Here is a 144,179-nt window from a genome sequence, read left to right on the forward strand (position 1 = left end):
GTGGTCAAGACCTGCAGATTCCCCCATGATCCTGTTAGACCCAAGTAGGCCTCATAGGAAACATCTTGCAACATTGGTAGAGCAGCGTGTTCACATTGGGCTCTCTTTCCCACTGGAGTGACCATAGGCCCAGGGAAATCCTCTTGGTGCAGCACTGTGCTGGCTTGTGGGAGGTGTGATGCAGTCTGATATTGCCATTCCTCTTACCTTTCTAATGTGGTCCTTCTCAGTATCTGTGATCCAGGGGCATACTTCAGCCTCACCCCTGTGTTCTGGGATTTTCACAGTGGTCTTGTCTATGGATAGTTGCTGGTTGTTCTTCTTGTCCAAGTGAAGAAAAGAACAACCTATGTCACTTCTTGATGACATCACTCTGACTGATTTTGAATTTTCAGCTACTCTTGCATTCCTGGGACAAATCCTGTCATAGTTTATAATAATTTTAATATGCTGATGGACTGTGTTTGTTGCATCTATAATCATGAGGGATATTGGTCTGTATTTTCTTTGATTTTTTTTCTAACTTAGGTATAAGAGTAGTGCTTGCTTCATAGAATGAATTAAGAAGTGTTTTAATTTTCTTCCTTTTTCTGGAAAAATTTAAGAAGAATTCGTGTTAATTCTTCTTCACTTGTTTGGAAGAATTCATCAGTGAAGTCATCTGTTTCTGAGATTTTCTTTTTGAGAGTTTATTATTGATGCAGTCTCTTCACTTGTCATAGGTCTCTTTGGATTTTCCCTTTTCTTGAGTCACCTTTGGTAGTTTGTGTATTTCCATGGACTTTCACATTTCATCTAGCTTATCTAATATTTTGGCATGCAGTTGTTCATAGTATTGTGTTACCATCCTTTTTATTTCTGCAAGTTCAGTAGCAGTGTCTCCATTTTTATTTCTGATTTTAGTAATTTGAGTCTTCTCTCTTTATTTCATAGTGAGTCTATAAAGGCGCATGATTTCTGTTGATCTTTTCAGAGAATCAGCTTTAGGTTATTGTTGATTTTCTCTATTGTTTTTCTTTTCTGTATTGTGTTTACTTGATTGTAGTTATATTATTTCCTGCCATTTGTTAGCTTTGGGTTTACTTACACTGCTGTTTCTTGTTCCTTAAGGTGTAAATTAAGTTATTGATTTGAGATCGTTCTTCATTTTTTTTTTTTTTTTTTTTTTTTTTTTTGTGAGGAGATCAGCCCTGAGCTAACATCCGCCAATTCTCCTCTTTTTTTGCTGAGGAAGACGGCCCTGGGCTAACATCTGTGCCTATCTTCCTCCACTTTATATATGGGACGCCGCCACAGCATGGCTTACCAAGCAGTGCGTCGGTGCGCGCCCGGGATCCGAACCAGCGAACCCCGGGCCGCCGCAGCGGAGCGCGCGCACTTAACCGCTTGCGCCACCGGGCCGGCCCCCTCGTTCTTCATTTTTAATTTAGGTACTTACAGCTGTAAATTTCCCTATGAGCACTGCATAAGAGTGTCTTCTTCATTTTCCATAATATGTGAGTTTTCAAAATTTCCTTCTGTTATTGATTTCAAGTTTCATTCCATTGTGGTCAGTGAAAATGTTTCATATGATTTCAATCTTTTTAAATGTATTGTGATTTTTTTCCCTAATGCATGGTTTTTCCTGGATAAATGTTTCCTGTGCATTGTGTAGTTCTTGGCTAGAATGTAATATATATATGATATATATATAATATAATATGTAAGTATATATATATATATCATATCATATATATAACATATATATATAATCTGTTATATCTTATCAGTTTATAGTGTTATTATTTCCTTATTGGTCTTCTCTCTAGCCATTCTATTATTCTAGTTGGGTATTGATATTTCCAGCTGTTATTGTGGAACTGTCAATTTCCCCCTTCACTTCTGTCAATTTTTGCTTCATATATTCTGGGGCTCTGTTTTATGCATATATTTATAATAGTTACACCTTGATAAGTTGACTCTTATTGAGATATAATGTCCTTCTTTGTCTCTTCCAAGAATTTTTCATTTACAGTCTACTTTGTCTGATGTTAGCATAGCCAGCCAGCTCTCTTTTGGTTACTGTTTGCATCAAATAGCTTTTTTCATTCTTTCACTTTAACCTATTTGTGTCTTTGGATGTAAGCAGGTTTTGTGTAGACAGTATATAGTTGAATTATGTTTTCTTATGCACTCTGACAATCACTTCCTTTTGTTGGAGAGTTTAATCCAATTACATTCAAGTGATTACTGCTAAGAAAGAACTTACTCCTGCCATTTTGCTATTTGTTTTCTATATTTCTAATATTTTTTATTTTTTACTTCTTCCATTACCGCTTTCTTTCGTGTTAATTGATTTTTTTAGTGTTCTCTTTGATTCTTTTCCATTTTCATATTAATTTTCTTAGTGATTATCCTGACATTACAATTAACAACTAAGTTTATAATAATTTAGTTTGAGTAATGCCAAAGTATCTTCAATAGTGTAAAAACTGCTCTCCTGTGTAGCTACTTCCCTCCACTTTATGTCATTATTGTCACAAATATTTACACATTTTTTATCATTAATATATATTTATAATTATGGTTTCACACATTGTATTTAAAGTCACACAGGAGAAATAGGAGTTACAAACTAAAAATAAAATTTAAAAATCCTGCTTTTATATTCAGCTATGCGGTTAAGTTTCTTCTGTTCTCTTTAACTCTCCTATTCTTGTGGAACTCCCATTTTGCATATGTTGGCACACTTGATGATATCCAACATGTCTCTCAGGCTCTTTTCAGTTTTTCTTCATTCCTCCTTTATGTTCTTCAGATAGGATTATTTCAATTAATTCATCTTTAAATTCAATGATTCTTTTCTCTACTCAAATCATTGTTGAATTCTTCTAGTGCATTTCTCATTTTACTTATTGTGCTTTTCAGTTTCAGAAATGATAGCTGGTTCCTTTAAAAAATTTCTGCCTCTTTATTGATACTGCATTTAACGAAAATTCATTCTCCTAGTTTCCTTTCATTACACGTCCTATATTCTTATATTCCTATTTAAGATAGTTTATTTAAAATATTTGTTGTTGGAACGGCCGGCTCGGTGGCGCAAGTGGTTAAGTGTGCATGCTCCACTGTGGCGGCCCTGGGTTTGCCTGTTCGCATCCCAGGGGTGCACTGACGCACCGCTTGTCAAGTCATGCTGTGGCGGCCTCCCATATAAAGTGGAGGAAGATGGGCATAGATGTTAGCCCAGGGCCAGTCTTCCTCAGCAAAAAGAGGGGGATTGGCAGATGTTAGCTCAGGGCTGATCTTCCTCACAAAAAATAAATAAATAAATAAAAACAGTTTAAAAATATTATTAAAAAAATAAAACATTTGTTGTGTAATAATATCTATGCTTACTCAGAGAAATTTCCTAATTCCTTTTTTTTCCCTATGAGTGGTATGTAGTTTGTTGTTTCTTTGTATGTCTCTTAATTTTTGTTGAAAACTGGACATTTGAGTATTATAGGTTTATAACTATGAAAATCAGATTCTCCCCTCTTTCCAAGGTTATTTTCTTGTTGCTTGCTGTGGGTTGTAGTTGTTTGTTTGGTTATTTTCTAAAATATCTTTCAAGACTTCATTCTTTGTCAGCTGTGGTCTCTGATGTCCCTGCAATTTTACTTGTGGTCAGGTAGTAGTTTGGCAAAGATTTCCTTAAACACCACATTTAGGTCATCTTTTTCTTAATTCAGCACTCACTTTTAAAACTTTAACTATTTTCCAGAGTTCTACCAAAGTGGATTCTGAGAACTTTTACTGATTTTTCAGTGTTTTTATAGAGGAATGGACCCTTGAAATACACTAATCTATGTTTTTCCTGTGTCTCTCTTATAAGAACACTGATTATTACATTTAGGGCCCACCAAATAACCCAGGTAAATCTCCCATATTAATAACCTTAACGAATTACAATTGCAAAACCATTGGTAATATTTACAGATTCTAGGGTTTAGGACCTGATATGTTTGGGGACCATTATTCAGCCCCCTACAGAGTTGTGTCTCGCTAATCCAACAACACATCTATCACACAGGTGTCTGGTGAATGGACAGCCCCCTCTACATGGTCGCTCAAGGCTGATGAAGGGTTAACCATCTATAGCTGTATCTGCTTGAACATGAGGCTTCTTCAATCACTGTAGCAGGAGAAAGTTAACAAGAGACTAACATGTATGCTTCGACTCACCTAAAAATGACATATATCAGTTCGTTCTACAGTCCATTGTCTAAAATTAATACATGTCTCAGCTTACCTTTAATGGGCAGAAACCTGTGGAGAAGCAGAGAAAATGTTTGAACATCACAATTTTCGTGACTCATGGTGAACCAATGTTTATAAATAATGAGATATTAATATTTACCCTTACAGAACAAGTGATATGTGTTAGAAATTGTTCTCTGCTTTGTATGTATGTAATCTGATAATATTATTGACAATCCTATGAGGATGACCAGATATTATTATCTCCTTCCTTACAGTTGAGAAGCTGAGGTTTTATGAGGATAAATTACTTACTCATTTTGAGGCCAAGCCACTTTAGTACACAAAACAAACCTGTAACCCCCACACATGTCTGCATTGAGAAAGGTGTAATAATTCTGTTTGAGAATATGGGCTCTGAGGAGACTGTGTAGAGGAAAGAATGAATCTATCTCCTTTGTTGGGAAAGAAAAAAAAAACCACTTCCAGGCCCTAACCGTTGTGGTAAGGCAAGTGGAATGAAGAAAAAGATTTTCCTAAAGACACATATTGGGACATCTTTGAGAAAGAGCAGAAATGAAAAGAAAATAAAAATAAATTAAATTAAAAAAAATAAAGTACCAAGTGCTGAAAAAATGTGAAGATATTAGAATGTGTTTACTGTTAGGAATACAAAATGGTAGAGCCACTTCCAGAAACAGTTGGGAAATTTCTATTCAATTAAGTATATTTACCAAATGACCAAACAATCCAACTGCTAGACATTTAATCAAATGAAATAAAAACGTATTTCACACAAAAAGTTTAGCCAGTGTTTAGATCACCTTTATTTATAATCACTAAACAATGGAAACAACACTAAAGGTCCTCAGCTGAGGAAAGAGACAATCAATATATAAAGTTCATATTACAGAATACTACTCTGCAGTTTGAAAATTCTACTATAGATACAGGTAACAACATGGATGGACCTCAGTTGAATTATGCTAAGTGAAAGACACCAGAATCAAAGACTACATATTCTAGGCTTCTAGATAAGGACATTCTTGAAAAGGCAAAATTTATGGAAAAAACAGGTTAGTGGTTATGAAGGCCAGTGGGTCAGAGAGAAGGTTGACTACAAACTTGGGAAATTTATTATGGGTGACTGTGGTAGTGGTTACAGGACTATACATACAAATTAGTGATCAAATTATTAGAACTATATAATAAAAAGTGTGTGTATTACTGTTTCTTACTTATATATTGATTAAAAATAAAAATAATATGAAATAACTATACAAAAACATACGTGCATATTCAAAATATCCAACTTGGTCCCCACAGGCAGTTTAATTACTTCTTCCCTAGGAAAGTCAGATGAGAAGCTGTAGATGTTTTCATAGGGGTCCTCTCCTGAGAGCTCTATGTCTCTATAATTCACTCTGGGTTCCCATGCATTAGCTTCTGAAATCCACCATGACTCCAAGTGACTTTATTTTAGAGGTATGAGATTTTGGTCCTAGTCTTTTTTATAATCATGTATTCATCTGAAGGTTGATAGTAGTTTGCACATGCAGGTCTTCTCTCGACCTTAAGATTTCCTATGAGCCTGCAGCCATGGCCAAGGAAACATTCCAAGGTAGAAATTACATTGAATTACTTTAAAATGATAATCCCTCAGCTCATCAAGTTATTTTATAGGCATTTCCTTCTTTTCTATTTACAGATACACTTCTGTGGATTATGTGGGAGAGATAATTTTATTATGTTCATTTTACAAATAACGAGGTAAGTTAAGTTACCCCTCCAGGCACAGAAAGAATGCAGGGCAGATGTAGGACTTGAACCCATGTTAATTTTCTTTCCTCCATCATTCTCTGCCTTAGAGACCTGAGAACATTTTACCACTATTTAAGAGAGCTTCTCTAACAGTATTTATACAATAGTCCATGGTTGAATTTCTTATTTCAAATACACTATTCAAGATTGACTATTGCTTGTTTTCAAGTAACAAGTTAAGCTTCCATGCTCAATATACACTTTTAGTGAAAACTGTAATCCATGCAAAAGCAGTGGAGTAGCAACACCTAGTGTGATTTATTGAGCACGGAAGTAGATGTTTTGAATACTTTCCTTACAAAACTGAACTGAAGTTGGGGAGTAAACGTCAAAACTTCCATCGGTAGAAAGTTAGATGATACTTATGAAACATCATTATCCTGCTCCTACAAAAAGATTAATAAAAAATAGTATAATTAGGTGGTAATTTTATCTTGTTCACTATATGTTAGCCTCTTATTGGAGGTAAAGAAAAAAACAAACAGGAGAGTGAAATCATCTTTCTTTAAATTGCAAAAGGAGCCAAAGTGAAATAGCAAGATCCAAACTGCATTTTAACTTTTCCTCCAGAATTTCATCCTTATTATTTCTACCATATCTACACATGTCGACATTGATGTGGTTAAGAATACAGGCTTCTGATTAGGTTTAAATGGGTTTAAATCCTCATACTTGTGTGTAATTGTAGAGTATTACATAACTTCACAAATCCTTAATTCTTTAATGGTAAAATAAGAATAAGTATACTACCTACCTTACATACACGCATTTTTATATATAAAATATTTAGCATTGGTTGTATCACACAGTATATGCTAAAAGTGGTTATGTGTGTTGAAGTGGGCTAACACAAAACCTTCATGGGCTAATATCGTAAAGTGAAGTTACCAGAGGTTTAGGAGGAAGAGGGCAGGAAATAATAGTCAGCATTGGATGGTTGCCCTTACAAAGGATTCAGATTCAAATAAAAAGAATTAAAATACTATTTCTATGTAGGAACAGATTTATATAAAATATTTAACAACACGGAGTTTATCACAAAACCAGATCTGAAGGTTAAAGGCAAGCCGTATACTATGACCTTTCACCCTCCATCTCTGTGATTCAAATATGGGATGACAGTAATGAAGAAAAAGAATGAGTTTAACAGAAGGAGACTGTTTCAATGCAATTTAAAGGATAAATTTCAAGGAAGAAATTAGGAAAAAAACAGCTACATGGAAGTGCTAAAGTAGCCAACTGTATGAGTGGAGCAAGGACAGAGTAAAACTTCCTGGAGAGCACAGAAAATCCCGTGGGCCTATGGTGTGAGTAAAGGCAACTTGGAGAAGGAGGCTACAAGATTTCAAAACTCACTCACTCCTCAAGCCCTGCATGTTGCCACCCACCTTTTCCAAATCAAATAGAAACCATCATTCCATCCTAAAAATAATGTTACAGCTAACATTAATCAGTTTATGCTAAACACCCAACATTTTATTCATTGGTTTTTTAATGCATTATCTCATTTAATTCTTATAGTAATACTTTGAGTTAGACCTCAGTACTATCTTCATTTTGTAAATGGAGAAAATAAGGATCAGGGAAGTTAGGTTAGGATTAATGACTCCTACATAGTGAATGGTAGGGCTGATATGCACGTCATCCCAGAACAGAAGCTCTGTATGCGATGCTGTGTTTTCTCTTCAGAATTGCCTCTGCTGTTTATACGTGCTCCTACCGCTCCAGTTATACCATCACAAACACTATGCATTTAAGTCTCAGTTGCTTCACTGTGAAACCCTAAACACTGTGTTTGGACCAATGGAGACAACGAGTAATTGTAAGTTGAGTTAAATTTTGTTCAATTTAAATCAACTAATACCATTTTATTTAGGAACCACTCTACTAGTATCCAAAGCTTGGCTTGTTATTAATACTTATGTAAATGTGAATAAATTACTCAATATTTTGTGCCTCACACAACTTTAAATGAAAGTAACAGCTGATGAACCTCATAATTTGGTTAAGAGGAATCAATGGATATACATGTAAAGTGTTGAGATCAGTCCTGGCATATGAGCAACATGGTAGAGTAAGCTTTTACTAGGATAGGAAAACTGGATATAGCATCTCAGACATGTCATCTTGGACAAGTCATTCAATTTTCCAAATCTCAGTTTATGAACATAAAAAATTTTAAAACTCAAGAGATTATCCATAAAGAACCTTTCAATTCAACAGTTTTTAACTCTACAGAAAATTAATGTACTAAATTTTCTGGTTAAGCTCATGCTTTAGATATAGAGAACCTTGAAATATACACCATTGCTGTAATGAAATATGCACATGGTATATAAATGTTTCGATTTAGCTGTAATCTCTATTCCACTTAACACTTTTGTCTTTTATTTCACTTTGCTACAGGACATCTCATGATTCTCAAATAATGTCGATGGACAACAGGACAGAAGTGACACAGTTCATCCTTCTAGGACTAACCAATGCCCCAGAACTGCAGGTCCTCCTCTTTATAATGTTCACTCTCATTTATCTCACCAATATGGTTGGAAATCTGGGTATGATCCTGTTGATTCTCATGAACTCTCATCTACACACTTCCATGTATTATTTTCTCTGTAACCTGTCTCTGGTAGACTTGTGTTACTCCTCAGCTGTCACTCCCACAGTCATGGCTGGGTTTATTACAGCAGACCAGGTCATCTCCTACAATGCATGTGTTGCTCAGATGTTCGCTTTTGCAGCCTTTGCCACTATGGAAACATTTTTCTTGGCAGCAATGGCATATGATCGCTACGCAGCAGTGTGCAAACCCCTACATTACACTACCACCATGACGACAAGTGTGTGTGCATGTCTGATCATAGGCTGCTACGTCTGTGGTTTCTTGAATGCCTCCATCCATGTGGGGAACACATTCCATCTCTCTTTCTGTATGTCCAATGTGGTCCATCACTTTTTCTGTGATATTCCAGCAGTCATGGTTCTGTTTTGCTCTGATAGGCATGTGAGTGAGCTGGTTCTTCTTTATGTAGCTAGCTTCAATGTCATTTTTGCTGTCCTAGTTATCTTGATATCCTACCTATTCATATTTATCACCATCCTAAAGATGCACTCATCTGCAGGATACCAGAAGGCTTTATCCACCTGTGCCTCCCACCTCACTGCAGTCTCCATCTTCTATGCGACAGTCATCATCATGTACTTACAGCCCAGCTCCCGTCATTCCATGGACACAGACAAAACAGCATCTGTGTTCTATACTATGATCATCCCCATGCTCAACCCTGTGGTCTATAGCCTGAGGAACAAGGAGGTCAAGAGGGCATTCAAGAAGGTTCTTTTGGAGGCAAAATTGTCTCTAGGTTTAGAATTTTAATGTTGTAGGATTTACACTAACCTAGTTTAGTATCGCTCAGATCTTCTCCATGAACTGAATCATATATTACGGCCCACACTGAACTTGAGTTCCTAAAGAGATAGCCTTCCCTCTTCAAAACTTTTTTTTATCTAGAAAAAAAGAAATACTATGTCCAGAAATATAATACCTGAATGATAATGGCTAAGGAGAATAGTATGATATCTTGTGTGCTGCTTGTCAAAAACCTTATTAAGAATATTTGACTCATTCACTCATTCTACATGCATTTCCTCTGCCACATGCCACTATAAATATGTATGTAAAACGGGGTCAAAAACAAGCCCATGTGCAGAAAGAAGTGCATGCCTGTGCGTCATGTGGGTGCTTATATACGGGAGCAGGAAATTTGTCATATGTGAAGAAAGGTGACTCGTTTTCAATTTTAATAATTTAAGTAATTAAATGGAGTACTAGAACATCAATGTTTAATATTATTTATTTACTTCATTGAATAAAAGTTCTCATGGTGCTTATTTGAAAATAAAGTGATAAACTTTTAAATGAAAGTATTTGCTTTTTCGTTGACACATTTTATCTAGAGACACGTAAACACAACACCTTAAACAAATTAATTTTAATCTCCTAACCAAGTCATTTTATACCATCAACATGTTCACGTTACAATTTTCAAGACAATAAAAGACCCAGAGTACAAGAAAAATGGACAAAAAAAAAAAAAAACATTTTCCAATTGGAAAATTACTGCATACATGCAAATTATAATTAACTGAAATTACTCTAAATGTCCATATAAGAAGTATAAACATGACAGTATCTGTCAGGAATAAAGACAGTGTGCATTCAATACGCTAGTATAATGAATAATTTTTATGCTTTTAATTTTGATCCTCAGGGAGTTCAATACTATACAAAATCTACCCACAGGAATGTGCATCCATATCTAATTTTTTGTCTATAAAATAAGACACTTCAGCATCTCAATATTTTTAAGATTGTGCTTGAATGTGCTAAGATTCTTATGGTAGTACTTGTGGGTCAGTATAATTTAACACAAATGCTAAATTTTTGCCTTTATGTTAATGTTTCTCTTCTTGGAACTGTTTCTAATTATTATTCTAGGTGATTCTTTAATTTTACAATTATTTTAAGTTCCAGGAGATTTTCAAAAATGGCACAGAATATTTCTATATAATCTTGTGGCAGGTTAAAAATAGCCTGCCAAAGATCGATGGCCTAATCCCTGGAACCTGTGAAGACTAATTTATATGGCAAAAAGGGACTATTCAGATGTGATTAAATTAAGAATATTAAGATTGGGGGGTTATCCTGGATTATCTGTATGTACCCCAAAGAAAATCTCATATATTCTTATAGCAAGGAGTTAGGGAAAACAAGATTCTGGGAAGATGCTGGAAGAGGAAACACCAGGAATCTGTCTCCTGACCTGGACAATTACACTGGCAAAATCTGTCTGAAGTAACTATTTGGGGACTCTGGAGTCTACTGAAGTCTTTGCAACTTCCAGGGGAAGACTTGTATGATAAATTGTGGTAAATTTTGGTCAATTTCAGCTCTTAGAACAGTAGCGGCTACCTGTTTCCCAAACTCAGCCATGTGGTAAGCAGCTGTGCACGTGTTCCTGGAGCAGCTTGCCCACAGCTTGCAAGAGCCAGGGTGGGCAAAAAGGACTCTGTCCTCCTAATATGGGGAATTCGTGCTCTTATTAGTGATTGCTGCTTCTGATCACAGAGGTGCAAACAAAGAGGTAGGCATCCATTGTTGTTGCACCTCCCCTATTGCTTTAAGCCTTTCCCCTTTTAGCTGAAATGAATTCAGGGGATTTAAAGGGGTACTGCTTTTTTTATTTCTCCCCTTCATTTTTCTCTTTTTTCCCTTGTGGGAGCCAGACTTTAAAGTGTAGAACATTAAAAAACAACTGTATATATGGGGACAATTAGAAAGTGACTACACATGCCCTGGGAAAAGCTCAGAAAATACCTGAGAAGACCTGAAGTTTACATGTCAGGCTGATCTTCAGCACAGATATAGCCTACCGTAATCAAAAAGCAAAAATGATAACAGAAAAGAGCAAACCCTGGGGAAAGGGGAGAATCTGATGTCCAGAATTACCAAACTATTAAATTCAAATGTCCAGCTTTAAATAAAAAATCATAAGGGATACAAAAAAACAGGAAAGTATGTCCAATCTAAAGGAAAAAAATAAATCAACAGAAACTGTCCCTGAAAAAGACATGATGGCAGATTACTAGACAAATATTTTGAAACACTTGTGTTCAAAATGCTCAAAGAACTAAAGGAAGATGTAGAGAAAGTCAAGAAAACACTCTGTGAACAAAACAGAAATATCAATAAAGAGAAGAAAACCTAAAAATAAAACAAAAAGATATTCAGGAGCTACAGAGTCCAATAACTGAAATAGAAAAATTGCTAGAGGGATTCAAAGGAAGATTTGAGCAGGTAGAAGAAAGAATCAGCCACTTCAAGATAGGACAATGCAGATTATTGATTCCGAGGAACACAAAGAAAAGATTGAAGAAAAATGAATGGTGCCTATGGACCTGAGGAACACTATCAAGCAGACCAACACACACATTGTGGGAGTCCCAGAAGGAGAAGAGAGCAAGATGCAGAAAGAACATTTGAAAAATAATGGCTAAAAACTACCCAAATTTGATGAAAGATATGAATATAAACATCTAAGAAGCTCAAAGAACTCCAAGTAAGATGAATTCAAAGAGATGCTGAGACACATTATAATCAAACTTTTAAAAGCTAAAGACAGAGAAACTTGAAAGCAGCAAGACAGAAGCAGATCATCACATATAGGAATCTTCAAAAAGATGATCAGCAGATTTCTCATCAGAAGTTTTGGAAGGCTGTGGGCAGGTATATTCAAATTGCTAAAAGAAAAAAAAAACACTGTTAATCAAAAGTCTGCATCTGGGATAATTGTCCTTCAAAAGTAAGGGAAAATTAAAACACATTCAGATAAACAAAAGCTGATGGTGTTTGCTAACATTAGACCTGCCCTGCAAGAAATGCTCAGGGGAGTCCTCAAAGGTGAAATGAAATGTTATTGGACAGTAAACTAAAACCACCTGCAGAAGTAAAGATCATAATAAAGGTAAATAGGTGGGCAATTATTAAAGCTAATTTTATTGTAACAATGCTTTGTAACTAATTTTTGTTTTCTCTAGGATTTAAGGGACAGATATTTAAAGACAAAGAAAACACTTATTAGTCCGGAAGGTATTATTATTGTAACTTTGGTTTGTCAATCCAAATCTTGTTTTCTTTTTGGCAGGCATGCTCCAGCACAAACATACGAACCCCCCTTTGAAGCCCTATGCAAGGCTGGGGAGAATTAACAGTAAAAATTATTAAGAAAATTTGTCCAATCTTTAGGTAATCACTAAGATAAGTGAGTAGAAACTTAGTGATGACATACAACAAACAATACAGAATTAACATAAGTAATCCAGGAAAATCACTAAATAAACAAACAGCATCCCCACCAACAAGAAATACTAAGTGGGAGCAGAGGTCTTACTTCCAGAAGTTGCTACATTTTATTACTTAAAATCCCTATATTTTAATATCAAAAATATATATATTACACATAGAAAGAGGAAAGTATGACCAATAAATAGAGTTTTTAAAAAATAATCAATAGAAACTATCCTTGTGAAACCCAGATGCTGGACTTAGTAGAAAAAAGATTTAAAACAGCTATAAATATGGTCAGAGAACTAAAGGAAAACAAATCTAAATAATTAAGCAAGTATGAGAACAAAGTCTCACCAAATAGAAAATATCTATAATGATACATAAATTATTTTATAAAAACCAAATAGAAAGTCTTGAAAAGAATTATAATGAAATACAAAATTTACTAAGGTGGATCAATAGAAGATTTAAGATTGCAGAGGAAAAAAATCAGTGAACTTGAAGATAGGTCATTTGAGAATATCCAGCCTGAGGAACAGAAATAAAAAAGAATGAAGAAAAGTAAACTGAGTCTCAGAGACAAGTGGGATACTATCAGGAGTAGCAACATATGCATGATGGGAGTCCCAAAAGGAGAGAGAGAAAGGGCCAGAAAGAATATTTGAAGATATAATGGGCAAAAACTTCTTAAATCTGGGGAAAGGAATGGAATAAAAATAGACTCAAAATTTTTAACATAGAGAGACTCAAAATATTACAAGTATATACATTAACAAATTCATAGCATTTATATTCAAATAAGTTATTAATACTATTGTAATTCTTGATTTAATTTAAAAATTAAATGTCATATTTTTATTTATATTATGCCATTATTGGGGCTGGCCCTATTGCCTTCTGGTTACATTCGGCATGCTCTGCTTCAGTGGTCAGGTTTTCATTCCTGCGTGCAATCTACGACACTTGTCAGAGGCCAGGCTGTGGAGGCAACCCACATCCAAAATGAGGAAGACTTTCACAGTTGTTAGCTCAGGGCGAATCTTCCTCAGCAAAAAAATAAAATGAAATAAAATATTTTTTTATCATCCTTTTCTTTTTCCTATATTGTGATACGTTTTCTCTATTAAAATTGCCATATACACATATTATTTTTAGATATAACTCACTAATATGGAAATTTGTCTAGGAAAATAAATGTCTATGTAAAGGCATGTATTTTCATTAATTACAAGAACAAAGAATTTAAAATAAATCTACATTCAAGGAACTTGGAAGTATTTTTATAAAGATTAACTTAAAAATATATAAAATCTATTGCTTTTTCATATGTAAAAAGATAAATGAAATATAATTTTTAAGAACCAAACACATATATGTTATATAAATGTATATATATTTACATTAAGTCAAATATTTATATTAAGAATGTGTTTTCATAAACCAAAATAATTGTTTTAAACTCTACTATAACAGACCTCGCTTATGTATGTTTTAGCTAATTTCTCCCTCTGTAGATGTGTGAGTTTCTCATGAAAGATGTATGTGTGCATATGCTTATAAGTAAATGTGAGTTTACGTGTTTTTGTGGGAGAGTAGGTAAATATATTTATTAACAAGAATTTGTAAAATAAGAAGTCCATATTCATGAGTGATTCTTCTTAACCTATTATTCCTAGGTGTCACATTTTTTAAGAATTTTGCTTTGCAGACTTAACCAATAGCTGAAGAACATACTGTAAAATATTAGAAATTTTTATTTTGGGCTAGTCTGGTAAATATTTTTCCTAGATACATCTGATGTGGATGAAACTGCCTTATTGTAGAATCTATGTAATTAAAATATGAATCCTATAGAAGACCTTGTCTTCCCCACAGCCTTTTTAAAGGCACTCTTGACCTATTTTTTCCTCAGGCTGTAGACCAGTGGATTTGGCATGGGGATGACCATAGTATGAAACACAGACACCATTTTGTCTATGTCCATGGAATGGCTGGAGCTGGCTTGTTAGTACATGAAGATGACTGTCCCATAGAAGATGGAGATGGCAGTGAGGCAGGAAGCACAGGTGGAAAAGGCCTTATGGCACCCTTCAGATGAGCGCATCCTCAGGATGGTGATAAACATAAACAGGTAAGAGATCGAGATGACCAAGACAGAAACGAGGGCATGGAAACCTGCCACAAAACAAACAACCATCTCGAGGCCAGCCCAGTGGTGTAGTGGTTAAGTTCACGCACTTCGCTTCAGTGGCCCGAGTTCACCAGTTGGGATCCTGGGCGCGGACCTACGAACACACCACTCATCAAGACACACTGAGGCAGCATCCCACATAGAGCAACTAGAAGGATGTACAACTATGACATACAACTATCTACTGAGGCTTTGGGGAGAAAAAGGGAAAAAAGGAAGAAGATTGGCAACAGATGTTAGATCACGGCCAATCTTCCTCAAAAAAAAAAAATAATAACCATCACACTGATGTAGTTGTCTGAGCAGGAGAGAGTCAGGAGAGGAGGAGCATCACAGAAAAAGTGATCAACCACATTGGACCTACAGAAGAAGAGCCTGAAAATGTTCTCCGTGTGGAAGGAGGCATTCAGGAAACCACAGAAGTAGGAGCCTATGATCAGACATGCATACACACTTGTCATCATGGTGGAGCTGTAATGCAGGGGTTTACACACTGCTGTGTAGCAGTCATAAGCCATTGAGGCCAAGAGGAAACTTTCCACAGTATAAAGGCTAAAAAGAAGAAGAACTGGGTGACACAAGCATTGTAGGAAATGACTTTGTCTCCTGTGAGGAATCCTGACATCGCCTTGGGAGTGACAGCTGAGGAATAAATAAAGTCAACCAGAGACAAGCTACTGAGGAAAAAATACATGGAAGCATGGAGATGAGCATCCAACAGAATCAACTTGATCACCCCCACGTTCCCAACCAGAGTGATGAGGTAGATGAGAGAGAAGATTATGAAGAGTGGGAATTGTAGTTCCAGGGCATCAGTTAACCTCACAAGAAGGAACTCAGTCACTTCTGTACTGTCCTCCATGGGGATCAATTGGGAATTATGTGGCTGCCCTGTAGCAAAAAGAAAATAGAATCAGAATGAGAAATGGAGGGAAGGCTCTGCTGAAATCCATCAGTATGATCATTGTGTGCCTTATTTCAGTATTGCAATAACTTGTTTCCAGCAGTCTCTAGATCTAAAGCATGACCATGAAACTAAATGCAATTTTAAATTATTGATAGATCATAGAATATTCCAGATACAAGGAACTGGAGATAATGCACCCCAATCTCCTAACTTCGTAGAAGACTGAATTAAGGTAAACAGAAAAAAATAAAGGATGCATGTAAGACCATCAGATTAGTTGCTAACTGGAACAGCTCAGACTCCCAATTCAAAATTTACAAAACAAACATAAATTTTTATTTATATTAAAATGGCTTAGTAAAATTAATGTGAAACTGAATTAATTATACTTCAATTGACTTTTTTTTGTCTTTTCCATTATGTCAAGAACAGTGTTATATGACAGTGAAAAATATTTAATTAAAACCTGTCCTTTGCCTAAAACAGTCTCAGTATAGTACAGTAAACAGAATGTATAATTTACCACATAGGGGAAAAACAGTAGAAATTAATGTCCAAGGAATAAAAGTGTGTAGAAATTCATGTCCAAGGAATAAAAGCATCAAGAAAATAACAGTTCTTAACTTCTGTTACATTAACGTAGCTTTTAACTTTTGCCTTCAGATGTCCCTGATCTGGAGCCACGTTAAAACACCAGGTTAAAAGGATGCAAATCCCGGGGCCGGCCTGGTGGCGCAAGCGGTTAAGTGCGCGCGCTCCGCTGCGGCGGCCCGGGGTTCGCTGGTTCGGATCCCGGGCGCGCACCGAAGTACTGCTTGGTAAGCCATGCTGTGGCGGCGTCCCATATAAAGTGGAGGAAGATGGGCACCGATGTTAGCCCAGGGCCGTCTTCCTCAGCAAAAAAAGAGGAGGATTGGCGGATGTTAGCTCAGGGCTGATCTCCTCACAAAAAAAAAAAAAAAAAAAAAAAAGGATGCAAATCCCACCTCTACCACATACAGAATAGATGAACTTGGGATAGTGTGCAATATCACTCAGCCATCAGTTGTCAAACTGGGCTAATAATGCAAACTGGAATAATGTGTATTGTTTGATATTATGATTTGGACAGAGGGCTTGATCAATCTGTTATTGGACAGGTGGATAATATAAGATGGAGCTTTCAGAGAAGAGTGAAATCAAAGAGTTAATAACATCACTCTTACCATTTGCTTTCCTCTCAAACTCCTCTACTCTCCTATCCTTCATATACTCCCCTCCAATTTTTCACAGTAAGATTTCTCTCTGTTTACATAAATGGCCATTCTAGCAGTTCCAGAAAGAATCTACTCATATTCTGAGTCAGCTTCAGTATTAACTAATGTGTCCAAGGCCTTAGTTTCCCCATCTATAAAATGGAGATAATAGTATTGTCTAGCCCTTAAGAAGCATACAATAAATGTATCCATTCTTGAAAAATTCAAAGTGCATTTGAGTTTTTCTATTGTTCCATTATCATTCCTTTCTCAGAACCTGAAAAACCTTGGATGCATCCCTCACAGATAAGAACGATACTAATTTTGATATATTATTACTGATGTTAGGAACTGTATAAGAGAAGTTTTTGAAGCCTACATAAAATCTTATGGAATTTCCGCTTATTTTTATAAATCTGGAATCTTTCCAAAATGGAGTTTGAAAATTTTATACACTTTAAAATTTTAGCCAAATCATTTAGAGATTAAAAATCCTTAAGAGATTAATTCCTACTTCAGGAATTAGATACTTGATCCAGTGATGCATTTCTTACAAAAATTTTTATTGAAGAGCTACTATAAGCTTGACACGGCCATATATACTGCAAATACAAATAAAAACAGCAATTTCCATTTTGGAAAAGGAAACAGATATAAAATAAAATGGATAAGGAAAATATTTAGCTTGAGTGGAAATTTTTAAAAAGCTGAGTGGGGAATAGGCAAGCTTAGAAATACATAGGTGTAATTTTAAATATGGTGGTCTGGGAGATCCTTATAAATAAATGAGACTTTTGAGCAAATATCTGAAGACATCAGGGGAATAAGTCTTGAGCATATTTGGGGAAAGAGCCTTCCAGGCAGAGGGAACAGAAAATGCATGGTGCTGGGGTTTGAACACACCAAGATTGTTCTAAGGACAGCAAGAAAACTAGTAAGGCTACAGATGGAAGGAAGTTTAGATCAGAGAGGTATTGCAAGAAGAAGCTGTAATGACCACCTACAATATTTGACTTTATTAGGTTTTTATTCTGAGTGAGATTGGAAACCGTTACAAGATTTGGACAAAAAGGTGACATAACCTGACTTCTTTTTTAAAAGGAGTAGTCTAGCAAATCTGTGGTAATTGAGTTTAAAAGGATAAGGATGAAAAGTGCTAGAAAAATTAGGAGGTCATTATAATATTCTAGGTAACAGAGAATGATTGCTTGGACCAAGATGGTAGTGAGAGAGGCAATGAGAAATTATTTACTTTTGGATATATTTCAAAAGTAGAACTGACAGGATTTCCTGATGTTTTGAAAAAAGGGCATGAGAGAAAAAGAGGGGACAATGCTGACGTTAGTTTTTGTGTAGTAATACAAGGAATAGTGTAAAAGAAGCAGATGTTTGGAAAAGGAGGAAAAGAGATCATTTCATTGAGTTTGAGATCTCTTTTGGCCGTCCAAGTAGAAGGGCTGCATAAATAATTGGAAATGCAAACTAGAGTTTAGGGTAGAGGACTGACTGTCCCAGATTCTATAAATTGGATCTATGTTGGCAATTTCTAATGGTTCAACATAGGTATATCATAGTAAATCCACAAGACTAAGTAGCACCACCTTAGGAAGATTTTAGACAAAAATCAGAGTACGCTAATGTACCTAGGTCAAAAACAGTGAAGAAATTCAATGGTAAGGAGGATATAGAAGAGAAAAAATAGCTACCACTTGAGAGGGCTACAAGGGAAGCACTGTCCCAGGACACAGACAGATTTCAGTTAGACCAAGTAGGTAAGGGGACTTGCAGAGGAGTGGTTAACTGTATATTGAATTATGTGGGTGACTGACTATAAATTCCACAGTGAAATGATTTCAGGAGTTTGGAGTGGAAGTTGGGATCAGAAAAGGGGATATATAGAGATGTACGGACATCATTTTGTAGGAGTTGAAGGCTGCTATGACAATCCTCAGCTTCATGATGAGTGACATAGGGATAAATATAATAATGAGATTAGTCCTCTGGGTTTCTAGGTGAGGGTAGGGGTTGGAAAGGTGATTAGACAGGTGAGCGTCATGACAGAAGCATGAGATTCGGGGCAGAGCTCACTTCTGCTCTAAGGGCCACTTATCAGAGCCGGGTGACTAGGATACCATCTTGATTCCATAAAAACACTGCTCACTTGAATCAATAGCACAGATACAGATTTCTCAAATTTGGGGAAAAAAACAAAGTGTTAGGAATCATTTCAAAACTTTTTACCATCTTTCTTTTCCATGTGTGAAAGCTTAGGTTTTAATCTAACATCTTTCTGGGGAAAAATAAAGTTAAAACTTGTTTTAGTCTATTGAAATGAAACTAAGAACTATGGTGGTTATTTGAGGTGTGTATTTATCTCTTATTATTCCCCTCTGCACAGATGGAAACGTCCTATAGAATGGATCACCATAGAGTTGGTGCTCAGTACAAGCTAAAAAATGCAGTCTTCCTAACAAAACGCTCTCTGCCCCCAATACAAAACTCATGTATTCTTCAAAGAATAATACAAGTTCCAAAGCTTCCCTGAAGTCTCCCTCGGCTCCTTCCTCTTCAGATACAATTATGTCATTATAATCAATAGAATTTATTAGTTGGTTACTCTAAAAGTTTTTAATTTTATTATAATTTATCATTTTGTACAAGTAGAATTCATGATTAATAATGACGTAAGCTGTAATAGATATGATTTTTTGAGCATTTGTTATATTTCCATCACGAAGCCAGAGACGATGCTTCTTTACCTCAGTTAATCCTCACGCACATGTGAGATGTTATCCTCAATTCATAGGTATGGAAATTGAAGATTTCTGACATTTAAGGGCTTGCTTAGGGCAGCAGAAAGTAGCAGAGTTGGGATTTGAAGCCAAGTTACTTCGAATCTAAGTCTTAGTTGTTTATCATGAAGACATCCTTTTAAGCTCTTTATATTTAAACTAAACTAGATAAAATAAAGTAACTCCTTTAGTTGACTTGTTGATTGACAGACTGAGTAATTAAATTTACCATGGGAAGTCAATGTGTATAATTAAAAAGCACAAACTTACCAGGTTGTGTGCTAATTTCCAGGCATACGGTGATGAAGACGACACGTTCCCTGACCTCAGGATACTCAGTGTGCTGAGACACATACATAAACTGATGAATATTATGTGCTATTTTTATCCTCCACCCCCAAGAGAGCATTATTTCTCATTTACTCAGGATGGTGTGATGGTAGCTGATCTCATTTGCACTCTAGTCCATTAATCAGTCCACGTAATAGTTAATAAATTGAGTGTCCACCATCAGATAAGTCTTTAGTGGCAGAATTAGAACTTGACATTAGACCTATTCATTTTCATAATTGGTTATGTCTTGCATAATTTTACACATCTCCATTTCAGTGCATTTTATAACTGATTTCTAAGCCTGATTTTTCCATCATTAGTATTCTCCATTTTTCCTCCCTCTCTTTTTAAATATTATATTAGCTCCCTGATTACAATAAAATTTTATATTGATACCCAATTTGATCCTCTCAACGACTCTGGGATTAGTCAAAATAACTGCTTTATTAAATTCCCTGAAAGAAAAAAATGATATGGAAATAATTTAAATAATTAGTTTAAAGTTGAACAAGCTTATGCTTAGCAGAGTCTCAAGTTCTTCTTGTGTGTTTCCTCTATGTCACATGATAAATATCCATGTTCTAATATAACCTCTGGTTGTAAGAAATAAATACAAGAATTATTCAAAACATTCAAGCCCAAGCTCTGAATGAATTGAAGGAGAAATCACTTCCTTGATTCATTTTCCTGATTTACACAGACGTACAAATTTATACAGACGAGAGATTTGATCTAGGAGATTTGTAGACTTAACTTATTCCCTGAACAATGCAATACGTAAGTCCAGGAACTTCATATGTGAGTGAATCTCAAATCAGAAATTCAGTGATGTTGAATAATTAGTGATGTTGAACATCTTTTCATGTGCCTGTTGGCTCAATGATTCTTTCTATACTGGAAAATCTTGGACAGGAGGAAGATAGAATCTAGATCCCATTTCTGAAGTGAAAGGAGGTCTCATTTCCACCTCCCAGGGCTCTCAAAGATAGAAGTGTGGATGTAGGATATCAGTGGATGTAAGATATCCATGCTGGATGTAGTATATTAATGGATGTAGAATATCTGTGCTACGAAACACGTAGATGCTCCTGTCTAGGACTTGAACTTCAGGGAATGATGAAAAGGTTTAGGATCAGTTAGAGATGATATGTGATTGGATGCTGTAGAAGGTGGTGTGGTAGTTAGTGTAGGTAGTGTGGTAGGTGGTTTTGTACAACAGCTGAGCAGTGGTGAATGTACAGGGGCAATCAGTGCCAGCCAGAGCAACATGAAATGCACAAAGGGGTGATGCTCCATATGGTGGCAGCCTGCACAGAACATTCTTGTGGTAGGCTCTTAGCTGTGCCTTGCCTCTCTTCATTCCTGTCCTGGCTGGATTTTCTAGTCTTCTACTTTATGAGCTGCCACATACTTTTCTAACAAATTTCTTTTGTGCTTAGGTTAAGAACCCGAACTTGTACAGCAGCCTTGACATCTTTATTCCTTAGGCTGTAGACCAGGAGGTTCAGCATGGGGATCACAATGGTGTACAACACAGACAGGATCTTGTTATAGGCTGAAGCACTTTCAGGGTTGGGTTGGACATATACGAGGAACACAGGCACATAAAAGAGGGAGAGAGCAGTGAGGTGGGAGAAGGCCTTATGCTGGGCCTCCAGGGACCTCATTCTATAGATTGTGACCAGAATGTAGGCATAAGAAACCAAGATGACTGAGACTGTGGGGACAGTGACCAAGGTGGAAAAGAAGAGTAGGATGACATTGGCCACAGTGGTATCTGAGCAGGCCAGTTGGAGCACTCGGGGGATGTCACAGAAGTAGTGATCAATGACATTTGGACCACAGTAAGGCAAGATGAAGGCATTCCCTGTCTGGACAGTTGAAAAGAACACCCCTACAGCATAGGTGACCACCACTAGCTGGACACACAAGCACTTGGACATGATGGTGTGGTAGAGGAGAGGGTGGCAGATGGCCACAAATCGGTCATAGGCCATGACGGCCAGGAGCAGACACTCCCCTGCACCATGGAGGACCGTGAGGGCCATCTGGGCCACACAGCCTGCAAAGGAGATGGACTGGTCAGTGGTGAGGAAGCTGATCAGCAACCTGGGGGTAAGCACAGAGGAATTGCAGATGTCAAGGAAGGAGAGCACACTCAGGAAGAAGTACATGGGAGTGTGGAGGGCGGAGCTGGCGTGGATCAGGTCTATCATGCCCAGGTTGCCCACCAGAGTCATGGAGTAGATCAGCAGGAAGATGACAAAGAGCAGTTGCTTTTGGTCTGCCTGGTCTGTGAGGCCCAGCAGGATAAATGTCGTCACCGTGGTATGATTCTGCCCCAGTGCCATGTCACTGGTTGTTTTCCACCTGACAATGAACAAGAGGAAGAGAAACAAGAATGTTAACATTCTCATCAAAGAGGTAGCCTGTCACATCTTTTACAACTGAAAAGCTGCATCTATCTCTGAGTGGCAGACTGCTCTCCAAATCCCACATCACGTCACACTCATGCTAAAATGTTAAAGGTTCCCTTTCCCCCTTAGGATAATGTCTAAATTCTTTAGCCTGCCAGATCTCCTCTATGAAACACCTCCATGCTACCCTGCTCTCAGCTTACCCTCAGTAATTCTGAACAACTTACTTCCACAAACATACCATGTTATTGCATATGTCTTTGCCTTTCCATATCCTATATTTTCTTCTTGGAACATCTTTTGGTCTCTCCAAACCCAGCTTAGAGGTCTGTCCACTCCTTCGCTCCCCAGAATTTCATAGATATTCCTTTAGTTCAATTAATGGCACTATATTTTAACAATAAAAATTGCCCATACATCTTTCCTTTTGGATTTTCTTACTCCTAGTAAGAGAAGAGTTACTAAATATCTCAAATAATTTGTGCCCTGATATCTATCACAGTTTGTCATGAGTGCTGTCGAGTTGATTTTGACTCCTAGTGCCCCTGTGTACAGAAGATCAGAACCCTGCCCGATCTTTTGGCGCCATCCTCTCACCTTCCAGTGCTCTGTCAGGCAATGCTCTGCTGCTATTCATAGGGTTTTCATGGCCAATATTTTTGGCAATGTGTGGCCAGGTCCTTCTTCCTAGTCTGTCTTAGTCTGGGTGCACTGCTAAAACCTGTTCACATGGATGACCCTGTTGGTATTTGAAATACTGGTGGCATAGTTTTTAGCATCAAGCAACATTCAGCTGTCACAGTATGACAACTGAGAGACAGATGGTGTGGTTCCCTGACCTGGGCAATGAGACCAGGCTGCAGTGGTGAGAGCACTGAATCGCCACCACTAGACCACAAGAGCTGGCGTTCCATCACTGTGCCAGGTGTCAATAAATGAATATAAATCAATTATCAATTAGATAAGAAAGTCTTCCTCACTTAGGTAATGGCAGCTCAATCCTTTCAGTTGTTTTGGCCAAAATCTTTTAGCCATTTTTGACCCTATTTTATTCCACTCCTCATCAAGTCACTCAGCAAATCATATTGGCTCTCCTTTCAAAATACACACCGACTTCCTACCCTTTCTTCGCAAGACACCATCTTATCTTGCTTGCATTACTGCAATGGCTCTTAACTCATGTCCCACTACTCTCATATGAGGAGCAGCCAAGGCGATTCTGTTAACACACAAGAGGAAGTCAGAACCCTCACCATGGCCCTCAAAGCCCCACCCTGCGAGGTTGGCCACTCCAGTGTAATTCTCTTTCCTTCTCTGTCCTTTTTCTCCTCCTCATCTTACCCTTGCCTACTCTGCTTTAGCTATGTGTGCCTCCTTGATCCTCTTAGGACATGCCACACGTGATTCAGGACCTCTGTGCTAATTATTCCCTCTGCTCAGAACACTCTTGCTCCATCCAGTTAGCCACATGACTCCTTCCCTTTTCTCCTTTAAGTTTAGGCTCTAAGGTCACCTGCTTGTGAAGTCCTCCCTAAGCGTCCTATTTAAAACTAAACCCTCTCCTACCCCAGCACTCACTACCCACTTCTCTGTTTAATTTTTTTTCCTCCTAGTACTTATTCTTCCCTATCATCTTCATAACACATACACACATGACTTATTTATTTTGTTTATGATCTCTATCTTGATATTAGGATGCAAGAACCATGAGTCTAGGTATTTTTGTCAATTTTGTTTGTTGCTGTATCTTCAGCACCTGGCACATAGTAAGCCCTCAATAAACACTTGTTGAATGGGTGAAGGAAAGCTATAAAGAAGATACAGATTCTTCAAGGCAAATCAAGCTGCAAAGAGTATAGTGACTACCTAGATGAGTGAGTGCTGAATTCTGCTTATCCAAATCAGTTGGTAAAAATTGGAGAATGGTTATGGTAAGAATTGGGTAAGAGTAAGATTGAAAGCTGGTGGTCTACCAGTGCAGATTTAGTGCTCTTACTGCTACAGCCCAGGATCATTTCCTGTTCAGGGAACCACAACACCCATCTGTTGGCTGCCATACTGTGGCAGCTGCATGTTTCTTGGATGCTGAAAGCTATGCCACCAGTATTTCAAATACCAGCAGGGTCACCCGTGGTGGACAGGTTTCATTGGAGCTTCCAGATCATACAGGATAGGAACGAGGACCTAGCCACACACTTCCAAAAAAATTGGCTATGAAAACCCTATGAATAGCAGTGGAGCATTGTCTGATATAGAATTGGAAAGTAGAGGATGGCACAAAAAGACCAGGCAGGGTTCCGCTATGCTGTGCACAGGGTTGCTTGTAGTCAGAATCAACTCAGCAGCACTAACTACAAAGACTGAAAGATGATGCACTAGGTTGTGAAACTCAATTCCAGCTCAAAGCTGGGACCTGTAGGGCCTTGTTGTCGTAAGAGATGACATGTCATCTGTCATAATAGCAGAACCTGACCATAGAAGAGGGTTCAGCTGGTTACATGTAAGGTGAGCTGAATCCTCTGGGGCGGAGCACCCATGTTCCCCTCTTCCAATCTTGCAGTTTTGACCCAAACCTCTGAACCCACAACGCTCATCTTGAATCTCTGACAACCATAAATTTGTAACCCTAGTTGCTGTGGAGGCCTTAGGATTGTTCTCTTCAGATGAGTGTACCCTTTATACCCTATAATGATAATTTTGTGTAAGAATTGTTCATAAGATGATGTTTTTGTAACAATTATATTATTTAGTATGAATTCGAATACATATTTGAATATACACATATTAAATGTGTTTACTATTAAAGGTGTTAGAAACATTTAAGAGTATCTGCTTAATTTGATTTGAAATTTGGAGGATGATTAGGAAAATTGAATTAACTAAATTTATGTTTGATTTGACTTTGCTAGAATGCTGAAGAACATTGGATTTATTAAATTATACATTTTTGTTCAGTAATTTTCAGGAATTGCTTAAATGCTTAAGAAGGTCTTTCAAGGACTTGGGAAATCAGGTACATTAAATTTGTGAGGGTAGCTTGAAAAGTTTAAGAGCATTTAATTAACCATTTATAAACACTGTTTGAATGATTAGGAGAACTTGATTCTATAGATTATTTTGTGACTTTAGTTTGAATTGTTTGAGAGAATTTGATTGCAAACAGTGATTAAATTATTTGGGGGAATTTAATCCAATAGATTTTTGAGCTAAGAGAGCATTAACCAAAAATCAAGTGTGATTGTTTTACATTTTAACACAAACATTACTAGATATATAATTAAACTTATTATACTTGGAAATTGCATTTAATGGCCTAAGAAAAACTAAGTTGTACATTTACAACTTAAAATACTATAATCAATTAGCAAATGGCTTTAGATAACCCTTTCTGTGCACAAAAGATCTGGACATTGAAAAACATTGTTCGTATCAGGGCACATATTGGGAGCTTGTTGTGGATTTGAATGTATAAACGGGAGAAATATGAAGGAGTCACAGGATTGGGAACCTTAATTCTCTAAGAAGTAGGGTGGAGAACACAGTGTTGTGTAGGAAACTCTCCTGAGACCTGCCAGATCTGCATATGTTTCTGGTTCTTTCAGGCTTTGTGATGTGACACTGGGCAAGTCATTGCAGAAAGCTGAGACTTATGTATGAATCTGCAAAATGTGGAGGACAGCTCTTGTCTGGGATTTTGGGATTCAGAGGAGGACTGAGATGGTGAAAACAGAGGTGCTTTGAAAAGAATGAAGTGGTGGGTGGTTGTGGAACGAGGAAGAAATATCACGATGGAGTAAACAAATATTACGATGGAGGAATCAAATATTTGTTGAATCTTTGCGTTGTGCTATTCTCTGGGTGAGGCACTCCCCCCATCCTGACCTCATTTGAGAAGTGAGTAACCTGCTTGAGGTCACAAATGGATGAATTGATACTTGAACCTGAGTGACCATATAGAGAGCAATTGGCTTAATCCCCTCTTCACTGGGTATGGATCATAGCCTCAGAGAAGAAAATAAATAACACAAGCTAGAAATTACTTAGTGAGAACCAAGAGATAAAATAGGGTAACCAGAGGAGACAGTAAAACGTAATAATTCAGCCAGCTAAAGTCAGATGTCTAAACCAGAAATAACTCAGGAGAATGGAACACATCTTAAGGATAGCAAGAAGACCTTACAAGATTCTTTAAGGGAAGTAGTTGTTCTCTCACCTGAAGTGTCCGGCCACAGATTCCAGTTCAGCCATCCAACTGTGGAAGGATCTTAGACTCTCACCACCCACCCATCTTCTGAGGGTGACCCAGGTGTGCAGAATTTCCTCCACCTACAGAGAACTCAGACTGGCAGTTCTTACCCTCAATGGCAGGTCTCTTGGATCCCACAAAGGAAATCAGGACCCCCAGAGCCTCCATTCTCTGAGCACATTCCTTTTGGGGTTTCCCCAACAGTTACACAGGGCAATGCTATTCTGATGCATGCTCCAAGAACTAACTGCTGGGGACACACCAAGAGAGTACTTGAATATGTTTGTGGAATGAAACAATTTCATTGAATTTTGGGGTGGATGGAGGTGTGGAAAGAAGAATAAGGAGATTATCATTCAATTTTAGTTTTGTTTTTTTGAAAGTGAAATATGTTTCTATGGTACAGAATTCAGAGAGGACTACAGCAAAAATAAGTCCTCTCCATCTTCCCCTTTCTTATATCCCAGCCACTCAGCTCTCTTCCTCAGAAGTTACAGATTTCTTGTGTGTCTTTCCAAAGTTAGTCATTGTTTATATAAGTAACATGTGTACATATATATTCTGCTCTCTCTTTTAAAAGATACAAATGGTAGGAAACTATACACATTGTTCTGCACCTTCTTTTTCTTTAACAACATTTCTTGGAGCTCTCTCTAAGTCAGTAATTAAGTGCTGCCCAATCTCCGGGCAACAACCCACCAAAAGGCTGCACAATGTTACATTTTATAAATGTCCCATTGAAGCAGTCTCCTAATGAGAGACATTTAAGTTGTTGCCCCTCTTTTAAAATTACCAATGAAATGGCACCTATCTTAATGCAACTTTGGGTTAAAGCATTTTGGAATCTAGAGCCGTGGAGATCCTCAATAAATATGTTAAAATGCAGCCCCTGACTTGGCTTTTTTTTTTTTTTTTTGTGAGGAAGATCAGCCCTGAGCTAACATCCATGCTAATCCTCCTCTTTTTGCTGAGGAAGACTCGCTCTGAGCTAACATCTATTTGACTTGGCTTTCTTGATGGACTTTTCAACACATTCTTTTTTTGGGAGAAGATAATTGGTGGTTCACAGAGGAACCCTGCTTAGCTTTCTCCTGTTTCATTTTCTTTTCTCCTACAGGCCAGATGGGACAGATGCTCACAAGCTGTGGTCACTAATCTTTAGCACCTGTTTACCAAAGTGGGACTTGCATACCTGCAGCATCTACATCACTGGATGCTCCTTAGAAAAGTAGAATCTAGTTCCACCCCTGACCTCCTACTGAATCGGATTTGCATTTTAACAAGATCCACAGCTGATTCCTCTTGTTACAGTTTTAAACAGGCTGGCTAGAAGCCTGAGTAGATTTAGCTCAAGCGTCAGTTGGATGCCTGTGGAGAGGGACAGAGACGAGGAGGCTCCTGGTCCCTATTTGTGAAACTCCTTAAGAGGAAGCTCTGTGTCGGGGCTGATCCTGAAAGTGACCGCACATTTGGTGTGAATCTGAAAGTGACTTGGGAGGGCTGATGAGGAGAGTGTCATGAAGGCAGCAGATTTGCTGAAGGGAAAGCCCCTGAGAACTAGACACTCTCCTTCTAGCCTGGAGGCAAGGGTGTCAGAGAGAACCCTGGCCATGGGGTGAAAACTCACTGTCTTCTTTATAGGATTTTCTAGTTCATATGTGGGCCCAATGAACAGCAATTAGTAGTTGATATAAGTAGCTTTAAAAAAAATAAATTTTTATATATGTGAATAGAAGAGAAGTATTGGACTTAATAACCAGGCCTGGGGGCAGCCTCAGTGCTGGGATTTCAGGGGACAACTTATTGGTCCAGAGGCCCAGAAGCCAGGGGGACATGCAGACTTTGAATTTGGAGCATCGAGAACCCGGCTCCATGGAGTAATGGCGACCATCCAAGTGGTGTAGAACAGCTAGTGGCAGAGAGATTCTACACCACTCTTCCTGCACCCACCCTCAACGATTGCAAATGTACCACCAAATAGGTGACATTTCATTGCCTTTTAGAAGGGTTTCTTGCATCCACTGCTGGCTCCTGGGGCTGCTGGCTTGTTTCGGGGAAGTATTATTTCCTAGAAGTTAAGAGCATGGGCCTTGCTATTGGCCAGATCTGGGTTTGAAGCCCAGTGCCAGTCCTTACTATTTTGTGACCTTCGGCAAATTTCTTAACCTCACTCCGTTTTGTCTTCTGCAAAGTGGGACTAATAGTACCTACCCTTAGGGTTTCTGTGAGGATTAGATGAGAGGATGCATTTGAAGTACTTGTCAGAGTTTTTGGCAGAGAGTAAATGTTCAATGCTTGTTATTATTTCTAAATGGGGGCTTGAGGGTACTGGGAAAGAAGAAAAGCAATGGAGAAGAGATGAGGATCATCTGTGAGCACACTGACCTGTGGAGTATCAGGGACCATCTCCCTCTGAGTCCAGCTCCTGGAGACCACTGGGAGTGACCTCCCCCTGCCATGTTGGCTGCCTTGGACCAGCTCCAAGGGTGGGTGCTCTCAGACAGTCTTGGCAGATCTTTGCTCTCTACTCCCTGGGAAGTCTCCTGGCTGAGCTCTCATCTTTCCATCTGGACCTGTGAGAATTGCTTCAGTTTAGATGTTCCCAGGGGCTGAACAGGAAGCCAGTGATTGGTGGTCCAGGATACACGGAGTGATGCCTGAACATGGAGCTCCTGTTGGTGCTTGAGTTCTGGGAACCTCTGGGGTCGGTGGACCAGGGCTGACACTCTTCACTTACCGAGTGTCTCCCCTGATGGCTTCTAACTTAAATTTAATGAAGGTGAGACTCCAGAGAGGGAGAATTGCACAGAAACCCATCACAGCGTGCTTGCACAATATCATCTTCCTAGGGGCTTGAGGCAATTACATTTTCCCCTCATTAACAGCAGAGAATTTGTTTGCAATCTTTTTCCTCTTTCTCATGAGACAAATATGAGACTCAATAACGCTCACTAATTCCTTTTCTGATTGCTCAGCAAATCACGGCTAATAATAATAATAATAATAGCACCTAACATTTGTATAGTTTAGCAATAGCATGCATGTATGTTACATCATTTTATCTTCATACAAACCCTCACAGGTCTGCTTAGCCAACATTGTTGTCTACATCTTAAGAGGGGGAAATTGAGTCACAGGGAAGTGACATGACCAGTCCAAGATCACAGCTGGTAAGTGGCAAAGTCAGGACCAAAGCTAGGCTCTCCTGACTTTTGATCTTTGATCCTCCCACAGCTCCCAGCCTCTAGGGGTAGTCATCTTGGTGTTACTTGATATTACCTGTCTAGTCTAGAGAAATAGTCCAAATTGTTGTTCAGGAGAGGCATAAGCAGATTCAGTATCATACTCTGTGCCACAGCCTCACCGTCCTTGATCAGATTCCTGCCCTGCACCTTAGTAGTAGATTCTGATAACAGAATTACTATTATTTTCCCTCAAGACTTGTGTCCCCTGCAGGACTGGGATCCTGTTTGTCATAGCACCAGGAGTCTGTTTCTGAATCCCAAATGGGTGGCTGCAGCCTGGCTCCCAATTGTCACTTCTTTCCCTGAATTCTCTCTGCCTGCATCCCTCTTCCTTTTTTCATCACCTCTGGCCCAGTACCACATTTCACAGCTTCAGGGGATTTCATTCACACTGCATTCTTTGTGAATGTCACCTCCTGGAGCACTCTGACGTTACTGACTGCTTGTCTCAACTTAGACCTGTTGTTATAGCAGGCTTTGGAGGCTTTCCTGTGTGGCCACTCTTTTGTTCTCACAGCTGCTGCTCCTGAATCTGTCTCCTGACACCTGAGATATCCCACCTCATTCTTCCTGTGAATTTCTATGGCTTCTGTTCCTGTTTCTTTCTAACTGGCCACAGGTATCTGAGTCATGCCTGAGTGGCCATGAGAGGTGACAGCTTTTCTCTTTCTCTATCTTGAGCGTCAGGTTGAACCTCCTTCTGATAGAGGGACCTGCAATGCATGTTTGTATTATTTAAGAATTGTTCTACCTTAGAAAACAAGAGAAACTAAGTATAGAGTCAAGGAGCTTGTGAGAGGAAACAGAGAATATATGTGATGAACATTTATAGGAAGCATGAAAGGACCAAGAATGGTCACTGTAGGCCATCCAGGACCAGTTCAACGGACCCCATCTCTTATCAACAGAGAGATTAAGAATTGCCTTTCAGAAAATCTTCAAAGTCACGTATCCAGAGCATGCTCAAAAGAAGAAATTGTGACCAGAAATGACCGTGGAACAAAGATCCTCCTTTCCATGGAACCCAAGGACCGGGGCCTGACTGGAAGTAGAAAGTCTGACTCTTATCAGAAGCTATGGGTCCCTCATTCAGAAAGATCCCGTATTAAAATTCCTTCCCCAACTCATCAAAATTTTTAGAACCCTGTTATAAAACTTTAGCACCTCATCATAAAAGCTTAGAACCTTATCACAAATGGTTAAAACATTATCATAAATGTTTGAAGCCCACCAATCAAAACGTGTCCCACCACCAATTCTGCATGCTAGCCTGTTCTGTTTAACCTCTTAAATTTCACCCCAAATCTTGAATCAGAGGGACAGATCTGAGGGCACACACCCCCCTGTCCTCCCTGCAGATCAATCTTTCAGAATAGAGTTGATCTCTTTTCTCAAAGACTGACACTCTAATTAATTGGGTTGTTTATGTGCATCAGGCAAGAGAATCCCAATTTTGTATGCTAACAAATTGGCAACCATGAAGTGACATGGCCCTGTGAACACCAACCCGAGGCTCTAGAATGCCTGGTGGGGTGTGGGATCTTTTAGTTGACCCTAAACAGCCACCTAGACAATTTTGTCTAGAGGATTGACTGATTGGATTCCCCATTCCCATGTGGTGCTCCAGGCTCCAAGGCATTTTTTTCCCTTATGGAGAAGAAACAGCTCCAGGATCAGATTTTTTTGGTGAGAGATCTCATTAAAATGTGCCTGTGCCTAAACTTGTCTAATATTCTGTCAGGATTGTGGGTTAGAGACCCGACTGTTGAGATTTTTGCTGGGTTAAAGTCCCAAGGCTTGGATTGTGCATTTAAGGGAGACAATGTAAAAGGGTTTCAGTCACTGGAGCACTCAAAGGATTGAATTAGAGCCCTGAGCTCTAGGGTAGGGCCCCAGAGTACCCTGGGTTAAAATCCCAGAGTATTGGATTTTGGATTTCCATTCATATTTGTCTATGTCCGATTGTTTTATTTGTTAAGTTTTAAGAGTTCTTTGTATATTTGGGATAACAATCCTTTATCAGATTTGTTGTTTTCAAGTATTTCTCCCAGTTTGTTGCTTGTTTTCCCATTCTCTTCACATTGTTTTTCACAAAGCATAAGTTTTTAATATTAATGACGTCCAGCTATTAATTATTTCTTTCATGAACTATGCCTTTAGTGTTGTATCTACAAAGTCATCTAACCTTTTTCCTAAGTTATCTTCTAGGAGTTTTATAGTTTTACATTTTACATTTAGATCTCTGATCCATTTTGAGTTAATTTTTATGAATGGTGTGAGGTTTGTGTCTAGATACATTTTTTTGCATGTGGATATCCAGTTGTTCCAGCACCATTTGTTGGAAAGAGAATCTTTTCTCTATTTTATTTCCTTTGCTCCTTTGTCAAAGATTAGTTGAGCATATTTATGTAGGTCTATTTCTGGGCTCTCCATTCTGTTCCATTGATCTATTTGTCTGTTCTTTCACCAGTATCACACTGTCTTGATTGTGTAGCTGTATAGTAAGTCTTGAAGTCAGGTAGTGTCAGTCTTCCAACATTGTTCTCCTTCAATACTGTATTGGTTATTCTAGGTCTTTTGCTTCTCTACATAAAATGTAGAAGCAGTTTGTTGATATCCACAAAATGACCTCCTGGGATTTTGATTGGGATGCATTGAATCTATAGGTTAGATTAACTTAGTCTATAGATCTAGTTAGGAAGTACTGACATCTTGATGATACTGAGTATTCCTATCATGAACATGGAATATCTCTCCATTTATTTAATAATAAGAAAAATAAAAGTGCTAACTTTATCTCCATGTGGACATTCAAAGACACAGGCTGATGTAGGTTTACCATCTATAGCTGCAGCTGTAGTAACATTATACCTACTAAATCACTGTGGCAGGAGAGGAGACAACTGGAGGGTAATATGTATTCTTCAACCAACATATCAATTTCTTCCACAGTCCATTGTCCAGAACTATTGCATTTTTTTCTGCCTAACTGCAATGGGGCAGGCACTTGTGGGGAAGTGGATAGATTGTATGAGCACCACTATATTTGTGACCTATGAATATCAATTCTTAAAAATAATAAACATTAATATTTAACCTTATGGAACAACAGATATGTGCTACAAATTTCATTAAGCTTTGTATTTATGCCATTTGATAGTCTTCTTGATGAAACTATCAGGATGACATTATTATTATTTTTTTAATTTTTTGTTTACTGCAGTAACATTCGTTTATAATGTTGTATAAATTCCAGGTATACATCATTATACTTCTATTTCTGCATAGATTACATCATGTTCACCACCCAAATACTAATTACATCCAATCACCACACACATGTGCCGAATTACCCCTTTCCCCTCCTCCCTCCCCCCTTCCCCTCTGGTAACCACCAATCCAATCTCTGTCTCTATGTGTTTGTTTGCTGTTGTTGTTATTATTTACTACTTAATGAGAGAAATCATACGGTATTTGATCTTCTCCCTCTGACTTATTTCACTTTGCATAATGCCCTCAATGTCCATCCATGTTGTCACAAATGGCTGGATTTCATCGTTTCTTATGGCTGAGTAGTATTCCATTGTGTATATATACCACATCTTCTTTATCCATTCGTCCTTGACGGGCACTTAGGTTGCTTCCAAGTCTTGGCTATTGTGAATAACGCTGCAATGAACACAGGGGTGCATGTATCTTTATGCATTGGTGTTTTCAAATTCCTTGGATAAAATACCCAGCAGTGGAATAACTGGATCATATGGTAGTTCTATCATTAATTTTTTGAGGAATCTCAATTCTGTTTTTCAGAGTGGCTGTACCTCTTTGCACTCCCACCAGCAATGTATGAGAGTTCCCTTCTCTCCACATCCTCTCCAACAAATGTTGTTTCCTGTCTTGTTAATTACAGCCATTCTGACGGATGTGTGGTATCTCATTGTAGTTTTGATTTGCATTTCCCTGATAGTTAATGATGTTGAACATATTTTCATGTGTTTGTTGGCCATCTGTATATCTTCTTTGGGGGAATGCCAGTTCAGGTCTTTTGCCCTTTTTTAAATTGGGTTGTTAGTGTTTTTGTTGTTAAGATGCATGAGTTCTTTATATATTTTGGAGATTAACCCCTCATCCGATGTATGGTTTGCAAATATCTTCTCCCAATTGTTAGGTTGTCTTTTCCTTTTGTAGATGGTTTCTTTTGCTGTGCAGAAGATTTTTAGTTTGACGTAGTCCCATTTGTTTATTTGTTCTATTGTTTCTCTTGCCCGGTCAGACATGGTGCTTGAAAATATGTTGCTAAGACCAATGTCGAAGAGCATACTGCCTATGTTTTATTCTAGAAGTTACATAGTTTCAGGTCTTACATTCAAGTCTTTAATTCATTTGGAGTTAATTTTTGTGTATGGTGTAAGGTAAGGGTCTGCTTTCATTTTTTTGCATGTGGCTATCCAGTTTTCCCAACAGCATTTGTTGAAGAGATTTTCATTTCTCCATTGTATGTTCTTGGCTCCTTTGTTGAAGATTAGCTGTCCATAGATGTGTGGGTTTATTTCTGGGCTTTCGATTCTATTCCATTGATTTGTGTCAGTTTTTGTGCCAGTACCATGCTGTTTTGGTTACTATAGCTTTGTAGTATATTTTGAAATCAAGGGGTGTGATACCTCGAGCTTTGTTCTTTCTTCTCAGGATTCCTTTAGCTATGTGGGGTTTTTTGTTGTTCCATATAAGTTTTAGGATTCTTTGTTCTATTTCTGTGAAAAATGTTGTTGGAACTTTGACAGAGATTGCATTGAATCTATAGATTGCTTTAGGAAGTATGGACATCTTAACTATGTTAATTTTTTCAGTCCAAGAGCACAGAATATCTTTCCATTTCTTTGCGTTTTCTTCAATTTCTTTCAGCAATGTTCTATAGTTTTTGGTGTACAATTCTTTCACCTCTTTGGTTAAGTTTATTCCTAGGTATTTTATTCCTTTTGTTGCAATTGTAAATGGGATTGTAGTCTTAATTTCTCTTTCTGCTACTTTGTTCTTAGTGTATAGAAATGCAACTGATTTTTGTATGTTCATTTTATATCCTGCAACTTTACCGTATTTGTTTATTACTTCTAAAAGTTTTTTGATGGATTCTTTAGGGTTTTCTATATATAAAATCATGTCATCTGCATATAGTGAGAGTTTCACCTCTTCCTTTCCAATTTCAATCCCATTTATTTCTTTTTCTTGCCGGATTGCTCTGGCTAGGACTTCCAGTACTGTGTTTAATAGGAGTGGTGAGAGTGGGCATCCTTGTCTGGTTCCTGTTCTTAGAGGGATAGCTTTCAGTTTTTCACCATTGAGGATGATATTAGCTGTGAGTTTGTTATATATGGCCTTTATTATGTTGAAGTACTTTCCTTCTGTACCCATTTTATTCAGAATTTTTATCGTAAATGGATGCTGTATCTTGTCAAAGGCTTTCTCTGCATCTATTGAGATGATCATATGATTTTTATTCTTCATTTTATTAATGTGGTGTATTACGTTGATTGATTTGTGAATGTTGAATTTTCCCTTCACACCTGGAATAAATCCCACTTGATAATGGTGTATAATCTTTTTCATGTATTGTTGTATGCGATTTGTTAGTATTTTTGCATTGATGTTCATCAGTTATATTGGCCTGTAATTTTCTTTTTTTTGTGTGTTGTCCTTGTCTGGTTTTGGTATCAGGGTAATATCGGCTTCATAGAATGAGTTAGAGAGCTTCCCCACCTCCTCAATTTTTTGGAAAAGTTTGAGAAGAATAGGTATTATGTCTTCTTTGAAAGTTTGGTAGAATTCACCAGGGAAGCCGTTGGGTCCTGGACTTTTATTTTTGGGGAGGTTTTTGATTACAGTTTCGATCTTCTTGCTGGTGATTGGTCTATTCATATTCTCTACTTCTTCTTGATCCAGTTTTGGAAGGTTGTATGATTCCAAGAATTTATCCATTTCTTCCAGATTGTCGAATTTGTTGGCATATATCTTTTCGTAGTATTCTCTTGTAATCTTTTGTATTTCTGAGGCGTCTGTTGTAACTTCTCCTCTTTCATTTCTGATTTTACTTGTTTGTGCCTTCTCTCTTTTTTTCTTGGTGAGTCTAGCTAAAGCTTTGTCAATTTTGTTGCTCTTTTCAAAGAACCAGCTCTTGGTTTTATTAATTTTTTCTATTGTTTTTTCAGTCTCTATTTTATTTTTTTCTGCTGTGATTTTTATTATTTCCCTTCTTCTAGTGATTTTGGGCTTTGTTTCTTCTTCTTTTTCCTATTCCTTTAGGTGCATTGTTAGATTGTTTATTTGAGATTTTTCTTGTTTGTTGAGATAGGCCTGCATTGCTATAAACTTCTCCCTTAGAACCGCTTTTGCTGTATCCCATAAATTCTGGCATGTCGTATTTTCATTTTCATTTGTCTCCAGGTATTTTTTGATTTCTCCTTTGATTTCTTCATTGACCCAGTCGTTGTTCAGTAGCATTTTGTTTAATCTCCACATATTTGTGGCTTTTCTGATTTTCTTCCTATAGTTGATTTCTAGTTTCATACCGCTGTGGTAAGAAAAGATGCTTGGTATTATTTCAATCTTCTTATATTTATGGAGGCTTGTTTTATGGCCTAATGTGTGACCATTCCTGGAGAATGTCCATGTGCATTTGAAATAATGTGTATTTTTCGGTTTTTGGATGGAATGCTCTGTATATATCTACCAGGTCCATCTGTTCTAGTACTTCATTTAAGGCCAATGTTTCCTTATTGTTCTTCTGTTTGGATGATCTATCCATTGGTGTATGTGGAGTGTTAAAATCCCCTATTATTATTGTGTTACTGTCTATTTCTCTTTTTATGTCTGTTAATAATTGCTTTAGATATTTAGGTGCACCTACATTGGCTGCATAGATATTTACAAGTGTTATATCTTCTTGTTGGATTGTTCCCTTGATCATTATGTAATGCCCTTCTTTGTCTCTTTTTACAGTTTTTGTTTTAAAGTCTATTCTGTCTGATATGAGTATTGCTACCCCAGCTTTCTTTTCATTGCCATTTGCGTGGAGTATCTTTTTCCATCCCTTCACTTTCAGTTTGTGAGTGTCTTTAGGTCTGAAGTGTGTCTCTTGTATGCAGCATATATATGAGTATCTTGTCTTTCTCTTGCGACTTTTAGGATTCTCTCTTTATCTTTAATTCTGGACATTTTGATTATGATGTGTCTTGGTGTGGGCCTCTTTGGGTTTCTCTTGTTTGGGGCTCTCTGTGCTTCCTGTACCTGGATGTCTGTTTCCTTCCTTAGGTTAGGGAAGTTTTCATCTATTATTTCTTGAAATAGATTCTCTTCCCCTTTGTCTCACTCGTCTCCTTCTGGGACACCTATAACACGGATGTTAGTGTGCTTGATGTTGTCCCAGAGTTCCCTGAGACTGTCCTCACTCTTTTAAATTCTTTTCTCTTTTACCTGTTCAGCTTGGGTAATTTCTTCTAGTCTTTCGTCCAGCTCACAGATTCATTCTTCTGTATCCTCTACTGTGATTTGGGTCCCTCTAGTGAATTTTTCATTTCCAGTATTGTATTCTTCATTTCTGATTGGTTCTTTTTTATATCTTCCATTTCTTTGTTGAAATTCTCACTGAGCTCATCTATTCTTTTCCCCAGATCAGTGAGCATCCTTAACACTCTTTGTTTGAACTCTCTGTCGGGTAGGTTGCTCATTTCTGTTTCACTTAGTTCCTTTTCTGGGATATTGTCCTCTTCCCTTACTTGGAATGTATTCCTTTGCTTCCTCATTTTGCCTCTTTCCCTGTGCTTGTATCTACGTAGTAGGTAGGTCAGCTACATCTCCTGCTCTTGGATAGGTGACCTTATATAAGTGATTCCTTAGGAGTCCTGCAGTGTGCTTCCCTCAGTTCTCAATGTTCCAGGGGTGACCCCTATGTGGTCTCCGTGTGTCCTTCTGTTGTGGCCTGTTTGCTCTCCCTGTAGGCACCCAGGGCGGCCGAGTTATGCTCCTGGCCAGCTGTTATAATATGTGTGTGCGTGCTCCGATCTCCTGAAGTGGACCCAGTCTCTCCACAGCGGGAGCCCCGCACACTCCAACACCAGCCCACACTCTCCACCCACTCCTTGTGCATGCCCTGCCCCACTGAACTGGGTTCAGTTGCTAGGCTACGGAGAATCCAGTCACCAATCTTTGCAGGCCCACAAGTTGCCTGAGAGCTTGTTGTTGGGTGGGGCCAGTCCCTAGGGTGGTCCGCCTGCCCTGGCTGAGCTGGATTAAATAGGTGCTCTAGTGGGTGGGGCATACATGGGCTAGCAGGCCCCAGGGAGAACTCCAATTGCATCTGTGTCAGCACGCCCACACCTTGCCACAACAATGGCCACCGCCAATGTCCTAGTCCCTAGAGAGGTCTCACCTCTCACTGCAGTGCACTCAGAGCCTATCACGTGAGTCTTTCCACCAAAGCACTGTGCACCTTTCTTTCTGGTGATTTTAGGTTGCTTTCTGAAATGGGTGAGTTTGCACATGGGCCCTTTAAGAGCCAGTTTTAATTTCTTTGTGAACCAGGTTTTCTGGGGCTACTCCCCAATGTTTTAGTAGCAGGCAAAGTCAGATATTATGCCACTCATCTCGATTTTGTTGGGGCCCACAAAATGCGCACAGCGGGGTCGCTCCCCCGCTCAGGGCTCCACTCCTCCAGGGAGGCTGCATACCTTTTGGCTGCTCCCGGGCGGCCGTGAAGCTGGCGGCTTGTGACGGCGGCGTTTTTTCTCTCCAGAAGGGAGTTTCTGCCTCTTCCGCCTCAATTAGGATTGTCCTTTGTTGCAGGAGTTCCTCTTATCCAGTTTTCAGTTCTGTCTCAGGGGTAATTTTCCAGGAGTTGTTGTAAATTGGCTGTGTCTGCGGGAGGAGGTGAGTTCCGAGTCTGCTTACCCACCATCTTGACTATTCAAAAATAGGATGACATTATAATATTATTCTCTTCTTCCTTACAGAAGGAAGCTGAAATTTGATGAGGCTAAATCACTCACCCAAATTTTAGGCAAAGCAACCTAAATGCACAGAACACATTTGTAACCACAACACTTACCTATTCTAATAAAAGTGTGATAAGTTTTCTCGGGAGTGTGGACTCAGAGGTGAATGTGCAATGGAAAGATGGGCCCATCTCATTTTTTGGAAAAAAACATTCCAAGGACAGATCTGTGGTGATAAGGTAGGTGGGTGTTTAAATAAAAAGATTGGCTTAAGAAACTTCTTGAGATATCTTCTAGAAAGAGCAAAAATAATAATGAAATAATATAAAGTAAATTGTTTAAAACTTTAATATACCAAGTTCTATAAAGATATGAAACAATTTGAACTCATTGCTGCTGGGAATTTAAAATGGTATAGCCACTTCAGAAAACAGTTTGACAGTTTCTTATTCAAATAAATGTATACTTACCATATCACCACATGATCCAACCTGTAGATATCTACCCAAATGAAATGAAAACCTATGGTCACACAAAAAGCTTTAAGCAAAAGTTTACATCAACTTTGTTTGTAATCACCAAACACTAGAACAAACACAAATGTTCCTCAACTACGGAATAAGACATACAATCTGTAATGTCCATGTAATGGAATGATACTCTGCAATGAAAAAGATTCCACAATTATACAAGTAACAATATGGATCGATCTCAAATGCATCATGCTAAATGAAAGACGCCAGACTCAAGGACTGCTTATTCTATAATTATAATTAAGGCTATTCTTGTAAAGGCAAATGCTTTTCACAAAAACAGTTTAGTTTTTGCTAGGGACATGGGTGGGAGAAGAAGTTTACCAAAAAGAAACTTGAGGGAATTTGTGAAGATGATTGTGGTAGAGTTACATGACCATAATTTGACATAATTCTTAGAACTATACATTAAAGTACAAATATAATGTATGTTTATATACGTTAACTAGAAAATGAGAAAATAAATAAAACAAGTAATACAAAAACATGTGCACAATGACCATAACCAGCTTGGTCTCCATTGGCAGTTTAATTGCTTCTTTCCTAGAAAAGTGTGATGAGAAGCAGTAAATGTTCTCATGGGGGATGTTTCCATAGAGTCCACATCTCTATTATTTTCTCATAGTACCCATGCATTAGCATCTGAAATACAAATGTGACTCAAGGTGACATCATTTCAGAGGGACTAGACTGCACATAAACTTCATTTGGTTATCATTTATTCCTCTAAATGTTAATAGTTGTTAATACACGCAGGCTTTCTGCCAACCAGAGGATTTGCTATGAGCCTTCTGCCATGGCCAAAGAAAACACCCTAAGATTAAAATTACATCAAGAGACTTTAAATTGATAACCTCTTTGTGAGATGTTCTATGAAATTTCCCTTCTTTGTATTGTATTCAAGGAGGTAAGTGATTCCTCTGAGGGTGCAGAAAGAATGCATGGTAGGTTCAGGAACTGAACCATGTTACTACTCTTTCTGCCATTTTTCCCTGCCTTAGAGAACTTGGAATCTTATGAACACCTCTTGAGAGAGAGCTCCCCTAATAGTATCTATGCATTATTCAACAGCTGATATTCTGATTTCAGATTCACTATTCAAAATTGATTGTTCCTTCTCTCCTAGCATACAGGTAAGCATCTTTTTTCCATAACATTTTTAGTGAGGAGTTTAATTTATGCAAAAGCAATGGGGCAGCTAGACTTACTTCAAGTTATTTGAGAACAGAAATAGATATTTTCAGTGTTTTTCTAAAATACTGATGTGAGAATGGGGTATAAATGTCAAAACTTCCATCTTTAGGGAGTTTACTGACACTTATGAAACATCATCTTGTTTCCTAAAGATATGAGCGAAAAAATAATAACATAGATGATTCTCTGATTTATTAAGTGGTAATTTCATCTTCACTGTATATTGGCCTCTCAGTGGAGGTAAAAAAACAAACAAATTTAAAAAGCAGAGGAGTGAAATGATCTTTAAAGTACAAAAATATCTAACATGAATTAACAAGATCCAAACTACATTTTAAACTTTTCCCTATAATCTCATGCTTACTGTTATTAGCACATGTACACATGTTGACAGCGAATGGCTAAAAGCATAGACTTTCAGTTACATGGAAAGTGGGTTTAACTCTTGAATCTTAACTCTTTCTCATACTAGCTGTGTAATTTTAGAGCACCATATAACTTCTCAAATCTTCAATTTCCTTAGTGGTAAAGTAGAAATAATAATACTACCTACCTTACACACATACACATATTTATATATAAAGCCCTTACTGGTTATAAAATGTAGTATATGTTAAAAGTGGTCATGTGTGTTAAGGTCGGCAAACATAATGTCTTCATGGGATAGGCTTGTAAAGTGTAGTTGAAAGTTTTAGGAAGAAGATGTTAGTAGTTAACAGAAGACGGGTGCCCCCCCAAAGGCTTCCAATTCAAATAAAAAGATTTAAAATAATGTCCCTACACAAGAACAGATTCACATAAAATATTTTACAACACAATTCTTGCCACCAAAACAGATTTACAGGCTAAAGACAGCCCACAGACAAGGAACTTTCATCCCTTGATCACTGTCATTCTGCTGTGAGATGACAGAAGTAAGAGAAAGAATGGGTTTAAGAAAAAGGGACTCTTTTGAGCTAAAATATGGATTTCAAGGGAGAAATTAAGCAAAAGAATGATCACATGGAATTTCTGGAACAGCCAATTGTATGGGCGAAGCAATGACAGACTGAGAAACACTGACGAGCACAGAAAACCTAAGTTCCTCTAGTGTGTGAAAAAAGGCAAGTTGAAGAGGAAACCTTCAAGACTTCAAAACTCACTCACACCTGAAGCCCTGCAGGTCACCACCCATTTTTCCCAAATCAATGTAAAGACAATCATTCCATCCTAATAAAAATATATAGTTAGCGCTCATCAGACTATGCTAAACGCCCATCAATTTATTGTTTTTTTCATACATTATCTTATTTAATTCTCACAATAATACTATAAAGTAGGTTTCATTACTTAATTTTGAAAATGAGGTTCAGGTGAGTTAGGTAAAGATTAATGACCCTTCAGTAGTAAATGGTAAGGCTGATATGCACCTCATGCCAGAGCCCAAGCTCTATACCAAATCCTCTGCCTTCTCTTCAGAATTGCCTCTGCTGGTTGTACGTGCCCCTACTGCTCCAGTTATCCTTTCCTGGACAAGCCATTGGGTCGTTATTTAATTTTCTATATCTCAGTTTATAGATTTATAAACTTTAAAAATTGAAGAAATGATCCATGCAGATCCTTAAGATTCAACAGTATGTAAATCTATACATAATTAATGCACTTAGTTTTGTTGTCAAGCCCATTTTTGCCTGGAGAGTCTTGAAATACAAGGTATTGCTGTAATTAAATAATAATTATTGTATGTACATTTTTCAATTTAGGTTTCTTTGTTTATCACTCCATTTCTATCTTCTCGCAACCACAGAGCATTTTGTGATTCTCAATATTGATGAAGAACAGTACAGAAATGACACAGTTCATCCTCCTAGGACTAACCAATGCCCTAGAATGGCAGGTCCCCCTCTTTATAATGTTCACCGTCATCTATCTCATCACTCTGACTGGGAACTTGGAGATTATCGTGTTGACTTTGTTGGACTTTCATCTCCACACTTCCGTGTACTTTCTCCTCAGTGACCTGTCTCTTGTAGACTTGTGTTACTCTTCAGCTGTCATTCCCACGGTTGTGACTGGGTGTATTACAGTAGACAGGATCATCTCCTACAATGCATGTGCTGCTCAGGTGTTCTTTGTTGTAGCATTCGCCCCTGTAGAAAGTTACCTCTTGGCCTCAATGGCTTATGACCACTATGCAGCAGTGTGCAAACCCCTACATTACACCACCACCATGACAACAGCTGTGTGTGCATGCCTGGCCATTGACTCCTATGTCTTCGGTTTCCTGAACGCCTCCATCCATGTTGGGAACACATTCTGTCTCTCTTTCTGTGTATCCAATGTGGTCCAACACTTTTTCTGTGATGTTCCAGCAGTCATGGCTCTGTCTTGCTCTGATAGGCATGTGAGTGAGCTGGTTCTTGTTTATGTGGTGAGCTTCAACATCATTATTGCTCTCCTGGTTATCTTGATATCCTATATATTCATATTTATCACCATCCTAAAGATGCACTCAGCTTCAGGATATAAGAAAGCTATATCCACCTGTGCCTCCCATCTCACTGCAGTCTCCATCTTTTGTGGAACTATTATCTCCATGTACTTACAGCCCAGCTCTAGTCATTCGATGGACACAGACAAAATGGCATCTGTGTTCTATACTATATCCCCATGCTCAACCCTGTGGTCTATAGCCTGAGGAACAAAGAGGTGAAGATTGTGTTCCTGAAGGTTGTTTTAGAGGCAAATTATCTTTAGGATTGTGATTTTAACACTGTACAATGTGCAGTAACTTAGTTTCATTAAGGGCACAGTGAAACTAAGTTCCTAAAGTGATATTTTATCTATTCAAAATCTCTTGTCCTGAAAAAAGGAAATATTGTGTCCAGAAATATAATACCTAAACAAAAATGGCTACGATGTCTTGGGGCCTGCTTGTCACAACTCTTATTAAGGATATTAGTTTATTCACTTATTCCACATGCTTTTTTTCCTACCCCATCAATACAAATACACGTAAAATAGGATCACAATGAAATCATGAACGAAGTGCACGTAAGGATACGTACACATTGGAGTGGGAAATTTGCCAGAATTAAATGGAATGTTGTTAATCTTTTTTTGTTAGGAAGATCAGCCCTGAGATAACATCTCTTGCCAATCCTCCTCTCTTTGCTGAGGAAGACTGGCCCTGGGCTAACTTCTGTGCCCAGCTTCCTCTACTTTCAAGAGATGCTGCCACAGCATGGCTTGACAAGCAGTGCATGGGTTCATGCCTGGGATCCCAACCCTGGGCCGCCACAGCAGAACACACGCACTTAACCACTATGCCACCAGGCTGGCTACCACTAATTTTTAATAATAATAGTAATTTAAATATTTAAGTAATCTATTGGAATATAAATTTATGTCTAATATTTTTTATTTCTTTGGTTTACAGCTGTTCTAAGAGTCTTAATTTCAGAGGAAAAGTGATATACCTTTAAATAAAATTATGTGCTTTTGGGGGGCACATTTTTTTGAAAGTACGTAAATACAGCATCTTAAATGAATTCACGTTTCTGTCTTGACTGAGTCATTTTATAGAACAACTATGTCATATTACTATTTTCAAAATTAGCCATATACTCTGGCTATATTATCTAGCCAGAGTGTAAGAAAAATGGAGGAAGAATAAAAGTATTTTTTAATTTCTTCAGCTATTACTACCAACTTTCACACTATTAAAACATTCACTGAAAACCAATAATGTTGTACATTTTGCTTCTGGAAATGCTTTGAAATTGTTAATGCTGGCATTTCATGTTTACTTTTGTGATTTAAATTATCTTTTGTTACTCCCCCCTTCTTTTACCCTACTTCATTCACACTGATTTTTTTTCCCATTTCTTCACAATCTGACAAACTCCAAACATGTTCCTGACGCAGGGCATTTGCACTTGCTCTTCCCTGCGTGGAATGTTCCTGACTCCATTATGGTCTTTGGTTACATGTCACTCTGTGATAGATTTCTCTCCTGACCGTCTTTATTAAATAGCCACTCTTTACTCACCACGTACACCGTCCTTTCAGTCTGTTATTCTTCACACTCCTTATGAACCATCACCTATTGTATATTTATTTGTTCATTTGTTTATTTTCTATCTTCCCCAATTAGAATTTAAACTCATGAAAGCAATGGCTTTATCTGTTTTGCTTGCAACAAGATCCTCAGTAGATGCATGAGTGTCTATTTCATAACAGATTCTCAATAAATATTTGTTAAATGAATGAGTAAAATAATTAAGCTTTGAGTCCAACTGTATCAATATGTCGAATCTTCAAACCATTGATGATTATAGCATACCATCCGTAATATAAACCTTCTAGATAGACGTATCATTCATTTCAAGACGCACAGCTAATTTTCTCCCTTCCTGAGATATTTTTACCTATGTTCTCACTCAGGGCTTGCACTGCAGTGTTTGGACACAATGATTTCCTGGATTCCATAATCAAGAGAATCATCTGAAACTGTCTCACACTTTTTACTTAGAAGTGACGTCTCATTAAGTGACAAGCAACACATCAAATAAATACTATTTAGTAAATCATAAAGAGACATTAAATATGAGATTATTTAAAGGTTTAGTAACTGATTATGTTTGAAAATTACTTCATACATAGGAAATATGATTAACAAAAATGATTCTAAATGTCTATAAAGAATACAAATATGACAATATCTGTCAATAATAAAGATAATGTACATTCGATATGCTAGTATACTGCACAATCTTTATGCTTTTAATTTTGATCCTCAGGGAGCTCTATACTACGCAAAAACTACCCATATAAATGTGTACCCTTGTCTAATATGTTATCTCTATACAATAATAGGCTTCAATACTTTAATATTTGTAAGATTTTGCTGGAATATGCTAATATTCTCATGTTGGTGCTTATGAGGCAGTGTAAAATAACACAAATATTCACGTCTACCTTTATGGTGATGTTTCTCCTCTTGGAACCATTTCTAATTATTATTTTAAATAATTATTTAATTTTAGAATTTTTTTAAAGTTATAAAAATTTTTCAAAAAGAGTGTAGAATGTTCAATGTAAGCTTGTGAATAATGGAACCAGTCTGAATAACGGCCTGCAAAAGATCATCCTAGTTCTTGGAATGTTCCAATGTTAATTTATATGATCTAAAAGGACTATAGAAGTATGATTAAGTTAAGGATTTTATCTGGGATTATCTGCGTGGACCATAAAGTCACTCCCATGTATACTCATAAGAGAGAGCCAGAGAGATTTGACCACAGATGAAAGAGGAGTGGGCAATGTGACCTCGGAAGCAGAGATTGAAGTGATGTGATCACCAATCGTGGAGCATCAGCAGCCACCAGAAGATGGAAGAGGCAAGAAATGGATTTTCCTTTAAAGTCTGTGGAGGGAGCATGGCTCTTCCAACACATTGATTTTTGTCCAGGGAAACTGATTTTGGATTTTTGGATTCAAGACTGTGAAAGAATAAATAGGTGTTGTTTAAGCTTCCAAGTTTGTGGTAATTTGTTATAGCAGCTATAGGAAACTAACAAAACTCTTGCCTAAATTTCCCTGGAGTGTAATCGTATATTACCATGGTACATTTGTAAAACTAACAAACGTAGGTTCGCACAATATTATTTGCTCAACTTCAGATTTTATTTAGATTTCATTAGTGTTTCCACAATATCCTTTTCCTCTTCTTGCATTTAGTTGTCACGTCTCCTTAATATTTTTGGTCTGTGACAAGCTGTCTGTCTTTCCTTGTTCTTGATGACCTTGAGGGTTTTGAGGAGTACTAGTCAGGTATTTCATAGGATGTCCTTCAACTGTGATTTTCTGATGTTCTCTCGTGATTAGAATGAGGTTATAGCTTTTAGAGAGTAATACCACTAAGGTGAAGTTTTCTTCTTCTCACATCATATCAATGGTACGTGCTGTCAACATGAATTATCACTGATGATGTTAACCTTGATCACAAGTCCTAGATAAACCTTGCCAGGTTTCTCCCTTTTATAGAGTTACTTTTCCCACCTTTTTCTATACTTTATTCATAGAAATAAGTCACTAAGTTCAGCTCACACTTTAGATGGTGGAGAACTAAGCTCCATCTCCTGGAGGGGGCAATATTTAAATAACTTATTTGGAGTTTTCCTGTTAGCGAGATTTGTCTCTTTTCCCTCTATTATTTATTTACACAATCATTTATTTATATTAGTATGATCTCATTAATTTACTTTATATTATAGGTAATAACAAATACTGGGTTATTTATTTTTGCTCAAATTTTTCTACTGTGGCCATTTAAAGCTCTTTCAGTTTGCTCCTCTGTCCCTTTGACATAGCCTCATCCTTTTGTTTTTTGAGTACTTCCTGACTTTCTGGTACTACACAATGCTCTAGGCTCATCTTGTATTTTCCCTACTGCCATCACAGAATCAACTGTTTTTACTAAGAGCCCTCTCTTCTTACATTAGAGAATGTTGTTTAAAAGCCAAGATTTGGATGCTGAGTGTGCTTGCTGATACTTGAGTTTTACTTCTAGGGCCTCTTATCGACAGAGGTAGGAGGTTTGTATTTAGGTAGTCCGAATACATTCATAATTATACTTATTTTTCTACCTATCCATCACATCTACATTAAGTTAAACATGAGTGCATGCTGATGTCTCTGACTTTAATGTGTTTCAACCCAACTTTAGCCCTTTCTTATTTCTAACTTTCAAGTCTGACAGTGAGAAACTTGGCTCTCAACAACCCCCAATTGTTAATTTATTCGTGTGACTCCAGTATACATGTAAAGTAGTTTCATAATTGTTAGTCTATAACCCCATGAGAAACAACTTTAGCAACTATAGTGTATTTTTTATGGTTTCTTTTATTTTTAGTCCCGCAATTTTCGACAAACACACTGTTTTCCGACATTACTTAGGTCAGCTCTTTTTGTTCCCTATCTCCTTTCAATAAGGTTAAGTCACGCATTTTTAGTACAATTATATTTTTTTCTTTTTTATTGTGAGGAAGATCAGCCCTGAGCTAACATCTATTGCCAATCCTCCTCCTTTTTTCCCTTTTACTCCCCAAAGCCCCAGTAGATAGCTGTATGTCGTAGTTGCACATCCTACTAGTTGCTGTATGTGGGACGCCACCTCAGTATGGCCAGACAAGTGGTGCATCAGTGCGCACCCAGGATCTGACCCTGGGCTGCCAGTAGCGGAGCGCAGGCCGGCCCCAGTACAATTACTAATTTTTTAACAGTCTGTGTTCACTCCTGAGATTCTCTTGTGCTTCTCCTGGCTGATTATTTTTAATTTGAATATATTAAATTTCACTCTTTGCTATACATAGTTCTATGGGTTTTAACAAATGCAGAGTTATGTGTTCACCAGTCCAGTACCATGGAGAATACTTGAATCAACCTAAAATTTCCCTTTCCATCCCTTCTATAGACAACCACTCCTTATTTCCTCAACCCTTGGAAATCATTATGGTTTTTCCATCCCTATGTTATATGAATGGAATCACATAATATGGAGTCTTTAGGTCTTGCTTCTTTCATTTTAAAATCCACTTTAGATTCTTTCATATTGAAGCATGAATCAATAATATTCCATTTTATCACTGAATCATCTTTATGTAACACAGTTTCTTTAATCATTCACTTTCAGAAGTGCATCTGGTTGCTTTGAGTTTGGCAATTCTTAATCTAGAATATTTTTCACTAAGATCAGGAACAAGGCAATGGTGTTTCCTTTCATCACTCCTTTTCAACATTGTACTGGAAGACCTAGGTAATGCACTAAGACAAGAAAGTGAAGTAAAAGGGAGAAAGATTAGGAAGGAAGAAATAAAACTGTCTTTGTTGACAGATGACATGATTGTCTATGAACAAAAATCTGAAAGAATAGACCAAAAAACCCTTCTAGGATTAATAAGTGATTATAGCAAGGTTGTAGGAATGCAATGTTAATATAAAATCTCTTTTGCTTTCCTATATACTGGCAATGAACAAGTGGAATTTGAAATGAAAAACACAAAGCCTTCTGTATTAGCACTACCAAAATGAAATACTTAGCTTTAAATCTAATAAGATATGTACAAGATCTAATGAGGAAACTACAAAACTCTGATGCCAATGAACAAAACCATAAAAGAACTAAATAAATGGAGAGATATTCCATGCTCATGGATAGGAAGACTCAATATTGTCACGATGTCTGTTCTTCCCAAATTTATCTATACATTCATTGCAGTCTCAAACAAAATGCCAAGTTATTCTGTGAATATTGACAAATTGATTCTAAAGTTTATATAGAGAAGCAAAAGACCCAGAATAGCCAACACAATATTGAAGGAGAAGAATAAAGTTGGAGGACTGACACTACTCAACTTCAAGTCTTACAATAAAGTTACAATAATCAAGATAGCGTGATATTGGCAAAGATTTGAGCAGATAATAAGAACTGAAAAAAGAGTCCAGAAATACATATACATAAATGTACTCAACTTATCTTTGACAAAGGAGTAAAGGCAATACAATGGAGCTAAGATAATCTTTTCAATAAATGATGCTGGAATAACTGGACACTCGCAAGTAAAAAAATAAATCTAGACACAGTCCTGACACAAATCCTACACAAAAGTTAACTCAAAATGCATCATAGACCTAAATGTAAAATACAGAATTATAAAACTCCCATGAGATAAAATAGAAGAAAACCTAGATGATCTTAGGTATGGTGGTAACTTTTTAGATACAACACAAAAGGCATAATCCATGAAATCAATAACTGATAAGCTAGACTTCATTCAAATTAAAACCTTCTGCTTTATGAAAGACACTGTCAAGAGAATAAGAATACAAGCCACAGACTTGGAGAAAACATTTGCAAAAAACACATCTGGTAAAAGACTGTTTTCCAAATATACAAAGAACTCTTAAAACTCAACAATAAGAAAATAAACAATCTGATTAAAAAAGAGAGACAAAGACCTTAACAGATACCTCACCAGAAAAGATATACAGAAGGCACAAAAGCATATGGAAAGATGCTCTACATCATATATCATCAGGGAAGTGTAAGTTAAAACAGGTATAAGAGATATACCACTACACATCTATTAGAATGGCCAAAATCTGGAACTCTGATAATATCAAATGCTGCTGAGGATGTGGAGCAACAGGAACTTTCAATCATTGCTCGTGGGAATGCAAATTGGTACTGCTACTGTGGAAGTCAGTTGGGTGGTTTCATACAAAACTAAACGTACTTTTACCATACGATCCTGCGATTGCTCCTTGGTATTTACTGAAAGATGTTGAAAACTTATTTCCACTCAAAAATCTTCATATGGATGTTTATAGCTGCTTTATTTATAATTGCTAAATCTTAGAAGCAACCAAGATGTCCTTCAATAGGTGAATAGATTAATAAACTGGTACATCCAGATAATGGAATATTGTTCAACACTAAAAAGAAATGAGCTATCAAGCCATGAAAAGACATGGAGGAAACTTAAATGCATATTACTACATGAAAGAAGCCAATCTTAAAATGTTACATAGTGTATAATCCCAACTGTATGTCATTCTGGAAAATGTAAAACTATGTAGATAGTAAAAAGCTCAGTGGTTACCAGAGATTGAGGAAGGAAAGGGATGAATAGGTGGAGAACGGAGGATTTTTAGGGCAATGAAAATACTATGTATGATACTATAACGATGGATACAATTCATTATACATTTGTCCAAACCCATAGAAGGTACAACACCAAGGGAGAAACCTAAGGCAAGCTATGGACATTGGCTCATTGCGATGTGTCAATGTAGGTTCATTGACTGTAAATGTACCACTCTGGTAGGGAATGTTGATAATGGCATAGGCTATACACACATAGGGGCAGGGGCTATATAGGAAATCTCTATAACTTCCACTAAATTTTGCTAAGAACTTAAAATTTATTTTTAAAAATGGATCTATACAATATTTACAAAGTGAAAAATAATGATAAATATAATAAGATAATATATATTATATAAAGTATTTTATTGCTCAATAGAAGTTAGAACTTAAAAATATTCAAAATATAGCTTAGAAAGCTAAAGAGAAAAAACACAAAAGACTATTTAAGAAACAGGCTGAATAGAGTGAGAAACTCCAAAATACTGTTGTAGGAACTCTGTAAGGAAAGGATACAGAGAACATGATGAAATAAATTTTCAAGCAGAAAAATTTTCAAAATTTGCAACTTGAAGAACCACGCTAATTTCTGAGAAACATATTTAAATTTTTTGTATTGTATCATATTGTTGTTCAAGTGGAAAAACAAGGACAAGAGCAATCTTTTACCATGTCAGAGAAAGAAACAAAGTGATAATAATCAGACTTGCATCAGACTTCTCATCAGAAAAAGGAATAAAATCAGCAGGCAGTGGACACATGTCTTCAAAAGGCTGAGGCAAAATAAATATCATTCCATATTTCTATACCCAGATAAACTACAATCTCACTACCAATTTGAGTGAGATGATGAATCAAGACATTATCAGATATACAAAAATCAAGTTAGTTTACCCTTCACAGATGCAAAAGTAAAGTGAAAGTGTTTGAACAAGAGATAAGAGATGCAATATATCAGATTGAGGAATTTGGAAGAAGGAATAGAGCATATTTTTTTCTTTTGCTTTTCTTTTTCTCTTTTAGTCTTGCTTACCTGCAGCAAGGCTGTCTTCTGTCCTTCTGTCCTTCTCTCTTTGTGTGGTAAGGATAATGGGATGGGATCTGCTCTGCCTATGTGAAGGAGACATCTATAATCTTCGGACACAAATTAGATGAGGTTCCCCAGAAGTAGACCTCCAGAGTCAGTGACTTGAGTTCAAGTAGTTCATGAGAGTTAACAGCAGAAAGCACTGATAGGATAGTGGGAAATGGAGACAAGGCAAGGAAGGAAGACAAAACACAATTTCATTAGTAAGTAGGTTATATCTGTGGACAACTGAGGCTCAATTGTCCTGGGAACAATGGATAAAACATGATTCAGAGTTGTACCACCTGAAAGATGAAGAATCTGGGATATTTTTCATTCTACTTTTTCTAACATTTAATGATGGTTGCCACCAGATAAATTAGATGATCTGCACACGGCTAAGCACATTTTTGCAGTAAAACAACCCTTCAGTCTAAAAGTTGCAGACTCTTTTTTTTTTTTTTTTATAATAAGCATTGATCTGCACAGGGACAATGGGCGCTAAGGGGATGTGGATAGAGTACCATCAGCATTAGCCACAGGAGATTAATTTGGAGGAGAAAAATTAAATTGATTCATGTTGAAAAGTTAAACCCTTACTAATTTTTTTTATATATCTACCCTCATTTGCTATTCACAGGTACAATTCTGTAAAGTATGTGGAAAAGATAATTTTATTGTCTCTTTATCACAAATAAGGAAACTGAGATCAGCAGAAGGTAAATAATTTTCTCAGCATAGAGAAAAATACACGATAGTTGCAATATTTAAAGCCTGACTTTCTAGCTCCGTGTTAATGATCTTTTCTCCATCTCTTCATACTTCTAGGGATCTTAGAATCTTTGACCAGTACATGAGACAGAATTTCTCCTATATTATTTACACAGTCTTCTAGGGATGAATTTCTGAATTCAGATTCACAATTCAAGATTGCCTTTCTCTTCTTTTCAAGAGCAAGGTAGGTTTCTATATTCAATATATACTTTTAGTGAAAAATGTACTTGATGCATAAGCAGTGGGAAAGCTACATCTTCTATGAGTGTTTGAGCTCATATCCGGTTGTTTGAACACCTTTTCTGAAACATTGGCATAAGTATAGGATTCAAATGCAAAACACTTTAGTCAGCAGAAAGTAGACTTCATATTTATGAAATTCCATGCTGCTTTCCTTAAGAGGACAGCAAAAACCTGTGATAGATGATACTCTGATTGAGTAGGGGGTAAATTCTTCCTGTTTACTATGTGTTAACTTGTCATTGAAGGGACGGCTAACAAAACGGAGTGAAATGACGCTCTATACTCCATAAGGATCATCATGATGCTACCAAGATGCTTACACTATTTTCACTATCACTGCCCCACAATCTAACCCTTTCTTTACTTGCTTATCTAGAAAATTTGACAATGCAGTGACTAAAGACACAGGCACTCGGGTAAGTTAGATGTAGGTTTGTATCTTAAATATCTCGTACTAGGTGTAGAATTTAAAGAAGCACATGACCTCTCAAATCCTCCATTTTATTAATTGTAAATTAGATTATATGCATATGTGTGTGTGAGCACGTGTACATAAACAATATATACCCCTACTTCCTCTGCTATTTCTATCTGTCTATCTATCTATCTGTCTACATAACTACCTAGCCATCATCATCAGTATCATCTATTGTCTATACATCTATCTCTCCATCTATGACAAAAACTACGTATAAGCAGTAGGTTTAAGGAGATAATAACCTCAAAAGTTCTATTAATCATCACAGAACACAGCAATTGATATATGTGTGTGTATATATATATATGTGTGTGTATGTGTGTCTGTCAGTTGCCGTATTGTGGCAGCTGCATGTTGCTGTGATGCTGAAAGCTAGGCCACCGGGATTTCAAATTCCACCAGGGTCACCCATGGTGGACAACTTCCAGCAGAGCTTCCAGTCTAAGACAGACTAGGAAGAAGGACCCAGCCACACACTTCCAAAAAAAATGGCCATGAAAACCCTATGTATAGCAGCAGAACATGCACTAATATAGCACCAGAAGATGAGAGGATGGTGCAAAAGGACCAGGCAGGGTTCCGCTCTGCTGTACACAGGGCCACTAGGAGTTGGAATCCACTCAATGGCACTAACAACAAATATATATATATATATATATATATATATTTATATATATATAAATATATATATATAATTTATATTATTATCTGGTTAAATGTTGACACACACAGATAATTTAAGGTGTAGACGTAAAATAATGTGTTTAGGGGCCAGAAGGTAGAGAATAGTGGTTACCAAAGAATGGATATCTTTTACAAGGCTTCAGCTCAAAACACAAAGATTTGTGCTTTCTCATGAATAGATCTGCAGATTAGTATCAACCCCCAAACCATGAATTTTCACCCCTCAATACCTCAATATCTGTGATGCAGCTACGTGTTGATAGGACTAACAGTAAAAATGAGTTCTTAGACTCATTCTATCTTAATAGAAGGGGAGAACTTCGACACAAGCTAAAATGTGGATCTCAAGAAAAACATGGTGAAAAAGAGGACTTGAAGATCCCTGGGTTCTCATGCAAAATGACAGACACAGCCATGAGAACAGAGTGAGAAATATGAGTAAAAACATTATATCTCAGTGGACAGTATGTAGGAAAAGGCAATTCAAAGATTAAGGCTAGCAGACTCAAAACCCACCCACCCACATCTGTCGCCTGATTTTCCTAAACCAACATAGAGACCAACATCTAACGCTAATAGTAATATTATAGCTAGTTTTCATCTGGATTGTGCTTAACACATTGTGTTTTTATGCATCATTTCTTTTAACTCTTACAATAATCCCTTGGGGTAGGTCCCAACACCACCTTCATTTTCCTGTTGGATAAAATGAGACTCAGGGAAGTTAAGGAGGACCAATTTCTCCCAGGTCGTAAATGGTAGGGCTGATAAGGGAATGCATACACGTCTTCTCAGAGCAAAACCTTTTACACCCTATGCTATACCTTCTCTGCAGAATTGGCTTTGTTGGTTGTACATGCCTCTAATGCCACACTTAGCCGACTACAGCCACTATGCATTTATTTGTGAATTACTCATCCATGCTACCCCATGCATTACCCCATGCATTAATTTCAGTACAACAGAGACAATGGAATGAAAACTGAATAAAATTAAAATCAATTCAAATTCATTAACAGCATTTAGTTTGGGAACCACTCTGACTAGGTCTAAAGCTTAGCTTTGTCTATTAATACCTGTGTAACCTTGAATAAATTACTCAATTTCTCTGTGCCAAGTTACCAGATATATAAATGGGAAAAATAACTAATCAATCTAATAAGGTTGATAAGAGGATTAAATGAACATATGCATATGAAGCACCTGACACGTGAGCATTATAGAAGTGTAAGCTGTTAGAAGACTCAAAACATCTGATTTAGGAACTGGATTAATTCCAGGCATGTGAACTTGGACAACACCTTATCCCTTCTTGCAACTCAGTTTACTCATATACAAAATCAAGAAGTTGGCAAAGAGATCCATAAAGACCCTTCCTCTTCAAAGGTCTATTACTGTACAGATAAGTATCACTAAATTCTGTCATGTTGTCCATGCTTTAGAAATGGACAATATTGAATAATAAATTATTGTTATCATAAAATAATTCTTATACATTTCTGTGCAACTGGTTTTTGTTCTTCAATGTGTTTCTTTACTTCTTTTTGCTACAGATGATCTCCGGATTTTCAAATCACATCCATGGAGAATAACACAGAGGTGAAAGAATTTGTGCTGCTAGGACTAACCAATGCCCCAGAACTGCAGATTCCACTCTTTATAATATTCACCCTCATCTACCTTATCACACTGATTGGGAACCTGGGGATGATCATGTTGATTCTGCTGGACTCTCATCTCCACATTCCTATGTACTTTTTCCTTAGTAACCTGTCTCTGGTGGACTTTTGTTACTCCTCAACAGTTACTCCAAAGGTGATGGCTGGGCTTCTTACAGGAAACAAGGTCATCTCCTACAATGCATGTGCTATTCAGATGTTCTTTTTTGTAGTCTTTGCCACTGTGGAAAATTACCTCTTGGCATCAATGTCTTATGACCGCCATGCAGCAGTGTGTAAACCCCTACATTACACCACCACCATGACGACAAGTATGTGTGCATGTCTGATCATAGGCTGTTATGTCTGTGGTTTCCTAAGTGCCTCCATCCACATTGGGAACACATTCCATCTCTCTTTCTGTCTGTCCAATGTGGTCCATCACTTTTTCTGTGATATTCCAGCAGTCATGGCTCTGTCTTGCTCTGATAGACATGTGAATGAGCTGGTTCTTGTTTATGTATCCAGCTTCAATGTCTTTTTTGCTCTCTTGGTTATCTTGATATCTTATGTATTTATATTTATCACCATCCTAAAGATGCACTCATATGCAGGATACCAGAAGGCTTTATCCACCTGTGCCTCCCACCTCACTATAGTCTCCATCTTCTATGGGACAGTCATCTATATGTATGTACAGCCAAGCTCCAGTCATTTCATGGACACAGACAAAATGGCATCTGTGTTCTATACTATGATCATCCCCATGCTCAACCCTGTGGTCTATAGCCTGAGGAATAAAGAGGTCAAGAATGCATTCAAGAAGGTTGTTGAGAAGGCAAAATATTCTCTAGGCTTAGTCTTTTAATGATGTAGAATCCACAAAGTTATTTAATCCCTCTTAGATTGACTCCATGTCATAACTCAATGTTCATGGCCACATAAGATAGTAGAACATAAAATTTTATCTAATATCATTTACTTCTTTAGTTTTAGAACATGTCTAAACATGTAAAATGCAGAAAAATATCATAACTATCTTTAATAAAATTTATTTAAGCAAATATATGTGGTTTGGGGGCATGTTTTATCCAGATATAAATCATTGCAGCCTCTTAATAAATTAATGTTTCAGTCGTTACTGAGTGGTGGTAAGAGAAAGCATGTCCACTTTACAATTTCTAAGAGACAAATGCCATATTATAAAAAACAATGAATGGGCCATCCCCAATGGCCTAGCAGTTGAGTTTGGCGTGCTCCACTTTGGCTGCTTGGGTTCAGTTCCTAGGCATGGACCTACACTTCTCTGTTAGTGGCCATGCTGTGATGGCAGCCCACATACTGAAAAATAGAGGAAGATTGGCATGGATGTTAGTGCAGGGAGAATCTTCCTCAGCAAAAACAAACAAACAAACAAACAAAAAAACAATGAAATCTGGCCATTTGTGACAACATGGATGGACCTTGAGGGTATTATGCTAAGTGAAATAAATCAGAGGGAGAAAGGAAAATACTGTGTGATCCCTCTCGCAAGTGGAAGATAAAAACCACAACAGAAAATTAATGACAGAGATTGGATTGGTGGTTACCAGAGGAGAAGCAGGGGGAGGCAAGAGGGCAAAAAGGGTGATTAGACACATGTGTATGGTGGTGGACGTAATTAGTCTTTGGGTGGTGAACATGATGTAATCTACACAAAAATAAAAATATAATGATATACACCTGAAGTTTACATAATGTTAAAAACCAATGTTACCACAATAAAATAAATAAATAAATAAAAATAAAATAAATAAATGTCATATTAGACTAAAGTGGGGAGAATATTAAGACATTTTTTACCTTAACCTTATGACTACCAACTCTTCATATTATGTGAAAAATAATGCATTGATATTAATAGTGCTATTTTGTTTTCTTAGCAGAAATGCTTTGAAATGTTAGTCTCACCATTGATACTTCCGTTGAGCTATATCATGTCTAATCACTTTCCTACCCATTCACCTCACTTCTTTTACACTGATTTCTTGTTATTCCTGGACAACTGCATGCCTGCCCCTGTCTCAGGAGCTTTGCATTTGCTGTGTCCTCTGCCTTAAATACTCCCATAATCTTTCCAGATTGCTGGTTAAATGTTACCTGCTCAGGGAAGTCATATAGGCCTACCTTGATTCAGTACTCGCTTGTAAACCCTTGACTATTTTCTAGAGTTCTAACAGAGTTGATTCTGAGAAATTTTGCTTGATTTTTCAGTGTTTTTATGGAGGAATGGGCTCCTGAAATGCACTAATCTGCCATTTTCCTGCCTCTCTCTTATAAGAACACTGATTATTACATTTAGGGCCCACCAAATAATCCAAGTAAATCTCCTATTTTAATACCCTTAACTTAATTACAATTGTAAAGCCACTGGTAATATTTGCCAACACAAGAGATTAGGACCTGATGTGTTTAGAGACCATTATTCAGCCCCCTACAGTGTTATTTCTCACTTATGCACTACCTATCCATCACACAGGTGTCTGGCTAAGTGGAAAGCTCCCTCTATGGGGTCACTCAAGGCTGCTGAAGGCTTCACCATCTACAGCTGCACCTGTTCGAACATGAAGCTTCCTCAGTCTTTGTGGCAGGAGAAAGATAACAAGAGAGTGATGTGTATGCTTCATCCCAACCTGAAATGACATATATCAATTCTTTCTACAGTCCATTGTCTACAGCTAATACATGTCTCAGCCTACCTATAATGGGTAGACACCTGTGGGGAAGCAGATGGAATGTTTGAACATCACTATTTTTGTGACTTATGCTTTATCGACATTTATAAACAATAGAGTATTGATATTTAACCTTAGAGAACACTCAACATGTGTTAGAAATAGTTCTCTGCTTTTTACATATGTAATCTGATAATCTTGACAATCCTATGAGGATGGCATGATATTATTATATCCCTCCTTCTAGATGAGAACCTGAAGTTTGATAAGGGTAAATTACTTACCCATTTTGAGGCCAAGCCATTTTAATATACAGAACAAACTTGTAACCGCTACATATGCCTGTAATGAGAAAAATATAATAAATCTGCTTGGGACTGTGGATTCAACGGAAACTGTGTAAAGGAAAGAATGAATCCATATCCTTTGTTGGAAAAAAGAAACCTACTTCTAGGCCATAACTGTGGTAGTAAGGCAAGTAGAATAAAAAAAAAAGAATTTTCTAAAGAGACTTATTAGACATATTTGAGAAGGAGCAGAAATGAAAATAAATAAAAATTTAATTTAATTTTAAAAATTCAAAATACCAAGTGCTGCAAAAATTTGAAGAAATTAGAGTATGTTTGCTGTTGGGAATTCAAACGGGTAGAGCCACTTCCATAAGCAGCTTGGCAGTTTCTATTCAATTAAGTATATTCACCAAATGACCAAGCAATCCAACTCTTAGAAACTTACTCAAATGACATAAAAACCTGTGTTCACATAGATATATTAGCCAATGTTTAGATCAACTTTATTTATAGTCACTAAACATTGGAAACAACACTCAAGATCCTCAACTGAGGAAAGAAAAAAATAATGTACAGAGTTCATATTACAGAACACTACTCTGCAATTAAAAAATTCCACAATAGATCCATGTAACAATATGGGTGGACCTCAGTTGAATTATGCTAAGTGAAAGATGCCAGAATCAAAGACTACATATCCTGGGATTCTAGATAAGGACATTCTTACAAAGGCAAAATTATATGGAAAAAATAGTTTAGTGGTTATGAGGGCCAGCGGTTGAGAGACAGAATTGACGACAAAGAAGCTTGGGGAAATTTATTACAGGTGGCTGTGGTAGTGGTTACATGACTATACATAAAAATTAGTGATCAAATTATCAGAACTATATACTAAAAATGTGCATATTACTGTTTGTTACTTATATATTAATTAAAAATAAAATGAAATAATAATACAAAAATATATGTGCACATTCAGAATATCCAAACTGTCCCCATAGGCAGTTTAATTACTTCTTCCCTAGGAAAGTGGGAAGAGAAGCTGTAGATGTTCTCATGGGGGACATCTCGTGAAAGCTCTATGTCTCTATAATTTACTCTGGATTTCCATTCATTAACCTCTGGAATCCAACATGACTCCAGGTCACTCTATTTCACAAGGACCAGACTTTAGTCCTAGCCTGTTTGATCATCATGTATTCATCTGAATGTCGATACTTGTTTGCACATGCAGGCCTTCTCTAGATCTTAAGATTTCCTACAAGCCTGCAGCCATGGCCAGGGAAACATTCCAAGGTAAGAATTATATTAAGTGACTTTAAAATGATAACCCCTCACCTTGTCAAGCTGTTTTACAGGAATTTCCTTATTTACTATTTGCAAATAGAATTCTGTGGATTATGCGGAAGAGGTAATTTTATTATGTTTATTTTACACATGAGGAGGTAAGTGACCTCTCCAAGGGCACAGAAAGAATGCATGGTATATTCAGGACTTGAACCCATATTAATGTTCTTTCCTCCATGGTTCTCTGCCTTAGAGACTTTGGAACCTTTGATCACCATTTGAGAGAGCTTCTCTAACAGTATTTATGAATTATTTATTTCAAACCCACTATTCAGGATTGACTGTCACTTGTTTTTAAGCAACAAAGTAAGCTTCTATATTCAATATATGCTTTTACTGAAAACTGTAATTCATGCAAAAGCAGTGGGGTACCTACACCTACTATGATTTACTGAGCACAGAAACAGATATTTTGAATATTTTCCTTAAAAACTGATGCCGGGGAGTAAATGTCAAAAGTTCCATCAGTAGAAAGTTAGATGATACTTATGAAACATGATCATGCTGCTCCTCTAAAAAAGACTAATAAAAAAAAAATAGTATAGGTGATGCTATTATTAAGTGGTAATTTTATCTTGTTTGCTATATATTCGCCTCTTATTGGAGGTAAAGTAAAAAAAAAAAAAATCCAAGGAGAGTGAAATGACCCTTCTTTAAACTATAAAAGGGACCAAAGTAAAATAACAAGATCCAAATTTTATTTTAACATTTTCCCCAGAATTTCATCTTTATTATTTCTAGCATATCTACACATGTTGACAGTGACAGGCTTCTGATTAGGGAAAAAGTGGGATTAAATTCTCATACTAGCCGTGTAATTGTAGAGTATTACATAACTTCACAAATCCTCAATTCTTTAATGGTAGAATAAGAATACTACCTACCTTACGCACACACATGCACACGCATACACTTTTATATATAAATCTCTTAGCATTGGTTGTACCACATAGTATATGCTAAAAGTGTTTAAGAATGTTAAGATGGGCAAATACAAAGTCTTCATGGGCTACGCTTGTAAAATTAAGTTGCCAAAAGTTTAGGAGGATGATGGCAGAAAATAATAGCATTGGATGTCTGCCCTTTCAAAGGACTCAGATTCAAATAAAAAAATTAAAACACTGTTCCTACATAAGAACAGATTCATATAAAATATTTAACATAACAGAGTTTGCCACAAAAACAAATCTGTAGGTCAAAGGCAAGCTGCAAACTATGTACTTTCACTCTCCATGTCTGTGATTCAGATATGGGATGGCAGTAATGGAAAAGAGAGCGAGTTTAAGATAAAGAAACTCTTTCACTGCAAATTAAAAGATAAATTTCAAGGAAGAAATTAAGAAAAAAAATGGCTACATGGAAGGGCCAAAGCAGCCAATTATATGAGTGGAGCAAGGACAGAGTGAAAGTTACTGGAAAGTGCATAAAATCTCACGACCCTATGGCGTGAGAAACAGCAAATGGAAGAAAGAGGATACAAAGCTTCAAAACTCACTCACACCTGAAGACCTGCATGTTGCCGCCCACCCTTTCCAAACCAACATAGAGACCATCATTTCATCCTAAAAATAATATTATAGCTAACATTAATCAGGTTATGCTAAACCACCAACATTTCACTCATTTTAATGCATTATCTCATTTAATTCTTACAATAATATTTTGAGTTAGATCTCATTACTGTCTTCATTTTGTAAATGGAGAAAATTAGGTTCAGGGGAGTTAGGTTAGAGTTAATGATTCCTGGGTAGTAAACGGTAGGGTTACTATGCACATCATCCCAGAGCCCAAGCTCTATATCTGATGCCCTTTCCCTCAGAATTGCTTCTGTTGGTTGTACCTGCTTCTAGTGCTCCAGTTATCCCACCATAGGGACTATGCAAGCAAGTCTCACTTATGTCACTATGAATCTCCAAACACTGAGTTTGGACCGATGGAGACAATAAGTAATTGTAAACTGAGTTAAATTGGATTTGATTTAAATTCAAATAATACCATTTTACTTCAGAAACACTCTACCTGGATTCCAAGCTTGGCTTGCCGTTAATACTTGTGTTAACATGAATAAATTACTCAACATCTTGTGCCTCACAATTTAAATGTAAGTAACAACTTAATCAACCTTATAATATTGCTGAGAGGAATCAATGAATATACATGTAAATTGTCTAGAGCAGTCCTGGCATAGGAGCAACACAATTGTGTAAGCTATTACCATGATAGTAACAGCTGAATTGGCAGAGACATAGCAACCCAGACATGTGATCTTGGACAAGTCATTCAATTTTCCATATCTCAGATTAAAAATATAAAAAATTTAAAAGTTGGGGATATGATCCATAAGGATTCTTCCTATTCAACGTTTTTTAACTCTATAGATAGTTAATATACTAAATTTTGTGATTAAGCTCATTCTTTAGATATGGATGACCTTGAAATACATATTATTGCTGCAATGAAATAATGCACAAGGAACATAAATATTTCAATTTCATTGTAATCTCTATTCAGCTTAACACTTATCCTTTGTAACCTTGCTACAGGACATCGCACGATTCCCAAATAATGTCAATGGACAACAGGACAGAAGCAACACAGTTCATCCTCATAAGACTAATCAATATCTCAGAACTGCAGATCCCCTTCTGTATAATGTTCACTCTCATTTATCTCACCAATATGGTTGGAAATCTGGGTATAATCCTGTTGATTCTCATGGACTCTTATCTACACACTCCCATATATTATTTTCTCTGTAATCTGTCTCTGGTAGACTTGTGTTATTCTTTAGCTGTCACTCCCACAGTCATGGCTGGGTTTATTACAGTAGACAGGAGTCATCTCCTACAATGCATACAATGCACATGCTTCTCAGATGTTCTTTTTTGCAGCCTTTGCCACTATGGAAAATTTTTTCTTGGCATCAATGGCCTATGATTGCTATGCAGCAGGGTGTAAACACCTGCACTACACCACCACCATGAGGACAAGTGTGTGTGCACGTCTGATCACAGGCTGTTATGTCTGTGGTTTCCTAAGTGCCTCCATCCACATTGGGAACACATTCCGTCTCTCTTTCTGTCTGTCCAATGTAGTCCATCACTTTTTCTGTGATGTTACAGCAGTCATGGCTCTGTCTTGCTCTGATACGCATGTGAGTGAGCTTGTTCTTGTTTATGTAGCCAGCTTCAATGTCTTTTTTGCTCTCCTGATTATCTTGATATCTTATGCATTCATATTTATCACCATCCTAAAGATGCACTCATATGAAGAATACCAGAAGGCTTTATCCAGCTGTGCCTCCCACGTCACTGCAGTCTCCATCTTCTATGCGGCAGTAGTCATCATGTACTTACAGCCCAGCTCCAGCCATTCCATGGACACAGACAAAACAGCATCCGTGTTCTATATTATGATCTTCCCCATGCAAAACCCTGTGGTCTACAGCCTGAGGAACAAGGAGGTCAAGAGGGCATTCATGAAGGGTCTTTTGGAGGTAAAATTGTCTCTAGGTTTAGGATTTTAATGTTGTAGGATTCACACTAACCTAGTTTAATATCGCTCAGATCTTCTCCATGAACTGAGTCATATATTAAGGTCCACACTGAACTTGAATTCCTAAAGAGATACCCTTCCCTCTTCAAAAATTTGTTGTATAGAAAAAAGGAAATACTATGTCCAGAAATATAATACCTGAATGAGAATGTCTAAAGAGAATAGTAAGATATCTTGTGTGCTGCTGTCAAAAACCTTATTAAGAGTATTTGACTCATTCACTCATTCTACATGCATTTCCTCTGCCACATGCCACTATAAATATGTATGTAAAATAGGATTAAAAACAAGCCCATGTGCAGAAAGAAGTGCATGCCTGTGCATCATGTGGGTGCTTATATACGGGAGCAGGAAATTTGCCATATGTGAAGAAACGCGACTAGTTTTGGATTTTAATAATTTAAGTAATTAAATGGAGTATTAGAACATCAATTTATGTTTAATACTATTTTTTATTTTGTTGAATAAATGATCTCAGGGTCCTTATTTGAAAATAAAGTGATAAACTTTTAAATGAAAGTATTTGCTTTTTCGTTGACACATTTTAGCTAGAGATACATGAATATAGCACCTTAAAACTGTCCTTCAAAAGTAATGGAAAACCGGGGCCGGCATGGTGGGTGCAAACGGTTAAGTGTGCGTGCTCCACTGCCTCGGGGCTGGGTTCACAGGTTTGGATCCCGGGTGTGCACCAACACGCCGCTTGTCAAGCCACGCTGTGGCGGTGTCCCATATACAGTAGAGGAAGATAGGCATGGATTTTAGCTCAAGATCAATCTTCCTCAGCTAAAAAAAAAACGAGGATTGGCATCGGATGTTAGCTCAGGGCTAATCTTCCTCACAAAAAAAAAAGAAAAGTAAGAGAAAATTAGGACACTCAGATAAACAAAAGCTGAGGGTGTTTGCTAACACTAGACCTGCCTTGCAAGAAATTCCCAAGAGAGTCCTCAAATGTGAAATGAAAAGACATTGGACAGTAAATTAAAACCACATGGAGAAATATAGATCTTAATAATGGTAAATAAGTGGGCAATCATTAAAGCTGGTTTTATTGTAACAATTGTTTGTAACTATTTTTTGTTTTCTCTAGGATTTAAGGGACATACATTTAAAGAAAAAAGAAAATAATTATTAGTCTCGAAGGTATTGTTATTGTAACTTTGGTTGTAAATCCAAATCTTGTTTTCTTGTTGGAAGGCAAGCTCCAACACAAGCATACAGAACACCGATGCAAGGCTGGGGACAATTAACAGTATAAAATATTTAAGAAAATCAGTCCAATCACTAGGTGATCACTAAGCAAAGTAAGTAGAAACGTTAGTGATCACATACAACAAAGAATACAGAATCAACATAAGTAATCCAGGAAAATCATTAAACAAACAGCATCCGGACAAACAAGAAATACTAGGTGGGAGCGGAGACCTCACTTTAAGAAATTGCTGCTCCATTTTATTACTTAAAATGCTTATATTTCAATAGCAAAAAATATATACCACACAAAGAAAGAGGAAAGTAGGACCAATAGACAGATTTTTAAGAAATAATCAATAGAAACTATCCTTGTTGAAACCCAGATGTTGGACTTCATAGAAAAATGATTTAAAACAGATATAAATGTGGTCAGGGAAATAAAGGAAACAAAATCTAAATAATTAAGGCAAGAATGAAAAAAAATTCTCACAAATAGAAAATATCAATAAAGATACAGAAATTATTTTTTAAAAACCAAATAGAAATTCTTGAGTTAAAAGAATTACAAATGAAATATAAAATCTACTAAAGTGGATCAGTAGCAGATTTAAGCTGGCAGAAGAAAACAATCAGTGAACTTGACAATAGGTCATTTGAGAATATGCAGCCTGAGGAACAGAAATAATAAAGAATGAATAAAAGTAAACTGAGTCTCAGAGACAAGTGGGATATTACCAGGAGTACTAACATACACATAATGAGAGTCCCAAAAGGAGAGAGAGAAAGGTGCAGAAAGAATATTTGAATATATAATGGCCAAAAACTTCTCAAATCTGAGGAAAGGAATGGAATAAAAATAGATTCAAAATTTTTAACAGTGAGACTCAAAATATTACATGATATGTGCATTAACAAATTCATACCATATGTGTATTCAAATTTGTTATTAACACTTTTGTAACTCTTGGTGATTTAAATTTAAAAATTAAATGTCATATTTTTATTTGTATTATGCCTTTATCAGGTATGGCCCCATTGCCTACTGGTTAAGTTTGGTGTGCTCCACTTCAGTGGTCCAGGTTCGGTTCCCAGGCTAGGACCTACACCACTTGTCAGCTGCCATGCTGTTGAGGCAACTCTCATACAAAACTGAGGAAGATTGGCACAGATGTTAGCTCAGGGCGAATCTTCCTCAGCAAAAAGTAAAATAAAATAGAATAAGCCTTTATCATCCCTTTCCTTTTCCTATATTGTGATATGTTTTCTCTATTAAAATTGTCATATGTCACATATTGTTGTTAGATATAACTCACTAATATGGAAATTTGGCTAGAAAAATAAATGCTTATGTAAAGGCACTTATTTTCATTAATAATAAGAACAAATAAAGAAAAAATAGATCTACATTCAAGAAACTTGGAAGTATTTTTATAAAGATTAATTTAAAAATATATAAAACCTATTACTTTTTCATATGTAAAAAGATAAAATGAAATATAATTCTTAACAACCAAACACATATATTATATAAATGTATTTACATTTACATTGTCAATTATTTATATTAAGAATGTGTTCCAGGACACAAAAATAATTGTTTTAAATTCTACTATAACAATAGATCTATCTTATGTATGTTTTAACTAATTTCTTCTTCTGTAGGCATGTGAGTTTCAAGAGTTTCTCATGAGTGATGTATGTGTGCATATACTTATACGTACCTGTGAGTTTACATGTTCATGTGGGAGAGTAGATAAACATATTTATTAACAGAAATTTTTAAAATAAGAAGTCCATGTTCATGAGTGATTCTTCTTAATCTATTATTCCTAGGTGTCATATTTTTTAAGAATTTTACTTTGTAGACTTAATCAAGCTGAAGAAAATACTATAAAATGTTATTTTCTTAGAAATTTATGAGCTAGACTGGTAAATATTTTTCCTAGATAGATCTGAGGTGGATGAAGCTGCCTTATTGTAGAATCAATGTAATTAAAATATGAATCCTATAGAAGACCTTGCCTTTCCCACAGCCTTTTTAAAGCCACTCTTGAGCTCTTTGTTCCTCAGGCTGTAGACCAGCAGATTCAGCATGGGAATGACCATTGTACGGAACACAGACACAATTTTATCTGTGTTCATGGAATGGCTGGCGCTGGGCTGTAAGTACATGAAGATGCCTGTCCCATAGAAAATGGACACAGTAGTGAGGCAGAAAGCACAGGTGGAAAAGACCTTCAGGCGTCCTTAGAATGAACGCATCCTCAGGATGGTGATAAATATAAACAGGTAAGAGATCGAGATGTCTGAGCAGGAGAGAGTCAGGAGAGGGAGAACATCACAGAAAAAGTGATCAACCACATTGGACCTACAGAAGGAGAGCCTGAAAATGTTCCCTGTGTGGATGGGGACATTCAGGAAATCACAGAAGTAGGAGCCTATGGTCAGACCTGCACACACCTCTGTGGTCAACTGGTGGTGTAATGCAGGGGTTTACACCCTGCTAAAAGTGGTCATAAGCCATTGAGGCCAAGAGAAAACTTTCTACAGTGATAAGGGCTACAAAGAAGAACTGGGTGACAGAAGGATTGTAGGCGATGATTTTTTTTCTTCTGTGAGGAATCTTGCCATCACCTTGGGAGTGACAGCTGAGGAATAACCAAGGTCCACCAGAGAGGTTACTGAGGAAAAAGTACTTGGGAGTGTGGAGACAAGAGTCCAACAGAATCAACTTGATCATCCCCCAGTTCACAACCAGAGTAATGAGGTAGATGAGAGAGAAGATTATGAAGAGTGGGATCTGCAGTTCCGGGTCATTGATTAACCCACAAGAATGAACTGAGTCACTTCTGTACTGTTCTCCACGGGGATCAATTAAGAATTATGTGGCTTCCCTGTAGCAATGAGAAAATAGAATCAGAATGATAAATTCTGATTTATTAAATTCTGATTTAGTCAGAGGGATGACTCTGCTGAAATCCATCAGCGTGATCACTCTAGCCTATTTCAGTATTGCAATAACTGGTTTCCAGCAGTCTCTAGATCTAAAGCATGGCCATGAAACTAAATGCAGTTTTAAATTATTGATAGATCATAGAATACACCAGATAAAAGGAACTGGAGATAACGCACCCCCCTCGCCTAACTTCATAGAAGACTGAATTAAGGTAAAGAAAACAAAAGAAAGGATGTATGCAAGATCATCTGATTACTTGCTGACTGGAACAGCTCAGACTCCCAATTCAAACTTTACAAAACAATAACAAATTATTCTTTATCTTAAGCTAAAATGGCTCAGTAAAATTAATGTGAAATTGAGTTAATTTTACTTCAATTGACTTTTTTTGTTTTTTCCATTGGTTCAAGTACAGTTATATGATAGTAAAAGACAGTTAAATAAAAAATGTCCTTAGCCTAAAATGGTCTCAGTATAGTACAGTACAAATAATGTATAATTTACCACATAGGGAAAACAGTAGAAATTCATGTACCAGGAATAAAAACATCTAGAAAATAACAGTTCTTAACTTTTGTTACACTAACATAGTTTTTAACTTTTGCCTTCAGATGTCCCTGATCTGGAGCCATGTTAAAACCATGTTACAAGGATGCAAATCCCACCTCCACCAGGTACAGAACAGATGAACTTGGGATAATGTGCAATATCACTCAGCCATCAGTTATCAAACTGGGCTAATAATGCAAACTGGAATAATGTGTGTTGTTTGATATTATGATCTGGACAGAGGGCTTCATCTATCTCATATTGGACAGGTGGATAACATAAAATAGAGCTTCCAGATAAGAGTGAAATTGAAGAGTTAGTAACATCATTCATGCCCTTTGCTTTACCCATAAACTCTTCTACTTCTCTATCCTTCATATACTCCCCTCCAATTTTTCACAGCAAGATTTCTCTCTATTTACATAAGTGGCCATTCCAGCTGTTCCAAAAATAGTCTACTTATTTTCTGAGTCACCTTGAGTATTAACTAATATGTTGAGACCTTAGTTTCCCCGTCTATAAAATGGAGATAATAATATTGTCTAGCACTTAATAAACATACAATAAATGTATCCATTCTTCAAAAATTCAAAGTGTATTCGAGTTATTCTGTTGTCCCATTATCACTCTTTTCTCAGAATCTGAAAAAATTTTGATGCAGCCATCACAGATAAGAACAATACTAATCTTGATATATCACTACCGATGTTAGGAACTGTATAAGGGCAGGTTTGGAAGCCTACATAAAATCTTATGGAATGTCCACGTATTTTTCTAAATCCAGACTCTTTCCAAAACGGTGTTTTAAAATTTTATCCACTCTAAAATTTTAGCTAAATCATCTAGAGATTAAAAATCCTTAAGAGATTAATTCTTACTGCAGCAATTATTATTATTATTTTTTGTGTGTGTGAGATCAGCCCTATGCTAACATCTGCCAATCCTCCTCTTTTTTTTGCTGAGGAAGACTGGCCCTGGGCTAACATCTGTGCCCATCTTCCTTCACTTTATATGGGACGCCGCCACAGCATGGCTTGCCAAGCAGTGCATCGGTGCACGCCCGGGATCTGAACAAGTGAACACCGGGCCAATGCAGCAGAGCTCGCGTACTTAACCACTTGAGCCACCGGGCCGTCCCCTACTGCAACAATTAAATATTTGATCCAGTGATGCATTTTTTACAATAATTTTTGTTGAGTAGCTACTATAAGCATGACACTGACATATATACTACAAATAAAAAGAAAAACAGCAATTTCCATTTTGGAAAGGGAGGCAGATATAAAATAAAATGAATAAGGAAAATATTTAGTATGAGTGGAAATTTATAAAAAGCTGAGTGGGGGATAGGCAAGCTGAGAAAAAAGTAGGTATAATTTTAAATATGGTAGTATGGGAGATCCTTAACTGAAAAATGAGACTTGCGAGCAAATATCTGAAGGAAGCAGGGAGTGTCTTGAGTACATTTGGGGAAAGAGCATTCCAGGTAGAGGGAACAGAAAATGCATGGTGCTGGGGTTTGAACACACCAAGATTGTTCCAGGGAAATCAAGAAAACCAATAAGGCTGCACATGGAAAGAAAGTTTAGATCAGAGAGGTATTGCAGGAAGAAGCTGTAATGACCTCATACATTACACTAAATGGTTAGATTTTTATTCTGAACGAGATTGGAAACCATTACATGATTTGGACAAAAAGGTGACATAACCTGATTTCTTTTTTAAAAGGAGCACTTTAGCAAATCATTGGTAATTGACTTTAAAAGGATAAGGATGAATGGTGCTAGAAAAACTAGGAGACCATTATAATATTCTAGGTAAAAAATTATGATTGCTTGGACCAAGATGGTAGTAAGAGAGACAATGAGAAATTATTTACTTTTGCATACATTTCAAAAGTAGAGCTGACTGGATTTCATGATGTTTTGAAAAAAGAGCATGAGAGAAAAAGAGGAGACAGTGCTGATTCTAGTTTTTGTATAGTCATACATGGAATAGTGTAAAATAGTCATACACAGAATAGTGTAAAAGAAGCAGATGTTTGGGAAAAGGGAGAAAAGAGATCATTTCATTGAGTTTGAGATCCCTTTTGGCCATCCAAGTAGAAGGGTTACATAGATAATTGGAGATATAATCTAGAGTTTAGGGCAGAGGACTGACTGCCTCAGATTCTATAAATTGGAACTATGTTGTCAATTTCTAATGGTTCAAAATATGTGTATCATATTAAATCCACAAGACTAAGTAACATCACCTAAGGAAGAGTTTAGACAAAAATCAGAGTACTCTAATGTTACTAGATGAAAAACAATGAGGAGATTCAATGGTAAGGAGGATATGGGAGAAAGAAAATTGCTACCACTTGAGATGGATACAAGGGAAGCACTGTCCCAGGACACAGACAGATTTCAGTTAGACCAAGTAGGTAAAGAAGACTTTCAGAGGAGTGGTTAAATATATATTGACTTATGTTGATGACTGACTATAAATTCCACAGTAGAATGATTGCAAGAGTTTGGCAGGAGCGGAAATCGGAGTCAGAAAAGGGGATATAAAGAGATGTATGGACATTATTTTCTAGGAGTGGAAGGCTGCTATGACAATCCTCAGCTTCATGATGAGTGACATAGGGATAAATATAATAATGAGATTAGTTCTCTGGGTCTCCAGGTGAGGGCAGGTGTTAGAAAGGTGATTGGACAGGTGAGGGTCACGACAGAAGCGTGAAGATTCTGGCCAGACTTCACTTCTGCTATTAGTGGACTGAGGGCCACTTATCCAGAGCAAGGTGACTAGGATACCTTTTTGATTCTGTAAAAAAACTGCATACTTTAATCAATAGCATGGATACAGATTTCTCTAATTTGGGGGAAAAAAAACAAAGTGCTAGGAATCATTTCAAAACGTTTTACCAACTTTCTTTTCCTAGTGTGAAATATTAGGTTTTAATCTAACATCTTTCTGGAGGAAAAAGAAAGTTAAAACTTGTTTTAATCTGTTAAAAAGAAGTTGAGAACTATGGTGGTTCTTTGAGGCATGTATTGATATCTACTTATTCTCTGCTCCACACACGGAAACTTCCTATGGAATGAACCACCATAGTGTTGGTGCTCAGTGCAAACTAAAAAATGCAATCTTCCCAACAAAATTCTCTCTGCCCCCAATACAAATCTCATGTATTCTTCAAAGAATAATACAAGTTCCAAAGCTTCCCTGAAGTCTGGCCCAGCTCCTTCCTCTTCAGATACAATTATGTGATTATAATCAATAGAGTTTATCAGTTTGTTACTCTAAAAGTTTTGAATTGTATTATAATTCGTCATTTTGTATGAATGGAATTCATGATTAATAATGAGGTAAGCTGTAACAGATATGATTTTTTGAGCATTTGCTATGTTTCCATCATCAAGCTAGAGACTGTGCTTCTTGACCTCAGTTAATCCTCACACACATGTGAGATATTATCCCCAATTCTTAGGTATGGAAATTGAAGATTTATGACATTTAGTGACTTGCTTAGGGCTGTAGAAAGCGGCAGAGTTGAGATTTGAAGCCAAGATACTTTGAATCTAAGTCTTAGTTCTTTGTCATGAGGACAGTCTTTTAAGCTTTTCATATTTAACCTAAACTGCATACGACAAAGTAACACGTTTAGTTGACTGATTGATTGACAGATTGAACGATTAAATTTATCATGGGAAGCAATGTGGATAATTAAAAAGCACAAACTTACCAGATTGTGTGCTAATTTCCAGGCCTACAGTGATGAAGAAGACACGTCCCCTGACATCAGGATACTTAGTGCACTAAGACAGATATATAAACGGATAAAGATTATGTGCTACTCTTATTCTCCATTCCCAAGAGATCTCATTGGTTTCTCATTTGCTCAGGACTGTGTAATGGTAGTTGATCTCATTTATACTCTAGTCCATTAGTCAGTCCATGTAATAGTTAATAAATTGAGAGTTCACCATCAGATAAGTCTTTAGTGGCAGAATTAGAACTTGAGATTAGACCTATTCATTTTCATAATTGGTTATGTCTTGCATAATTTTACACATCTCCATTTCAGTGCATTTTATAAGTGATTTCTATGCCTGATTTTTTCTTCATTATTATTCTCCATTTATCCTCCCTCTCTCTTTAACTACTTTATTAGCTCCCACATTACAATACAATCTTATATTGATACCCAATTTGATCCTCTCAATGACTCTGGGATTAGTCAAAATAACTAATTTATTACATTCCTTGAAAGAAAAAAATGACATTGAAATAATTTAAATAATTTGTTCTAAGTCAAACAAACTTATACTTAGCAGAGAATCAAGTTCTTCTTGTGCTTTTCCTCTATGTCACATGATAAATATCCATGTTCTAATAGGATCTCTACAGTGTTTAGACATACAACCTCTGGTTGTAAGAAACAAATACAATAATTATTAACAACATTCAAGCCCTAGCTCTGAATAAATTGAAGGAGAAATCACTTCCTTGACGCATTTTCCTGATTTACCCAGATGTGCAAATTTATACAGACGAGAGATTTGATCTACGAGATTTGTAGGCTTACTTTACTCCCTGAACAATGCAATATGTAAGTCCAGGAACTTCATATGTGAGTGAATCTCAAATCAGAAATTCAGTGATATTGAATAATTAGTGATGTTGACATCTTTTCATATGCCTATTGGCTCAATGATTCTTTCTATATCTGGGAACTCTCGGACAGCAGGAAGATAGCATCTAGCTCCCATTTCTGAAGTGAAAGGCGGTCCCATTTGCACCTCCCAGGGCTCTCAAAGATAGAAGTGTGGATGTAGGATATCAGTGGATGTAAGATATCTATGCTGGATGTAGTATATTAATGGATGCAGAATATTTGTGCTACGAAACAGGTCGATGCTCCTGTCTAGGACTTGAACTTCAGGGAATGATGAAAAGGTTTAGGATCAGTTAGAGATGATATATGATTGGACGCTATAGAGGGTGGTGTGGTGGCTAGTGTAAGTGGCTTTGTCCAACAGCTGAGCAGTGGTAAATGCTCAGAGGCAGCAGTGCCAGCCCTAGCAACATAAAATGCACAAAGGCGATACTCCCTATGGTGGCAGCTTGCACAGACCATTCTTGTGGCAGGCTCTTAGCCGTGCCTTGCCTCTCTTTGGTCCTGTCTTGGCTGGGTTCTCTAGTCTTCTATTTTATCAGCTACCAGATACCTTTCTAACAAATTTCTTTTCTGCTTAGGTTAAGAACCCTAACTTGCACAGCAGCCTTGACATCTTTATTCCTTAGGCTGTAGATCAAGGGGTTCAGCATAGGGATCACAATGGTGTACAACACAGACAGGATTTTGTTATAGGCTGAAGCACTTTCAGGGTTGAGTTGCACATATACAAGGAAGAGAGGCACATAGAAGAGGGAGAGGGCAGTGAGGTGGGAGGCACAGGTGGAGAAGGCCTTGCGCTGGGCCTCCAGGGACCTCATCTTATAGATTGTGACCAGAATGTAGGCATAAGAAACCAAGATGACTGAGACTGTGGGGACAGTGACCAAGGCAGAAAAGAAGAAAAGGATAACATTGGCCACAGTGGTATCTGAGCAGGCCAGTTGAAGCACTGGGGGGATGTCACAGAAGTAGTGATCAATGACGTTGGGACCACAGTAGGGCAAGATGAAGGCATTCCCTGTCTGCAGAGCTGAAAAGAACACCCCCATAGCATAAGTGACCACCACTAGCTGGACACACAAGCGCTTGGACATGATGGTGTGGTAGAGGAGAGGGTGGCAGATGGCCACAAATCGGTCATAGGCCATGATGGTCAGGAGCAGACACTCCCCTGCACCATGGAGGACCGTGAGGGCCATCTGGGCCACACAGCCTGCAAAGGAGATGGACTGGTCAGTGGTGAGGAAGCTGATCAGCAACCTGGGGGTAAACACAGAGGAATTGCAGATGTCAAGGAAGGAGAGCACACTCAGGAGGAAGTACATGGGGGTGTGGAGGGCAGAGCTGGCGTGGATCAGGTCTATCATGCCCAGGTTGCCCACAAGAGTCATGGAGTAGATCAGCAGGAAGATGGCAAAGAGGAGTTGTTTTTGGTCTGCCTGGTCTGTGAGGCCCAGCAGGATGAATCTTGTCACTGTCGTATGATTCTGCCCCAATGCCATGTCACTGGTGTGTTTTCTACATAATAATGAATAAGAGGAGGGGAAACAAGAATGTTAACATTCTCATCAAAGAAGTAGCCTTTCACATCTTTTACAACTAAAAAGTTGCATCTATCTCTGAGTGGCAGACTGCTCTCCAAATCCCACATCAATTCCATCATGTCACTCTCATGCTAAAATGTTAAAGGTTCCCTTTCCCCCTTAGGATAATGTCTAAATTCTTTAGCATGCCAGATCTCCTCTATGAAACGCCTCCATGGTACCCTGCAGGTAGTTTACCTTCAGCAATTCTGAACAACTTACTTCCACAAACACACCATGTTATTGCAAATGTCTTTGCCTTTCCATGTCCTATATTTTCTTCCTGGAATATTCTTTGGTCTCTCCAAACCCAGCTTAGAGGTCTGTCCACTTCCTCTCTCCCCTGAATTTCACAGATATTCCTTTTCTTGAATTAATGGCACTATATTTTAACAATAAAAAATGCCCATGCATCTTTCCTATTGTATTTTCTTACTCCTAGTAGGAGAAGAGTAACTAAATATCACAAATAATTTGTGCACTTGTCTATCGCAGTTTGTCTTTAGTGCTGTCGAGTTGATTCTGACTCCTAGTGCCCCTGTGTACAGAAGACCAGAACCCTGCCCAATCTTTTGGTGCCATCCTCTCACCTTCCAGTGCTTTGTCAGAGAATGATCTGCTGCTATTCATAGAGTTTTCATTGCCAATATTTTTGGCAATGTGTGACCAGGTCCTTCTTCCTAGTCTGTCTTTATCTGGAAGCTCTGCTAAAACCTGTTCACATGGGTGACCTTGCTGGTATTCGAAATACTGGTGGCATAGCTTTTAGCATCAAGAAACATGCATCTGCCACAGTATGACAACAGATAGACAGGTGGTGTGGTTCCCTGACCAGGGAAATGAAACCGGGCTGCAGTGGTGAGAGCACTGAATCGCAACCACTAGACCACCAGGGCTGGTGTTCCATCACTATGCCAGGTGTCAATGAATGAATATAAATTAATTATCAATTAGATAAGAAAGTCTTCCTCACTCAGGTAATGGCAGCTCAATCCTTTCAGTTGTTTTGGCCAAAACCTTTTAGCTAGCTTTGACCCTTTTTTTTGACCCACCCCTCATCAAATCCCTCAGCAAATCATATTGGCTCTCCTTTCAAAATATGTACCGACTTCCTACCCTTTCTTTGCAAGACACCATCATATCTTGCTTGGTTTATTGCAATTGCTAACTAATCTCCCAACTCTCTCATATAAGGAGCAGCCAGGGCGATTCTGTTAACAGACAAGAGGAAGTCAGAACCCTCACCATGGCACTCAAAGCCCTGTTCTGCGAGGTTGGCCACTCCTCTGTAATTCCTTTTCCTTCTCTGTCCTTTTTTTTGCTCCTCTTCTTACTCTTGCCCACTCTGCTTTAGCTAAATGTGCCTCCTTTATCCTCTTAGCACATGCCATATGTGATTCAGGACCTGTGTGCTAACTGTCCCCTCCGCTCAGAACACTCTTGCTCCATCCAGTAAGAGACATGGCTCCTTTTCTCTTCTCCTTTAAGTTTAAATTCAAACGTCACCAGCTTGTGAAGCCCTCCCTAAGTGTGCTATTTAAAACTAAACCCTCTCCTACCCCAGCATTCACTACCTGCTTCTCTGTTTAATTTTTTCCTCATAGTACTTATTTTCCTCTAACATGGTATATACACATGACTTATTAATTTTGTTTATGATCTCTGTCTTGATATTAGGATGTAAGAACCATGAATCTAGGCATTTTTGTCACTTTTGTTCATTGCTGTTCCTCCAGTGCCTGGCACATAGTAAGCTGTCAACAAACAGTTGTTGAATGAGTGAATGAAAGTTATAAAGAAGGTACAAATGCTTCAAGACAAATCAGGCTGCAAAGAGGATAGGACTACCCAGATGAGTAAGTGTAGCAGTCTGCTTATCGAAATCAGGTGATAAAAATGGAGAATGATTATCATAAGAATTGAATAAGAGTGGGATTTAAAGCTGGTGGTCTAATGAAGATTCGGTGCTCTCACTGCTGCAGCCCAGGTTCATTTCCTGTTCGGGGAACCACAACAACCATCTGTTGGTTGTCATACTCTGGCAACTGCATGTTGCTCTGATGCTGAATGCTATGCCACCAGTATTTCAAATACCAGCAGAGTCACCCATGGTAGACAGGTTTCAGCAGAGCTTCCAGACTAAGATAGACTAAGAAAGAGGATCTAGCCACCCACTTCTGAAAACAATTGGCTATGAAAGCCCTATGAATAGCAATGGAGCATTGACTGATACAGAGCTGAAAAGTAGAGGAGGGCACAAAAATTCCAGGCAGGGTTCCACTCTACTGTGCACACGGCTGCTGGGAATCAGAATCAACTCAATGGCACTAACAACAAGGATTGAAAGAAGATGCACTGGGTTGTAAAACTCAATCCCAGCTGAAAGCTGAGGCCTGTATGTCCTTGACATCATAGCAGCAGAACCTGACTGTAGGAGAAGGTACAGTTGGTTAACACGCAAGGTGGGCTGAATCCTCCGGGGAGGAGCACCCACGTTCCCCTCCTCCAATCTTGAAGTTTTGACTCAAACCCCTGAATCCACAAGGCTAATCTTGAATCTCGGACAACCTTAAATTTGTAACTCCAGTTGCTGTGGCGGCCTTAGGATGATTCTTTTCAGATGAGTGTATTCTTTCTACTCTGTATTGATATTTACAAGATGATAAGTTTTTGTAAGAATTACGTTATTTAATATGAATTTGTATACATATTTGAATATATACACATTAAATATGTATACTACTGTAGATGTTTGAAACATCTAAGAGTATCTGCTTAACTTGATTTTAAATATGTGGAATGATTAGCTAAATTGAATTAACGAAACTCATGTTTGACTTGACTTTGATAGAATACCTAAGATTGGATTTATTAAATGTGTACACTTCTATTTAGTAATTTTCAGGAATTGTTTAAATGTTTATGAAGGTCTTTGAAGGGCATGAGAAATCATGTACATTAAGTTTGTGATTGTAGCTTGAAATGTTTAGGAGCATTTACTTATTCAAATTTATAAATATTGTTTAAATGTTTAGGAGAATTTGATTCCATAGATTTTATTTTTGTTTGACTTTACTTTGAATTGTTTAAGAGAATTTCATCGTAAACAGCACTTAAATTATTTGGGAGAATTTAATCCATTAGATTTTGGGGTTAAGAGAACATTTATCAAAGGTTAAGTGTGATTGTTTTAAATTTTAACACAAACATTTCTAGATATATAATTAAACGTATTATATTTGGAAATTGCATTTGATGGCCTAAGCAAAATTGAGTTCTAAATTTACAACATAAAATATTATAATCAATTAGCAAATAGCTTTAGATAATGCTTTCCATTAACAAAAGATCTGGACATTAAAAATAGTTGCTTGTAACAGGGCACATTGTGGGGGCTTGTTGTGGATTTGAATGTATAGAGGGGAGAAATATGAAAGAGGCACAGGATTGAGAACCTCAGTTCTCTGAGGAATGAGGTGGGAGACACAGTGTGGTGCAGAGAACTCTCCTGAGAGCTGCCAGGTCTGGATATGGTTCCAGTTCTTCCAGGCTTTGTGATGTGACACTGGGCAAGTCATTGCAGAAAGCTGAGTCCTATGTACTCATCTGTGAAGTGTGGAGGACAACTCTTGTCTAGGCTTTTGGGATTCGGGAGAGGACTGAGATGGTAAAAACAGAGGTGCTTTGAAAATAATGAAGTGCTTATAAAAAACATGGGTGGTTGTAGAGTGAGGAAGAAATATTATAATGGATGAAACAAATACTTGTTGAATCTTCACTTTGTTCTTTTCTCTGGGTGAGGAACTCCCCCCATCCTGACCTCATTTGAGAAGTGAGTAACCTGCTTGAGGTCACAAATGGATGAACTGACACTTGAACCTGGATGACCATATAGAGAGCAATTGGCATAATCCCTTCTTCACTCGGTATGGATCATAGGCTCAGAAAAGAAAATAAATAACACAAGCTAGAGAAATTACTTAGTGAGAACCAAGAGATAAAGTAGGGTAAGAAGGGAAGACAGTAAAACCCAATAATTCAGCTAGCCAAAGTCAGATGTCTAAAGCAGAAATAACTCAGAAGAATGGAACACATCCTAAGGACAGCATGAGGTCCTTACAAGATTTTTTAAGGGAAGTAGTTGTTCTCCCACCTGAAGTGTTCGGCCACAGATTCTAGTTCAGCCATCCAATTGTAGAAGGATCCTAGACTCTCACCATCCACTCATCCTCTAAGGGTGACCCAGGTGTGCAGAATTTCTTCCACCTGCAGAGAACTGAAACTGGCAGTTCTTATTCTTGCATACAGGTCTCTTGGATCCCACAAAGGAAATCAGGACCCGTAGAGTCTCCATTCCTTTTGGGTTTCCCCAGGAGTGACACAAGGCAATGTTATTCTGATCCCTGTTCCAAGAACTATCTCTGCTGGGGACTCCCCAGGAGGGTACTTGAATATGTTTGTTGAATCAATCAATTTCATCAAATTATTGGGTGGATGGAGGTATAGAAAGAACAAGGGGACTATCTTTCAATTTTAGTTTTTGTTTTTTTGAATGGGAAATATGTTTCTATGGTACAAAATTCAAAAAGGACTACAGAAAAAATAAGTCGTCTCCATCTTCCACCTTCTGATATCTCAGCCACTCAGATCTCTTCCTCAGAAGTTACCAGATCCTTGTGTGTCTTTCCATGGTTAGTCATTGCTTATATAAGTAACATGTGTACATATATATTCTCTTCTCTCTTATAAAAGATACAAATGGTAGCAAACTATACACATTGTTCTGCCCCTTGTTTTTCTTTTTTTATTTAACAACATTTCTTGGAGCTCATTCTATGTCAGTAATTAAATACTGCCCATTCCCCCCCACACACCCAAAAGGTGTGCAATGTTAAACTTTATAAATGTCTAATTCAGGCAGTTTCCTAATGAGAGACATTTAAGTTGTTGCCACTCTTTTACAATTACCAACAAAACAGTGCCTATCGTAAAGCTATTTTGCAGTAAAGCAATTTGAAATCCAGAACTGCAGAGATCCTCAATAAAAATATTAGCATGCAGCCTCTGACTTGGCTTTCATTCTGGACTTTTCAACATTTTCTAAGAGAAGAAAATTGGTGGTTCACAGAGGAACCATGCCTAGCTTTGCCTTGTTTTTTTTTTTTTTTTTTTTTTTTTTCTTTTTCCCACCAGTCTGGATGGGACAGATGCTCACAAGCTGTGGTCACTAATATTTAGCACCTGGTTACCAAAGTTGGACTTGCATACCTGCAGCATGGACATTACTGGATGCTCCTTACAAATGTGGAATCTAGTTCCACCCTAGGCCTTTGTCTGAATCGGATTTGCAGTTTAACAATATCCACAGCTGATTCCTCTTCCTGGCATTTGAGACATGCTGAGTAGCAGCCTCGGTAGATTCAGCTCAAGGGCTAGTTGGATGCCTGTGAAGAGGGACAGAGATGAGCAGGCTCCTGGTCCCTATTTGTAAAAATCCCTAACAGGGAGCTCTGTGTCAGGGCTGATCCTGAAAGTGACCACACATTTGGTGTGAATCAGAAAGTGACTTGGGAGGGCTAATGAGGAGTGTGTCACCAAGGCAGTGGATTTGCTGAAGGGGAAAGCCCCTGAGAACTAGACACTCTCCTTCTAGCCTGGATGCAAGGATGTCAGAGAGAACCCTGTTCATGGGAGGAAAACTCGCTGTGTTCTTTACAGGATTTTCTAGTTCACATGTGGGCCCAAAGATCAGCAATTACCAGTTGATCTAATGAGCTTAAAAAATACATTTTTATATAAGTGAATGGAAGAGAAGTATTTAACTTAATAAGCAAGGCTGGGGGCAGCCTCAGTGATGGGATCTCAGGGGACAACTTATTGGTCAAGAGGACCATAAGCCAGGGGGACATGCAGACTTTGAATGTCTGGCATTGAGAACCCGGCTCCATGAAGTAATGGTGAATATCTAAGTGACCTAGAACAGCTGGGGGCAGAGATTCTACACCACTCTTCTTGTACCCACTGCCAAACATTGCAAATGCACCACCAAATAGGTGAACATTTCATTGCCTTTTAGGAGGGTTTCTTGCATCCACTGCTTGCTCCTGGGGCTGGTGGCTTGTTTCTGGGAAGCATTATTTCCTAGCAGTTAAGAGCATGGGCCTTGCTATTGGCCAGATCTGGGTTTGAAGCCCAGTGCCAGTCCTTACTATTTTTTGACCTTGGGCAAATTTTTTAACCTCACTCCATTTTGTCTTCTGCAATGTGGGACTAATAGTATGTACCCTTTGAGTTGCTGTGAGGATTAAATGGGATGATGCGTTTCAAGTACTTGTCAGAGTTTTTGGCAGAGTGGAAGAAATAGTCGATGTTTGTTATTAATCTAAATGGGGGCTGGAGGGTACGGGGAAAGAAGGAAGGCAATGAAGGAGAGGTGAGGATCATCTATGAGCACACTAACCTGTGGAGAAGCAGGGACCATCTCCCTCTGAGACCAGCTCCTGGAGACCCCTGGGGGTGACGTTCCTCCCTGTGATGTTGGCTGTTTGGACCAGCTCCAGGCGTGGCTGCTCTCAGACAGTCTTGGCAGATCTTTGGATCTCTCTTCCCTGGGAAGACTTCTGGCTGAGCTCTTATCTTTCCATCTAGACCTGTGAGAATTGCCTCAGTTTAGATGGTCCCAGGGGCTGAGCAGGAAGCCAGTGATTGGTGGTCCAGGATAGACAGGGAGTGATGGCTGGAGATGGAGCTCCTGTTGGTGCGTGAGGTCTGGGAACCTCTGGGGCCGTTGATCCAGGGCTGACCCTCTTTACTTACCAATACCCACCCCTGAGAGCTTCTAACTTAAGTTTATTTATTTTTATTTTATTTTTTTGTGAGGAAGATCAGCCCTGAGCTAACATCCCTGCTAATCCTCCTCTTTTTGCTGAGGAAGACTGGCTCTGAGCTAACATCTATTGCCAATCCTCCTCTTTTTTTTGTTTTTCCCCCAAAGCCCCAGTAGATAGTTGCATGTCATAGTTGCACATCCTTCTAGTTGCTGTATGTTGGACATGGCCTCATCACGGCCGGAGAAGCGGTGCGTCAGTGCCTTCCCGGGATCCGAACCCGGGCCGCCAGTAGCGGAGCGCGTGCACTTAACCGCTAAGCCATGGGGCTGGCCCCTAAATTAAGTTTAATGAATGTGAGACACCAGAGAGGGAGAATTGCACAGAAACTTGTCATAGAGGGCTCACACACTATCATCTTCCTAGGGGCTTGAGGCAATTACTTTTTCCCCTCATTAACAGCAGAGAGGTTGTTAGTCATCTTTTTCCTCTTTCTCGTAAGACAAACCCAAGACCCAATAAGGCTCACTAATTTTTTTTGATTGCACAGCAAATCAGTAGTAATAATAACAACTACCATTTGTATAGTGTAGCACTAACTTACCTGTATGTTACCTCATTTTATCTGCGAACAAACCCCTAGAGGTCTGCTCAGCAAACATTATTGTCTTCATATTAAGAGGGGGAAACTGAGACTCAGGGAAGTGACATGACAAATTCAAGGTCACAGCTGGTAAATGGCAAAGTCAGGACCAAAGCCAGGCTCTCCTGGCTTTTGATCTTTGCTTCCTCATATAGCTCCCGGCCTCTAGGGGTTGTCTTCTTGGAGTTACTTGATATTATGGGTCTAGTCTAGGGCAATAATCCAAATTGTTGTTCAGGAGAGGCATAAGCAGACTCAGTACCATACTCTGTGCCACAGCCTCACCGTCTTTGATGGATTCTCACCCTGCACTTTAGCAGCAGATACTGATAACAGAATTCGTATTATTTTCCCTCCAGATTCGTGTTCTCTGCAGGACTGGGATCCTGTTTGTCATAGGACCAGGAGCCTGTTGCTGAATCCCAAATAGATCGCTGCAGCCTGGCTCCAAAATGTCACTTCTTTCCCTGAATGCTCTCTGCCTGCATCCCTCTTCATTTTTCCATCCACCTCTGGCCCAGTACCACATTTAACAACTTCATGTGACCTCATTCACACTGCATTCTTTTTGAAAGTCATCTCCTGGAGCACTCCCATTATCCTACCTGCTTGTCCCAACTTAGACCTGTTGTTATCGCAGGCTTTGGGGGCTTTCCTGTGTGACCACCCTTTCCTTCTCACAGCAGCTGCTCCTGATTTTTTCTCCTGACACCCGAGATATACCACCTCCTTCTCTGTGTGAAATTCTGGGGCCTCTGTTTCTTTCTATTTGACCACAGGTAGCTGAGTCATGCCTTAGTGGCCCTGACATATGACAGCTTTTCACTTTCTCTATCTTGAGGATCAGGTTGAACCTCCTTCTGACAGAAGGACCTGTAATGCATGTTTGTATTATTTAAGAATGGTTTCACCATAGAAAACAAGAGAAACTAAGTATAGAGCCAAGGACCTTCTGAGAAAAGAAATAGAGAATGTATGTGATGAACTTTTACGGGAGGCACAAAAGGACCAAGAAGGGTAACTGCGGGCCCTCCAGGACCAGTTCAACTGATGCCATCTCTTATCAACAGAGTGATTAAGGATTGCCTTTCAGAAAAGCTTCAAAGTCGCATAACCAGAGCATGTGCAAAAGAAGAAATCGTGACCTTAAATGATCGTGGAATAAAAAATCCTCTTTCCCCAGGAACCCAAGAGCAGGGATATGACTGGAAGTTGAAAGTTGGACTCATATCAGAAGTGAGGAGTCCCTCATTCAAAAAGATCCAGTGTTAAAATTCCTTCCCCAACTCAGCAAATATGTTTAGAACCCTATCATAAAATTTTAGAACCCCTTAATAAAAGTTTAGAACCTCGTCATAAGTGTTTAAAACCTTGTCATAGATGTTTGAAGCCTACCAATCAAAACCTGTCCCACCAACAATTCTGTATGCTAAGCTGTTTTGTCTAACCTCTTAAATTTCACCCTAAATCCTGAATCAGAGAGACAGATCTGAGGGCACACAACCCCTGTCCACCTTGTGGATCAATCTTACAGAATAAAGCTGATCTCTTTTCTCAAAGACTGGTGCCATAACTATTTGAGATGTTTATGTGCATCAGGCAAGAGACTCTCAATTTTATATGATAAAAAATTGGTGACCATGAAGGGAGAAGGGCCTGTGAATGCCTAGCTGAGGCTCTAGAACCCCTGATGGGTTGTGGGGTCTTTTCATTGACCCTAAGCGGCTGCCTAGACAATTTTGTCTAGAGGCTTGACTGATTGGATTCCCATTTCCCATTGTGGCACTCCAGGCTCCAAGGCATTTTCTTTTCCCTTTGGGAGAAGAAAAAGCTCCAGGATCAGACATCTTTTGGGTGAAAGACCTCATTAAAACACACCTGCTCCTAAAACTCTCTAATAGTTTTTCAGGTTTGTGGGTTGGATGCCCCACTGGTGAGATTTTTGCCAGGTCAAAGTCACAAGACTAGGATTATGGGTTTAAGGGAGATGATGTAAAAGGATTATAGCCACTGGGTCACTTAAAGGATCAGGTTAGAGTCCCTAGCTCTGGGAGAGGGTCCCAGAATACTCTGGGTTAGAGTCCCAGAGTATTGATTTTGGTGTCTGTTTATATTTGTGCTGTTTTATTTGTTAAAATTGGCTGTTTGGGGACTGAGTTTCTCATTGATCATAACAAATTATCTTTAGAAATTATCTTGTTTGTTTCAGCCACTTTGGGAAAAGCACCCTAAAATGGTAATAACTGAAAACAGCTGGCTACATAACCCGGGATAATTTAAAATTACAGTGGCCACTTTGGGGCATCTTTTTAAGAGCCAGGTAATAGAGAAATTTTTTAAAGGGTCAAGCTCGCCAGCTTTTAGCATAATTGTTCAAAATATAAAGGATCCAGAAGATGTAAATGTTACAAAGAAGTGCAGAATCTTACCAAGCTTGTTTCGTGTCCTGAGGGCTTGGCTTGATGATTGTCATGTTGAGAGATTCCCAAAACTATGGTGGGACTAAAATGTAGTTGCACTCTATTTTGCTGTCAGAGATAGTTGGACAGACAGATGGTTTCAGGGTCACCAGAAATTTCCAAGATCTGGTTCTAGCTGCAGCATAAATATACTTTTGAACAGCTGTGTCTAAACTCTGAAACAATGGGAAACACTAACTTGATCTCTACCTATAGCCACTTTTAGACTGCATTCTCTCCAACTGGGCAACTTTTAGCCACCGGTATGTAGTACGAGCTACTGAGTACTCATTGGTTTATTGATCCTTCTCCTCCCGCAGATGGTCGCTATTTTTCCTTGTCTCTGTTTTTTATGTTGTTTGTCCTAAGAAGGAAAAAACCATAGAACAAGACACAGACATCTCCATAAGCCTGTTGTTTGGGCAGGCCTGTAGTAAACATTGCTGTAGGGCCTGCCTATGGAGTATGAGCATAAAGTGGAAGCTGTTGCTAAGGGGCATCTTGGAAGCCAAAAAATGTTTCAAAATTAGTGGGCACCGGTTGAACAGTTAAGAGTCATTAGGACTCATCACCTCAAGAAGACTCCTCTGACAGGATAAATTGGTCAAGGAGTGGGGTAGAGGATGGCAGACCCCCACAAACCTCAAGAAATTGTCCATTCAATGAGGTACTCTGTAAAGCACACACAATCCCCAACACTGTGGCACCTCTTTCCTAGGTATTAGTCTGGCTCCGAGAGATCGAAAGCATGGCTAAAGTTGTTAATGTGCATATAAGATGAGGTTTCATCTTTTGTCTTGTTTTATGTCTTGAGAGCTTGGCTTAGTGACCTCTTTCGTCTCTGCCATCTGGAGGATGCCCATGCCGGCATGCATATTGGTGGCCAGTCAAGTAGACTGGGGTTCCAAGATGTACTCTCTTTGTCCGGCTGTATTGGCTCTCAGAGAAATTTGTCATCAGGGGGGTCCCAGACCATGAGGGGGCCTTTTGTCGTCGGAACCTTTGTTGCTAGTTAGTGCACTACCACCTCTGCAGCGGAAGCTTTTGCTTTCTTGGGCTGTTGCCAGGAGTGAACTTTCTGGATCTTGTGAGGGCTACTTCTTTTGCACTCCTTTGTGGGGACACCTCTTGCATCCACAGTTAAGCCATTAATGCTTATTGATTTGAGTAGCTATTAAGATCCTACTTGTCAATGGTCAGAGGTTGGATCCTTAAATTGGAAAAACTTCTAAATTGGAAAAATATAGCTGAAAGTGTGGGTCAACCTACTTTATCATTCAGACTATAATCCAGTTCTTTGGGGACCTGGAAACAAGCATCTTTGTCTTGCAAATCCTTGTAAGACTGGAAAAGTAACTCTAGAGGCAGTTCAGATTCTACCCATTTCCTTATATTAAAGAGCTTGCAAACCCTCTGGGGACTATCTAGCCCATCACCATTTTCTAGGACTGAAGGAAAAAAGGAAAGAAAAATGGCCATAAGAGTGCTCTCAGCAAAAAGCTAGCATCTTGAGTGTCTTCTCCACAAATATTAGTAAAAGGCTTAAAACAAAACTTGGATTCATAATTAGTGAGCCTTGTATTACTGCACCTGATTCATGGTAATAATTTTAAAACAATAGCTGTAGAGTCTCTGTGAATGTGAGTCACTCTCCATATATATGCGGGTGATATTTTACCTCCCAGTGGTATCATTTCTAAAGAGCTCTATTTAATTGGCTTAAAGTAAGCACTTATATAAATTATTTCTAAATGTAATAGCAAATAACCCAAATATCTTTCAAGTTAACATGGTATAAATTGATCTTTGGTAAATGAAAGCTTATTTAAGATTGTTGGTTTGATTCAAATGGACACGTCCTCAGAGTCATCAGCATTGGATACAATGCAGACATGCAACCTTTATTCTATGTTTATTGGTCAAATAAGTTGATGTTATCTGTGTTACAAAATTGGTTAGCAAAAATAATAACTTAAAATGATAGCTAATTTTGTCTAATGTCTCATGAAGTCTCATAGGCAATCTAAATAATTATTGGGAATGAGTAAACTAAATAGATGTGAAAAAGATAAAAGTGTTCAGTGAACATTTTAATGATAATTATGTGTTATGGCATGTATTTTTACGATAACTTCCAAAATCTCTCTGGTAACCCGATACTTTAAAGTTTTGCTAGATGAAATTAAATGATAAAAAACTCATTGAATATCTGGGTCATTTTTAAATAAGATAACACACTGAAACATTATCACTAAAACTTGTCTAAGTTTATCATGTTTTTGGCTTGTTATTATTTGGGTCTGTTAGTAAACTTGTCTTGCATTTTGCTAAAATTGTACTATGAAATAGCACGTTTCTAGAAATTATGAAAAGTGTTTAGGGTGCTAATATAAAAGGCAGTTCACAATTGCTTACTTTTTAGTTTTCACTAAGGCCCGTAAGCATTGAAAATTCTAATTAATATATGTAAGTAAAGCTACTAAAAATTAATATGGAAAACATCTTTGCATTCAAAGAAAGTAAGATGCATGTTTTCAGTAAATAAGGTGTAAATAGCGGAAATATATTTGTTTGTGTTTTTAAGAAAGATAAATTTACCCTAAAGTACTAGGGGAAAAAAAAGAAGGCATGGGACAAATTTTGAAAGTGAAAATAAAGTTGTAGGTTTGTTAAAGAGGAACCCTAAGGAAAGAGTTTTGTGCATGGTTGAGTTGGCTAAGATAAAAATTAATTTAACCAAGTAAATAAGTTTTAATATAAAAAGTAAGCTAGTGCAAAAATTAGAATTTGGTTTTCTCTCTCTTAAAAGGATACTTTTCTTGAACTTTTAGTCTTCTCTTGATAAAGAGACCATGCAAGGTATTTTTTTCCTTTGAGTAACCTACTAGAGATAGAGAGCGAGAGAGTGGCAGAGTGAGAGCTAGAAACACACACACATGAGCATGCATTCACACACACATGCACACACACATTGTGTAACACAGGATCCAGAGAGTGTGGTTCTTCCATCTTGTTTAAACTGTTTCCTAAATTTGTATCTTTCCCCTTGCTTCTCCTTATATTTTTATTATTGATTTAATAAGCCATTTGACTTGAGCATCTAATTGGTCCATGCTCAATAACCTCCCTGGTGGTACACTAGGAGGCTGTTATTGCATCAAGGTAATTTCCTACATGGTAAGTCCACTTTAAGTCCATCTTATGAGGCATAACTCATTCTGTCCCATCAGTGGTTTTATGTGGGATCATGGAGATGAAGCAGCTTGTCACATATGGGAAAGGAAACTGCAGGGGAGTGAGATAGAGGTCACAAGTGAATTTTGGGCTCTCTGCACCAAGTTTCCTTGTGTGACAGTTGTGTCATGGATGGCCAGGTGTCTCTCTGTGGGCTCTTTGCCTGGATTATTCTTCAATTTTTCCATCCACCTCTAGCCCAGTGCTCAGAGTCTCATCTTCTTCTCATTCCACTGAATTCTCTGCTCTGAATCTGAGAAACCTAATTCTTTCTCTATATTTGGGTTCCCTGAGGTAGGGTCTGAGGATTGGAAGAGCCAACAAGGATGGGTGACAGTAAGGATGCTGCTCCAAAGTGAATATGTAAGAGGTTGGCCCCTCTCCTGTGCAGTTGGAGGCCTTTAGTCTCCTGCACCACTGGGAAATTATTATGCAGAGTTTTGTTAAAAAGACAGTTTGTTTGTATGAAGGAAATACAGTCTCTAGATTCCTGAACCTGGGATGGACCCCTGGAATAGAGAGATGTATAGAGGGCTTGGAAAAGGCAATAGATGCAGTCTGGAGAGATCCACAAGCCCACTCTGCAGGACTGGAGTCTGGTGTGTACTATGGATCCTGATTATCCTACTTACCACCAGATATCACACCCGTCTTCCTCAAACATCCCATACATCATTGCATTCTACTGCACAACAGGATACAATGGCTCCCTGAAATTATATTGAACAACCTGAAGAGGCTGAGAAACATAAAATATTTGGAAATTAATAAAAGACATCTTAACTAAATTGGAGTTGGGAAGGCCTGAATGGGGAGCTCTCATACCCTATCACACCTCGCCAATTACACCAGACAGGAAGAGACCATGGCTTGCATCTTCCATAGGAAGTAAAATTACTCTACTACTGAAGGAAGATTTCTCTCCCCACGTGGCAACAGCCCAGCCAATGAGAAACACTGCAGCTCAGTCAATGAGAAGTTATTGCCACCCTGAACTTGTACTTTCCCCAAATGAACTTCCCGTTTACAACAGCCACTCCCTACTCCACCTTTTTCTCTATAATGGCTGCTCCCCTCTTTTGTTTTCTGATTTTGCCTATGGTTTGCTATAGCATGCACAGCCTGAATTGCAATTCTTTTGGCTATTCCTGAATAAACACATCTTGAGGATAAAATAACAGGCAAATTTACTTTTTATTAATTTATTTAAGCTTATTTTATTTATTTTTTATTATTTTATGGAGGTCATATTGCTTTATAACATTGTGTAATTTCAGAAGTACATTATTATATATGAGTGTCTGTATAGACTTCATTGTGCTCACCACTAGTAGTTTAGTTTTTATCCATCACCATACATATATACCACTTCACTCATTTCACCCACTCCCCCAAGTCTCCCTCTTCTCTGGTAAGCACTAATCTCTTCTGTTTATCCACGTGTTTGTTTATCTTCCACATATAAGTGAAATCGTATGGTATTTGTCTTTCTTTGACTGGTTTATTTTGCTTAATATCATACCCTAAGCGTCCACCCATATTGTTGCAAATGGCACAATTTTGTCTTTTTTATGATTGAGTAGTATTCCATTGTATATATATACCACATCTTCTTTATCCATTCATCAGTTGATGGGCACTTGGGTTGCTTCCACACGTTGGCTATTGTGAATAATGCTGCAATGAACATAGAAGTGCATAAGTCTCTTTGAATTGCTGATTTCAAGTTCTTTGGATAAATACCCAATAGTGTGATAGCTGGATCATATGGTATTTCTATTTTTAATTTTTTTTGAGGAATCTCCATACTATTTTCCTTTGTGGCTGCACCAGTTTGCATTCCCACCAGCAGTGTCTGAGAGTTCCCTTTTCTCCACATCCTCCCCAAAATTTTTTATTTCATCTTGGTGATTATGGCTATTCTAACAGGGGTAAGGTGAAATCTTAGTGTAGTTTTGATTTGCATTTCCCTGATCATTAGTGATGTTGAACATCTTTTCATGTGCCTTTTGGCCATCTGTATATCTTCTTTGGAAAAATGTGTGTTTGTATCCTCTGCCCATTTTTAATAGGGTTTGTTTTTTTCTTGTTGAGTTCTTGTTCAGTTGTGTGAGTTCTTTATATGTTTTGGAAATTAACCCCTTGTGGGAGATATGATTTGCAACTATTTTCTTCCAGTTTTGTTCATGGTTTCCTTTGCCTTGCAGAAGCTCTTTAGTCTGATGAAATCTCACTTGTTTATTCTTTCTTTTGTTTCCCTTGTCCAAGTAGAAGTGGTATTCAAAAAGATCCTTCCAAGACCGATGTCAAAGAGCAGACTGCCTATGTTTTCTTCTAGGAGTTTTATGGTTTCAGGAATTACTTTCCAGTCTTTGATCCAATTTGAGTTAATTTTTGTGGATGATGAAAGGTAATCGTCAACTTTCATTATTTGCATGTGGCTGTCCAGATTTCCCCACACCATTTATCAAATAGACTTTCCTTTCTCCATTGTATGTTCTTAGCCTCCTTTGTCAAAGATTAGCTCTCTGTAGATAGGCGGTTTTATTTCTGGACTTTCAATTCTGTTCCATTGATCTTTGTCTGTTTTTGTGCCAGTACCATGTTGTTGTGATTACTATAGCTTTGTAGTATATATTGAAGTCAAGGATTGTGATGCCTCCAGCTTTGTTTTTTTTTTTTTTTTTTTTTAATCAGGATTGTTTTAACTATTTGGAGTCTTTTGTTGCCCCATACAAATTTTATGATTCTTTGTTCTATTTCCATGAAGAATGTCATTGGGATTCTGATTGGGAGTGAATTGAATCTATAGATTGCTTTAGGTAGTATGGACATTTTAACTATATATATTCTTCCAAACCATGTGCATGTAATATATTTCCATATGTTTCAGTCGTCATTGATTTATTTCAATAATGTCTTATACTTTTCATTGTATAGGTCTTTCACCTCCTTGGTTAAATTTATTCCTAGATATTTTATTTGTTTTGTTGTGGTTGTAAATGGGATTGTATTTTTGAGTTCTCTTTCTGTTAGTTCGTCATTAGAGTATAGAAATGCAAGTGATTTTTGTAAGTTGATTTTGTACCCTGCAACTTTGCTGTAGTTGTTGGTTACTTCTAATAGTTTTCCGATGGATTCTTTAGGGTTTTCTATCTATAAAATGATGTTGTCTGCAAACAGCGAGTTTTTCACTTCTTCATCGCCTATTTGGACACATTTTATTTCTTTTTCTTGCCTAATTGTTCTGGCCAATACTTCCAGTATCATGTTGAATAAGAGTGAGGAGAATGGGCAAACTTGTCTTGTTCCTGTTCTTATTGGGATGATTTTCAGTTTTTCACCATTGAGTTTGATGTTGGCTGTGGGTTTGTCATATATAGTCTTTATTATTTTGAGGTACTTTCCTTCTATACCCATATTGGTGAGAGATTTTATCATAAATTGTTGTTGGATTCTGTCAAATGCTTTCTCTGCATCTATTGAGATGATGATGTGATTTTTATTCCTGATTTTATTAATGTGGTGTATCACGTTAATTGATTTGTGGATGTTGAACCATACCAGTGTCCCTAGTATAAAGCCCACTTGATCATGGTGTATGATCTTTTTAACGTATTGTTGTATTCGGTTTGTGAACATTTTGTTGAGGATTTTTGCATCTATGTTCATCAGCAACATTGGCCTGTATTTTTCCTTCATTATTTTGTCCTTGTCTGGCTTTGGTATCAGGGTGATGTTGGCCTTGTAGAATGTGTTAGGAAGTATTCCATCTTCCTGAATTGTTTGGAATAGTTTAAGAAGGACAGGTATTAAATATTCTTTGAATGTTTGGTAGAATTCTCCAAAGAAGTCATCTGGTCCTGGATTTTTGTTTTTTGGGAAGTTTTTGATTACTGTTTCCATCTCTTTACTCATGATTGACTTATTCAGATTCTATTTCTTCTTGGTTCAGTTTTGGGTGGTTGTATGAGTCTAAGAATGTATCCATTTCTGCTAGATTGTCCAATTTGTTGACATATAGTTTTTCATACTATTCTCTTATAGTCTTTTTTATTTCTGTGGTTAATTTTAATTTCTCCTCTTTCATATCTAATTTTATTTATTTGAGCCTTGTCTCATTTTTACTTAGTGAGCCTGGCTAAGGGTTTGTCAATTTTGTTTATCTTCTCAAAGAACCAGCTCTTTTTTTTTCATTGATCCTTTCTACTGTTTTTGTTTGTTTCAATTTCATTTATTTCTGCACTAATTTTTATTATTCCCCTCCTTCTGCTGACTTTGGGTCTCACTTGTTCTTTTGTTGCTAATTCTGTTAAGTGTAGTTGAAGATTGCTTATTTGAGATTTTTCTTGTTTGTTAAGGTGGACCTCTATTGCTGTGAATTTTCCTCTTAGGACCACTTTTGCTGCATTTCATATTAGTTTGTATGATGCATTTTCATTATCATTTGTCTCCAGATATTTTTTAACTTCACAGTTAATTTCTTCAATGATCCATTGGTTGTTCAGTGGCATTTCGTTTAGTCTCCAGGTACTTGTAACTTTCCCAGCTTTTTTCTTATAGTTGATTTCTAGTTTCATAGCATTATGGTCAGAAAAGGTGCTCAATATGATTTCAAACTTCTTAAATTTATTTAGGCTTGCCATGTTTCCCAAAATATGGTCTATCCTTGGGAATGTTCCATGTGCACTTGAGAAGAACCTGTATTCTGCTGTTTTGGGATGGAGTGTTCTATACATATCTATTAAGTCCATCTTGTCTAGTTTTTCATTTAAATCCACTATTTCCTTGTTGACTTTCTGTCTGGATGATCCATCCATTGATGACAGTGTGGTGTTAAGGTGCCCTACTATTATTGTGTTGTTGTTAATATCTCATTTTATGTTTGTTGATAGTTGCTTAATGTACTTTGGTGCTCCTTTGTTGGGTGCATATATATTTGTAAGTGTTATGTCTTCTTGATGGGGTATCTCTTTTATCATTACATACTGTCCCTCTTTGTCTCTCATTACCTGTTTTGTGTTGAAATCTACTTTGTCTGATAAAAGTATGGCAATACCTGTTTTCTTTAGTTTGCCATTAGCTTGGAGTATCATCTTCCATCCCTTCATTCTGAGCCTTGTTTGTCTTTAGAGCTGAGATATGTTTCCTGGAGGGCATATTGTTGGGTCTTATTTTTTAATCTATCACACCACTTAGTATCTTTTGATTGTAGAATTCAATCCATTTACATTTAGAGTGATCATTGATATATGAGGGCTTAATGCTACCATTTTATTGCTCATTTTCCTGTTCTGCATTTCCCTTGTTTTTTGTCCTGTGTATTTCAGACTACTGATCAGATTGGTAGTTCTCTATGATGATTTTCTTAGTTTTCTCTTTATTTGCCATATGTTACTCTGTTCTGATTTTTTGTTTAGTGGTCACCATGTGGTTTGTATAAAAAATCTTATAGATGAGATGGTTCATTTTCTGATAGCCTCTTATTTCCTTAGACTAACCTGATTCCATCCTATTCCTCTTCCCCTTCTAAGTTATTATTGTCACAGCCTATTCCATCTTGTGTTGTGAATCTGTGGTTAAAATTATGAGATTATATTTATTTTTGATGTTTTCCTTCCTTTTATCTTTAATAGTATAATTAAGTGTTTACTAACCTGTTTTGATGGAGAGCTACAATTTTTCTGATTTTGTCTACTTATTCATCTCCTTGTTCAAGACATTGTAACCCATTTCTTTTTTTTTTTTCAGGTATAAGGGCCTTCTTGAGCATTTCTTGGGGGGGGTGTGGTCTTGTGGCAATGAACTCCATTGGCTTTTCTTTATCTGGGAAAATTTTTCTCTCTTGATCATATCTGAAGTGTATTTTTGCTGGATAGAGTATTCTTGCCTGAAAGATTTGTTCTTTCTGAATTTTGAGTATATCATTCTACTCTCTCTTAGCCTTTAAATTTCTGCTGAGAAATCTGCTGAAAGCGTGATAGGGGTTCCTTTGTAAATTATTTTCTTCTGCCTTGCTGCCCTTAATATTTTTTCTTTGCAATTGACTTTTGCCAGCTTTTCTACTATATGCCTTGGAGAAAGTCTTTTTACATTGATATAGTTAGGAGGTCTATTAGCTTCTTTCATTTGTATTTCCAACTCCTTCCCCAGGTTTGGGAAGTTCTCAGTTATTATTTTTTGAACAAGTTTTCTACCCCATTCTCCTTCTCTTCTCCCTCTGGAATACCTATAATCTTTATGTTTCATTTCCTAATTAAGTTGGATATTTCTTGGAGAATTTCTTCATTTCTTTTTAGTCTCAGTTCTCTCTCCTGCTCCATTTGAAGCATTTCTATATTTCTGTCCTCCAGACTGCTGATTCTCTCCTCCATAATATTAGCTCTGTTATTCAGGGGGTCCATATATTTCTTTATCCCATCCATTGTGTTTTTCATCTCCAACATTTGTTATTGGTTTTTCTCTCTATTTTCATTCTCTTTTCTGAAGAAGTTCCTGATTTCATTGAACTGTCTATCTATATTTTCTTGTAACTCATTGAGTTTTTTAATGATAGCTATTTTGGATTCTCTGTCATTTAGAGTATAAATTTCTGTGCTTTCAGGATTGATTTCTGGGTGCTTGTCATTTTCCTTCTCGTCTGGAGTATTAACATATTTTTTCATATTGTTTGATTGTATGGATTTTTGCCTCTGCAGGGTGATAGTATCTGGTCACAGCTCCACCTGCTGCCACTGGGTAGAGGTCAAGAGCTGTGTATTCTGAGCCCGCCACAACCCCGACTTACTTTGCTCACAGCTGCTGCATTTCTATCATATGCATGGATGCTCTGGCTGTGCGGGGAGGGGGAATGAGTGCTTTCTTTCACCTGTGTGACCCCAGGGATGTTCTTGCTCTACCTTGGCTATTTGCTCTCTTCAGGTGCTGGCTTGATGAAGACACCCCCACAATAGCTTAGTCACCTCTGTGTGGGGTTTTCTCACTGACTGTGAGGAAAATTTGAGACCGGAGGGTACCCACAGAGTGCTGCACCCCCCGCCTCTCAGAGCCACTCACAGTCCTGAGCCCTGGATCACTGCCTTTATGGGAGGGAGAGGAGATCCCCTTACCTCCTTCCACTTACTCCAGTGGGTCCAGCACCTCCATCCTCAGGCATATGGCTGTTTGGGTCTCTCAGACATCTTTTGTGTTGTGTGAATGTCCTCTGTTAGTATATAGATGTCCTTTTTGTTGTATCTTAGTGGGGAGATACTAAGGGAATAGCTCACTCTGCCATGATGCTGATGCCACTTTCTTTTTCTGTTTTTAATTATAATTAAATTACTTATTTTTTTATTGAAGTCACAGTGGTTTATAACATTATATAAATTTCAGGTGTACATATTTTGATTTCTGTTTAGACTGCATTATGTTCACCAGCAAAAGTCTAGTTGCCACCTATCACTGTACAAATATGCCCCTTTACCCCATTCCCCATCACCTTTGCCTCTGGTAACTACCAACAGGTCCTCTGTATCTATGTGTTTGTTTATCTTCAACATATGAGTGGAGTCATATGGTAATTGTCTTTTTCTGTCTGACTTATTTCACTTAGTATAATACCCTTAAGGTCCATCCACGTTGTTGCAAATGGCAAGATTTCATCATTTTTATGGCTGAGTAGTATTCCACTGTACATATATACCACATCTTCTTTATCCATTTATCCTTTGATGGACACTTATGTTGCTTCCAAGTCTTGGCTATTGTAAATAATGTTGCAATGAACATAGGGGTGCAGATATCTTTTCAAATTAGTGTTTTCATGTTCTCTGGATAAATAAAGTGCAGTCAGACCTTCTTATATTGGAAGACATCTGGCTTCCAAGATGAAGGACATAAGAGTTTTAAGTTCTCTTAAAGGCTAGACCTGGGTCTACATTTCCATTACATTGTGTTGTTTAAAGAAGAAAGTCATAAGATCATCCCAGATCCAAGGGGAAAGGAAATAGACTCCACCTCTTGATGTAAGGAGTACCATGTGCATACAGGGAAAGAAGGAGTTTATGGGGGCTAACTTTGGAGGCTATCTATCATAGATATTAAGCAGCTAGTTTAAGTCAAAATCTCAATCTCATACCAGATTTAAGGGTTTATATTTCTCCTGGTCCTGAAATGGAGAATGGGGAATCAATATACTTTTCCTCATCTTCCTTCTCCCTCCTCAGTCTTCTCGTTCTTTGGAGAGTTGGCCTATGTGAAGAGGGATATGAAAAATGGGCCAAAATTTTGTCTAACTGGTTACTTTAATCTGTCCACCAATACATCTACAAGATAAGGCAGTACTGGTTTCTCATATGGAACCAAGTGTGGCATCTTCAGTAGGTCCTCTGAGTATCTCCCACTATAGATAGAATGTTTATATCCCCCTAAAATTCATAATTTGAAAACTAATCTCCAATGTGATGGTATTTGGAAGTGGGGCCTTTGGGAGGTGATTAGGTCATGAGGGCAGAGCCCTCATGAATGGGATTTATGCCCTTATGAAGGAGACCTCAGAGAGCTCCCTTGCCCCTTCCATGATGTGAGGACACTGTGAGAAGACAGTTGTCTATGAACCAGTAAGTGGGCTCTCACCAGACACTGAATCTACCAGCCACTTGATCTTGGACTTCCAGCCTCCAGAACAGCGAGGAAGAAATTTCTGTTGTTTACAAGCCATCCAGTCTATGGTACTTTGATATAGCAGCATTTATGGACTAAGACAACCCCCTTGCACGTTCCTTAATGTGAACTCTTTACTCTTGCTGACCTTTTATTTCATTTTTAAAAATTCAAACAGTATTTTATTTTCCTGTTGCTCCACTGTTTTTCAGAATCACTTTTATTTTCTTGCTTCTTGTTGCAACCTAGTGTAGATACCAAAAAAATCAATCCCTGGTCTTTGAGGTGAAAAATGTTTTGGAAACTCAAGGCAGAGATAAAACTTTTGGGATAAAAAGCTTTTGAACTCCATAATCTGGAACCATCAATAACCCAGAGCATAAACTCATTCCTTAACCACAAACATATAAGAATAGATGACCTGTCAGAGCAAGTTTTTCCAGTGCCTTTCTTTCAAAGACTAGGTAAAAATTCCTTAGGTTTGTAAGGTGAAAAAAGTGAGAGCAGAAGTGAGTTTAGAGGCTGGCAAATCCCTAGGAAGGAATCCTGTGGTCCAATGTCTAGAGCTTCCCTGCTTCTTGAGGTGTAGGAGCAATTGAGAATAAATATCTGTGTGGCAGATCCAGGCAGAGAGAGCATGAGACAACCTTCCCACAGACCCAGAGTGGCACAAAAGGGTGGCTGCATGAGTTCGACATTCTAGAAGGAGCAGCTGAGAGCCTAGAAAGGATTTCCTTTTCAGACATGGAGTCTTGACCATGATTTCATGGTCCAGCAATTGGAAATCAGATGGGAATTGGATGTCACAGTAAATGCCAGCATGGACAGAGAATAACAGAGAACCAGGGAGTATCCATATGTATCCCATCCTTATTCCTTGGTACTCTCAAAGCCCTGAAAAAAGGAAGGAGCAGGTGTGTTTGTGGGTGTTGGGGAGGGGGTGACTGTTAAGTTGACTGAGATTGTCTTGAATTGATAGAGAGATGCTTTTGCCATCTGGCAGATGAGGAGATCAAAAAAGAACTTGCTGAGGAAAAAAAAGTCACACTTCTTGTACAGGTGAATTTGGGGCCACAGATAAGCACTTATTCTAAAGGGGCTGAGAATTAGCATCAGCTAACCTTTCACAGAGGGCAGTTCACAGTCCACCAAGATGTTGACAGTGATATAGCTTGTTGCAGGCTCCTGTATCAAGGAAGAAAGATGATTGGTGTTTAAATTTTCTCTGTACAAATTTTTCAAGAGTGTTGAAAAGACTTTCATGGTTATGTAATCTCCTGCCCTACCATTTGCATAATTACTATTAGCAGATCTTTATATCCAAGATTAAAATTAAATTTTCACCTTTACAAATATGATTTCAAATAAACTGAATGAACAAGGATTTTTGAGTTGGAAAATTACACCAGAAAATTAAATTTGCTTGTAACTTTTTAAAGTATAATTTATTGTTGATAATTTAAATGTTCATGTATACAGTGTGTAACATTCAGATATAAAATCAAATTAAATATTTATATTCTATTCAAGATCTTATAATTCTTTTTACTTCTCTGAATTGTATCCCCTCCCTTCCTCCTTTCCCTCCAAAGAAATTAAAACATGTAAGTATAAAGTTCAATTGCAAACATTCCACTTTCCAAAGCATTTTCTAGGGAAGCATTTCCAGGAAAGGCAGGGATTGTCTGAACAGGAAAATAAATTTTCTACCCACTTGCGATCCCAGAATATCTAAATAAAAATGATCAAGCCACTGGAGCTTCCAATAGTTTGTCTATTTTTATGGTGGCCTTTGGCTCACCCAGCTTCAGTGTGAATTAGAAATGGATAAATTCCTTGGTGTCAGTTCATTTACTGCCTTGGGGCAAAGGCATGCAATAGTGGAAATGGCACTGGATTTTGAGTTTAAATATCTGAGTTTAGTTTTAGTTCTTTGTCATCTTTGTGGTCTTCATCTTTGTCTTCATACATATATTTAAAAATATTTTTAAAATTTATTAAAACTATATATTTAAAAATATTGTTAAATTGCAAAATATACATGTAAAAATGAATAAAACCTGTACTGTTTAAAGAATATTGGTAAAATAAACACCTATGTATGCACCATTTACCTTAGAAATAGAACTTTACAAGTATCTTTAATGTGCGTATGAATCACCTGGGGATCATGTTAAAACGCTGATTCTGATTCAGTAGGTTTGGGGAAGAAGGTGAGATTCTGCATTTCTAACCAGATCTCAGGTGACACAGATGTTGGTGGTCCACAGATCACTCTTCGAGGAGCATGATCTATGCAGGCTCCTGTATGCCTCTCCCTAATATTACCCCCCTTTTTCCCCCACAAGAGGTAATAACTATCCCAAATTTCATGTCAATCACTGCTTGCTTTATTTTAAATAGTTTTACCATCTGTGAGTGCTTTTCTTAATATTATAATTGTCTAGTTCTGCCTGTTTTTAAACTTTACACAAATGGAATAATACTGTGTGCATTCTTCTGTCACTTCCTTACTTCACTCAACCTTATGTTTTAGACACATTCTTCCTGATGAGTAGACCTGTAGTTCATTTATTTTTGCTGCTGTTTAGTTGATATTGTATGAATGTGCTCATTTTATTTGTCCATTTCTACTGTTGACAGACATTTGTGTTGCTTCCACTATTTTGCTATGACAAATAATGCTGCTGTAAGCATTTCTGGTACATGTTTCATAATGCCAATGTGCAAGAATTTCTCTAGATTATATGCCTACTCATAGAACTGCTGGATCAGAGTGTATATACATGTTCAACTTTTGAATTTCCTGCCAAATTATTGTCAAAAGTGGTTAGTCCAACTTACTCACAGCCATTACTGATATCTGGATTGTCTGATTTTTAGTTTTTGCTATTTTGGAGGGTATAAACATGTATCTTGGGATTTTAATTTTCATTTCTCTAATTAGCAATGAGGTTTTCAAATGTTTATTGGTCAACTAAGCCCTGCATGTCTTCTTTTTATCTGTAAGAACTTGGAAGAGTAGCTTAACTTGGATCTTCTTTTCTTCATCCCTAAAAGGAGGATAAAAACATACACCTCACAAGATATTGCCCTTTAGAGGGAAGGACCTGCCACAGTCAAAGTGACATTGACTTTGCTTACTTTTAGATATCACTTGGACCAGTATTTCTCTCAGGGGAAGGTCACTGGGGGATGCATCTCCATATGATGCAGCGATCAATGGAGACATGATGGGAGCATTCAGAGAGGCAGCCTGGGAAAAAGGAGAGGGTTGTATCAGCTAGTAAAAATTACCAAAAAAACCTAAAAGCCATTGTTCTAGGCAAGGTAACTCTAACAGCTTTAATAAACGAACCCCAAATTTCAGTGGCTTGACAAAATAGAATTTATTCCTTGTCCCTGTGTTCCCAGTTAGGAGGCAGATTTTATCCACCTTTTTAGGAAACCAGGCTCCTTCCATGTGGCTCTATCCTGTCCTAGGACCATGGAGTCACCTGCTTTCACCCATCAGCAGGGGAAATAGAGAGTCAAGAGGTCCTAACAGTCACTCACTTCTTAAAAGTCTATACCTTACAGTATGGAGATTCCTCAAAAAATCAAGGATAGAACTACCATATGATCCAGCTATTCCACTGTTGGGTATTTATCCAAAGAACTTGAAAACACCAATTTGTAAAGGTACATGCACCCCTGTGTTCATTGCAGCGTTATTCACAATAGCCAAGACTTGGAAGCAACCTAAGTGCCCATCAAGGGACGAATGGATAAAGAAGCTGTGGTATATATACACAATGGAATACTACTCAGCCATAAGAAACGATGAAATCCAGGTATTTGTGACAACATGGATGGACATTGAGGGTATAATGCAAAGTGAAATAAGTCAGAGGGAGAAAGTCATATACCGTATTATTTTCTTCATTAAGTAGTAGATAATAACAACAATAAACAAACACATGGGGCAGAGATTGGATTGGTGGTTACCAGAGGGGAAGGGGGGAGGGAGGAGGGTGAAAGGGATAATTCGGTACATGTGTGTGGTGATGGGTTGTAATTAGTATTTGGGTGGTGAACATGATGTAATCTATGCAGAAATAGAAGTACAATGATGTACACCTGAAATTTTTACAATGTCATAAACCAATGTTACTGCAATAAACAAAAAATTAAAAAAAAAAAAAGTCTATGCCTTGAAATGAAATCTGTCTTCTGATCACATTCCTTTGGCAAGACCTAGTCACATGACCACATCTGTATGCAAAGGGTTCTGAGAAATGTAGTCCTGTTTTGGGCTGCCACTTGCCAGCAACAACAGGACACAATAGAAGGGAAGCCACTGTTACATTTTTAACCCATGATACAAACCCTTCCCACCATCATTAAGACAAGGTCAGGTGGCATTGCCATCCTATCATCCTATCCCCACTTAGGCAACATGATGCCCCCGTTCATATTGATTCTTCTCTTAATGCTCATTTTAATGGAGATCACACACAATGTTGAAAAAGAATCAGGGAAGAGGACACATAGTTCTCTCACTTCTTTGCTTTTGCCATGCTTGTCCTTCTGCTAGGAACACTCTCCCAGACTAAACTGTGAGCACTGGAAGGAGAAGAATTGCATACCTGGTTCACTCTTAAATTTAGACCTGGATTGAGGCATGTGGATCAGCGCTTCTCAAAATTTAATGTACATACCAGTCACTTGGGATCTTGTTAAAATGCAGATTTTAACTCAGTAGGTCTGGGGTGGGGCCCCAGATTCTCCATTTCTCAAAAGCTCTCAGACAACATGACTGGTCCAAGGAAAACAGGCATGTAGATGCCCATTCACTCATTTATTGAACAGATATTTATTGAGTGCCTACAATGTACCAGGCACTGTCCTAGACACTGAAGATACAACAGTGAATGGGATAAGATAATTATTTGCCACTCTTCAGGCTGAAAGTCTATAAACATTTTTCAATATTTATGTAGTTGAGGTGGATGGCAACTGACAGTCTATTAATTAAAATTGTATAGTAGAGCCATATGATATGTACATTTAACTTTTGTGGATTTTTTTTCTGACTTTCATTTTTTTCAAAATACTTTCCTTTTTGTTGTTTCTTATCATCTCTTCAGGAGTGTATGTGTCCGTGTTTGTACCAACCCTTGGATGATACATTACAGGGTTTAACTTAGATAAGATCACTCCTAGTAAATACTACTATGTTGTGTATTTAGTTTTCGAATTCAAGGTGGCTATGATTTCCAACTTCAGGCAACCGTCCACTAGCTTGTCTCAGAGCTGGTTTACTCCTTGTAGTGGTGCCATGTAATTTAAGCATGTAATTCAAAAAATAATCAACAATGATAGCTCAGCACAGGCAAGGGATGTTGTACAATTTCCACTCAAAGAAATAGTCCACTGCAATTATGTAGAAACAGAGTTAACCAGCACCTTATTTCTGATTTGTTCCAGTGATGATTTGTTCTAGTGACCCTTTACAGATGATGGTCTAATCAACTGCTCAATTGACTAGTGACAGAGACAAAGCTATATATTTACTAAATCTAATTTAGTTTTCCTCTCTCTGGGTAAAAAAGACTATATTTCCCAGTCTCCTTTTCAGTTATGTTGAAGCCATAAGACTGGTTTCAGGCTAAACGGCATGAGGGTTGAAGTGATGTGAACTAGCCCCAGGCCAGTTAGTTAAAAACACTCTACATGACCTTCTTGATCATTTCCCTCACCATTAAAATCTTGGATGGCACAGGTTGAAATGGTGACATTGTAATATTAAAGGGGTCCAGACACTGATGGATGGAGAGAAGTTGCCCTGGAGAGTCACCTGATCAGTCTCAAATTTAGCATATGTGAAAGCTTTTGTGGTGTTAACTTACTGACGTTGTGGGGTTTATTTATTACTGTAGCATAAGCTATCTTACTAATACACGTTCTGATTATTGATCCAGCCAGGGCCTGCCACAGTGTGTTGCAACTAATTGCCTCATAAATATTTTTACAGGTGAGTGAATTAGATTAACTTTTACCAAGTCTCTTGACGATAGCATTCCAGTCCTGGTCTCAATTGCAGGCAGTTACTAAAAATCTAGTTTATAAGTTAAAGAAATGTGAAGTACAGGAGGAATTTAGCAAATATTTTCTTAATGAAAGAAGACAAAAGTGAGAAATTTTCACACTCAGCTTCCTGGAAGGGAGGTTTTTTAATTATTGATTTTTAGAATAAAGTATCAAAATTCAACATGCTTATTAAAATGTTGTGGAAAATTTTTGAGAAAAATAGAAAAACATTTTCCCATTGTGCCATCACTCTAATATAACCATCACTTACATTTTTTTTGTTTGTTTGTTTTGTTTTTGTTTTTTGTGAGGAGATCAGCCCTGTGCTAACACCCGCCAATCCTCCTCTTTTTTTGCTGAGGAAGACGGCCCTGGGCTAACATCTGTGCCCATCTTCCTCCACTTTATATGGGACGCCGCCACAGCATGGCTTGCCAAGCAGTGCGTCGGTGCGTGCCCGGGATCCGAACCAGCGAACCCCGGGCCCCCGCAGCGGAGCGCGCGCACTTAACCTCTTGCGCCACCGGGCTGGCCCCGATCACTTACATTTTTGTGTGTTCTTCCCAGGCTTTTTGCCATCATTTTTGTTGCATTATTGCAATCACATAAATATAATTTTTAGTGGTTGTGTTATAATCCATCTGGCGGATAAACCATTTAATCCTTTTCCTCCTTTGAACACTTAGGTTGTTTCTAATTTTTTGTTTTTAAAAATGATGCTATAATAAACTTGTTTGTATAGTAAGATTTTCTATATTTAGACTAATTTCCTTAAGATAGATATGAAAAAAGCCTTTTTAATGATCCAAAAATTTCACTTGAGGGTGAAGCTGACTCAGTTCAGGTTAGGACTTTGCATTAGTTTAAGAACATGCCTTCCTGTCCAGCGTGCAACCCCGAATTAGGTCAAGTTCAGCTTCTTCCTTTGTGTGATTCTCTAAAACTCATGTATTCATCATATTACATGTTATTTTAAAGATGCTTAGGCCAAATATAAAGTTTTTTAGACTCAGTCTCCTTAAGCACAGTATCTTATATAATGCTATTACTGCCCAAATACCACACACACGCACACACCCCCTTGAGAATTATGAGACATGTACATATACCTGAGTAGAAGAAAACAGATTTATAAAGAAAAATCTGTCTTGATCCTGAGGTCTTATTTAATAAGACAGCTCAGCAAAACTGTAGCAGCGACAAGAAATAAGGACACTTCCATCCTGGTCATCTTTCTTTTTGGAATAGGAAGATAGAACTGAGCCACTTGAAGCCTACCCCCACTTCACCAAATCAGTGGCAAAACAGGAATGATTGCATTGCCCCTTGTCTGATATTTCTTGGAAGTTATGATGAACTGCCAATAATAGACTTAACTTGTGGCTGTGGTATAATTGAAATATCCCTGGTTTTGATGTAGAAGTCCTGATGCTGAATTCTCACTCTCTCACTAACTGTATGACTTTAGGTAATTAACTGAGTCACATATCCTTCATTTGTAAAACGAGATCATCATAACAATGGGTGCCTCACAATATAATGACAAATATTCAATACAATAATGGATAAGAAAATGCTTTAAAAACTGCAATGCTCTGTACAAAGTATGATATTTGCTGTTTCTTCCCTACTTCTTCCACCTCATTTGAAACCAAGGCTGCTCTCAGTTAGGTCAATTCATAATGTGATTTGGAAGATGCTATGCTTTTCTCATTCCAACAAACAACCTTGCAGGGCTCAGAAGGGAAAGATGTTGACCTGGAGCTTCCTCCTCAGGGCATATTTTACCTTCTTGTTGCGGAAGCTATAGATGAAGGGGTTCAGCATGCGAATTATGATGGTGTAGAAGACAGACACTACTTGGCCATTGGTATCATCAGTGCGTCCATGAGGTTGGACATAGGTGAAAACCACAGTGCCATAGAAAATGGTAATGGCCGGGAAGTGGGAGGCACATGTGGAGATGACCTTCTCCCTCCCGGCTGCCGAGAGCATCCTCCCAATGGTCACCAAGACAGAGCTGTAGGAGGTGAGGATGACTGCAGCAGGCAGAAGGGTAACCAGAGCAGGGAAGATATAGACGACCATTCCTGCTGTGGCTTTGTTTCCTCAGGCCAGGAGGAGAAGTGGTGGGATGTCACAGAAGTAGTGTGTTACCTGGTTAGGCCCACAGAAAGGCAGGGTGAAGACATTCCCAGTCTGGATGGCAGAGTTAACCCCACCGAATGCATAGGAAACAGCCACCAGCTGTAGACAGGTCCCCTTGGTCATGGCAGAACCATAATGGAGGGGTTGGCAGATGGCCATGAAGAGGTCATAGGCCATGGAGGCCAGTAGGAAGCTCTCAGCTGTTGCATGTGCCACAAAGAAGGTCATCTGGACCACACAGCCCTCAAATGAAATGGACTTGTCAGAGGCCAGAAAGTTGACCAATAGCTTGGGTGTGATCACAGAAGAGTAACAGATATCAAGAAAAGAGAGGACAGTGAGGAAGAAATATATGGGGCTATGGAGACGGGAGTCTGTGAAGATGAGTACCATCATTCCCAGATTGCCCACCACTGTCATGGCATAGATGAGCAGGAAGGCTCCAAAAAGAAGCTCCTGGAGGTCTGGATAATTGGAGAATCCCAGCAAGATGAACTGCGTAACTAGAGTGTGGTTGCCACTGGGAAGAGCTAGTTTTCCAGGTGTCGTCTGCAGAGAAGGCAAGTGATAATCACTCAAACAGTATTACTTCAGCATGCCCACCACTGTGCAAGGTGCAGTGAGGGAGAATGCCAAGCAAATATAAGGCTTATTCTACAAGAAGCTAACAGGAAGTATCATGCCATAGTGGTGGACATGGGCTGTGAGGCCAGGCAGACCCAAGTCTTAATTCCTAGTATGGTACTAACTAGTTGTGTATCCTTGTGTAAGCTACATCAATGAGCCTTAGTTTCCTCATCTTTGAAATGAAGATAATATACCTACTTCTCAGGTTTGCTGTGTGGCCTAAATGAAAAAATGAATGTCAAATATCTGAAAGTCTGGGACACAGTAGATGATCAATAAATGTGAGTCCTCTGCCTCAATCTCTTGTGCCTATATTATACTAATGAATCTATTTGACAACTATTTCTTTCTGTCTTTTTTAAAATCAAGATTGAATTCATACCATAAAATTTACCATTTTAAAGTGTACAAATCAGTATTTGTTAGTATATTCACAAAGTTGTGTAACCATCCCCACTATTTAATTGTAAAACAGTTTCACCCAAAAAAGAAAACCTCACGCCCATTAGTAGTCACTCTCCACTCTCTCCTTTCCCTAGGCCCTGGCAACCATTAATCTATTTTCTTTCTTTTGGATATTTCATATAAATGGAGTTGTACCATATAGGCCTTTTGTGTCTGGCTTCTTTCACTTAATATTTTCAAGGTTTATCCATATTGTAGCATGTATCAGTATTTATTCTGTCTTGTATTTAAGCATCCTTCAGGGCATCCTATCCTCTACAGCATAACCATTTTTTCCTCTGAGAATCTATTGAGTTGAATGTCATCTGGGAGGCCATAAGCATGGAAATGGTGTTTTAGTGTTTGCTTGACTGTCCTCCAAGATGTTCATCCATAGGAGGACTGGAAATGCCCAGAGTCCTTTCCTTCCTCTCCACAATTCCTTCTCCCTTCTGCCCCTCGTCTCCTTCCTCTTTGAGGATCTGGGCTACATCCTGAAAATCAGTCCTAGGAAAACTTGATCAACTTTTCCTCCATGTCAAACAGTTTCTGTAGAGGACAAGGAGGAAATGTGGTGTTACACTACAGAAGAACATAGAACAGCCTCAATTTTGTTCCTACCTGCTGTAACAGGTACAGGGTATGGGAGAAAGAGCACTGGACAGACAGGATGGAGACCTGCTTTCTAGTTCTGACTCTGTTGCCTATTAGCTCTGTTACCTTGGGCAGTTCTCCCCTCTCTGGGCCTCTGACTTCTCGTTGGTAAAGTCAAGGTCTGGTATGGAAGATCTTGGAGGTCCCACCAAGTCCTGACAATCTGACAGTGAGTGAGTGCATCTTCCACAAACTTCCTGCCTGGGTGTGTATCTTTGTGCCAGTGTAGCCCCAGGCAACACAAAAAGAATCCATGTGAATTTGTCTATAAAAAATGATACTTTATACCTGATCGTAACAGACAATTTTAGGAGGGTCTACCCAGCTCAGGAGGATCTAAGTACTTTGGCCACTCGTAACAGTGATCCATGGCAAATATTTTGTACATGAAGTAGGAAGTTCTGAGAAACCTTGTTAATGTAAAAGAATAGATGGGAACGTGAGCAGTTTTTTTATGGTAATGCCATTCAATTCATTGAACTCCTTCTTAGTTAATGCCAAGAATCACATGGCGATGTATCATCAAAAATTATGTTTAATGCTCCATCATCTGTCAATTTGAAAAGGTATTCCCTCCATTTTATTGAAAGATTTCCATCTGAATTAAAAAGTATTTCAAAGGCAGTCATTAAAGTCATTTACTTTTTCAACACCTACCTATTTATGAAACTGCCTCTTTGTGTGGTATCCTGGAAGTTTTGTATGCTGGTGAAATGCTTTATGCTAAGATTCAGGATGGGTTAGAAGCATTCATTTCTTTTCAAAAATGGGAGAAGGGCAATTGTGAAGAGGGAGCTGAGAAAGGAATACAGTACTTCCATCAAAGATGCATTTTCAAGGACATTGGTTTTATGAAATAGTAGATATGGACATTGTGGTTCTGGAAATTGGGTCCCTTTAAAATTATCTTGCCTATGAACCCTTTGAAGAGTCTTCACTTCACCCTCAGGAGTACACAACCCTAGTTTGAAGACTGTGGCCTTAGAAGAACTAGTCAGCTCCAAGATACTGCCTTCAGCCCTGCTGCCTCTCCTTCCTCCCAGAGCTGGGCTTGTGATTATGTGATTGTGGTAGAATTCATTGGAACACCCCATGCCCTTCACAAACCAACATTCTGTTTGTAGTAAAGGTCATAATACGCAGCCCCAAAAGTCAAGATCCTGGTGGTGTGGCAGAATCCTATCATATGATTCAGTCTTGAATTTTAACTATCAAAGTCAACTTCCTGCCCTGACTCCAGTTTCTCCACCCAGGCTGAGCTCTGGATCCTGCTCTCCAGTAAATGAGGTTTCTTGTCCTCCTCCCAACTCCCCCTCTCTCACCTGCTTCCCATGATCCAGACTGAGTTCCTTCCCAATCCTTTACTACTCCCATTCCAACTACCAGATGGCCATTCAATTCTTTCAGAGGCACACTTATCAATAATTCTTGATTGTGGTGACCATGACCAACAGCCTTACATATGTACTCTGAGGCTATCAGTTTGTGAAGGACCTCCAGATTTCCTCCATAAATCCTGCAAAGCCGTCTCTCAACCCTTGTAGTCAGCCTTCCTTACTCAACTGAATTCTCTTTTTGTGTGCTGTTGTAATCTGGCAGCTGAATTTTACTCACACGGATGTATTTAGAATTATTTAACAAGGCTTTGTCAATGTTTTTGTCTTTCTTTCACCCATTGGATTGTTTTGCATCCTTATTCTGTTTGAAGTTCTGAAAGCAGAGCCTGTTCTAAGTTTTGTATCAAGTGAACAGCAAATACTTGAACAGCTACTGTTATCCAAAAGTATTTGAACAATTGCAGTTGTTCAAAAGTACTTAAATAATTTCAGTTTTCTGAGGTATTTAAACAACTACTTTCCAAAATAGCATAAGACCGGGCTTCGGCCATTTAGGATCTGAAATTTTGTTGAGAAGCAAACTTGCTCGCATGAAACAAGAGTGAAGTTGGGTGGTGCCTGCTCTACAGTAGGAACCCACTGGAGTCATCTGGGAAGGCTTCAGCAAGAGAAGGCACAGGCTGGGCCTTGAAGAATGAGGAAGGTGGGGATAGGTGGAGGAGACAGGGAAGTGCAACAACCTGGAAGTGGGGATTAATCTCCTCCGTAAACATTTACTAGGCAGAAGGTGCATTGGAAAGAGTCATGAGACCTGGTAGAGTTACTTAACATCTTTGAGCCTCAGTTTTGTCAGTTTACATGAGGACTGAAAGACAGTATGTGTCAATGTACTTAACACACTTCTGGAAACAGGGAAGGCACTTGATATACATTAATTTCCATCCCACCACAAGTTATATTATGAACCCATAATGAATGGGGAGCTGGAGGAGATTTCTTCGTACTCTTGAATGCAGTGGGATCTCAGGAAGTGCTTAAAGACTGACAGACTGTGGGATGGGGTGGGTGCGGATTTTAGGGGATAGGAAGGAGAAGAGAACAGGCAACTTTAGCTTTGGGAATCAGCCCTGGTAGAACTCAGTAGAATTTCCAACAGATAAATATCAACCTCAGGAGGTGGTGCTCAGCAGCCTTGTAGACCTACAGTGTCATCTCAAGATCCTCTCGGCCGGGCCCACTTGGGGTGATTCTGGGACTCACTTTCACTCCAGCCTGTGTCTTTCAGGTTCTCCTCCCTAGAGCATTTCTAGGGGGGCCACACATCCTGACCTGATGACAAGGTACATAGCTCAAGCAAACAGAATGTGGTGCTCAGGATTGAAGCTGGGGAGGCATCCCAGTCTTGCTAGAGTTTATAAAGCTAGCTCCATCCCCTCTTGATCTCAGGTCACTTCAGAGGCTTAGAGCTCTGGAGAGGACTTTGAGACCCACTCTCCCCTGTATTTTCTCCTGAGGTCCTGTTCAGTTCTCAGGGAAGAAGAGATTATCCCCTGTAGATTTTGGTCACTGGTTTTGGTCTTGTGGCAGGGAGAGGTTAGGGTCTCCTTGAGGAGTTGGAGCTTATGGTTCCACTCTTGCCAGCAGAAAGACTCAACAGGAACAGGTAGGAGCCTTCGCGTCTCCTACTCGGATTCTGAAGTCTGTGTGAGGAAAAGTCATCTTGCCCCTTGGGAGCTTGCAGGAACCTGGGGGACAATTTACCCAGCTATTCTAACTAAATGACCCAAGGGGCCATCTCTGTTAGACATTGAGGGCCTGTCCTGGGCCCTAATACTGGTCAAACAAGTTGGTGACACTGAGTTCCACAGAGTGTGAATGAAGGGCTAGGTAGGGCTAGGGCTAAGTTCCTTTTCTTGTGGTTTCTGTGTCCCAGCAGTGGCAGAACACCAAGGGGAGTTGGGGCACATGGAACAGGGGTTCTGGGGTCTGACCCTATCTAGGAAGCTCTCTTGGCTTTGGCTACCAGGGAATCATCTACAGGGGCACTGGGGGCCTTGTTAATGGAATAGGTAGTTTACTTATATTAGCAACTTAAAAAATTATATTTTCAGAAATGAAGCTAACTTCTAAGCTCAGGAAATGCCTATGGGTATAAGGAGGAGCAAAGGGAATTGTTAACCAGGAGCAAAAATGCACACTGATCATCGCCCAGTTGTCGCTCTTTCCCTGCTGTTCCTTTGACTGTGTTTGGAGGGTGGAGGGCAAAGATGGCTTCCTCCCTATCCCTGTGTCAGCTGACACTGCTGTCCTGAGGCTATGTCATGCTGGGCTCAGCTGAGGCTATTGGAGCAGGGGTGGTTATGGTTCTGTGAATCACAGATTGTTTGAACTGAAGGGAATTACAGAGCATCTAGCCTAGTGGCATCTCAGCTGAGATGTGATTGTACAGCAGTGCCTCTGTGTTGAGACTGGATCACCCCATGGGAAGACTAGGAGCATGCTTAGGCACCAGCAAAGTAAAGGCATCAACATTAAAAAGATTACATACTTGGACATTAAAAAAAGCACCAGGAAATGATAGGACATTGAGATTTGCTTTAAAATAATCTAAGTGGGTGCACGGGGAAAAATATAAAGGATATTTGGAGACAATTCACAAGACCTGAATCTGAACTGTGGATTAGACAACAGTACTCTATCACTTTAAAATGTGCCAGTTTTGAGAACTGTACTGGCTATGTAAGAGAATGAGCTATTCTTAGATACTACTCACTGAAGTGTTTAGTGATAAATGGTTTGGAAAAGAATTTGTATCTATACGAATATTCTACGTGTATATTACAAGTGAAGTGAAAAGAATTGGTGACTCTGGATAAAGGGTATATAGAGTTTCTGTATTATTCTTGCAACCTTAAAATTATATTAAAATACATTATAAATATAAAATATATCAAATTATATCAAAATAAAAAAGGTAAAAAAAATCAGGGTAGGAGGACTGCTGAAGATAGAGATGAGCAAGAATAGCTATAAGTTGGTAATTGTTGAAGCTGGATGATAGGGACATGGGAGTTAATTTATCATATTGTCTGCTTTGTACATATTTGAACATTTTAATAATAATTTTATTTTTTATTGAAATATATTTGACATATAATATTGTGTAAATTCAAGGTGTACAATGTATTAATTTGATACATTTATATATTGTAATATGATTGCCATTGTAGCAATAATTAGCACCTCTATCATGTCACATAATTATCATTTAGTGGTTGGAATAATTAAGATCTAGTCTCTTATCAAGTTTGAATATTATAATACAATATGGTTGCTTATATTCACTATACTGTACGTTAGCTCTCTTGGACTTATTTAATACTTGATGCAAGTTTGTAGCCTTAAACAGGATCTTTCCTATCCCCCCATCCCCCAACCCCTGGTAACCACTGTTTTATTCTCTGTTTTACAAGTGTGGCTTTTTTAGATTCCACATGTAAGTGATCTCATATAGTATTGTCTTTCTCTGTCTGACTTATCTCACTTAGCATAATGTCCTCAAGGTCCACCTGTGTTGTTGCAAATGGCAGGATGTCCTGCTTTCTCATGTCTGAACAACATTCTATTGTATAGAGACATATTACGTCTTTTTTATCCACTCATCTGGTGATGGGCACTTAGGTTGTTTCCATACCTTGGCTATTATGAATAATGCAGCAATAAACACGGAAGTGCATATTAACAATAACTTTAAAAAGCATTGAAACATCACAGAAAAATAAAAACTTTTTTTTCAATTCCTTTCACTTAGTTTACAGTTTAAAACTCATAAGTAGAGTAGTATGCACCATAATTTTTCAGTGTTTATCTTACAGGAAACAAAACTGATGTTTAAAGAAAGGAAGTTGCTTACCCAGGGTCATGTAGCTAATTAGTTCTAGACTCAGAACATTAACCTATTTCTCCTGGGTCCCAGTATACAAATCTTTACACAATGTATTCATCCTTTTAAATGGTGTCTGCTTAGTAATTTGAGATTAATAAGTGCATAGATCTTTCCAACTTGCCCTAAAAAGATGCTTCCATACTTTACTGCTATACTTTTTGGAAAATTTTCTTTTAAATTGAAAATATAGAGATTAATATGATAAATATCCAGATGTCCACCACTTTGACTTAATAAATGTAATTTTTTTTGCTATATATGCTTCAGATCTTTTTTTTTAATCAGAAAAATAACACATTAAAGGTCATTGAAATCACCATGTATTTTGCCCCAGTCTCATGCCTCTCCCTCCCTAGAGACAACCATTATCATAAATTTGACTTGTATCCTTTAGTCTACGAAAACATCATTCTCCAAAAAAATTAAAACAGTGACTCTCATGGAAATATAAAAGAAACACATGTCAAAGAGTTTATTCAATTTATCAGTGAGGAAAATGGTAAGACATTAAGGCTGGTTTAAAGAGCATTTGAGAGGATGGGTATTTATAGGCAATAAATTTAATGAAAGATACATAATAAAAGAAAGTTAGAGGAAAACTGTTTTCTACAAGACAGATATTATTTGCATTTCTACTGGACAAAAATCTGTAAGTTAACGTATAACTTCACTAAGTCTGGAACTTTTAATCAGTAGTAAACAGTGAGTCAAATTGGGTACATTTTCTTAAATAAATCCCTGTGTGGGTCTATTAAACAATGCCCCAATATGACATTGAAAGGACATACCACACACCTTTTCTCATTATTTCCAGTTTTGAAAATTTTTCTTAGCGAATATAATATTCCTATAATTTACTACATATATGAACCTATAAATAATAATGGTAGCTCCAATTTATTGAGCATTTATTTGTGACAAGCACTGTTTTAAGGGTTTTACATGTATTAATTCCATTTAGTCCCTCAACACCAATATACTATTATTCTAATTTTACAAATGAGAAAACTGAGGCACAGAAGTTAAGAAAATTCCCTAAGGTTATAAACTAGAAAGTAGAAGAACTGTGATTTAAGCCCAGGCTATTTGGTGTCATACTGTACACATTATTTTGCGATTTACTGTTTTGCTCTCAACATCATATTTTAGAGAACTCCTCAGGATGATAATGTAGTTATAGTTGATTCACTTTGTCTTCAATTTTACTGTATAGTGTTCTAATGTGCTAGTATACAACAGTTAATTTAACTGTTTCTGTGTTGGAGAACATATAAGTTATTTCCACAGTTTCATTATTACAGTGTGCCATGAATATCCTTGGATATGTGTCCTTGTGCATGCGTGTGAGGGCCTCTCTAGGTTAATTACCTCAAAACGAAATTGCTCTCCTTTACTTTGGAAGGAGAAGATCGGTCATTAAGTGATCTTTCCAAAAACCCCTACAGGCTCCAAGATGGGCATAAATGTAGCTTACAGAAGACAGGAGCCTTTTCCCCCTTATCAAAGATAAAGAAGAGTGACAGAGACTACAGATGTGGAGACAGAAGCAGTTATCTTTATCCTAGTCTGATTGAGGAGTAACAACTTATTCAACCCTTTGAAAGGAAAGAGACTCCTTCACGCTTGTTAGGATGACTATTATAAAAATACCCCGGAAAATAGCAAGTGTTGGTGAGGATGTGGAGAAATAGGAATTTTTGTTCACTGTTAGTCGGAATGTAACATGGTAGAGCAGCTGTGGAAAACAGTATGGTGGTTCCTCAAAAAGTTAAACATAGAATTACCACCTGACACAACAATTCCACTTCTAGGTGCATACCCAAATGAATTGAATGAAGAGTGTATTAGTTTGCTAAGGCTGCCATAATAAATTACTACAGACTATGTGCTTTAAACAATAGACATTTATTTTCTCACAGTTCTGAAGACTACGAGTCCAAGATGTAAGTGTCAATGGGGTTAGTTTCTTCTGAGGTCTGTCTCCTTGGCTTGTAGATGGCCACCTTTCCCTGTGTCTTCACATGGACTTTCCTCTGTGTGTGTCTGTATCCTAATCTTCTTTTCTTATAAGGACACCAGTAATATTGGATTAGGACCCACCCATTTGACCTCATTTTACTTTAATTACCTCTTTAAAGACAGTAGGTCCAAATACAGTAACATTCTGAGGTGTTGGAGGTTAGAATTTCAACATATGAGTTTTGAGGGGAACATAATTCATACCATAACACAGGGACTCAAACAGATACTTGTACACTATTGTTCCTAGCAGTCTTATTCACAATAACCAAAAGATGGAAACAACTCAAATATCCACCAATAGATAAATGAATAAACCAAATGTGGTATATACATAGAGTAGAATATTATTCAGCTAGAAAAAGGAATGAAATTCTGGCACATGCTACAACATGAGTGAACCTTGAAAGCTTTATGCTAAGTAAAATAAACCAGACACAAAAGGACAAATATTGTATTATTCCACTTATATGAGCTACCTGGAATAGGCAAATTCATAGATAGAGAGTAGAATAGAAGTTACCATGGGTTTTGAGAGAAAGAAGAATGGGAATTATTGTTTAAAAAATATAAGGTTTCTTCTTGGGATCATGAAAAGTTTCTGGAAATGGACAGTGGTGATGGCTGTACAGCATTCTGAATATACTTAATGCCATTGATCTGTATCCACGTGAGGATACAAGCCAGGAAGAGAGGCTTCACCAGACGAGCGCTAATGGCACCTGGATCTTAGACATCTATCCTCCAGAACTATGAGAGAGTAAATTTCTATTGTTTAAGCCACTCATTCTGTGGTATTTTGTTATGGCAGCCCTAGTAGGCTAATACAATGCCTGAGGACATGGTTGTGTGGCCAGTTTTCCACTATCCACCCACGCATTACTTTTCAACCTACTGCCATTTCCAACCCTACCAGGTGGTTGCCTTTCTCAGCTTGGGCTTTTTCACGTTGCCATCACTGGATGAGTATTTAGAGAGCTCGAATTTATCTTAGCGTTAGCTTGAGGAAAACATGATTAGAAGGAAAATCTGCTATAAAAACAAATTACCTTGGGGGTTTGAGATAAATATGAGTTATGTTTGGAATGTCTGTACAATTGCTTTCTCCCCATGGACACTGAAAACCAAGTGCTGACTGTAAATGATGCAAACACAGATATAGAAATGGAGGTGCATGCGTGGGTTATGTAGATTGTTCAACTAGCATAAGCCCAAAGGAACCAATTTACATGGAAGTGAGAGTAGGTGGGAGAGAATAAAGTAGAAAGAGCATGGCTTTTGCAATTAAACAGGTTAAGACAATCTGGCTTCATCACTTTTACAAAGTGTATGATCTCAGTTAAGTCAGTTAACCTGAGGTTTTCCCTTTGCAAAATGCAGGGAAGTACTTACCCCAAAGCGTGATTGTAAAGATTCACATGAGACAATGTTTGCAAAGTATGGATAAACTCTAATAGCCTTTCTTCTCTATTTTGGAATAGAGTTAATGAGGCAGATCTTTTCTTATAGTACCACAGAATGTAAAATAGAAGAGAGACCAGTATTTCCCAAAGGATAAACATAGAAGAAAGAATAAGGACATGTGAGGGGATGGCAAATTTAGTAGAAGGTGAGAAGAGAACAGGGCATAGTTCTTAGTAGGGGATTAAAAACAAAATCTATTGAATTAAATGGAATTATTAGATGAGTATGTTACATTTGTCCAGCTACAAGTAACAGAAAACTCAAGCAAGGTGCCTTAAGTGATAAGGACATTTATTCTTTTTTTTTTTTTTATTTAATTTGTGTGTGTGTGTGTGAGGAAGATTAGCACTGAGCTAACATATATTGCCAATCCTCCTCTTTTTTCTGAGAAAGATTGGTCCTTGGTTGACACCCGTGCCCATCTTCTTCTACTTTATATGTGGGACTCCTGCCACAGAATGGCTTGATAAGCAGCACCTAGGTCCGTGCCCAGGATCTGAATCTGCAAACCCTGGGCCGCTGAAGTGGAGCAGGCAAACTTAACCACTACACCACTGGGCTGGCCCCATTTATTCTTTATTTAATAATAAATTTGGAGGTAGATTCATTTTAATCAGTGAAAAAATATCTTGTCAAGAAACCAGGTAGCTAATTTCTCCTGGAAGCTCATTGGCCAGAAGTAGATCACATGGTCACTTCTAACCACAAAAGTGACTGGGAAAGAGAGCATCTGTCTTATTAAGCCTCTAGTGTTTGAAGCAGGCAAAGGAGAAGGAGTAGGAATGGTTGTGGGTCTACAACACTGGGCTTAGATTGGTAGAGGAGACAGGAATGACTACTTAATCCCCTGATATTAGTGGAGGGTCAAAAGATGTGACCTGGATGGATTTGGTGTCTATATTTAAACTGCTTTCTCTGTGAAGAAAAAATAGAAATTTTCTCTTATCCCACCTTGAATATCTTCTCTCTTCATTACACATTCAAATTCTACTTTCATATAAACACCTTCTGTTCACTCATTCATGAATGTCTTAGGCATTCATTTATTTTTTAATTCATTTAATAGTATCAATTGAATACCTACCATGTGCAAGGAACTGTGCACGGTTCCTTTGTCTTAGGTAAATATTTTGTCTTAGATATCTAAAGGAAGCAGTTACTTTGTAGGAGCTGAATACAGACGACTCCAGGAACTTACAAAAATTAACATGTGTGGTTTCATAATCCTGAAGATTCATCAGAGATAAAACTTGCAATTTTGCTGAGATGTGAATTCAAACCACCTGCACTGTCCCTGTTGGTGTTTGGAGTGAGTCACTTTCCTAGTAAGTGAATTTAGCTGAGCTCTCAGTATTTGCATCTCAGTGTGCCTTTGTTGATATGCATTTTATAAGGAAATTATATGCTACAGGGAAATTTCCAGGATTGGGGATTGGATGAGTTTTCAGAAATGTCACTCAGTAATATAAAAAGTCTAACCTGCGTTTTCTAAAAGTCAGTCATGCTTTTGTGAAATTTACATGCTACTTGTAATATTTACTTATTATTTTTAAAAACTCACTTAAAAATGAACTAAATCTAGCCCTTTCTTTAAAAAAATATTCCTGAAATCCATAGATTTAATGTAAAGTATTTTTAATGGATGTCAAAAGAAATATATAACTACTAAAATAAATTTGTTAACTTTTGTTTAACCTAAAATCCTGTTGTCAACCCTGACATGGCCTTGGGAATCCCTTAAACCAGGTTTAAATCCCGGTTTTGATATTTATTAGTGGTGTAGCCTAAGATGAATTACACAACGTCTGTAACTCCTCAGGTTCCTCATCTGTAAAGTGGGGTTGAAAACTCCTATCTCACAGGGAATGTTGAGAGAACCAATTGAGATACAACACACACAGTATGCAGATTAGTGTAATGCTTGGTATGTAGTAAGCTTCCAGTTAATAATAGCTTATATCGACTATAGGTTGCAATTTCAATTAACTAGTTGATGAATATAACTTTGTGATCCTGGAATCAAAGAAAAAAAGAATACTTGATTCTATCCTAGTAGAATAGATTTTCCTTGGGGTCCTAAATGCAAGCATCTCCAAGAAGCTGTCAGAAATCCATTAAGCAGCTCTCTGAGGATTGGTAAATGGCTGTGATTGGTAAGTGATGATTGGAATGAAGAAGAAAAAAGTGAATCTGAGGTAAAATCAGAACAAGATATCGCATACAGACTCTGAATGGCAGAAAAGCAAGCCTGGAGGAAGTGCTGTCCAGACACAAGGGTGCTGAAACAGCTCAGCGCCGCAGACAGCAAGTTGTGAGGAATTTTGTCTGAACACGTCTCTGCTTCTGAATGATCATATCTCAGGTACGCCTCCTCTTCTCCACCCTTCTCACATCTTTCTCTGTCACCTCAACCTTTCACCTACATTTACGTTTCTCACTCAAGCCTTCACATCCCACTCCATCTTCTCTTCCAGCCGTCTCATTGCTGACCTTCCTGTAAATGATGCACACTGCTGCCAGCCCTTGCTTCATTCCTAGGATGGTGCTGAGTGTAGGAAGTAGCTGGAATGAGCCTTTGAAGGTTGATGACTACAAAACACTTTCTCCTTCAGTCATAAATAACTCCGGTTGTTAATGTGGCTGGATTATAGCCTCAAGGACAGAAGATGCTAAGGATGACAGCTTTCAGATATGGGGTTATAGCTGCCTCTTATTCTGTGCTAAACCCTTCAGCTTTATCTCCCCTGTCTCTCAGCACAGACTGGCCCCGTGCTCCATCCAGTCATGCCTTTGCATGTAATGCCCTGCTCTAATTCCTGTCTTCTTGTTGGTCTTCAAGCTTATGATGGCTTTCTTTCTTTCCCAGTCAAGATTTCTCTTTGCCGTACTTAAATGTCCAATTTAAACGTCCCCTCGACCAGATCACCCTAACTGAAAGCAATATTCCTTTCTTCTGAAGTCCTACAGCATTTTCACCTTGGACATGCCACTTAGTCCGTGGTTACAAACTGCCTTAAGCTCATTTCACAAATTACTAAACTTGTGGCAGTTTTGCCTCTCTAGCCAAACTATAGGCACTTTGGAGGGCAGGGACCAAAGTGTTTGCATGTTCTGTATTCCATTTGGCTCTGAACACATAGCAGGATACAGAGTGGTGCTCAATAAATATTTATTGGTTGAATAATAGAAGGAAATGACTTTGGGGGGAAATGAAAGGAACAGAAAATTGTACTGAAAACTGACCAATTGCACCTCAGGAAAGGAAGAGGACCAAAGAATCTCACAGGTTACTACTTTCCCCCCTGATTAGGCCCAAAAGAATGACTGGGGATTGGACATGAGAGGAATTGGTTGGAGCTGGGCAGAACAGGCTATAAGAGGATTTGCAAATACAGACTCAGATGTGTTTAAGTCTAAAATTTGAGGGTTTCAGGGAATTCAATTCAATCTAACCTGATTAAATTGTCATAGAAATATAGAATCACAAATTTGAAAGGGACGTCATGGGTCACTTCAAAAGACATGGCTGATTCATGATTCACTTTTTCAACATCCTCACCAGGTGGGTATCAAGCCAGTGCTCAGACTCCTCTTGTACTAGGGACATTATTAACTATAGGGACAATAAATTTGATGGAATGAGATTCAATTTGGTTCAGTTCACAATTGAACAATTTGAGAACCTAATATGTACCTAGCATTGTGGTATGTATGTGCTTCTGCTGGGAAGGAACAGATAATCCAAGGCTCTGCATTTCTGCAGATCCTACAGAGTTGTGGGGTGTTTTCTACAATCTTTTGCCAGGTTCATCTCTATTTTTTCTACTATCTCCTGTCCTTCCCTCTATGGTTAATTCTTTACCACAGTTTTCTTTTCCTATTGTGTCTTTTTTATTTAATGTACTCACCATGATTTAGGCTTTCTAAGAGCATTCAAATCCTCGGGTAATTTCATTGGAAATACTGAGGGTAAATGAAATTATTACTCTCTTTGTTAAGAACATATGTAAAAGATGGAAGAAACCTTAAAGATTGTGTATCTAACACTGTCATGGAAAAGGAGATGCTAGGGACCAGAGTGGAAAAATCTTTCACCCCTGATCACCTGATCAAATAGACAGTGAGGATGGGTGAGATTGGCAGTTAATCATTTTGCATACTGGATCCCAGGAGAATATTCATGGTGACCAACACTCAAGTACCTAAAATAAAAAGACTGTAAAAATTTGAGCTGGCATGGATGTCACATTTACATATCATTTGCATACACCCACATCAACCCCCTGCAATCTTTTCTCAGTTATTTCTCAAGTGAGAATGTATCATTGCATCCTTTGTTTTTCATTTTCAGTATTTCATTTCTCTATCCCTCTTCATGCACTCACAGTTTTTGGCTCAGATCCTCTGCAGTTCACAAGGGGAAAAAGTATTCCAGAACATTAAAATTAAACTACAGACAACTGTGTTTCCCTGATCATCTGGTCCCTTCTAGAACAGCCACTTCCTAAAGGCAGGAGCTCTTGGCTTCAGTGTTCCATCCAGTGCCCAGAAAAGGAGGATGCTCAGTAAGTAAGGACCAGGTTGGAGAAGCTGTTGGTTACAGGCAGAAACAACCATAGATAGTTGAGACACATAGCCTGACAAAGATTTTAATGCAAGACTGTATATTCCTTGAGGGCGGGGACTTTCTTATTCATCATACCATCTCTAGCACTTAGTCCAGCATGAGGTACATAGTAGGCTATATATATTTGTTGAGTGTATTAACATATGAAGTTACATTAAAAGTTTTATACCCTTATATAAGGGTATAAAAGACGAATATCAGTTAGTTATCTACTGAATGAATCACCACTAGAGAAAGTAATAACAGTTCATGCTTTTGGAAACATTACAGCCATTCTCTTATTTGATCTCTATCATAGGTTTATGATGTAGGCGTCTACTAGGAAGGTGCCATGTAAAGTCCTAAGTGTATACAAGTGTGAAGTGGTGTTATTTTGACATAATTAATAGATTAATCAACTTTTTTGTGTGTGAGGAAGATCAGCCCTGAGTTAACATTCATGCCAATACTCCTCTTTTTGCTGAGGAAGACTGGCTCTGGGCTAACATCCGTGCCCATCTTCCTCTACTTTATATGGGATGCCTCCACAGCATGGCCTGACAAGTGGTGCATCAGTGCATACCCGGGATCCAAACCCAGGCCGCCAACAGCGAAGCACGTTCACTTAACCGCTATGCCATGGGGCTGGCCCGGGTTAATCAATTTTTGGAACAAATACTTCTAGCCCTAGATTAGGTTCCTGAGTGGCAGAGTTACAAAAAATTTATCCTCAGGAACTTATTAGAGAGGAGTGACACATAAACAAATTCTTAATGAAGACATTTGAATGCAGATCCGAGGAATCCAATTTGAGTCACCTTAAACAAAAGAGGAGAATTTACCATAAGGTTACAAAGTTATCTCATGGGCCTGGTGGTGGTTTTGAAACACGTCCACAAATTCTCTGATGGTCTTCCTTTCAAGAGGTGGAGCTTAATTCCCTCTCCTGGAGCATGGGGTGGACTAACAAATGGGATGTGGATTAAGTGATGTGTGACTTCTGAGACTTAATCACTTCATTAGTTTTCTAGAGCTGATATAACAAAGTACCACAAACCAGGTGACTTAAACAAGAGAAATTTATTGTCTCATAGTTCTGGAGGCTAGAAGTCTGAGATCAAGGCGTCAGCAGGGTTGTTTCCTTCCGAGGACTGTGAGAGGGAATCCATTCCACTCTTCTTGCCTAGCTTCTGGTGGTTTGCTGTAAATCTTTTGGTGTTCACCCTGGTCTCTGCCTTCATTGTCACACAGTATTTTCCCTGTAAGCATGTCTGTCTTTGCGTCCAAAGTTCCCCTTTTTATAAGGACATCAGTTGCATCGGATTAAGGCCCACACTAACAACTTCATTTTAATGTTATTAACTCTGAAAAGACTGTCTCCAAATAAGGTCACATTCTGAGGTACAGAGGGTTAGGACTTCAACATATGAATTTCGAGGAGTACACAATTCAACTCACAGCAATCAGAAAAGACTTGTGGCTTCCTCCCTGCTCACTCCATTTGATCACTGACTCTGGGGGAATCCACCTGCCATGTTGTGAGAACACTCAGGAGGACCTATGCAAGGTCCACTTGGCAGGGAACTAAGGCCTCCTGTGAACAACTAGTGAATGAGCTACATTGAAAGCAGCTGTTCCAGCCCCAGTCAAGCCTTGAGATGACTGTAGCTCTCACTGACATTACCTCTCCCCCAGATTTATTGAGGTATAATTGACAATTAAAAAGTGATAAGTTTAGGGGCTGGCCCTGTAGCCTAGTGGTTAAAGTTCTGCATGCTACGCTTTGGTGGCCCAGGTTCATGGGTTCAGATATCGGGCGCAGACTTACAGCACTTGTCAGCCACGCTGAGGCAGGAACCCACATACAAAATAGAGGAAGATTGGCTCAGATGTTAGCTCAAGCCTAATCTTCCATAAGCAAAGATAAGAGGAAGATTGGCAGCGAATTTTTGCTAAGGACAAATCTTCCTCAGCAAAAAAAAAAAAAAAAAGATAAGATTAAGATGTATAACTTGATGATTTGATATACACTGTGAAATAATCCCAACGATCAAGCTAATTAACATAATTAGCACCTCACATAGTTACTATATATATATAGTGTGTGTGTGTGTATGATGAAAACACTTAAGATTTACCCTCCTAGCAAATTTCAAGTACACAATACAGTATTGTTAACTATAGTCACAGTGTGGGTCACTAGATCCTCAGAACTTATTCATCTTGCATAACTGAAGCTTTTTGCCCCTTGACCAATATCTTATTTCCCCCTCTCCCCAACCATTGGTCACCACCATTCTACTCTCTGCTTTCATGAGTTTGACTTTTTAGATTACAAATATAAGTCAGACTATGCAATATTTGTCTTTCTGTCTGTCTTGTTTCGCTTAGCATAATGTCCTCTAGGTTCATACATGTTGTTGCAAATGGCAGAATTTCCTTCTTTTTTAAGGATGAATAATATTCCATTGTATATATGTAACATATTTTCTTTATCTATTCATCTGTCGACAACATTTAGGTTGTTTCCATACCTTGACTATTGTAAATAATGCTACAATGAACATGAGAACGCAGATAACACTTTGAGATCTTGATTTCATTTCCCTTGGATATAACCCATATGTGGGATTGCTGGATCAGAAGGTAATTCTACTTTTAATTTTTTGAGGAACGGCCATGCTGCTTTCCATAATGGCTGTACCAATTTACATGCCCACCAACAGTATGCAAGGATTCTGGCTGACAGCTTGATGGCAATTTCCTGAGAGACCCTGAGCATTTGGCTCAGCTGCTCTGAATTCCTGCAGAAATTGTGAGATAATGAATGTTCATTCTTTTAAGCTGTTAACTTTTGGGGTAATTTGTTATGCAGCAATAGATAATTAAAACAGACTCCACAGGAAGGAGAAGGCAGGAACCAGAGTCTGGAAAGTAGACAGAACCCTCTGCTTCTGGCTACTCCGCCTACTGGCTTTCTCCAGTACTTCATCCACAGAGAGATACACGGTTACCCTGTGGGTCCTGAGTTTATGTGCTACAGTTCCAGTGACACAGAAATTCCAATTCCAAATTTCTGAGTGAGAGAATTTGGAGTCCAACTCAGTTCAGCTGTGTCAGGGGGATGGGTTCAGGGAGAAATCCAAGTTTCATGGGGCTTGAAGATTATATGATTTGGGGTAGGGGGCTCATTAAGAAGATTACATACAAAAAAATGATTACTTGGAATGAATGAGAAAATAAATCATAACCAATTTAAAAAGTTCTAAAGCTAATAAATACCAAAACATTACAAAATAAAAAAAAATTACATGGTATTTTTATTAATTAACTCTGATGGTTAGAAGAGGTTTCCACAGGCTGTCTTCCATCTCTGTACATTTCAAACCCACCTACATCTGGGTACTGTAGGCCACATGAGTGGCAGGATCTGAATTCTGGCTCTGCACTTTCATGCATGATGCTGGGTAAGTTGATGCAGTGGGTGGTGGCAGTGCTCCTGGAAGCCATTCTCCATTGGGATGACTACCAATAACTTTACTAAATAGGAAATTGTCTCCAAATCGTATAAGTATATGCAGTAAACTCAAGCATAGTGTATTTTCACCTCAACCACCTCTTAGCTGGACCTGGAATTGCCTGTAGCCACTCTATTTATTTATTTATTTATTTATTTATTTATTTATTTATTTGAGGAAGATCAGCCCTGAGCTAACATCCATGCTAGTCCTCATCTTTTTGCTGAGGAAGACCGGCTCTGAGCTAACACATATTGCCAATCCTCCTCCTTTTTTCTCCCCAAAGCCCCAGTAGATAGTTGTGTGTCATCGTGCCTGCAGCCACTCTAAAGCTGCTGGAGGGAAAGTGTGATGGAGACGAAATCAAGGCGGGAAGATACAGTGGTTTTAACCAATTGTGGCTAAAATACCTTCTTTTAAAAATTTTACAGAAAACATCTGCCCATGTGAACACATAGCTATGTCCTTCCCAGGGCCTTGGAAGAATCTAGGCAGGTGAGGAGTCCTGAAGCCTTGGTTTGTCCCCTTCATGGAAAAATTGCCTCTGGATAGGCTCTTGTAGAACAAAATTGTTGCTGGAGACAGCCTGGTGGATGAGGTGGGTGTTCCCTAAGAAAATGAAAAAAATGCTATGACGGCAGATAATTAAAATATACAGTGAGAAAGGATTTGGGCGGATGAAGAGAGCACAGACGTGGAAGTGGGGGATCTACTCATTCTTGCAGGTTCGATGTCAAGGAACGCCTGCTGTGGAAAATGGCATCTTAGGTGAATTATAAAGGTTGAGCGAGAGTGAGGGGGGAAGAATGTTCCAGGGAGATAGGTAACATACGTAAATGGAGGAGGCATGAGAGACCATGGCTGACTTGGGTCCACAGCAAGTATTTTAGTGACATTGAAGAAAAGAAGGTGAGGATGGGCTTGCCTAAGAAGCAGCCCAGGAAACAACATGGGTCAGATCGTGGGGGACTTTGCATGCTGTGCTAGGTTCTTCAGACACTGTCATGAAGGAAATGGGGAATAGATGAAGGGTTTGGATCAGGGAATTTAGATGATCATATTTGCATTACTAATCATCCCAACACTTTCCATGACTATGGGCAACTTAGCAGTGTTGAAAGAAAATTTTCCACAGATAATTTATTGATGTAAAAGGCTTTTACTCAGTGCTTCATGAATCAGGCAGCATCCAATCCAGCAGATATAAAGGATCTCCAAACAGCTGGACAAGGAGAGACATTTTTACAGACCAAAGTGGGTAGGAACAAGGAAGTTACACTGGGTGTTTTCTGATTGTTTAAAGCAGGATTACTTTCCTCACATGGAGCAAAGGGAAGTCTTGGAGCCAGGTCAGGTAACTTGTGCTGAGCAAGCAAGCCCTGATTGGTTGACCTAGACCTTCCTTTTCTGGGGCTTAGCAGGAGCTACTCCATCTTGGACCTGTGATTACTTCAACAGCAAAGACTAGAACTCGTTCAAACATAGAAAAGCAGAAAAAAAAAGGATAAAATACTTTGAAAGAAATGATTGAGCTCAAATCAAAGGAAAGAAAATACCCAAGAGCCAGAACTGAAGATGCTCCTGAAAGCCAGAAGAGTGAGTGGAACTTGAACAGTGGCCCCAAGGGGCAGGGGACTGGATAAGGGTCTTTACAGTTGGGGCCTGGGGCCTTAATGGCCACAGGGGAGGGGAGTCTGGACTGTGAATTTGGCACAGGCAGAGTGCTGGAACTGACTTCAGGAGTCAGAAATCTGGCCGTCCACCCAGGCCTCTGTGGATAAGGGGTTAGGAAGTTAGAAAAGTGTGCAGATAAGGGGTCATCCTTTCCTGAGCTTCAGACATGAAGACCTCTCAGAGACCCCCTTCCCTCCAGGCTCTGGGCTGTGTTTACCACCTACAACAAATCATACATGTATTTATTGAGATCCTACTATATGTCAGGTCTCATTTACTAGAAATAAAGAGATTTTTTTAAACTGCTGAATGATTATCTGGGAACATATTCAGTGAGAAAAAATTTGGAAAGTTTTGGAATTTCTTCTCCTTAGCCGGTCTCAACCTGAGCATTTTTCAATCTTTTTCCATCCGAGCCCCTGCAAGGTCTTTGTTTGAGCCAAGATGAGTTGATTTTAGGAAACATATCCTGGCAAAACAAGGAATGGGAAGGATCCCACTCATAAGGAGAGACTATAAATCTCCACCACGGGCCCCAATCCTGCATCTGGTGCCTTAACCAGGAATTTGTCCACAAGTCTTGGGAATTTATCAATGGAAGAGAGGCATTCAGATTGACTGAGCACCATATCTGTCTACCTGGAAGCAGATCTGAGTGAAAAGTTAGCGAATTGATAATGGCACACAAGGCAGGGTCCACAGGGCCTCGTGGATCTGCAGTCTTGTGTTAGGCAAGCAGTGAGTGAGTTGAGCTTCAGGGGAAGGAGCAGAGTATGTAGAGGCTGGGTGGAGGTACCTGACTCCTGGGAGAATGTCTACATATAGGGTAGGGTTAGGCTAATTTATATGATGAGGATTTACAATATTCTTACTGACAATGAAGGTGGAGTGAAATAGTTGAGGTCGAAGTTTTTGAACAGGACCAGAGAGACAACCTGAAGGCTGCTTTGTTTATTTGCCCAGGAGGGAGGATTATTTTGGATGGGTCAAGGGCCACTTGAAATGACTATCTTGTTGTATGAGTTACAAATATCTACTTGGAGACTAGATTGCCTTACTGTGTAGCTAAGATCTTGGCCTCTGGAAGCCTCTTGGTGCTGGGAGAAGGGCAGAGGTGAACATCATCCTTTGTCTTGCACTGTTCAATATGGTAGACGCCAGCTACATGTGGCTATTGAGTGCTTGGAATACGGCTGGTCCAAATTGAGGTGTGTTGTGTGGGATATCAAAATTTGCCACCTCAAAATATGTCTCTTTACCTTGATTATTTTCTCTGAAAGAAACTTTGACCTTCCCCCAAACTTACACCTAAAAGCAATAGACTGCGAGGGTCCTTGCTAATCCCGTTCTTATCAAAGTCCTGTTTACCAAACATTTACATTTGTAAGGGAAATCTCAATTTGTAAAGGTGTCTCAGTCTCTATACTGGGAAGAGGAGGGATGACTTCATCTCTAGAAACTTATCAATGCAGAAGGCAAGGACTTAAATTTGCATACTCTGGATTACTGTGCTTTCTGGTCATCTCCCATAACTGACTCCCCTACTCCTAACATCCTCCTTTGTCTTTACCTAAATCTGTTTAAGAAAAGAATCTCTGCCATTTTGTTGAGAAACTCAGTTTCCCTGGTTTCTCCCATGTATACATGTTATAAAGCTTTGTTTGATTTTCTCCTGCTATTCAATCTCACATCAATTTAATTTGTAGCCCAGCCAGAAAGGACCCAGTGTGTGTAAAGAATAGTCTTCCTCCCCTTCAGTTGTAAGTAGAAGATACACTTTGGATGTCAAAGACTTGGTACCAAAAAACTAGTGTAAAATATCTCATTATTAATTTTTAACTATTGATTACGTGTTGAAGTGACTATATTTTTGATATACTTGTTATATAAGAGGTATTATTGAAATTAATTTCAGCTGTTTCTTTTAATTTTTTAAAAAATGTAACCAACTACTAGAAAATATAAATGACGTGTGGCCCAAATTTGTGGCTTGCCTTATATTTCTGTTGGACAATGCTGCCTCAGTCCATCAGGACTTTCAGTTACTGCAGGACAGGGACCCCTGAGTCCCTTCCAGGCTCTTCCTTCCCTCTCTAAGCTCTGGGAACTTGATTACTTCTCCACAGTCATTACTCTTTCTCACCCACTTCCCTGAAAGAAGCAGCAGTAAATGCAATTAGGGCCTGGGGGATAATCTTCAGGAATTGCTGGGAAGAAGCAGGTGTAGGAGAGGATATCAGGAAGGTTGAGACCCCACCCTGTGTTCTGCATAAGGAAGGGATATAGAGCCAGTAAGCCTTCCAAGTCCTGTGGTCTCAATCATGTAGATGCCTCCCTACCCCTAGGGGACATTTGGCAATGTCTGGAGACATCTTTAGTTGTCACAACTGGGAGAAAGGCATATGCTAATGGTATTTTAGGTAGAGGCCAGGGATGCTACTATATCTATATCTAACATTCTATAATGCACAGGACAGTCCCACCCCTCCCCACAACTAAGAATTATCCAGGCCCAAATGTTAACAGTGTCAAGGTTGAGAGACCCTTGCCTGGACTTAAGAAGGGCCTTAGATATCCTTGGACAGGGATCAAGAGAGAACCTGTGGACACTGACACAGCAGAGGAGCCTGGTCTACCCTCTTGCATTCCCTGGCTCTTTCCTAATCATTAGTGATGCATGGACGTTCCCCTGTGCTCCTGAGCCTGAACTTATCCTGGTGGAGAGAGAAGGAGCTCTCCCTCCTTGGTGTGACTCACAGGTCCCCTGAGCCAGGTGGAGACCTCTCCCTGCTGGAGATAAGCCTCTGGAGAGAGGTCTAGAGAGTTGATTGGTCCAGAGCAGCCATGGCTAGTTGCCCACTCTCTTCCCCTTGCCTTATCTATTTTTTTTCCTGTTCCCATTCTCTCTGCAGCTGCCCTGGAGCTCCAGAAGCTCCTGGTCAGACCTGACTCTACCAGATTTGTTGGGAATAGGTCAGCCCCTGAGAAGGAAGCTGGCAGAAGCTGATAGGATTTTCTTAGAGAGAATAAAAACTGTGAACTTGCCTCTGGATTTCTTGCAGGTCTCCAGGGTCTGGAGCTGGGGAGAAGTGTTGTTGGTGTTTGGACAGGTCTATTCTGTGACTCTCCAACCAGATCTCATGAAGCCCCGATTCCAAACCCCTAGCTCTATTAACACACTCCCTGCTCTCAGGGAGTTTAGACTCTAGCTTGGAACACAAAATCTGCACACTTAAAAGGATTATAAACAGCTTTAAAGAGGACTCAAGTGGTAGCAGAGGCTTTAAAGCAGCAGAGAGCGAGCGTTCAGAGTGATGATGGGGTTGTGCAGAGCTGAGGAAAGAGCCTGCACTCTGGACTTCACAGGCTGATGCTACAATTTCTCAACTGTGTGGCGACTTTCTCCACGAAATGAAGGCAACGATAAAATCTAGGACAAAATAAGATTCTGAACTGCTCGCTGCTCCTACTCCCCTGACACAGTTAGGTAGAGCCCATCCCAAGGAGGACTGCTGGGTGTTTCCAGATTGCTGTCTCTATGGGAAATAGCTCACACATGAAGCTTGCTGATTTGGAGGAGAGGAGTATCAACTCCCTATGGGAAAGATGCAGCCCTGTGACTCTGTAGGGGTTGTATTGAGCTTTAGCTGGAGCCATCCCTCCCTGTTCTTGGGTGAAAGATTCTGCCCATCAATTGGCCTCATGTGTCCCACCGACAAGGGCTATAATTATCTGGGCATCTATTATGTTTCAGATACTGTGCTAGGCACTTGGCTGCATTATCTCATTTAAGTCTAACAACAAGCAATAATTGAACATTCTCTCTGTATCCGACACTGGGCCAGGGGCTGGGTGACTGGGACATGAGATTAAAAAAAGACAATATATTCCAGGCAATCATGTGTAATGGGGAAGATAAACAAACCGACATTTACAGTGCAGTGTGTGAGTCCCAGTATGGAGTAAGTAATCAGCCTTGACTTGGTCTCCTCCCCTGCTGATGAGTACGTTGCTGCCTGGGTTACTCTTCCTGATTCAGGCACCTCACATACATGCAGACACAGCTGAGGCCACAACCCGACCTGAGCCAGGTGTACCCAGAAGACCACTCCCAAGCAAGCCAGATCTTCTCCAATTAAAATCCCAGGTGTCCGCAGCCAGTTAGTAACACCCGGGGAGTTTGCTCTCCTAACACTGGAGGCGGACAGGGCTTGGTCTTCTGGCTTTAGAAAACTGCCCCATTTCTCTTCCCACATCTTCAGATATGATGTTTTCCCAGACTGTGCTGGATTGGGCTTCCTGAGAGTAAATTTTTCTTTGTTTTTCACTCAGCACTCAATCTTTGGATTCTGATAGTTTTTAATTTTTTTCTGTAACAAAGACAAACCAGAGCCCAAAGAAGGAATGATGAATTCTATCTGTAGGAGTTGGAGAAGTTCCCCAGAAGAGGTTACATTTAGGCTGGGACTAGCATGATACCAAAGAGACTTGTCAGGCTGACAAAGGGATGGGGAAACACATCCCAGGCACTCGGGAGCAAAGGAAGAGGAGAATAGTAGAAGAATCAGTTATGACATTGTTCTCAGCCTTGGCTGCATATTGTAATCACCTAAGGAGTTTTTTTTTTTTTTTTTTTTTTTAAATATTGATGCCTTGGTCCTTCTTAGACCAAATTAAGCAGAATTTCTGTGGGTTAGATCCTAATATAGATATATACATGTATTTCAAAAATCTCCCTAGGTGATTCAAATGTGCAGCCAGGACTGAGAACCTCTGAGTTGCAGGGATATTGAAATCACTAAAAACATGATCTTGAGCCAAGAGCTTACAATCTTTACAAAATGAGTGGACAGACCTGGGGCTGCAGATGACAGTCATAGGAGGGCTGGTGGATGGTATAGTGATGACGCGAGAGTACTTCCTTTTTATTTTTGAGGTATAGTAGAAGGTTGTTGAGGGAGGGGGGAAATGAGTTGGAAGGGAGAATGAGAAAAAAAGGAGTATTTTTTTGCTTAGAATCCACCTGTGGGCCCCCATCTCCTTCAGAATGAAAGTCAAGGCTCCCTCTATGGTCTATAAGCCTTACTTGATCTCTTCCTACCACCTCCCCACACACATGGTTTCTTGCATCTCCTTCTTGACCATTCTTCTCCAGCCACCCCAGGTTCCTTGTCTGACTTGAATCCCAGATTACTGCTCAAATGTCATCTTATTAGAGAGACCTTTTCTGATCTTATTTAAATAGCAATACCCAACTCTCTATCCCTGCTCCCTCTCTTTTTTTTTTTGGTACTTATTATCTTGGGCAACAGCATACGCTTGTTTATTTTTTTGGTCTACCTTCTCCACAAGAATGTAAGCTCCATGAAGACAGGAATTGTCATCTCTTTTGTTCACTGATGCATTCCCAGGGCCTAGAGGGCACTGGAACAGAAGAGATGCTCATGAGGTTTGTTTTTATTGAGTTGCAAGACTCTTTTTGATATTAAAGTTTTTTTCCACAGGGGAAAAAAATGTGTGAAGAATGAGTGAACGTATAACGCAAGTAAAAAAAGCACTTCACATAATCAAATGTCCAATATGATCACGTGTGTGTGTGTGTGTGTGTGTGTGTGTGTGTGTGTGTGTCTCCATTAACTATATATACCTAAAGATCTGTTAGGATATATGCCAAAACGCTAACAATGGTCATCTCATGGCAGGGGAATAGGGTGGACTTTCACTTTATACCTTTTGGTATGTCTGAATTTTTTTCGGCTGTCGTGCATGTACATGAGTCATGTACTCCACTCCCCTCAACTCCAACAACAAGTGGAAAGGAAGGCATAAAGACCACCTGACTTCAGTGAGGGAGAAGGAGGTGACTTCTCAAAACTTGGAGCAAATATTGGCAAAGTCTGGTTTGAATCAAAATGAGTCTGTGAAATGGAGATTTTCAAATATGAGTAGAAACAAAGGTTAGCAGATGCAGGCTCTGAGGGAAAAGGTAAATCTGTACATTCTGTGAATTTCCTGAAGGTTCAAATCAGTAACTGAGATGGTATAAAATATCACATCACCCCTGGAGAAAAGCTATAGACGAGCGATGTCGATTCTGCGAGAAAAAGCAAAGACCTAGAGATGATAAAAAATGGAATTTCTGAATTGAATCCCTTTAAGATTATAAACTGTAAATTTGGGTGTGTAACTTTTCCATTTTCTGAGCGAAGGTGAAATTAATCAGATGAAACATATCTGCCTGGGAAGGAGCTATAGTGAAGGGGTTAATGAAAAATCCCAAGATCCTGGGATTACAGATACAGGTCATTTTAGACAAACAATTATATTGATAAACTGAGAGAATGGGGCATATTGTACAAAGTTTGGAGAAATTTTAAATGCATATGTAAGTCCACACTGGTCTTGGTATTCAAGTTTGGTTATTTGTATGAAGGATTAATTTAACTTCGAATGGATTGTTGTCTTCATTTGGTATCTGCTAGCCAATTGGGAGTTGATTTGTTTCTAAAACAGTACTAAGTTCTTTGGTTTCACCTAGGAGAGTAAATGGGTCTCTGTCTTTTAAGGTTGCACATTTTTCTACATTTTTTCTAGGCAGAGATAAGAACTCCAAGGCCAGGGAATATAATAGGCTATTCTTATAACTCTGATGTGACTGGGCACCATGAGCAGCCTCTGTTTTTGACCCTGCACCCACATCAAAGTGGAAACTTTGCTATCATTTGTCAGAAAGCATATGTAATGCAACAGAGGATTAATGAATAATGACAATTTTACTGAAAATGTCTTGGGGAGAACGAAAAGCTTTATGAATCCTGGGGAGATAGTTTTGATCTATGACAAAACCTAACAAAAATTCCCATTAGTCATATATGTTTTCCTTCCAAGGGGCAAAGGTTTCACATTTCCTTCATCTCTTTTCTCTGTGTTCTCAGGCAAAGCAACTATAATCCCTGTCAAAGTCTCTAGTCTTTCATCCTCCCGTCTATCCCTCTGCCTGGCAAATGAAGGACCCTCCTTAGGATCTACTCCCCTTAGAAGGGAGATAGGTGTGTAGCTGGTGATCCACCTCCAGGCATCTGACCACGCATTGGCTCTCATAGGGATGAATGGAGTAAAGGAAAGGGAGCCCTCCACCTCCCCAGGACTGGGAGTCCCATGGACGCAGGCCCCTCTTGGACACTGTTTTCTAGTTCACCCTCCTCTGTGCACTGTGTGTGTTGAGGGGAGGAGGCTGTGCTTGGGGATTTGTTGGTTCTCACCTGAAAGCTTTATGTTTCAAAAGGAATGAGAGAAAGGATGGGATTTCCAGTTTGGACCCTCTGCCCCTTCCTTCTTCGTCTGAGTTACTGACAGCTCCTAAACCCTGAAAAGGAGCATCCTTGGGTGAATTCCCCATATCTTCTCACTTCACTTTTCAGGTGAAGACCCCTGGGCCTTGCCTTGGACACATAAAGCATATTAAACATCCCCACCCCACCCTGACACAATTGCATTTCATTGTCTTTCCCCCCAGGCAGACTGTCTTTTCCATATTAGTTTTGAACTCAGCTGAAAAATGGAAGAGTCACACACACAAACACTAAGCGTTATAGTTCATATCTTTCAAATATGTTCATGGACTGTTCATAGATTGATGGCTCTTTTTCTTTACTTTGGAGTCTGGTTCTTGTTGCCATTGACTGTGTCTTTCTTTTCACTCTGATGTGAAAATTTTGCGGCTTAATTGCAATTCATTCATTCAATGTTTATCCATTTATCCATCACCCAAGAATGCTCCTTTTCGGGGTTTAGGAGCTGTCAGTGACTCAGAGGAAGAAGGAAGGGGCAGAGGGTCCAAACTGAAAATCCCATTCTTTCTCTTAGGATGTTCCAGGCAGAGTTCTAGGCACTGGGGATAGAGTGACAAGCAAGATTGAGAAGATTCCTGTTCTCACGGCTCTTACATTATGATAGAGAGGCAAACACAAGAAAACCAGAAAGTGTCAGAGGGTGATATGGTTTTTGAAGAAAACTGACAAAGAATGACAGAGAGGGCTGGGTTAGGGGCTCCTGACATTGAGTGACTAGGAATGGGCTTTATGATGAGGTGACCCTTGCTGATTTAACCCTTTAAATTCATGAAATAAATTTAAAATTGAATTTTTACCCCTTCTTCTCTGAGTAGAATTTTTGGGTCAGTGCTCTAATGGAGACTGTACAACTCTCCTTTCAGAGGTAAATGTGAATCTAGGCCAGAAATTAGCAAAATTCCTCTGTAAAGAGCCGGAGAGTAAATATTTTTGGCTCTGCAGGCCATGTGGTCTCTGTCTCAGCTACGCAACTCTTCTGTTTGTGGCACAAAAGCAGCCGCAGGCCATACGTAAATGAATGGAGGTTGCTGTGTGTTGATACAATTTTATTTACAAAAACAGGAGGCAGGCCACAGTTGGCCCAATGACCGTAGTTTGCTGACCTCTGATCGCCACTATGCTTTGCCTTTATTTGCTTCAAAGTGGCAGCAGTAGCCCTTTTCTTCAAGGGGAGAACCCCCTCCTCATTAAATAGTCCTTTGCCTTATTTTTCCTTCATTAGGGGAAAAAAATATAAATTAAGATAGGCTAACTCAGAAAATTTTTACAATATACAAGAGGAAGTAGGGAAAAAAGTGAGAGTCTTACTTTTCCCTTCAAACACACTCTAAGAATAACCAGTATTAATGAATATCTTTCCAGATTTTTCTATGCGTGTGTATATATATAATAAGTATATACATACAGACATCCAAATAGAGGTTTTCTTTTTTCTTTCTTCTTTCTCTTCACTTTCTTTTCCTCTCTCTTCATTCTCCTTTCCAATCTTTCTTTTCCTCTCCCTTTCTTTCCCTCCCCTCCCCTTTCCTCTCCTCCCCTGCCTCCCCCTCCCCCTCCCTCCATCCCTCCTTTCTTTTTAACATGTGGGATCATTCTGAAATACCGTTCCGCACTGTCTTCTTTTGCCCTATATTACATCATGGTATGCCTCTTTGGGTTTGAGAGGCATACGTTCCACAATTGGCATTCTGTTGTTGCCATCTGATGTGATGTGAGCGTCGAATTATTTTCGGTGAATGGTGCTATTGTGGGGGGGCATTCTACATCTTCACCCACACCACCTCACTGCTGGCTGGAGAGCTGGTATGAGAGCAAGCCTCTGATCAAAGGCCTGTACAGTCCTTTCTTGGTGAACTGGCATGAACAACTGGTCTGGAGTTCAGAAGGCGGCTCTGTCTTGGTCATCAGGCTCACTGGCCATCACTGGCTTAAAAGGCTTGCTCCCAAGTAGGTACTTCTTTTTTTTTTTTTTTTTGTGAGGAAGATCAGCTCTGAGCTAACATCCATGCCAATCTTCCTCTTTTTGCTGAGGAAGACTGGCCCTGGGCTAACATCTGTGCCCATCTTCCTCTACTTTATATGGGACACTGCCACAGCATGGCCTGCCAAGTGGTGTGTTGGTGCGCGCATGGGATCCAAACCCAGGCCACCAGCAGCGGAGTGTGCGCACTTAACCACTACGCCACGGGGCTGACCCCTCAAGCAGGTACTTCTTACAATAGGATTGGTAAACTCCTCCATACAGTGCAGAGAAATGGCCCCAAGGGGCCTCGGAGCTCAAGCACCTCTCTACACGTGGTTAGCTGGGCAATTTTTTTTTCTTTTTTGGTGAGGAAGATTAGCCCTGAGCTAACATATGTGCCAGTCTTCTTCTATTTTGTATATGGGTCACTGCCTTAGCATGGCTGAGGAGTGGTGTAGGTCCCTGCCTGGGATCTGAACCCGGGAACCTTAGCTGCCGCGGTGGAGCATGACGAACTTAACTACTACGCCATGGGCTGGCCCCCTGAAAATTTTTTAATACTTAATTCATAGGAAGGCCATGAGCCCTCCTACATGATCCAAGCAAATCACAGATTTCACCCCCGTTCTTATTTAGAAAAATTGAGAGAATAATATAATAAACATCCATATATTCTTCACTCAGATTCATGATAACATTTTCCCACATTTGCTTTGCCTATTTTTCTTTTGCTCTGAAAAAGAATATATACATACACACACACACACATATAAATTATAAACATGTATGCATATATGTTTAAATTTTTAATTTTAAGTATGGTCCCAAAATAAATCACAACTCTAATTTCTCCAATCAAAGCTATTTCTAATATTTCTTATGCCAATTAGCTAGCCCTAAGGGTCTGAATAAAATTCATTTTTCTCAAGTAAGTGCCTGTCTTTAGTTCAGCTGCTCAGAAATGTGGCAGCTGAGGCTCATGTGATTCTCTTTCCTTTGCATTGCAAGATGGTCCACTGAAGCATAAGCACCACAAGGGCAGGGATATATATATATTTTTGTTATTTTTGTGTCTCTGTGGCTTGGAAGAGTGTTGAGTCGAAACACTTTTGGAACTCAACAAACTTGGACCCACAAACTTGGAAGTTTGCAAAGTTTAGAAGTTTGTTGAGTGGCATGTCATGGCTCTAGCTATTGTTGAAGAGCTACAGGCAGCAGAAAAGAGGAAAGATGCAAAAGAAGGGATCAACCCCTGTCAAGAAAATAAAACATTCGTGGGAAATCCATAGCCAATGAATTGAAATACATACCTCAATCCACTTGAGCTGCAACAGCTCGAGTTCAGCCGTAAGAGAGCCTGGGACATAAAGTTTTCAGCTGGGCGCATTACTGCCACACACACAAAAATATTACTTTTATATAAGTAAAAAAGAAGAAGAATGAATATTAAGCAGTAATAAAGAAAATTTTTGCTGGACCTTCGTCATGTGCACATGGACTTGTCCATGCAAGACCCTGAGTCTGGAAGATGTGAGAGATTGCTAGAGAGATTGACAGATACCAAGGGGTCAGGCCACAGGGCCAAAAAAAAAAAACTAGAGCAACTGCTTCTAGAAAGTTTATCAGAATCAGCAGAGAAAAATCCTGATGGCAAACTTGTCACTGCTTTCTGTCTGTAACTGGGGGATGTCTGATTTGTGCCCAACCTAATGAATCTGATGGGTCAACGTAATTCTTAAAAACCAAAAATGACTTAGAGATTTAATAATTGGCCTGAGCTGAGCTCCACTGGTGGCCAATCCTGAACTGAGAAGATAATGAATTGTTTAAATCAGACAATTTTTCCTTGTGCACTTTGTGGTTTTTGCCTTTACACTTCCTGCTTTGCCTTTGGTTGGTGAGACTGTCTACACAGGGTTCCTGTATCTCAGGCATATCCAGGACTGGCTACATGATCTGTGGGGCCCAGGAAAAATGAAAATTTGGTACCCAGTGTTTAAAAATTATGAAGAATTTCAAGATGGTGACCGTGGAACTTTAAACCAAGCATGGGGTTCTCTGAGCATGGGGTCCTGGGCAGTTGCTTGGTGTATATCGTTATATGACGATACCCTCAAGGCTTACGCTGCTTGTCTCTGAGTTATTCTGACAGTTAATCTGAAGACCTCATCCCACAGGGCTGAATCCATTTGTGTTGCATCAGATTTTCCCTGCTTTGTCTGGCAGTCAACTCAGACTAATTAACACAATGATTCAGAAATTGTTATTTTTATTTTATCAGCAGCAGCAATTAAGAGTGACTTCCACAAAAGAATTATTCTGGTTAAACACGGGGGACTGAGAATATGATATTGTGTGTGTTCCCTTCCTTGACTCCACTAAAATGTCAGCAAAAGAAAAATGAAAGATATGAATCCACAGGGACAAAGACAGCATGCAAGGAGAGCAGAACAGGTGAGAGATGAAGAAAGCTAATTCTTAAGTCCCTACAAAGGGGCAGAAAGAAGCTAATAAGACATACACCGAGTAAGTCCTTAAAGGCTCAGGAGCTGGGGACAGAGGTATCTCAGAGGCAGGGGTAGGCTGGGCTAAAAACAGAAAGACAATTGAAAGTTATAATGAAGCGTGATTGCCCTCTAAGTTCCGTATCTTGCCCCAGAAAAAGATTGAGGGCAACTTTTCCCTCTGGAGAAGTTGAACCGCAGAGCTTTTGGATTTGGGGACACCAGGTGAAAGATTATCTCGAGAATGATAAAGAAAAATTTCCAGAACTAAAAGATATGAATTTCCAGAATTCAGAAGTTCACTGAGAGTCTGGGAAGATAAATGACAACAGAATTGTCTTAAGGCACATAATCATGAAATTTCAGATTGCAGGGATAATGAGAAGATCCTATAAAACTTCCAGACACTAAAAGGAGAAGATAAACAAAAGATGAGTATCAGAATGGCATCAGACTTCTCAACAGCAACAATCGAAAACCAGAAGACTGTATGGTAACACATTCATAAGACTGAGAGAGGGGGATCTCCAACCTTGAATTCTTTACTTAGACAAACTATTATACTAATGTGGTAGTAAGTACTATGCAAAGTGAAATAAGTCAGAGGGAGAAGGTCAAATACCGTATGATTTCCTTCATTAAATAGTAGATAATAACAACAATAAACAAACACATAGAGATAGAGATTGGATTGGTGGTTACCAGAGGGGAAGGGGGGAGGGAGGAGGGTGAAGGGGATAATTTGGCCCATGTGTGTCGTGATGGGTTGTAATTAGTATTTGGGTGGTGAACATGATGTAATCTATGCAGAAATAGAAGTATAATGATGTACACCTGAAATTTATACAATGTTATAAACCAATGTTACTGCAATGAACAAAAAAAAAAAAAAAAAGAATTGCTCAGATATGCCGGTCATAAAAATAAACTTCTCATGCATGCTGTTTCAGGAAGTGGCACAGAGAAAGTGACAAAATTAGGAAATAAACCAAGAAAGAGGAAGACCTAGGATCCAGCAAACAGAGAATACAAAGAGGAGAGAGGGGAAAGGAATTCTCATCCTGAGAGTGGTCCTAGGATGGCATCTGTGCATCAGGTCAAGAGGGCAACTAGTCCAGAGAGAAGTAGGAGTGTGTGGGGACCCAGGAGATGTGTCTTTGAGGAATACATTGAACTAATGGATTACCTGATGTATTTGTATGAAGATGAGTTTTTAGTTCTGTTTAGAATTTTAGTTCTGTTTGGACATATACTCAAACATGTCAATTATAGGTACATAAAAACTAAGCAAATAAAAAACTAAGGCAATTGTTAATTCAGGAAAAAACAAAAGTCATACAAGAAAGGGTATGTGGTCAAAACATACCAAATGACTCACCCATGAATTACATTTTTATAATTAATAATGTAAACATTAAATATCAGTTAAAATCTTAAGTATCTTAAAAATCTTGATATAACTTTATTAAGAGAATGATATAGAAGGGATATAGGGACATGGGTGTGGTGTGTGGGTTAAAAGAACTAAAACCTTGTTTTCCATCTTATGAAGTCAAAGTTAAAGTCTTGAAATGAAAAAAAACTGTAAGCATATGATCTAGAAATGTGACAGTAAACACGATCAGAAATAAATGAAGCAGTTAAAAGTAATTGCTTTGGGGTGTAAAGACTGAGCATGGCAAAGAGTGGAGTAGGGAAGCTTTTTCTTGTTATAAGCCTTGTGGTACTGACTCTTTAAACTGCATAATGAAGTCCTTTGATAATAAAAATAATTAAATAAAAAGCAGTATGCTAAAGAGGTGATGGTCTTATATGCCACCTCATCTGTGATCGATTGGCCTCGTGGTGTGATGTTAACAGTGAGGGCTTAGAGACAGCTGCATCACTTGGAATTAGTCATATGAAATGTGGTATCTTCTTTGAAGCCATCATGAGTTTATTACATTCTTTTACTCTCTGTGGGAATAGAATGTCTGGGAACCAAAGGATGGACACAGGTATGGAGTCTCTCTCTATATGTTTAAGGATAAACAAACATGCAAATAGCACACAATCATTTGGTTATTTCTCCTAGCTGAAAAAAAAAAAAAAACACAAAACCTTCTTTTGACCCCACTTCCCCCTCCAGCTATTGCCCCATTTTTCTACATCAGTTTATGGCCACCTTTCTCTAAATGGTTGTCCCTATTAATTGTCTTTAATTCTTCTCACTTGAACCCACTCCAATAAACTTTCACTCCCACTACTCTACTAAAAACAGCTCTTTTTAAGACTTTTAATGGCCTACATGTTACTAAATCCAACAGTGAATTCTGTTTTTATCTTACTGAATGTATTGTCAGCATTTGACACAGTTGATAATATCAGATTCTCCAAGACTCTTTCTCCACTAGGCACCCACACGGCGTGCTCTCCTGGTTTTCCTCCTACCGTTGGCTGCTCCGTCTCTGTCTCTTTTGTGGGTTCCGCCTCATCTCCCGAGCCTCATAATGTAGAAGTGTCCGGGGGGAAGTTCTTGGATGGCTTCTCTTCCTTATCTATCCTCACTCACTAGGCGTGCTCACGCAGTCTCATTGCTTTAAATATGATCCATACGGTGAAGACTTCCACATTTTATATCTCCTGCCCAGATCTCTCTGAACTTCTGACACACTGATCCAGTTCCCTGCTTGATCTCTCTACCTGGATATGTTGAAAAGGCAATTTTCATTAGATCCAAAACCAAACTTCTGGTCTTCCTCCAGCAATCCTGCTCTTCCCAAGGCCTTTAACACATGAGTTAGTGGCTAATCTATCCTTCTAGTGGAAGATGTCAACCTTGGTACTGTCCTTATCTCTTCTCTTTCCCTTAACCTCACATCCCATCAGCCAAAAATTCCAGTTGTCTGTACCTTCCAAATCTTTCCAGCACCTGACCACTTCTCATCACCTCTACTGCTACTTGTTGGGTCCAAGCCACTGTGACTTTCCATCTGGATCATTGCAACAGCCTCCTAACTAGTCTTTCTGCTTCTGCTTTTGCCCCTTTGCAGTCTATTTTAAAAAATTCAATAGCCAGAGCAATCCTTTTAAAACTCATCACACCATTCCACTTCACTGTTCACACCTCTTCAATGGCTTCCAATATGACTTTCCTTTAGGAATGCCCTTTTTTCCTCACATTTTTAACAGATTTTCTTTATAACATTTTTGAAGTTATGCACCTAAAGTCATAAGGTATTGTGGCATATCTCCTTGGCGGAGTGTATCTTTACTCAATATAAAATGATGTTGTAAAATCGGATGCCTTTTTTGGCCTCAGATTCTATCTTATTAGATTAATATTGCCACACATGCTTCCCTTTTAAACATTTTTCTTCTTCTGTTACTCTATTACTCGGGATACTTTCAGCTATGCTGCAATAACATAGATCCCAAATATCTGTCTTAACACAGCATAGTTTTATTTCTTGCTCATGTTAGGCATCCAAAGCCTGTTGACAAGAGGGGCTCAGGCTAACTGATGTTTCTGTGGCAGAGGAGGAGATAAGCTGGAGAAGATTCATATATAGGAGTTTTCAACTGCTTCAGTCTGGGAGTGACAGACGTCTCTTTTCCTCACATTTTTTTTTTTTTTTTTTTTTTTTTTTTTTTTTGTGAGGAGATCAGCCCTGAGCTAACATCCGCCAATCCTCCTCCTTTTTTGCTGAGGAAGACGGCCCCGGGCCAACATCGGTGCCCATCTTCCTCCACTTTATATGGGACGCCGCCACAGCATGGCTTACCAAGCAGTGCGTCGGTGCGCGCCCGGGATCCGAACCAGCGAACCCCGGGCCGCCGCAGCGGAGCGCGCGCACCCAACCGCTTGCGCCACCGGGCCGGCCCCCTCTTTTCCTCACATTTTATTGGCCAGAACCAGTCTTCCATGTGCCCAGGAAGGACGATAATAAATGGAATTTGGTGAACAAAAAGCATTGTCTTTGACTTAGTCACTTTTCAGGAAGCCTGTGTCTGAGGGTCAAAGGGAGTATATGTACCATCATGGATTGTACCTATATTTTTGGTTATGACATAGGCATTATTGTTTAAAAAAACCCAAAGCTTATTTATTTAATTCCCAAAGTCAGCCCTATTCTTGTCTCCCGCTTCTGATTTAGGGTGTGTGCAATCTTCCTTTTGGCTGAGGCAACTCTACTGCAGAACTCAGCAAATCTTCCAATTGTTTTAATCTTTATAACAAGCTTGAGACCTAATTATCCACATTTCAGAGAATGGGACAGGAAGACTGGAGAGGTTATGTGCCTTATTTAAGGTCGCACAGCAAGTAAGTGGCTGAACCACCAGTGTGAGAGTCCGGATTCCTAGCTTTGTTTCAGACCTCGTCCTGCATTCCTGGGGGGTGGAACCAATCAGAGATGAAAGGTCATCTTCCCATGATTTACGGGTTCCTTCTAGCCCTATAGCTCTTTGCTGCCCTCTCCTGACTCCCACAGTTATGATCGAGTGAAAAGTTGCTGCAATGAACATCTTATGTTCTGGCAGTCTCTAAGGTTATGACCTGCTTCCTCTCTTCTTGATATTTCACACCTCCATCCCCTCTGATTGCCGGGTGCTGAGTATATAGTAGAGACTGGTAAATATTCTTATCAATTAATTTTTTAGAGCAGAAACTCTGATGAAGGTGTTAGAATACCTTAATGAGTTTCCATTATAGGCTGATTATTGCACATACATAATCCCATGGACTCCTTGTAACAACTCCATAAGGATGTGCTAGTAAGTCTCTTACAAATAAGAAAAGTGAAGTGCAGAGAGGATGCAGTAATATGCTTGGGGTTATCCACTTATTAACATTTATTCTACATACTGTTAAAGAGCATTTATTATCTGACAGACAATGTGCTAAGTGTTGGGATATAATTAATTAAGGCCTCGGCATTTAAAGTTGGTCAGAGTTGTATCTGGAATTTGAACCCAGATTTGTTCTGATTTTAATTTTTTTTTCTTCTTAATAAAACCAAAACATGATACCTACCTTCCTTCAAGGATTATTCCAATTGCTACTTTCTTCATGAAGCTTTTCCTGAGTCTTCCTTTCTCCCTCACATATCAGACATAGAGCACAATTAAAGACTTGGTTCCTGGAAGTCTCGGGTTACAAAAGCACAATTGATGTTCTCTCTGTCTTTTGGTCCTGAGAATGAAGGTCTGGATGGCCTCTTCCAGGGATGGCGAATGTATGTTACCTTTGAGTCACTGCCTTGGCTTGAGCTCCTTAGCAGACATTACTAATCAATTACAATAACCTTTCCAAGACTCAGCCTGGGTGTCCTCTCTGCTTCCCCTTTGGTCTATCATGAGTTTCCATAAGAAGCTTTTGAAAACTCCAAGGCTCTGCTCTGACACATAATGCAATGTGGGATTATGGATGGGACAGTTTGGTTGCATCTTGATGGGGAAAGCCAGTGGTGAGCACTAATGTCAGACAAGAGGAATAAGAACATCACATTTCTCTGGCCATGTGGTTGACATGACACCATTGGAGTCAGTGAGATGCCGTCTCATGACTTCCACTCCGACTATGAGAGAGGTGTGCTCTCTTTTCCACTAGACTTAAGTGTGTGAGGTTATAAGTCTGGAGCTGCTGGCAGTCACACTGCCACCAAGTGGAGATGGCTTGTTGAGAGTAAAGCCAACATAGAGGTGGACAGAACAGAGGGACAGAGAAAGTTAACCCTGAGTGCCTTGCTTACATCCCCAGGATTCTTCAGTTATACAAGCTCATATATTGGAATTCTTGGTTAAACAAGCTTGAGTTATTTTTTTCTGTAATTTGCAACCAACACATTCCTGATAGTCAAGGTCTTATTTTATAGATAAAGAACCTGAGGCCCAGAGAGAGGGAAGTGTTGTCCCCAGTGGTATACATATGATAAGTGCCATTCATTATCTCAGCCACTCACCTCTAAAGAACCTTGGAATTGGGAAACCAGCTACATTCTGAGTACATGGGGATTATGCAGACACCCCTGTAATCTATATAATTTATTTTTGAATCCCTTCATAATTGGGTTTAAGGGCTGTTTTGGGTTGTCATATTCTCCTTTCCTGGTATTTCTAGGAATATCTTCAAATTCAAGTCAAGCATTCTTACCACACAATTGAATTAATATGTTTATTTGACAGAGAATATTATCTCTCACATACAGATGCACACAACACACACACACACACACACACACACACACACACACACATACATGAACACACCAAACATGTAATCAGTGCTTCTATACTGAGGTGTGAACTCCTGTGGAGTGGGCTACCTTACGATCCAGACTCACCATTTCCCTGTAGTAAAGGGATGTCCCTGAATGCTCCTACTCTGATCCTCCCCGTGGCCAATTTATTTGGACACACATTTATTTGGTTTGATTCTCTCTTTTTTGCACTCAAGTTACACTGAATCTTGGAGGCTGAGAGAATATACCAACTGTTGATTTGTTCCCGCTTTGTATAGACAATATAAGTCCATTCTCACAAGTGCTTGCATTGAGATCTGCTATAGCACACTCTTTCTGAGCACCTTTAATCTATTCATTCATTCTACAATTATTAAATGCTCACTATTCCAAGACAAAACACTATGAACAACACAAGACAAACCCCAGCCCTCATAGAATGTACTAATACATACCAGAGGGTCTAGGAACTGTGTTGTCTCCCTCATAGTGTCTCTAGATTTGTGTTAATCATTCCTCATTTAGGGAGAAGTCAAGCTGGCGGCATAGGCAGACTCTGAACTCACCTCCTCCCGTGGACACAGCTAATTTACAACTACTTGTGGAAAAATTACCCCTGAGAGAGAACTGAAAACTGGATAAGAGGAACTCCTGCAACAAATGACAATCCTAATTGAGGTGGAAGACGCAGAAATTCCCTTATGGAGAGAAAAAATGGCACCTTGACAAGCCACAGTGCTTCACGGTCGCCCAGGAGCAGCCCAAAGCTATGCAGCCTTCCTTGGAGGAGTGGGGCCCTGAGCTGGGGACCACCGCTGCTATAGGCATTTTTTGGATCCAGCACAAATGAGATGAGTGGCATAATATCTGACTCTGCTTGCTGATAAAATGTTGGGGAGTACCCCCAGAAAAGCTGGTTCACAAAGAAATTAAAACTGGCTCTTAAAGGGCCCACACACAAATCCACCCATTTCAGAAAACAACCTAAAATCACCGTAAAGAAAGGTGCACAGTGCTTTGGTGAAAAGGGACTCAACTGATAGGCTCTGAGTGCATCTCGGTGAGAGGTGAGACCTCTCCAGGGACTGGGACATTGGTGGTGGCCAATGTTGTGGCCTAGTGTGGGTGTGCTGACACAGACACTGGCAGACACCATTGGAGTTCTCCCTGGGACCTGCCAGCCCGGGGTCTGACCCATGCACTACAGCACTGATTTAATCCAGCTCAGCCAGGGCAGGCAGCCCACCCTAGGGAATGGCCCCAACCAACAACAAGCCCCAAGGCAAACTGTGGGCCTGCTGAGTGAGCTGCCTAGACTCTCTGCAGACTGGCGAGTGGGTCTGAAGAGCAGATAGAGAGTGTGGGGTTGTGGTGGAGTGTGTGGGGCTCCCACCGTGGAGAGACTGTGTC

General features: G+C 38.7%; 6 protein-coding genes and 2 pseudogenes across 6 annotated transcripts; 4 read left to right on the top strand and 4 right to left on the bottom strand.

Moving 5' to 3' along the window:
- The first annotated feature begins 8,473 nt into the window (after positions 1 to 8,473).
- LOC131395566 (olfactory receptor 5B3-like) lies at positions 8,474 to 9,418 on the top strand. Its single transcript, XM_058527423.1, has one exon. It carries the CDS (start codon positions 8,474 to 8,476, stop codon positions 9,416 to 9,418), a length of 945 nt encoding a protein of 314 aa, XP_058383406.1.
- A 5,305-nt stretch (positions 9,419 to 14,723) lies between these two features.
- LOC131395567 (olfactory receptor 5B12-like) lies at positions 14,724 to 15,942 on the bottom strand (annotated as a pseudogene).
- Positions 15,943 to 21,762: 5,820 nt separating this feature from the next.
- LOC131395568 (olfactory receptor 5P55-like) lies at positions 21,763 to 22,698 on the bottom strand. The gene has a single exon (XM_058527425.1). It carries the CDS (start codon positions 22,696 to 22,698, stop codon positions 21,763 to 21,765), a length of 936 nt encoding a protein of 311 aa, XP_058383408.1.
- A 20,078-nt stretch (positions 22,699 to 42,776) lies between these two features.
- LOC131395569 (olfactory receptor 5B3-like) lies at positions 42,777 to 43,643 on the top strand. Its single transcript, XM_058527426.1, has one exon. The coding sequence runs from the start codon at positions 42,777 to 42,779 to the stop codon at positions 43,641 to 43,643; it is 867 nt and encodes a 288-aa protein (XP_058383409.1).
- Positions 43,644 to 55,477: 11,834 nt separating this feature from the next.
- On the top strand, positions 55,478 to 56,425 carry LOC131395570 (olfactory receptor 5B2-like). The gene has a single exon (XM_058527427.1). The coding sequence runs from the start codon at positions 55,481 to 55,483 to the stop codon at positions 56,423 to 56,425; it is 945 nt and encodes a 314-aa protein (XP_058383410.1). The 5' UTR covers positions 55,478 to 55,480.
- Positions 56,426 to 62,479: 6,054 nt separating this feature from the next.
- On the top strand, positions 62,480 to 63,434 carry LOC131395322 (olfactory receptor 5B3-like; annotated as a pseudogene).
- Positions 63,435 to 73,385: 9,951 nt separating this feature from the next.
- Positions 73,386 to 74,333, bottom strand: LOC131395571 (olfactory receptor 5P55-like). Its single transcript, XM_058527428.1, has one exon. The coding sequence runs from the start codon at positions 74,331 to 74,333 to the stop codon at positions 73,386 to 73,388; it is 948 nt and encodes a 315-aa protein (XP_058383411.1).
- A 29,696-nt stretch (positions 74,334 to 104,029) lies between these two features.
- On the bottom strand, positions 104,030 to 108,151 carry LOC131395323 (olfactory receptor 5B21-like). Its single transcript, XM_058527244.1, is given in 2 exon segments — positions 104,030 to 104,989; positions 108,089 to 108,151. Coding segments are annotated over 2 exon segments (1,023 nt in total).
- Between the last annotated feature and the right edge of the window lie 36,028 nt (positions 108,152 to 144,179).

This window comes from Diceros bicornis, chromosome 31 (genome assembly GCF_020826845.1).
Source record: "Diceros bicornis minor isolate mBicDic1 chromosome 31, mDicBic1.mat.cur, whole genome shotgun sequence".
NCBI lineage: Eukaryota > Metazoa > Chordata > Mammalia > Perissodactyla > Rhinocerotidae > Diceros > Diceros bicornis.

Coding starts and splice junctions, on each gene's coding strand:
- LOC131395566 (XM_058527423.1), top strand. CDS start 8,474: ATGGACAACAGGACAGAAGTGACACAGTTCATCCTTCTAGGACTAACC.
- LOC131395568 (XM_058527425.1), bottom strand. CDS start 22,698: ATGGCACTGGGGCAGAATCATACCACGGTGACGACATTTATCCTGCTG.
- LOC131395569 (XM_058527426.1), top strand. CDS start 42,777: ATGAAGAACAGTACAGAAATGACACAGTTCATCCTCCTAGGACTAACC.
- LOC131395570 (XM_058527427.1), top strand. CDS start 55,481: ATGGAGAATAACACAGAGGTGAAAGAATTTGTGCTGCTAGGACTAACC.
- LOC131395571 (XM_058527428.1), bottom strand. CDS start 74,333: ATGGCATTGGGGCAGAATCATACGACAGTGACAAGATTCATCCTGCTG.